Below are 144,179 nucleotides of genomic sequence, written 5' to 3'. Positions count from 1 at the left end.
CTAAGCACAGGGCCCTCCAAAGCGATTAAGCACATCAGCCAGGTGTCCTGGCACACACCTTTAATTCCAGCACCGGCAGGCAAAGGCAGGCGAGTCTGCAACAGGCCAGCCAAGACTACATGGTAAAACTGTGTCACAGTACAGAAGTGATTGAGCCCAAAATACAGAAATCCACTAAAGATAGATAGATAGATAGATAGATAGATAGATAGATGATAGATATGGTGTAAAATCTATATAAATACAACTGTATATGTTTATGTACATGCAAAATACATAGATATACTGGTATATAATTTGTACAAATAAATACATATATATAAGCATAGATGTATATATACACAAATACATCTAGATTCATTAAATTTTATGCATGTGCTTATACAAATAGATGTATCATTTGTAATGTCTATACATATATGTGCATGTTCATATGCATATACTTACATATACATGCATACTTACATGTACAAACATACATATGGGCATGTAAACATATGCTCCTATACTTCATATACATGCATGTATACATGTGAACACATATGCAGATACAAGTATTTACTTTTTATAAAAAAGGAGAAACATTAAGATTTGCTGGCATGGAACATCGACACACTACTTGGCACATCTGTTTAATGGCCCTTTGGCATGTACTGTACTCAGGTTTCTTGAGGGAAATAGAGAATGGCTCTTCTTCAGCAAAGAGTCACCAAGAGTTCAGTGAGAGATTTGCAGATTACCTTATCTGATTTTAACTAGTCTGCCCTCACAAACAAGAAAGCAACCTATAAAGATTCTTAGCAGGAGAAACACTCTAGATGTAATCCCACCAACATCAAGGAGCTGGGTGGTGATTAGCGGACGCCAAGCACTGTCCAAGTGTCTATCTTTGTCTGCCTCACCCTCGAAAACACCGCACTTTCATTCCCATTTAGCCTTGAGAGAAATGGACAGCTGTTTAAGCTAGCGCCAAAGCAGTGGTTGCACTGGGATGCTCTGTCCTCACCCGGCACCCACAGCCTGTCACCACAACATTCTACTGCCTGCTAACAAAAGGAAATAAGAAAAGTAAGCAAATGGTTCGTCGTCTGGCTCAGACGTCTTAGGAAGCAATGTTCTCGGCACTGCTAAGCGCAGAACTTGGGTTGTTACCAACCCTACTGGATATTAAATAGGGGCTCACTAGTGAGTTTTCAAACAAACGTATATGGTGCTCTCTAATACGCAGCAGGTCAAATAAATTTGGAACTTGTCACTGCCTGAGATGTGATCAGATGGTTAACTGACTTTCTGTGAGGATCAGCAATCTTATGCTCCAAAATTGGTTGTCATTTCTTCCAGGGAAATGAGAGTCTGTGTGTTTAACAGTGTTATGGTAAAATTGCCACCTCCTACTTGCAGATTTAATGTTAAAATTTCCTAAACCGCTATAGCACATTTATAAAAAACTAGTCTAATGAATAAAAGCACCTAGGACCTCACCATGGCAATAAAGACTTTGGGTAACATTTATGATCTTCTTAGGCTCTCCCAGCCAGGGATGCTTCCTAATTGTAGCTGTCAGCACTCGGTTTAATCTCAGCCATTGCTTCACACGTGACCCAGACTGAGTAGGTCACATGTCAACAGTTCCCTTTTCTCCCTAAAAGTTCTACCAATCACCTGGGGCCATGTTCTGACAGAGCTTTTCCTCCTATACTCAGGATTCCATGTTCACATCCACAAGGATACTTTTCCATCTTGGAAAGCTTTAGTTACAGCAGGGCTGCTATGTCGTGGCCATGTTACTTATGCTATGGATGTGGAGGTTTGGCTATGAGCAAGTGGCTGAAGCTCACATGGGACCAGGCTCCGCTCACCAAGCTGTATGCCCTGATGTGGATTTCTAGATTCACACACTGTCTAGTGTGAGCTAGCATAAGCTGCCTGGGAGTGGAGAACATTCTTAGTCACCCACTGACACAGTCCCTGGCGGCATGCCTCATCTCAACAAATATCTGTTGAATTCTCTCCTCTCTCTCTCTCTCTCTCTCTCTCTCTCTCTCTCTCTCTCTCTCTCTCTCTCACACACACACACACACACACACACACACACACACACACACACGATTCTGACACCCTTCATTATTTTTCACGGTCTTTATTCAGTGATGCAGAAAACCAGTCAGTTCTCTCCTTTACACTCTCTTAAGCCCGTATCACAATGATCAACACCTTACAGATGATACTTAGTGGAAAGTGACTATATGATAAATGAACTTTGTCCACCTCCCCAACTCCCCACCTCCCACCTCTCTTAGTGTCTCCTATAAGCCACACTGGCTTCAACTCACTATGTAGCTGTGGATGCCCTTGAACTTTTGATTCTCTTAGACCTCCTAAGTGGTGAGATCACAGTGTGCCTGCCATGCTCACATTAGAGCCATGATGGGGATTCATGCATGCTTGGTAGGCACTCTGCTAAGTGAACTCTCAGACACTTCACATTTTCTAATTTGCCTTTAAGATCAACCTTCTTTCAGTCTGGAATGATCAGCCCTAAATAGGACGTTGACCTCTCACCTCCTCCCAAGGCTCAGGGTTCATCTTGGTGTGGGGAAAGAAAGACTGCAAGAGCCGGAGGCAGTGAGTGATGACAAGGACATAGTGCTTCTGGACAGAGCAGGGAGCTGCACTGACTAAGAACTCCTGACAGCATGCACACCACCTGCTCTTTGGTTGTTCGCTTGTTTGTTTGTTTTTTATTTTATTTTACATGATGTTACAATTAAGAGATTGCCTTGGATCTCAGAAGAGACTTTGGACTTTTAAATTGTTTAGACTGTGAAAGACTATGGCAACTTTTAAGTTGGACTGGGTGCATTTTGCATTATGATAACAGCCATGAGCTCATGGAGGCCAGGGAATGGGATGTGACAATACCAATGAAAATGACCCCCAAGGGCTCATACATATGAATACTTGATCCCCAGTTGGTGGAACTGTTCAGGGAGAATTAGGAGGTGTGGCTTTGCTGGAGAATATGTGTCATAGGGCAAAGCTTTGAGGTTTCAAAGGCTCATGCAATTACCAGGGATCTCTTTCTGCCTTGTAGTTGCGAATCAAAATGTTTACTCTCAGCTGTTCCCTCACTGTGCACCCTCTGGAACCACAAACCATGTTAAACTCTTTCTTTTATCAGGTGACTTGGTTGTGCTGTTTTATCGCAGCAATAGAAAAGTAACTAAGGAAGCTACCATAGAGATACTTGTACTCCATGTTCATTATTGCTTCCTCACAACAGCAAAGAAGTGGAACCAACCTGCTGACCATCAGCAGAGGACTGTTGATAATAACACTCTGGTACGCATAGTACAATGGAATACTATTAGCTCTAAATAAAAATGAAGTCACAAAGCTTTCAGGAAAATGATTAGACAGAATGTATATTAAGTGAGGTCACGCAATCTCAGAAAGAAAAATACCAATGTCCTCCCTCACAGGATGCTTCTAACCTATTATATACTATATATTATATAATATATATGAATGTATATATGTTTGTGTATTCATATATATTTATGAATGTACATATAGGTATAGTATAACATGTAAAAAGGATAGCAAGTAAATAATCGGGATGAGAAAGGACAGACTATAAGTAAAGGACACATGAGTCATGAAAGAGAGTATAAGGCTAATTTTTTTCTAGTTTTGACTCTGTTGTGGAGTGTGTGTGTTAGATAGGTGCATACAAATATAATCTACAGTGCGAATGCAGAATACATTGTACAGCCCAGCTGTGGGTGGCTGGTCTAACATTTGTAAAGTCCTCTGACATGTGAAGACTTTGGTTTTGCCTAATTCTGTTATGTTATGTTCTTTATTTGCAAATTCTTTACAATAAAATTTTAATTACAAAAAATAAACAAAACACTACCCTCTAAGTTTTACTCACTGTATTTTTAATCTTCCCAAGAGCCTTCAAATGCATAATAATAAACTGTAAGGCTTTTATAATTGAATCAAACGAGACATCATAGGATTTATGACACCTCATAGACTGCAGTGCAATAGAAACAGGACTTCCATAAATGTTCTGTGCGCCAATGGTGATGAAGGCCGAGGTTCAGAGGCCACAGTCTGTCCACAGCCTAGGAAAAGGGAACAATGCTTCTGATATGACCTAATTTTCTGAAATATATAAAATCCCATCAATGGCTAGCACCTGATTATTAAATTTAACTTTATCAATAAGGAAATGAATATAAATTGATATTTATTTTCTCACCTATGTTGCTTGGTGAGATACAGTGATTTGGATTGTTCTGTGAAGGACCTTGAGTGACAACCTTAGGTGTTAGAGGATACTATGGAACCAACCACTCATTCCATAAAACAGAGAGAGAGGAAAAAAGCGAAACAGTAACTAACAGTTCTTTGTTTTGTTTTAAGGAAAAATTTTTACTTTTAGGGAAAGAAATTGGTTATCTTTTAGAAAGACCACAAGAATTAAGTAAATATATTTATAAAAAAACTGATGAGGAATAGACCATGTGAAACTCAAGTAAAAACCCTGTGAACTTTTAAAAGGCAGAAAACCAAGTATCAAAGCCTATTAGCTGAAACTAAAAAGAAGATCCAGAGACTAACAATCCCCTACTTGTTAAGTAGTAAAAGTGACAAAAGGCAGAGGTGGGGCAGGAGAGGAAAGGAAGGGAGGGGTTGTAGGTGAGAAGAGCCTGTTTTCTCACAGTGCTTTCAAAGTAATTATTACAACTTCACCCTTAATATCCTCAAGCAATATTGAGACATCTTCAAATGCCAAACTTTTATAATAACCACTATTCTATCACCAAGATCTCATGAAATCATTTCAGAAATATTAGCACTCTGCCACTGACTTTATTAGATGTCTCCTTACTCTTTCCCCTTGGAATCCTAGTGCTTGCAAAGCCCCAGATGAGGCTTTTCCCATATCACTTTCATGGAGATATATAAGTGAAACCAGCCAACAACATGACACAAAGAAAGTCTAGCTGTTGGGTAATTGGAAAGATGTGTGTTCTAGCAAAGTGACTATTTTATCAATCAATGCCACAGTATCTAAGACTACCTACTTTAATGCAGTTGCAAAGCTGTGCCTTCCCTAAGGGAGCTGTCCAATACGGAAACTGTGGCCAGCATATGCTGATTGCTTTTTGTGTACCAGGTAGCATATCAAACGCTGTCTACATTTTATATTAATCTTCTCAATTTTAGGGGTGGGACAAAAAAATACTCATAAATATGAATCTGTGACACTCCTAGAATGAGGCCTGGTAGATATTGTTCATATAATCTTAACTACCATAGCTTGGGATTGTTATTCTATTGTTTATTACAGCCTTGTAAAATAGGACTATTACCATTTCCACCTTACAGTTAGGATATTTAGCCTTAAAAGGTTATCAAATGAATAAATAAATAAGTAAATAAACCATCAAAGGAAAGTAGGACTGAAATTCACTAGTTTTTTTCATGAATGTCCCCTTTCTGTTGCAGGATACAAGCGACAATACTGTGGTACACCTAGTTGTTAAATGTCCTGTCTATTCTGGCGTGTGACCAATGTTTTTATTTTCACCCAAGGAACCAGAAAGAGGGGAGTTGGGGAGGGAGGGAGAAAGTGAGAGAGGGAGAAAGGGAGAGAGAGAGAGGGAAAAAAGGAGAGGGGGAGGGGATAGGAAACAGAGAGAGGAGGGAGAAAGGGGGTAAAGAAATAAGAGGGTCTCTCTATGCAGTCCTGGCTGGCCTTGAACTCAGACCCTCCATCCACTACCCCCAGAATGCTGGGATTAAAGGCATGTGACACCACCCCTTGCTGTTTTTTACACAAGGTTTCCTGCAGCTATGTCTGGCCTTGAACATACTTTAATGCAAAGTCTGATGAATCAATCCTTCAGCCCCTCCCTACCTACGTGCTGAGGTTTGTACAGGCATGAGCCACAACTGTCTCTAGTTTTTCATTTTTCTTCATGACCTTAACATTCTTCAGGAATAACAAGTAGAAATACTTAGGAAAATACCTCCTTAATCTGGGTTTATGTGAATTTTACATTTGTTTTGATTGGCATTATACTATGAACATTTTAAAATGAAGAAAAATGGAAATTATCACCAAAGAAATTCTAAAGCAGCCTCCTCCTTCAAGGTCATCTTCAGCCACATGATTAGTTCAGGGCGTTTTTATTCTTCTCTGTAATTGTTGACTTGGAGCCTTATTGCCTTTGTCTGCTAACCTAGGTCTAGCCATGGAAGCTTCCAGCCTCCATACAATCTGATCTAGGCCTAGGATGTTTTCAGCCTCTGAGACTTGATGCTGAATAAGCTCACCCTTCCTAGTTCTTTATGAGCCCCGGTTGGTTGGTTCAACTCAGCTGTTCTGATTCAAACTCCTCTCCAAACTGACTGATTCAAGCTGGCTTTTCCTGAATTGCTTTGCTTGGCCTCGAACTAATTCTAGCAATCTGTTCTAATCTTCTGTCTCCTTCTCATCCTCTGGCTTGTTCTGTCTTCACCTGTCTCTGTACCACTGTTCCATTAAAATCGCCTTCTCTTTCTCTTCTTATGATGTTCTACTCTCCCTGTCAATTCTGCTGTACTGCTCTCCATGGACTTACTGTATTCCTGTACTGTGCTCCCTTCTCCTGTACTGTCTGCCTTTCCCTTAAGTAGCCTCCCCTCCCTCTCCTCGGTGAGAGTTGTGCATATCCTATTCTATCAAGTCTTTCTCTGATTCATCACCTTGTCTGCCACTCAATTAGACTTCACTTTAAAACGTGGGTGCTTCCTTCTACAAACTAACTTTACCTTCATTGTTTGGGATTAAAGGTGTGTACTAAGCAGGTGTCTGTATTCCAGCCAGAGGGATAAATGGTATATACAAAGGCCGAGCCACACCTTAACTAGAAACAGGTTTAAATATTCTGTAACACTTTCCCCTTTTGTCTAAGCTAAAAGTTGTAGAGAGTTTAACTTTTACAATAGAAACAATTATCAGTCCCAACAGTCTGAATGTCCTTAATTGATGTGATGATCCCTTAATTGCAGCCCTGATCATCTGTCCTTCAGCAGATGTCCATTTCAGCATCAAGGCTTTCCAATCTTCCAGTCTGAAGAACGATCTGCTCTTCTTCAGTTGGTTGGTTGTCTCCATTCAGGGGACATCTGCTTTCTTCATCATCTACATTCCTGTCTTTCTGCATCCATTCCTTCTCTGAATCCTGTCTTTCATGTGGAAGCTTCTCTTATTTGGATTGGATCTTTATCAAACTTGGTGCAACCCATAGTCTTCCATCAGCTGTGGAAATACAGACAAAACCTCTTCCCCATGTAACACATTACCTGACTTCCATTCTGATGTTAAACATCTTTAAAGTATACAAGTTGATCTACTTCAGCAGGTTTTTTTTCTACAAATCAATGTCTTTCAGTTAATCTTATTCCCCCTTTCTGTTTATCAAAGTACAATTAGATCTTTATGAATCCACACATAAACTAGACATTTAGGCACCTGCATTTCATGCCAGCTCCATGCCAGAGAGCCAGCCTTCTTACTCATTGTCAATGGGCTGTCTATCTTGACCCTCACTGTTTTTAGGTACCACGGGTTCACAATTTCTCATTTCCTATTTTCTTGCTTCCTCCATCTTTTGTCTCTCAAGCCTTTGTACCACCAAAACTAGTTTTTCCTATAGTACAGCTATTTTTTAACCTTTTTTGAGAGAAAACAATATAAATATTGCAACTGAAAGTATGGGGGATTGATTAAAATTGCAACAAGTAGTACTGTGATAACTTTTCAAATGATATTTCTATCCCAAGTCCTTTTCTTGCTCTTAAGGGATCTTTTTAATGCAGGAAAAATCTGTGTATACAATTAAAATTGTCATTTGGCATGGCCGTGATTCAATGAAGATTTGCTGTCTCAGAAGCTCCCTTTTCTTGCTCTGGGCTTAAGGCTTCAGTCACTTCAGTCTCCTGAGTCTCTCTGAGCATTCAGATGAACTCAAAGAACTGATGTTTCCTCTGGAGCAAACCAAGGCCACTTTTTCCTCTGCAACATTTCTGTCAAATGTCCTCTCCTTTCTGCAATGTAGGTGGGCTTTCTTCTTCTCTAATCATATTGAATTTTCCTTTCAAACACTTTGATTGCCATATGTAAAAGTAACTTTTATTCTGTTGTAATTGTTGTCTGGGAGGCCTCTGCTAACCTAGGCTTAGTCCTAGAAACTTGGTCTCCAAACCATCTTCTAGCATGTTTCCAGCCTCTGAGACTTGTTGCTGAATATGCTCACCCTTTCTTGTTCTTTCTGAACTCTGGCTGGCTGGTCAGCTGTTCTGGTTCAAAACTCCTCTCCATGCTGATTGATTCAATCTGGCTTTTCTCTCAGCTTCTGAGATGCTCTGCTTAGCTTCAAACTGACTAGCATTCTCTTCTAATCTTCTGACCTTTTCACTCTCTTGCTCATTCTGTTTACCTGTGTCTAGCTTGTTCTCTCTTCAGTTCTCTCTCTGTAAAACTCTCCCCGTAAAACTGCCTCCTCCTCCTCCCTCTCTGTTCTGCTCTACTCTCCCTCTCTACTCTACTGCACTGCTCTCCACGAACTCTGCTATATTTGTGTACTGTACTCTGTTCTTCTTGAGACATCCATCTTAATAAAATAAATAAAACATGGAAAATTAAACCTTATCAATATTTAGTTCATAGGTCAACATTAGCATCTCACTATTCTTAGTGAAAAGCATGCATCTGCAGCGTGGGTAATGATTCAGGGGTTCTTCACTTCATTGCTTCTTGGTATATTAGGATTTATTTCATGTTATATGAGCTAAGTCAATTCACTCATTGTGTTTGCTAGATTTATACCAATTTGACATAAGCTAGAATCATCTGAAATGAGGGAACCTCAATTATGAAAATGCCTCTATAAGACTGGACTACATATAAGCTGTTTTCTTAATTGGTGATTGACGGGGAAGGCCCAGCCTACTGTGAGCTGTGTTGCTCCTGGACTGGCAGTCTTGGTTCTATAGGCGGGCTGGGTAAGCCATGAGTGTAAGCCGATAGGCAGCCCTGCTCCACGGGTTCTGTGTCAACTCTTACCTCAGGGTTCCTGCCCTGTTTGAGTTCTTGGCCAGACTTTTTTCACTGAAGGACTATGATGCGGATGTGTAAGCATAGCCAAATAAAAGCCTGTTCTGCCAAGTTGCTTTCGGGTCACGGTGCTTCACCACAGCAATAATAACCCTGACTAAGACACTTGCTATGTTATTATTTTGTTAAATCAACTTTTACCAAGATGAAAGAATCCAGAAAGGATTTCAAGAAAGAGGTCATGAGTTTGAGATAACTGTAGGTTGATGTCTATGTGCAGGTGAGGGCTGGCACAAGTTAGGTCAAGGCCATGATTGGACAGTTTTGAAAAAAGAAAAAGGCAGGGACAAAGTTTTTGAAAGGTAGGAGAGAAGGGGAAGGAAAAGAAGAATCAAGATGGAGACTGAGAAGGATGACCCAGATCCAGGTGGTCTTGAATGGCCCTAGGTACTTATGTATATTTTTTAAGGGATGGATTTCTATAAATAAATTTATCTTATCGAGGTGGGTGGTTTACATCCTTATCAATTGGTTGTGAGTTTACTGTGTAGCTGCATTGTGGATTGAGAATTTAACATATGAATCTGATTGTTGGGTTGCAGTTTGTGGAGTCTCGATTTTACTGGATAGCTGGAACCAGAGGGTTCGGGACTAGGGGAGAGCCACTGGGAGAGATACTAACCAGAGATAAAGTATGGTTAGTTTCATATGCCCCCCCCCACCGTCCCGGAATTAACTCTAGGAACCAGTGTGCCAAGGTGCCATGCTGGAACACCTCAAAGACGCCTGGGTCTGAGGGTACTTGGAGGCAGTAGATAAAAATATCCTGCAGTGCTGTGTGGCCCTATGGTTGCAGGTACTAGCACAGGTTAAAGAGGTTTTGCTGTATTTTTAATATTTACTCCAACAGATAACAGTATAAGCATGAAGGAGAGAGGGGTAACTAAAATGGCACCTAACTCCTAACAAGGCTTCTACAAAACCGGCTCACTAAAGTAATGGGAGTGGCATGCTTGAAACTGATTAGAAAAACTCTCACTCTGTGATTTGGTCCAAAATTATGTACGTGCTAGTCAGAGGGACGGACCACGGGGAAGAAAGCTGAGTACCGTAAGAACAAATTTATAGCAGCATCAACATTTTAATAGTCAAGAGACTCTTGATGCAGTATTTCTTAAAATTCTATGATGAATGAAATTTTGAACATTTAAAGATTAGGGCTGGAGAGATGGCTCTTGCAGAGGACCCAAGTGATTCACAACTGCCCATTGCACCAATTCCAGAGGCTCTGGTACCTCCTCCAGCATCTGTGAGCGCCATGACTGTGGTTCATGCACACTCTGATATATATAAAGTAAAAAAATATTTAAAAAAATCTAAACACTCTTCCCAAATTCATCATATGTGCCCTTAAACACGAAGGCACAATGTTTTGACCTTTTCAAAAATGTGAGTAGTGTATTTAAAGAATTTTTAGTCTACCCGGATTTTTGTTTTATTTTATTATTTGTTTAGGGAGAAAGTGGTAGGGATTGAATTCAGAGCCCCTCTACATACTTGGAAAGTCCTCCGCCACTGAACTGCAGGCCCCCCCTTTTAAAACAATAGTTGACGTTAGGAAAGATGGAAAATTAGTGGTTGAATTTCAACAAAACCCTTTGTATGGCTAAAGGCTGAAACAGATAAAAATGAGCACTGTACTAGTAAGAGTAGTTGAAAATGCACTTCTTGCATTAGGATCAAAATCCTTGTGGGTTACCTTTCTCAGCTTGTGACAGCTATTAAAGCCAAGTACAGAAATAACCTGAACACTGAATCAGATATTTTAATAAGTGTTTCACAAAGAACTAGCTTTTTAAAACTAATGAAACCTAGTCAATCATAGTGAGTTCACTAAATATTTTCAGTAGGGTTAATGGATTTTTTTTTTATACCATTACTACTTAAAAACTCATTTATTTTAACTGTCTTTGCTATAATTTTTAGATTTTTATAGATGTTTTACAGTGCCACAAACAGCAGAATTCTAATAAATCTTACATAACTGTATAGAGAGCTTTTCTTGGGTGTGGAGTGTACAATAGAAACAAGTTTGGAGAGCTGAGAGTACAGGTATAGGAGTTGGCACTGTGGATGTTGGGTTTGGTGCCATGGAATTAGCTCAGCAGGCTGTAAAAGGACGACTTTGCCAAAAAGTCTTCATGAAGGACGCCTCGCTGGGTCTTCATGATGGAAGGACTGCCATTAAGGAAAATGACTAATAGGAAATTTGTTTGGTATAACACATGGTGTTTACCATCAGGGGAAGATTGAAATTCTCCAAAAACATTCAAAAAGACAGCACAGGTTGAAGCGCATTTCAGCTCTGCTCTCAGAGGCTCCCTCAGACTTGATCCTGTAGGAGGATGATAACAGGTTACCCAGAAGGGTGCAGGGGAGTACCTCTCAGCGTAATGGCTCCTCTTTAAGGAGCTTCAGGGGCTGACTGATGGGCACCAAGGTTCCTAAGGAGAGTGGGGCTATAGGAGCTGAGTGACTGCCAGCCACGAAAACAGGACCGGAGCCTTGAGTGCGAAAGCCAGAAAGGTGATTTCTCTACAAGGTGCGCTGTTTACCAGTTAGAGGTCAAAGGTACCTGAAGAGGGGCAGCAGTGGCCGCGCTTAAGGAAGAGGGAAGGTTCGGACTGTAGGGTGGAAAGCGGGGCTTTGAACTGGAGCCCATCCGTGACACAGGGGCCTGGTCCCTCCCTCTGCCGACAGAGGGAGCCGGAGGATGAGAGGACAGGATTCCCGGTAGTGAAAGGTGCTTACACCGTTCCTCGACCAGCATAGCGTTGCGTATCCCGGGGCAGAGTAAGAGGTGAGAAGATCCCGAGCTCGCCACGGCAGCACACGTACCTCAGGCCAGGCGCCGGGCCGCGCGCCCACTGCGCTGAATTCTCGCGAGAGCGGCAGCCGCCATTTTTCCATTGATTGCCGCGGGCCGGGGGAGGGGCGGCGGCGGCGGCGGCAGCAGCAGCGGCGGCGCCCTGGGTCGGTGTCTGCGCGCTGGTGTCTAAGGCCTGAGCGGAGGCCTCCGCAGTTGCTGGAGCGCAGGCGGCTGGGAGGATGACTACCACTGCCATTCTTTCCTGAGACGCAGAGCCACCGCCACCTCCACCCGTCCTCCGCAGGCTGGGCGGAGACGAGCGGTCGGAGTCTGAGCGATGGTGCCCGGCGAGGAGAACCAACTGGTCCCGAAGGAGGTGAGGGGCCGGCGGGCCAGACTAGGCCCGAAGCCTGCGGTCCGCTTGGAGTCGTGCAGGCCCGAAGCGGGAGGCAGGCTAGGGCCGAGCGGGCGTGCGGCGGGGTAGACGGTGGGCGCGGCGGGCAGTTGGAGACCGCCGGCTCCCGGGGCCACGTAGCCGGGGTAGACCCCTGGCTGCGAGGGGCGGACGCATCAAAGACTGGACCGGAGGAGTCGGGTCCTGCTCCCGGGGGTGGGGGGAGTATTGCGGAGAGAAAGTGGCCTTTGAAGTCCAGACTTCACACAGGTCCAGCCGAGAGAGTTAGAGATCATTTCAAAGAAAACATTCTGGAACAGTTGCCCGTGGGTAGGACGGGGTGACAGTGCTGCTTCTGGGGTTTGACAGTGTATAGCTTACAGGGCTTGTGAAATCTACACCTAAGTTGAGAACTGTGGGAGGGCAAACTTAACTGTTAAAGAGTTGGAGTTGTCGGTCCCCCCCACCCCCAACTCCTGTTACTTCGTAGTACTATTGGCCAGCCTAAATGAGGCCTACCCAGGATCGTTGAAAAAGTAGTTAAGTGGGACTTGAACGGGAAGGTAGGAGATAGCCGAGTTGATTTTACCATATGGAGAGACGAAACGTTATTTTGTTTGGAATTTTGGTCTTTTGCTGGTGTTGCCAACTTGGGTGACTTAAATTCTTAAAAGGGAGTGACATAAGACTCCCGGACTTCTTGGCTTCCCTTGAACAGTCAGTAGTAGAAGATTAAAGGTAGAATCCTACACTGGCCAGTGGATTTCGACATATTAATAGTCTGTTGGCTTTATAAATATCTCCAGCATATTCAAACATGTATTTTTAACTGCTCATCGTCAGACTTAATGCTTTGGACTTTTATGTCTCATATACCTTAAATAGATGCCAGGTGTTAAGTTGATAAGTAAGATCTTGATATTCATGCATGATCATTTCAGATTCCTAAATGTTTAGGGCCATATATGTGTGTGTGTGTGTGTGTGTGTGTACACAATTCGTTGCTACACAGACAACCCCAGGCACAATGCAAAATGACTTTATTATTTTGTACCTGCATAGTTAAAATTTCTCATCTTTTGTTAAATGGACAGTAAGTTGATTTCTAGGGTTTTGTATTGCTGTTTTGAGGTAGGATCTTACTATGTGGGCTTTGAAGTCCAGGTGACTGGCTTGGAACTTGTAGATAAGCTGGTCTGGAAATCTTAAGAGATTTGCCTGTCTCTGTCTCTGGGATTAAAAGTGTGTGCTATCAAACTCAGTAGGTTGTCTTTTTGTTTTTTAAGGCTGAATTGTGTGTCAGTATTTATCTGTCAGGCATCACTAACTCTCAGTATGGCAGATAAGCATGAATTAAAGATCTTGCCTCTGGACGGGTTTCAACAACTAAGGGTTGGGAGGTGGGAGAACATGAGTCCTCCTATGGTACAGTCAGGGGTTTTGCACTTTGTATTAATAACAAGGAAGGAAGTAATAGGTTTTAAGAGAAAGCTAACCTTCATTTCCTTTGATGCTAAGAGACAAGATTAACCCTTAATTTCCAACAGTTAGAAAATAGAACAGTAAGTAGAACCCTGCATACGATTATATTAAGAGTTTGGTGTGTAGAAGTCCTGATAGAGAGAGACGTGCACATATCCTGCTTTGCAGGAGCTTACCTGCTGTCTTACAAACTGATATTGCAGTGCTCAGTTCACCTCCTGGACGAATGAACTCTCCCTTACTGAGAAGCGCTCCCTTATCAGATGAGCCTAACTCTTTTTTCCTTCTGGATTTTATGCTTTATTTCCTGTTCTTGGCTTTCAGTATTTTATCCACGGTTCCTGCTTCCTGGGACATGCACAAGTGCTGCTCTTGAAATGCAAACTTTTTCTTTAGCTAACCGGGTGGTGTTTTGTTCTGTTTTGTTTTGTTTTGTTTTTGACAGCCCTGCTCATTCTTCATTCTTGAGGTTGCTTCTACTTCCACACTTGCTTCTGAATTACCAGGACTGTGTCCCAAAAGGAAGCTAGTAATCTCTTAAACTGAATACATGGGCTTTCTAAACCCTTCACTTCCTTTAGCTTGTTTGTAGCATTAGATACTTCAAAACAAGGCCCGTCTGCCCATTCATATGCCCAAAGCCTTTCTCTTGTGTTTTTAGTAATGAGTTTTATTTTCTTTGTTATTAAATAGTATTTTAATCATACAGTGCTAAATCTGAGGGGAAGTCATGGTGATCAGCTAGTAATTTAAACCACTTTACTTCTCAAAGGGGTGAGAAGCACGGCTCTCAGGTTGAAAGTGACTTGTTTAAATAAGGACTCAGAGGTGGGGGACTAGTGCTTGAGCCCTCCCTCAGGTCTTTTTCATCCTCTTTAATTAAGTTCAGTTCATGTTACCTTGGAGCTCTAAGAATAGTTTCTATTTCTTCAGGTACTTGTGTTTAGTAAGTGAAAATAAAGTGCAGAATTTAAAGCTTCCCTGTGTCTATTCCAGTGGGCTAATTTAACAACTCTAGAGAACTTTGTTTTGCTTCAGAGAAGTTCAACCTTTATGGATGTGGCTTTTGATTCTATGTGTGAATTCATGCAGTAATTAAGGAAGTTAAGATTATTTTGACCCTAAAACTCCAGAACAAATGTCCCTTAGAGAACTGCTGGAGGCGGATCTTAGTGTACAGATTGACAAACTGTAGCCCAGCTCCCAGCCTGTTTTTGTTTGAGTTAGGAATGATTTTTAAATTGCTAGATTTTAAAAAATGAAAAGAAGAATAGCTTTCTGTGCCATGCACTTGAACATGGTTGACATGTGAGTTTTATTATTAGGACAGTTTTCAGTGGTGGCAGCAGGGCTGAGTGGCTGCTGTGCCGGCTGTGTGCACAGTACACTTGCTTCTGGCCACAAGCTTTCTCTTATCTTTTCCCATGGAGCAAGTTTTTAACGTCGACAAACAGGTTTCTCTCTAGCTTCCTTAATTTGCTATCTCTCTTTCCTACTTACTTCACCTGTTCAAATCTTTCATACAGCCCATAAACCTTCTTTATTCTAAAGAATCTTGAGCATTTTAACCTAAGGAATTTCTCCTTAGAAGGTTTTAGCATAAGAATAGAGGTCACTTAGCAGTTCATAAACAGCATTTTGGAACATCTATTGTGGTTCCCCACTACTGAACACATTTCATGATGTTCATTGGGAATTTCTTGACAGCAGAGGTGGCATTTCTCACTTTTGTTTTTCTGTCAGATATATATCTATATCTATCGCGCTCTCTCTATCTATATCTATCTATCTATATATCTATATCTATATCTATATATATATATATATATATATATATATATAACAAGTCTAGGGGAGTGTTTTTGCTGGAGCATAGATTAGTAAATATTCATTTGTATGGTTGTAAGGATGGAAGGAGGCTTTGAATTCTAACTAGTTATCCTCTGCTTGGAGATTTTCCACAGCATAATTGGCAAGTTGTTTCCACATCCATGACTTATCCTCTTAACAGCTTTTCTTCTTAGGAGAGCACTGTTATTTTAAGTTTTTGCATTGAGATAAATCTAGATCTCTAGTGTCATCTTTTGATAGTTGTCAATGGTCAGCATTTCTGTTGGAGAGCTTTTCTCATGGCTGAAGGTAGAGGGAGAACAGAGCTCATCCTTTCTGTTCTGGAGTCTGCATTTCTCAGCTCCTCAGCTGCTTCTTGCTTGTTCATTTGGACATGTTCCAGCATTCCAGTACTCCTAAATTGTACCCCCAAAAAGAGCAAAAGGAGAGGACGGTGCTCACTGAGGAGAGCATCACTGTTTTACTCTGCCATGTGACTTGTAATTGTGGCATATTCATTTGATGTTGAGATTGCTCGCTTTTAGTACCTCCAGTTTTAATTATTGCCTGGTAGTTCTTTCTTTCAGTTTTCTTATAAGGTTTTGGGTCATAGCACTTATAAGTACTCTGCTGTGTAGGAGAAAGTGAGAATAGACACCTCGAGTGTCATCAAGTATGAACAGTAAGGAACATAATAATGTTTTGGTAGGTTTTTCTTTTCAAGACATGGCCTTTCTACATTAGTCCTAGCTGACCTGGAGCTCCCTACATATATAGACCAGAATGCCCTTGAACTCACAGAGCTTCTCCTGCCTCTGTGTGCCATCACACCTGGCACTGATGTTTTTTAAATGACACTTTTAGCACATAGAGCATATAAATTTAGAAAAAGAAAAGAAAATTAAGTGGACATGTAAATTGCACACCTTGATTTTTTTCCCCCATGCTGTCTCTTCTCCTTGCATTTGGATATAGGTTTGGGCATCTAATAATGATAGTAATAACTGGTGTTTATAGAGATACCAGATACAGTCACATATGCTTTGTATGTATTAACTCATGTAAGGGTAACAGCCTCACAACCGTGTAGGAGAGATCCTCAATGATTATTGGTTTCTCTGTTGTCTTATTTCTTGTAGAAGAAATCTTTTCATCTCTATCTACTAAAGACTATATCAAATAAGTAGTCTTTTAATTTTATCTCTCTTTGGAATTGCTGCAGTGCCACATTGGTCATTTTTGTTTTGTTGATTGCAGAGCATTGATTCTTGCCTGTGTAAGGCTTCGCAACTAATATCCATCAGTATCTCAAACTGGAGTATTAAGAAAGGTCGGCCCGTTATGAAACTTATCACTTAATACAGTGAAAGGAAACTGAATGGGGACTGTATATGATTCCATTTCTGTGGAGAAAAGAGTGGACATGCAGGAGAGTTGACATTTCTGTGTGTCTGGATGATTGGGCTATTTGACTGGAGTTCTGCAAGTTTGTTGTTTTGGGTAGTTGTTGATGTCGTACTGTACTGTCACATTTTATGATCTTGGTTTTTATTTCTTCTGCATTCCTGCTCTGTTTCTTTTGAGTAAGCACAGTTGTGCAGCTTTAGCTCTTGGATGTGATTTACAAATTTGTAGGTGTCTCATTGACTCTCTACTTCTAATTCATCTATTATTTATTTGCTTAAGCCAGAACTTAGTTTTTATCTCTACTTGTCCTTTTTTTAAATAGTTCTTCATGTAGGAAGTGACTCTCATACGGTTACCATTCTGTAGCTCTGCCTCTGTAATTATTTTATCACTCAAATGTCCTCCTAAGTGCTTGCTCTGCTTCCAGTCTGGCTGACTCTAGCCATCCTCACTATAACTTACTAGAGTTACTTTCTAAGCAGATGAAAATATGACCTTAAGTGCTTAAAAGTTTCTGCATGCAATCTTTGATAGCAGATAATTATCTTCATATTTTAAAGTAGAATTTTAGTAGTACTCTGTAAATGTTTTAGTTGTAGAGACCCACCTTTGCCTCCCAAGTGATGACATTAAAAGTGTCCGTCACCACAACCAGGTTGAGTTCATATTTTTCAATTTTTTCCCCTAAATTACCAGTTTAGCAGATGGTCTTTAATGGGTGACAGGGGATGTGTTTGGCAGTTGGGGGGTGGGAGGGGTCGGGCTCAGAAAAGAGCTGCTGACATCTAGTGGGTAGAAACCAGGTATGCTGCCAAAAGTCTTTCTAGGGCCAGAACAGCCCCCTTAATAAAAAATTTTTTGTAAATCTGGTATGGAGCACATACTTTTAATCCCAGCACTCTGTGAGGAATAGTCAGATGGATTTCTGTAAGTTGGTCTATGTAGAGGGTTCTAGGACAGTCACATGGAGAGACCCTGTCTCTGAACAACAACAACAAAACAAACAAAAATGTCTACCAAATTCCTGTAACTTTGTCAGTAGGGCCAGTATTGAGAAGCCATAGTTGTTATAAAAAATCTATTGCATGTACACGTTTCCTTTTACAGTCACACCTGCCATTTTTGTCACTGTGAGAAGCTACCTGCTGCAGCTGAGATGTTCATGCTGTTCTAGCTTTTCTGTGACCTGGAGGCCAGCCTGATTACATAAATATCAAGTTCCAGGCTGGCTTTGGCCTGGGCGAGACCCTGTCTCAAACAAATTTTAGTAGAATTGAAAGAAAATCATGGAAAAGAAAAGAAAAATGAGAAACACCCCACCACCCCCATTACACATATATACACACTTAGTACAGGTTAGTAGAGCCAAGACCTGTATAGTTAAACCATGGAGAGAGAACAGAAGAAAGGAAGGAAGAAAGGAAAAAAGAAGTTAAGTTACTGAAGGAAAGTTTCCGGGAGCTTGAGATAAACTGCACAGTGAGCAGGACTGGCCAGAACCTAGTGCAGTGCGGGCAAAATAGACAATGTAGTGGAGACCAATGGGAATTCGAAGGAGCCTCCAGGTATGGGGGAGGGGGCCCTTCAAAATAGAAGCTGTTGTAATCAGCAGCATCACAAGAGGAATGAATGCCTTCAAAATTTTTCTGGGTGACAATTCTCTGTCCAGCTAAACAGTCTCTAAAATAAAAGGGAAAATCTTAATTTTGTTTTTCTTTTAGTTTTGCTCGAATATGTATTATTTCCAAGTTATCCCCCTCCAATGTTTAAAAATTATGCCGCGTGTGTGTTCTGTGTGAAATGTCTCTCTTTGGAAATGTTAGCTTTTTTTTCTTTTTCTCTACATACTTAGTTTCCTCTGAATTAATTTGATTGCTTGATTGGGTTTTGTCTTTGCTACAGTTGCCTTCCTTCAAAGGTCTTTGGGGGTCTGTGCAGAATGCAAACACTGTCAGTCCATGTTTATGTTTTCTCTGTATGGTGACATGTCTGGATAATTTCCTAACAAAGTCTCAATCTTAGTCTATCAGGCTGCTGCAGCAAATATAATAAGCTGGGTAGTTTGTAAAGGACAGAAATTTGCTTCTCAAAGTTTCAGAGGCAAAGAATTCCAAGATCAAGGTGTTTTCCTTGCTCAAAACTAGTGTCTCTTACTGTGTCTCATAGTGGATAAGAATAAGGAATGTCTCTAGGACTTCTTTTATAAAGATACTTTCTCTTTAATGAGATCTATGCCCCTGTGAGCTAATAAAACTTCCAAAGGCCTTATCTTCAAACACCATCATATTAGCAATTAGGGTTCAGGGTATAAATTGGTGTTATGTGAAAGTGTGGATTGGGAAGCCCTTAGACCTGTGGGTTGCAACCCCTATGGGGACTGCATGCCAGATATCCTGCATCTCAGATATTTATATTATGATTCATAACAATAGCAAACTCATAGTTATGAAGGAGCAACAAAAGAATTTTATGGTTGAGGTCCCCACAGCATGAGGCACTGTATTAAAGAGTTGTAGCATAGGAAGGTGAGAACCCCTGCTTTAGACCATAGCATCTAGGAACACATCAGTTCCTTTTGTAACTGGTGAATGCACAGAAAATACTTTTCCCCCAAAGCTTATAGATAGGAAATAGGGAGGTCCTATGAATCTTATCATGGAGTATGAAGATAAGATTTCATTCAGTTTTCAGAATGGTGCATATATATATATCCTTCATAAACCTGGTTATGCTTTTCAAAGATTGTTCTTTTATCATGAAGAGTTATGGAGAAGAGGAACCTGGGAATTCTAACTGCCTCTTAGATTGCTGTCAGTTCTCCTGGGATATCTGAAAAGGCCAGTTTCTGAGCCTCCTCTTTTTAAAAGTCTTTACGGAAGAATTGTGGAAAGAATACAAAGTTCATGTGTACCTTTTCTCTAGCTTGTGTTTCCATGACTGTAAAACAGTTCTCAAGTCCGAATCAACGTTAGTACAAATGAGTTGCTATGAAGTGGAGAAATAATTCAAACTTTTATCAGACTTCCTTCACTAATGTCTTTTTTTCTCTCTGAGATCAGCCTCAAATCCACAATGTGTTGTGTGTCTCTTTAGTCCTCTTTATTTGTGGCAACTTTTTAGGCTTTACTTACATTTTCACAACCTTAATCATCGAAGAATTCTGTCAGTTTATTTGTCGATTAGCCTTCATTTGGCTTTATGAACAGCCAATGTTCATAACCACTGAACCTGAACCATCTCTTTGGCCCCTTTGGTGAATTTTTACTCATTAATTAGCATCTGTTATGGATGTTCAGACAGCAGTCATCACTGCTGTTCTTTTAGTAACTCCCACTCTTCTTCTGTGAGGAGGACTTGCCCCTTTCCTGGCATAGTTCTCATCCATCAGTGTGGACCTGCAGCTATTTACTCTTTTACTCTTTTATTCTGACTCAGTACCATCACCTGTTTTGTTCCAGTTTGGGCTAAGGGGAGCTTTTTCTGTTTAGTGTTCTTACTCTACAAGCATTTCCTTTTCTTCCCTCATTGCTCTCAAACACACATGCACACACGCACCCTGGACTTTGCTTCTGTTTTTCCCCCTAAAACACACAGGCCTGCACACATGCACACCGACTCAGGCAAGCAGGAACTCACTGGATTTCACTTCTTGCTACAATGTAATAAGCATGTATTTGAGGTACCTGGCTCGCTGCTTAAGCTGGCCAGCAACAGCTTCTCGTTGCCTGCTGTAGTCAGTACCGCTTGCCTTACTTTCTAACTCCCTAAACTCCTGTTTCTGTTTCTTGTGGGTTTGTGCTCTTGAATTTTTTTCTATGGTTTTACATATAAAGTTGGAGAAGCATGAAGTAACTGCACACATCCAATCTATACTCTTTAATTAGAAATTCCTAACTTAGTGTTTGGTCCACTGTACTAGGCCGGTTTTGTTTGATCCTGTTCCACTTCCTCACTTGCTGTTCCCAGATGCTCCTTGCATTTGTGTCATTCTGTGCCCAGTCCTCAGTTAGGAAGGTTTTTGTTGTTGTTGTTACCCAGTTTTAAGGAACTTTAAATGGGCGAAATTGGATATTTCATGAAAGTCAGTATTTTAAGTGTTTTCTTAGAATTCCGATTGGTTTTGTTTTCATTTTAATCTACTAATTTAGATTAGTGATGTAACCTTTTCATGTTCTGTGTCTAGATTCTATAATTTGGGAGTAAAGACAGGATGGAAGAGAGGAGGTTCAAATATTTCCAAAGCTACATGGATGCTACATTAGAAAGATTTTATTGAAAATAGTTGCCAAATCAAACAAAAGACAGTTTTAATATGGTAAATTACTTAGAAGAAACTAAAGTTTCAAAAAACATCTTCCACTTAAAATTTTCCTTGTTGTTAAAGATTTTCAGTCAACAAGCTTAGCTATTATATACAGAGGCAGAATTCTTCTATGAGGTTCATTACACAGAGTGTTTCTGGGTATTAGTAGTGTAAAATCTAAAGCAATTCTCTATTGTAGAAAACTTTTCACCAAAGTGATTGCAGTTGGGCAGTGTTGGCAAATTATTGATAAAAATGATGTGGTCATTCTAATCAAGGTTCTTTAAAATACTCCCTACCCCACCTGGCTGCTTGGTTTTCTATTGGTATAGTGTAGAAGGGATAGAAATCCTTCTCAGCCAGCAAGATGGACCTTTCTTGATTCTTCTGCCTCAACCTGATTGTGTATTCTAGTTCTGAAGTCCCAGCATTTTACCTTTTAAAGTTTGAAAGTTTGTGCCTTTATTGTAAATTGTCAATTTGTGTCATCCTTTTGTCCTGAGATAGGGTAGAATCTCTAGTTCAAAAGTAAAATAACTTGAATAAGTTACCTAAACTTCTGTAAGGACAAGAGTAGCAACCTGCTAGTGTGGGAAAGAGTTACTCAGGGAATAGTGTACTGCAATTGCTACCTTGTGTTAACACCTCCCTCCTTACTCCTTGGAACAGCATCCTCTGATGTGCATTGTACAGTGTGTGTGTTGATTAGATTTAAAGGCAGAATTCTGATTACTACTCATTAATAAATATCTTTATATCCATGGTGCTAGTTTTTAGACTTGACAAGATTCTCTTGTATGATCAACTAAGACTTATTTTTACTACTTCTTTATGGAACTAGAATGTGTAATCAAGTACAGAAAGTGAAAATTTTAAAAAAAAAAGGTTTTTAAAACTATGAAGTCCTGAGAAAATGTGATCTGATATATTTAAGTAGTTGTTAAGATAATTTACTTGATTTGTAGGTGTCTTAGTTACTTTTCTATTGTCATGACAAAACACCATGATCAAAACAACTTTTTAAAGGTATTTAATTTTGAGGTTCAGGGTTCGAGAGAGTAAGAGTCCATATTCATCATGGTAGCTAGAGCAGGAGCTGAGAACTTATATCTGATCTACAAGTAAGAAGCAGAGAGAGCTAGCTGGGAGTGGTTGGGGTTTGAAACCTCAAAGCCCATTCCCAGTGACATACCTCCAACAAGACTACACCTCCTAATCTTTTCCAAACAATTCCACCAACTAGAGACCAGGTCTTCAAATACATAAGCCTATTGGAACCATTCTTATTTAAACAACCACATAGATTGCTCACTTGTAAGGATTTGGTTGTGGAATGTTGTTGCTAATAATAATCTATGCTGAGAACTTTCTATTGATGTTCTGATCTTCTCTAAGTCTTGACATGGACAGAAGACACTGTCTCTGTCAGTAGTGCTGTTGATTGTGTTTTAGCTGTAAGACTACAGCCTTCAGTTGGGGAACTGTGCCTTCACCATTGCATGCAGTGTTTATTATAGAGGAAAATTAAACAAAGGATGTTACGCCATGTAACTAAAAATGGCTATGGGATATAAATAAGAAAAGATTTTAAGAGCTTTTAGGAAAAATATTTTTAAAAACAATGAATCTGAAATCTTTGGTAAAATGATAGGCTTAACTTTAGGGAAACCATGAGTCTCCAACACCCATTGCTGAAACAATATACCTGGCATAAACAGAAGGAAGAAACATTTATTTTGGCTTCTGGTTTTAATCCATGGTTGTCAGTCCCTGTTGGCCTGTGGTGAGGAAGTGAGGAACAGAGCCATTAACCTCTTTACAGTGGAGAAGCAGAGATAGTGAGCAAGTGACTAAGGGACTAGATTAAGATGTATTCTAGAGCAGCAGTTCTCAACCTGTGGGTTGTGGCCCCTTTGGGGGTTGAACAATCCTTTCACATGAAATATTAGAGGGTCACAGTGTTAGGAAGGTTGAGAACCACTGTTCTACTGTATGTCTCCAAGATGACATGCTGGGACGAACCTATCATATCAAAACTTTGGAGATAGTAACGTCAGGGTTAGAGGCTCATGGTCATCTTTGCTTACATAGAGAGTTTCAGGACATCCTGGGCTATATTAGAGACCATGTCTCAAACAAAAATGTCTCCAGTCTTATTTGCTGTTTTCTTATACTTGGCAGTACTAAAAATCTATCCATGGATGAACCCATTGATGGGGTAGAGCCTCATGATCCAGTCATCTGACCAGTGCTGCCTTGGGGACCAAGCCTTTCACTTAGGAGCCTTGGCGGGGATAGTTCAGATCCAGAAAAGTAATAGTCTTGTTCATGACTTTAAAATTTTAAGCATAATCAAAACATTATAGTTTGACCTAGAAACTCCTTTGTTTCAAGTGATACATACATATATATATATTTTTTTTTTTCTTAATGAAGTTTTTTTTGTTGCTTTTAATTTTGAGGCATTCATTCAGTTCAGATATGGAGCTTAACACCTGTCCAGATCGCAGAATTGGAAAGATAAATGGCCTCATCCTAAATGCCAGTCTAGCCTAAAGGAGAGAATGATGTGATCAGACAAATGTGTACTCCAGGGATGCGGTGGGGCTATAAAAGGGGAGCAGCTGGCTTTTTCTGGGGGGTTTCTCCAAGAATATAACATTGGAGCTGGACCTCAAAGGATGGTGAGTGCACAAAAACAGAGCAGAGCTTTCAGTAATGGGAGCAACATTTAAAACAGAAAAGGCTGTAATACACTTTAGGAAGTGGCAGACAATTGCACTGTGTCTAGCCTTGAGCCAAATGAGTGTAGGTGCCTAGTTCTGGCATTGGGAGTCCAAAAGTTCCAGAAGCTTTGTTTATCTAGAAAGATTTTACATTTTATTGTACAGCCATCAAGGATCAAGGAATGTCAGTTTGTTTTCTAGAAGTTCACAGAATGCCTTAATTTTTATACAATTTTAGTTGCTGAAACTCACTTATAGAAACAGTTTTTACTCAAATATTTTATGTCCTTCAACTTGTTAAAAATTTGCATATAAGTGAAATGAGAGGAATACTTACTGTTTTACCTGTTTCTTTTTTCATTTGAAATAAGATAATTGATACTTTTTGGTTTCTTGATGAAATGTTTTTCACAATAGTGCATTTTAGTGCATTTTCTACATGTGAGTTATTTGGCAGAGTGTCCTTTCAACAGTAAGTGATTGACATAGATGGTACACTTACATGTTGAATAGGCTGTCAAATAGGTCTCTCTTGCCTTTAGAAAATGCCACCAGTTGCAGTCTGGTGGTGGGGATGTATCTAGATCTGTTGTGAAATCCTCTGTAGTTTCTCACCTATTGCAGTAAGGAAGTTTACAAGTGAGAAGTTAGTGTTCTAAAAATAGCTTGTGATTTTCACTGAGAGCCACACACAGACCAGGATGGTTGGCTTTTCCTTAACCCTCTGTGGCGCATGCTTATGAGTGCTGTGCAACTGTTGTCTCCTGAGTGCTCTCCTCCAATCTCTTTGTGAGCCTTGAGATTAAAAGGGGATCTATTACATAAGATAGGGAACTCAGGGCTGGAGAGGTGGGTCAGGAATTTGTTGAAGTTAGTCCTTAGTTATTAGTCCCAGCACCATGATCCCAGAAATAAGACTTAGGCTCAAGGTATATTTACAAATACCTTGACTGTATGTATGTATATATGTATATATATATATAGTATATATACACACACACATATATATATATGTATATGTATATAGGCTCATCTTTAACTAGTTATAACTTAAAATATCCCGTTTATTCTACCTTACATTCTACCTCATGGCTACATGGCTGGTTACCTTTGCTCAGGTACCATGTGTCTCACTAGTCACATCTTTTCAGGGAATCTCCCACCTGGCTCTATCCCAGGATTCGTTCTCCTTCTAGATGTCCCACCTCTATTTCCTGTCTAAGCCATAGGCTTTTTAATTGACAGGTGATGCATCCACACAACATATAAGATATTCTCTCTGTAGAAGTTAGGAGCAGGTACTACTCTTTTAGAGGACTGGAGTTCTGTTCTCAGCACCCAAGTAGACCTTCAATTTCCTGTACCTCCAACTTCAAGCGATATGATATGACACCCTAATATAGAGTACTCCTTACTAATGCTAATATTTACTTCTTCCTGGAGAGTGACTTTAGTGTGGCAACAGCAAAATGATTACTGGACATGCCCCCAGGAATGTTTTAATTGGGGATGAATGAACTATTCCTAAGGATATCTCAGTGCTCTGAGTGAAGTTAAGAATTTACTATTTAGGGAAACTTTGATTGCAGCTCCAGTTCCAGCTTGTATTAAGAAGTCAAGATTTTGTATGACTCTTCTAAAATACAATGCACTGCCTTAATGAATACTAATAAGCTGTCTACTAATAAGCCTGTTGTGTTTTATTGACATAACAATATTTAATGTTTTAATTTTTAGTTTATACCATATGGTGTAATTTCTCTGCATATTTTAGTAGTTTGTGGTAATGAAAAGGAATTGGTAAAAAAATTAGATACCTATAGCCACCTCTCTATTACAAAAGACACCTGAGAAATAATTAGTTTTGACATTTTAAATTCATATGTCTTGAAATATTTGCCAGTGTACTGTTTACCAATAATACGATACAGATATAATTTAAGAGTTCCAAAAAGAAAAAATAGACAGGACAGGGCGTGTTTCTGCAAGTATAGTCTGCTTTTAACAGTGTAAGGAGGGCAGTAGTTGGCTGTCACAGCCCTTTGTGTTCTAGGTGAAGAAAGGTATCACTTGAAGAAGTTGAGTAGGCATCAGGTGTCTGAGGTGTATTTTATGTAGAGTAAAATCTATTCTGTGAAGACAGCTTTATACAGTTGTACAACCACTACCAAGTCAAATATAGGATGGTCCTGCCTCCTTAGAAAAATTCTCTCCTATTTTAGCCTCCTTTCCCAGCCAGATCATAGCTAGCTGCCACCAGTCCAGTTGCTGTCCTTCTGTTTTGCTGTTTTGCTTATATATCATTTTAGTGGAACCACACAATGTCTGACGATTTGGAGGTTGATCTATGTTGTTGCTTTTATTAGCCATCTTTTTGTTGGTGCTGTTGCTGAATGCTATAATTTGTTTAGATATTTACTAGCTAATGGACATTTGGTTTTTCTCTGTGTAGTTGGGGCTACTTTTTTTGAGACAGGGTCTCGTGCCGTATCTTTCCCTGACCGGGAATTTACTATGTAGATCAGGCTGGCACAGAGATTAGTTTGCCTCTGCCTCCTAAATGCTGGGATTACAGGTGTGTACCACCATGCCAGGCTGTTGCTACAGTTTTGATGATTCTGAATAAAACAGCCACATTGTGATCTAGGGGGAGAGGAAATGAGATTGACTAGGACATACTTTTTGTATGGAAAGTATCTGTTTAACTTTGTAAGAAACTGCCAAACCCACCTGAAATGCAAGTGCCGTGTTGCTTTCTAGTCAGGGAAGTGTGAGAGCCGCAGGTGTTCAGCATGCTTGTTGCTACTTGGCAGTATCAGGGCCTTGTCTGCTGCCTGTTAGGTCCATATTTTAACTCAGTGTAACGTAATGCCTCTGATTTTGACTTTATCTCTCTGATGATTAATGGCACAGTGCAACTTTGTGTGAGGTTGATTTGGTTTCCTGGTAAACCTAATCCTGGATACTTGATGTAAGTAATGTGCTGGATAATGACAGGAGACAGGGCAATAAAAGACTGTCTGTAGTTAGTTGTGACTGATGGCACTGGTGTAATTTTACTAGATTTTTTGAGAAAAGAGTAAGCCAGTAATTTTTGTTTGTTTTGTTTTGTTTTTTTATCACCTGTCTGGGTCCTTTCTGTTTGTTTTGTCTTGAAACTTGCTACATTAACCTTGCTTTCCTGGAACTCACAGAGATCCTCCTGCCTCTGCCTCCCAAGTGCAGGGTTTAAACCTCTCCCTGGGTCTTTATTTTCAACTGTTCATGAGGGAATGTTATGGCATAAGCTAATAAAAGTTCTCTCTAATTCAGTTGTACATATCTATACAAAATGTGCTTGCCAGATTAGCTTTTAGCCATTGTGAGATAGTCATATGACTGAAAACAAGACCTTTTCAGATTTTTCCCAATATGATAAAATTCCTCTGTTCTCCTCAAAGATAATCTTTTGCTTTTTCGGGATAGTATAAGTTCTATTATAGTCCAGGATTAGGTGTTTATTAAGTCTGTCCTGAGGAGGATAGCTAATAGTTCCATAATGACGCCTGACTCTCATGGCATTATGATGCTGCTCTATTAGAATCTATATGGCTGTCAGATTTGCAGTACTGAGCCAGAGTGGAGTAGAGTTGTGTAGGGATTACCCAGTCAAAAGTGGTAATTATGCTAAGGACTCTAGCCAGGTGCTCTGACTTAAGCACAATGTTCTTAAAGCTCACAAAGACCAGTCTATAGGAATAGGTCTAATTGCCTACGAGTGAATTCTCACATTTACCAGCTTTTGTTGTGCAAACCTTATTCCTTATTAAAACTATTGGTTAAATAAAAATTGCTTTGACAATTACTGGGGAGTTACCCCTAATGTAATTTTCTAACTGCTAGCCCAGATACTTCCCCAGTAATATACCCAAAATAATTGGTCTTTCTCCTGGCTATGTGTTTATGGTCCATCTCCTCTCATGACAGCTTCCCCATCCATCCAGCCATCCAGCCATCCACCCATCCACCCATCCAGCCATCTATCCATCCAGCCTCTAGCCAGGTAACTCAAAACCTGCCTACCTCTAATCCCTTCAGTAAATAGCTGTAGCCATTTTTATTTAACCAGTAGTTTTGAATTAAGGAATAAGGTTTGCACAAAAAAGCTAGTAAGTTGCCAACTAGACCTTTGGGTGCAGAATTTAGCATTACAATATATAGCAGCAGAAAAACCTCCACAGTAGATCAAACTTTAGAATATTGAAATATTGCAAACCTTTGAACAGGTCAGTCGTACCACAAGCTGAGTCACTGCTTATCAACAATAGCAATCTAAGAGAAATCAGAAGCCCAAATAACAGAAATAGTAAGTAAAGACTTAATGTTTCACTTCCTGAAAATAATGTTAGTTGCAAAGTTTGATACTTGTTAGTGTATTTTTAGCTTATGTCCTTAACACTGGAATTGTCAGCAGGCAGCAATGGGAAGAGTACTGCAGAGCTGGGATTCTATAAGAAAGTGGTCTGGGCAAGCCCTTAGAGCAGGACAGTAAGCAGCACTCCTTCAAGGCATGTGTTTGAGTTCCTGTCCTGGCTTCCTTTGATGATGAGCAATGATGTGTATACATAAGTCAAATCAACTCTTGCCTCCCCAATTTGCTTTGGTCACAGTGTTTCATCACAGCAATAGAAACCCTAAGTCACTCACTAGTCTTTAAAGTTCTTACACTTCCTATGAATTGAATAATTTGTTGCAGCAACTGAAAATTAGCTACATAAGAGTGAAAACATTTCTGGTTAATATCAATTCTGGAAATTTATGTCAAAATATTTTCAAAGACAATGGAATGTAGTTGCTTGAGGGATGCATACTCTAATATAGGAGCAGGCATAAAGATATTTCAAGTCAGCCTGTATTTTATTACTTATGTGTTTTTTTATGTTATATAATTTGGAAGTAAATGGTAATATATTCATATAATTTATAGCATATTCACTAGTTTAAATTCAGAAAATTTATACCATAGTACACTAAACAATAAATTAATAAAAGTTCATTTATCTCACTCTACCCATAATGTCTTTTCACTTTGAATATGCTTTAGAATAGACACAAAGTAGATTTTATTTGTTTTTAAGAATATTCCATATATGAAGAAAGCAAATTAAAGCAGGGGAATAGTTATCAAAGTTGTAAAAACTTTTATTAAGCTACTTTTTTTTCTCAAAATTGGTTTTTAAAACTTTCAATAGATTTTTTTTTTCTTTCTTTCTTTTTTCTTTTGAGACAGGGTTTCTCTCTATAACCCTGGCTGTCCTGGAACTCTAGACCAGGCCTGCCTTGAACTCAAAGCCTCCTCCCGCCTCTGCCTCCTGAGTGCTGCAGTAAAGGCTTGAGTCACCACACCTGGCTGTTGAAGATAACTTTTTCTAACGTTCTCTCAAGGAATACTGACTAGGCCAGTGATTGTCATTCTGTAATTCTTACTGCTGAGCATCAGTACCTGAGTATAATTTTGGTGTGGCACTTGTTTGCTTAAAATTTCAGAATATGTTCCTACTTGTTTGCTTTCCATTCTGTATCATAAACAAATGTTAACTTACATTGAGTAAATCATCTGCTTAAGTTTGAATTATCTAGAACTGACCAGTGAGAACGACCTTTTATGGGACTCGTAATGTTCTCTTGATATATTTTGAGTACTTCTTTAAGTTTTTAGGGTTTTTTTGTACTTTGTCAGATATTTCTACCAAGACTTTAGGATCCTATTTTTGTTGTGGAAAATGGTACCTAGAAACTAAAACCATAAACACTGAACATAAGTCCTCGGTAGAATCAGTTAAATAAATATATGCAGGGAGCATTTCTAAGAGTGAAATCTGTATTTTATATCCCAAAGATAAACAGATTGTTACATTTTTCACATCTTTTAAAGGATTTCTTTATATGTATGTGTATGGGCATACAGATGCCATAGTATGCATGTGGAAGCCAGAGGACAACTTACGTTCTCCCTATACCAGGTGGATTTCAGGGATCAAGCTCAGTTATTAGTTAGGCTTGGCAGCAAGCGCCTTTCCCACTAAGCCATTTCAGTGGCGAGTACTTGGGCTTCTTCCACTTTGGAGTTACTGTTAATTTTCAGTTGTGAACATTAATGTACAAGTTGGTTAGTTCTTTTCTGTTGTTGTTGCTTATACCTAGAGTTAGAATTTCCAGTCCTGTAGATGGGTTTGTTGTTTTATGGTTACATAAACTAACCTGTTTATTATAGGGTAGATGCATCCTAGAGGTTAGTGCTTCTACCAGCCTCTCAGCTCCTTCAGTCAGCAGACTTGACTTGACAGTACGAGTGGAGTTTCAGGTTCAGGCCCTGCCAGGCACTGTTTTTGTGTGGGAACCATAGTGGCCCATCCCTTCATTTTGGTCCTATCACAGGAGCAATTGTTGATTCTAGTTTTCTTATCATTTTTCAAAGGGTGGCATCACAGTGGGTCTTGGATTTACTGATGATCTGACCTTGATGCATTCAAACACAGCACTATGACCTAGCTGAGCCTAGAGAATCTGTAGGCTGTTTTACCAACTATAGGATAATACATTTTTGGAAAACTTTGTTGTAACTTTCAGCTGTCTATCAAGTGCCTTGTTTCTACTGTTGGGTGGTGATTAAGTTCAGGTTCCTCTTCTCTTGCCAACTCCTGCCTAGACTGGAAAGACAAGTGTACTTGCTTCTTCTCACTTGGCTTCTGTTGATAGAGAAGTGAAGAGGGTACTTCATTCTGCCCACCGTGGCTTCCTGATTAGAGACTGGTCGACTCTTTGTTATAGCCAAATGAGTGTCTCTCTCAGCAGTTGGTGGGGGTGGAGTCAGTTTTGTTCTTTGGTGATTGGCTGTGGTAGTGTGGTCAGTAAGTTTCCTGTTTAGGGAGACTGCTCCTTTCCAGAGCTGTTCTGGAGTTTTTAGTCTGTACACTCACACAGGATGTCTGCCTTCTTCCCTTCTGCCCTTCTTCCCTTTGTCCTCCTGCCCCCTTTTTTTGGTTTATGTAAAATTTTACTGTAAAATTTTAAAAGTATCAAATATTTTAAAGATTGGAGTATGTGTGTAGCTTGAAAACTGTTACCATATTTAGCCACTATCTAAATAAATGTTGTAATGGATTAAAATATATCTATGAATCTTATAAACTGAGGTTTATTGGAAACCTGTTAGGGTGTCTTTGGTTCCTTCCTGTGTTTTCTAAATTGCTTATATTCTGTATGTTGGTGTTTTTTTAATATTACATGACATGTATTTCCTGTAGATATATTGTTCTTTCTGTTTGTTCACACAAAAAATACATATTCCTGCATAATTTCCTAGGTAGTTCTTATGGGTTCTGATTCCAAGGCAAATTGCATTTGTTCCCTTATCCTGGATAACTATTTTTATCTTATGACTGAGAGGAATAATGAGAGGATTCTCTTTCTCTCGCTCTCTATCTATCTATCTATCTATCTATCTATCTATCTATATATATATATATATAGTCAAATTTGCCAAGTTTTCTTCTTAAGATTTAAATTATAAAAATAAATACACACACAGTATGTAGGGATAATCTCTTATGTACTATATAAAAGTATCACCTTTCTATAAAGAGCTGAATGGCCTATAACAGAGAAATAGGCAGAAATTCCAGGAAGAGAGAGGAACTTGGGGAAAGAGTCAGGTGAGGGAAGATGTCGGACATACGAAACTGAGAGGTAACCAGCCACGTGGCAGACATAAAACAGTATAAACGGATTAATGTAAGTTAAGAGCTAGTTGAGGAGCAAGCCTAAACTAATGCCATTAAGCATTGTAAATAAAAATAAGCCTCTGTGTCCTTATTTGGGAGCTGGGGCAGGCTTAGAAAAACCCAAAGGGTTTTAGCTTGGCTCATATTTTAATAGTACCTACTCTTAGTTTATCCATTGAGTTGCATGTGGGATGTTTGTAGTTTGTGTGCTATTTTGAGCAATGGGAATTGCACATTTCTGTGTGTCTGCTCTAACTCAGAGCTTCTATAGGAGATGGTCAGAAGATCGCCTGGGGAATGGATGAATCAGACAACGGGGGCATGTGGAAATTTTTAATGGTGAAAGTGGTAAATTGTAGGATAAGCATTTTTTTGTTTTATAGGTAATGTATTGTCAAACTTTCCTGAAGGTGGTATCAGTTTACATTCACACTAAAAGTGAGAAATCATAGTATTTCAAGTTTCTTTTTGCTGATCAATAATTTTGCACATTTCAGCATTTCTTTGTGAGCCATCCTGTCCTCTTCTGGGTTCTTATTGGTTATGGCTCAGGTAGCAGGCTTTTTATTCCCAATTCTTTTTGCCCTTTCTGTTTTGTTAACTCTACATGTCTTCAGTTTTAATTACCATTAACTATCTTTTTCTCTTCATTTTTGTGCTTTTTTTCCCAAGCTTAAAAATTTAAAGATATTCTGTAAAATTTCTTAAAGGCTTTAGGACTTTGCCATTGCTATTTAGGTCTATATAATATACCTGAAATGGGTTTGTTTCATAGGACATAAAATATGCTTTAAATTTTTATGTATTTTCTCCCTCTATACATGGCTACTTATCCTTGAACCAGTTAATTAATTTTTTTAAGACAGTATCCTATTATGTAGCCCTGTTTGGCCTGAAATTCTATGTAAACCAGATTGGCTTAGAACTCATAAAGATCAACCTGCCTCAGCTTCCTGATTAAAGACACAACCACACTTGGCTAAAAAAATTTATCTCTTATCTAGCCAAATTCCTATCTAGTTCTCTAGAGTCTAAAGTGTTAGCTCTTATATTTAGGTCTTCCATCTATTGAGTTAATTTAAAATATAAAACATGTTTTGAGAAGAGTGGTCTTTTAAAGTCCAAGCTACCCTGGAATTCATTATGTAAATTAGACTGGCTTTGAACTTGGTGCCACGTGGTACTGTTGTTTATAGTTATTTTTATTTTGAATTTCATTCCTTTAAAGAACTTTCTGACCAAGACTAAGCAGTGAGTACCAATTTTAATGGAACATCCATTTTTTTTATTTAAGTTGTGAGGCGGGGAGTCCTGTGTATTTTGTCTTGCCTCAAAGTAGAAGATTTTGGAGATGAAGACAATAGAGGAAGTACTAACTGCTGATTAGGTAGTTACAGGAACTATGGAGACACTTAAGAGGAAGGAGATGAGGGGAAGCAGGAAGATTTATAATTTTTAAGAGGGGGAGAGATGAGCTGTTCTGATTATCTTCAGCTGTGTTCCCACTGGTTCCTATTGGTTCCCACTACTTCTTCCTCAGAATAACAACCCAGACAAGACAGGCAGCAGTAACTTATTTCTCTGTTGAGCGGCATCAATCAGGCAAGGGTAGGGCTGGAAGCATCTGAAGGAGTCCTCAGACTGTTATGTTAATGCTAGTTGTCAGCTGGGTTCTCACTAAGGATAGAGTAGCATGTCTACACATGGCCTTTTCATTTGGCTATTTAGTGTCCTTCCAACCTACAAACTGCACTATAAAGACTTGTATCTGAGTGAGCCAGGAATCTAATGTTCTTTCCAACCCAACTTTGCAAGTCATGTTGTATAGTATAGAAATCACTGAGGCCCACCCATATGCAAAGGGTGTGACATTAGATTCCTATATTAGCTAAGAGTTATGCCAAAGAATTGGTACACATGTTTTGAAACTGCCATAGTGAAACTTGAGCCAAAGAGTTGTAAGACCATCAAGGGAAAAGCAGTCTGGGTACCGTGGACAGAAATGCTAAGACTCTGAGACTGCACGGGTGTGTCAGTGGCCTGCTTTCCACTGTATGATGAATGACTGCTCCAAGGGCTAAGAGCTTTGTTCACTGTTACACTCTAGGCCACCAGTGCAACTTTAACATCTGGTTGCAGGTCAGCATTATTTTGTGAAAGACATAGTCAACATTCTGAACCAAACTGGAGTTTTCAAACTAACTCTTCTGACACAGGAAAGTGAATGTTGAAATATAAGAAGCCTGATTAAAAATGTGCCAAACAGAATGATCCTGTTGGTTAGAAGCTGAGTCACTGTAGAATGGAGAAGGGTTGGTAGAACATATATTGAATTTGCTAGTGATTTTTATTTTAGAATTGCCTTTAAAAAAAATGAAAACAAACACACAAACAAACAAACCCTCTTGTAGTCCAGGTTGCTCTTGAACTTCTTGTAGCTGAGGATCCTCCTGCTACATACCTATCTCTGAAGTCACTGTTTGAAAAGTGATTACTGCTACTAGAATTCTATTTCTATTGTAAAGGCAGAATGGTCTTTGATTCAGTATGTTCTCTGTATTAAGCAAAGGAGGGGGCAAGAGATAAATGTGTGTAGAAAAAGCATGGATATTGTAGACTCAGGGTTTCGAGAAATTGCTTCTTGATAATTTACAGTAACTTATTTCTTCTTGCATAAAAATATGTTTCTGTTTTCATAGTTAAAAATAGGACCTATAGTAAGCTTATCTTAAAGGTGACTTTTGTTAAAATGTGCCAGTTCATGTAATCACTGTACCATAGGTTTTCAGTATATATCTACAAGACTGATATACCCAGCATTAAAATTGCAGTAAAAATTATAAATGAAGTTCTAGATGGTCTATAATATTGTAATTATAAGTGTCTTATAACAGGATGTCTTTTGCTTTCATTTCACTTGTTTATTTTATGGAATTAATTCATTTTGTTTTTATATGCTATAGGATGTGTTTTGGAGATGCAGACAAAATATCTTTGATGAAATGAAGAAGAAATTTTTACAGGTAGCTTGCTGGGTCACTGCTGTAGTGCGACAGTCAGCAGAGCAAGTAACAGCATGCTGGTGTTTTGTTCAGCAGCAAAGCATGTCTTAAGTTTTCTGCTTGTCTGGCTATTTTACTCCTAAGCAGTTTTAGTGGCATAGTTAAAACTTCATCTTAAATGAGTCTTACATCTGTACAGTCCTTTGTACTTAACAAGTGAATAAAGAGGAAGAACTGAAAGAAAATGGTAAAGCCCTTAGTTTTGGATTTGGATGTAGTATTTGCCTATTGTTACAGATATATTTATTTTCCTCACTATTAATAGTACTAGGGATTAAGTTAATTACTTATAAAGTTACTGCTTAGAAACTTTTGATATGATTTATTTATTCATTTATTTATTTATGTATGGGGGCCAGGGAGTGGGGTGCCTGCTACTCCTGCATGTGAAGGTCAAAGGACAGCTTGTTAGGGAAGTCCATTCTCTGCTTCTAGCGTAGGCTTCAGGAATTAAGCTCAGGTCTTCAGCTTGACACCAAATGTCTTTACACACTGAGCCATCTCACAGGTCCTATATCTAGAAATCTTATTGAAGAATTAGATACAAGTGTTAGCTTCTTGATCCCCTGTGGTATAAGCCCAAACTTCCCTGTGCACTACACACTAACCAGTAGTTCATACCTCTCTCTCCTTCATTCCTCCACATCTGCTTTCCTTCTGTGTGGTTCCATGTGTCCCAAGTGTTATAAGTGACCACTTACAAAACAGGTAACTTGAGTAGATTAGAGGTTTGAATGGAGTATAAAGAGAATCTTAAAATAATTTTTAATGTAAATCAGGATCTTGATCAGCAGACCAAGAATTATTACTTAAATTGAATACTCTAAGGCCAAGAAATTATAAATTATATAAATTTCAGTTATCAAAACATATTTATACTCAATAATAATCTGTAGCAGTATAGTATTTATGAACAGTGACTAGCCACAGCAAAGACCCAAGACTGGCTATCTTACCTTTAGGCGGCTTTTGCCCAGAAGTAGAGAAATGGACTGTGCATGTACGTAAGTTTGTAACCATATTCGCTTAGTTCTAACGTCGTCGCTGAAGGAAGAAAGCCTGGAAAGTAGATGGATGGTTGAATGTGGAAGTAAAGAAGACCCTTCACGGTGTTTTAATTCTTTAACTTTTTTCTCTCAGAAAAATCAAATGTTGATAGCTTTGAGTTTTTGTATTTTTTACATCTAATGACATTGAACATAAACCATCAACTATATATCTTTGTACTTTTAAATACAAAACATCTAAGAAGTGTTTTGTTGTCTAGGTTTTATGTTGTTGCTTTGAGGTATTAGGGATTGAGTGTAGGGCTTCATGCTCCACACCTGCTAGGCAAGCACAGCACTTAGCCGTGCCCCTCGTCTCTTTTTAGTTTCTTTATTCTGAGTGTGCCTCACTAAATTGCCTGACAGGTCTTGAACTTAGAATCTTCCTGCCTTATCCTCTTGAGTTTCTAGAATTACAGAATTGCAAGCCCTAGCTAAGCTTAGTCATTGTCATTGTCACAGTCACAAAAATCACAATGTTGACAGCAGTGACCTCAAAGTTTGACTGTTAAGAGTGTTTTAAAAAAGACATGATTTGAAAGCAGCATACATTCAGGGTGTACTTAGGATTTCCCTTGTCAGCTGCTTCTGTATTCTTCTAATAGCAGAGCTGTATCTGGAAGAAAACACAATTTACTCTCTGATTATCCTAATGTAGTTACTTTTTCGCATCAAGGTTCTATTACTGAATTTTACTTTTTGAAGTTTTCTTTCCATTGTGCTGGGAAATCAGCTGCTTGTGCATTGAGTTTAGACACAGGCACAGGCAGCCGGCTTCCTCATGGAGTGCTTAGCATGTGCGTGTGTGCATTCATGTAAAATAAATTTGATCGTCCTCATTCTTGGCTAAGTTTTCTGTGTAGGGAACTTTGATCTTCCAATACCTTGTCCTAAGTGCATTTGTCTTCATAAATGGAACCTTTTGTGGGATTTTAAAACTTTGTAACTTTCTCTCATCTTGAGTTCTTAGAACTCTTCCGTCTAAACATTTGCTCTCTACCCTAAAGCATGTTCTGTGCTCAGGTGTGTCCCACTCCCACCCCACTACACCCTACCATCATCATGTCTTTCTATAATAGTTTGCATGTGCCTGACTGTATCTTAACATGTTTTTGTTACCTACTGTTGGTAGCAGCCTATCATAACATTTAGTGGCTTAAAAGAACAATTAATTTATTTACTCAGGATTGTGTGGGATGAAGTTTGAGCAAGGACTCAGCTGTTGAGCTCTGTTCTTTGAAGCGTCATGTCTTGGCTCCATTTAGCTGGTGCTTGGCTTTGAATGGAAAGTCCAAGAATGCTATTCTCGTGTGTCACACATCCACCTCAGTGCTTCCACTCAGCGACCTCTTTTGCCCATATAGACTGCTAGGGCTTCTGCATAGCGAGCTGATGCTGGTGTAATTGGATCTCTTACATGTGGGCTTGTTTATAAAGGGGGACTTTTCAAGATATGTAGTGGCGGCTGCTGGTTTCTTAAGGCCCAGCTCTAAATAACACAATGTCACACATTCTGGCGAACCTAAACATGAACCTCAAAATTCATGAAAAGGTGGAAAAAGGAAAATGTAGCAAAGAGTTTTAGCATTTTGGGTATTTTTTTAATTTTTAAAAAAATATTTCTAGTATTTTATGTATATGAGTACATTGTGGCTCTCTTCAGACACACCAGACGAGGACTCTGAATCACATTACTGATGGTTGTGAGCCACCATGTGGTTGCTGGGAATTGAACTCAGGACCTCTGGAAGAACAGTCAGTGCTCTTAACCACTGAGCCATCTCTCCAGCCTGAGTTTTAGCATTTTGTAATTCACCTGAAGATAGTATTACCTCTTTTTTGGGCATAAGTACCACCATTCTGCAGTAGAGCCTCAAAGAATAGGTATCTACTCCAGTTGTCTCAAGCCTAGTAAATGTATTTTTAAATTTAATGTTTTAGAAAATTATTAAATTGATACTGTAGAGGAGTTTCGCTCTTGAAAAACCGTTTATATGAAATTACAATGTCTTAATTCTGATACTGTCCAATGGGGAATTTTTTTTTTTATTTTAACCAGTGTCCATATTTGAGGTAAGGAAAAGAAAAAATTTTATAGGGATTTTAAAGTTAGGTGAAATGTATACTTGGTAGCCACATGTTAGATTTAATTATAAGTGAAGTAAAGGAAAACCAGATAATTGGATATAAAATAAAGTAATAGTTTATAAAGAGCTGGTCTAGACCTTTAAAGAACATTGTATTTGTTTAAATTATACTAGAATTAAATTCAAGAGTAAAATATGGTAGGCATGGAAATATTAGAAAACAGAATGGGTACAAAGCTTTATCACATGATTGTTTTTAAAAGCTTGTGGGCTGGGGTGTGGTTCAGTAGTCTAGCACTGCCTAGCATGCCCAATGCTCTGGCTCAGTCCTCAAACTGCCCCCACCCCCCACCCCCAAATTCCAATCTAGGAATCAGTAACATAGAATAATAAAATATTATTAATCTATGCACTAATTATTTTCCAGCTTAAAATGATAAATTAAAACCTGATAGAAAAAGAATTGGATGATGTATTTATAAATAAAGAATTGCAAAATACCATGTCTGCTCTGATTCAATGTCTGTATCTGAGAAGCCTGTGTATGTGCATAGGAAAAATACTGGAAAGTTGTTCAACAAAATGTTGCTAGGTTTTTGAGATATAGAATTATAAGTCATTTTTCTGTCTTTCTTTATATTCTTCCATTTATTTATGTATTTATTTAGTGACAAGGTCCAGCTCTGGCTGGCATGGAACATTCTTTGTAGACCAGGCTGGCCTTAAACTCAAATCTGCCCATCACTGCCTATTGATTGCTGGGATTAAAGGTAGGCACCACCATGCCCAGCCTTTACTCTTTTGTAAAGGGCAGCATAGTTATATAGAGAGAAAATAATTACTGCCATTAAAAGAAGCTCAAGGAACAAATAAAAATTAAAATTTGTGTTTACTATAGCATGGTTGCTCTTCACATGGGGTCTATTATAGTAACTTCTCTGTGTGTTCAGGTAGGAGAAGAATCTAGAGTTTATATACTTTCCTCTCACCTGTGTTAAGGAAGTTGGGAGCTAGGGGAGCTAGCCCTGTGATATCGGAATAATACCACTGTTAGTATACTGTGCTGCAGCATTTCCATGTCCATATTCTTCTACAGTGTATTGGGATTATTCAAGCAGGTACTTGCTGGGCGTGGTAGAACATGCCTTTAATGCCAGCACTTGGAGGGCTGAGGCAAGAAAGTTCAGGACCAACCTGGCCTAGGATGTTTCCAGATTCTATCTCAAAACAAACAAAAAGCCAAAAACCAACATCCCTCCCCCCACAAAAAAAAAAAAAAAGTTGCGTAGTTGAAATTATTTTGAGTTCACTCTTTTACTACAGACCAGATTTTCGTAAAGGTCTGGTTTATGTTATTAATTTTTATTTCAAATGTGTAATATACTCCATTCTGTGTGCTAATGTCCACCTTAAATACAGAATTGAAGGCTTTTCCTCCTTTTCATGGGTATATTAATAATACCCTCTTATTGCAGTCAATTTTTATAAAGAGGGTATTTTTCATTTTCATTTTTGTATTGTTAGTAATTAAAATTTTTATTTGTAATATTTATTTCTGTTTGAAATGAAGTAGCCAATCTGTTTTATAGAGATGTATTTTTATTCAAATCTAATAGGATTAACCTTAATTCACACAATCCCTTACAAGGCCAAAATTGACATTGCAGAAACAAATTATGGTGATTTTACTTTACTTCACCTGACATACACTTTGTGACTATCCTGTTTTCAGTATTAGTCCCTGATGATAATTCTAATTTTAAATTGGATAAGAACATAACAAAAGGTTGAAATTGATCCTGTTAAAAACAAGGAATTCTTGGAAGTGGGACTATACAGAGACTCTAAATTCAGTCCCAATACCATAGTGAAGAGAGATAAGAAAGAGAGAAGAGAGGATGCAACAAGAAGGGGAGAGGAGAAGACAAGATGCTGCTTGGCTAGAGCACAGGGTGTAAGTGTGTTTCTGAGTAGCCTTTCATGAGGATGCCAGAGATCCCCCAGGGAAAGCCCAAGATGCATCACCAGCACTAGTATTAGAAATACTCTTTTGATTGAAGGAATGTGAGATCGAAAGATTTAAACTTCTCAGGAAGGAAGATGTCGCCATCATTTTACTAGAGGATACTCTGACTATAGCAGAAGAGAGCAACAAGGGATACCCAAGTAGACTAGATACTGTTTGGTGCCATGTCAGGTAAAGAGAGGCGAAACTGGAAGGTGCTCAGCTTGGTTTCAGAAGCTGGGGAGGTATCGGTGGCTCATGCCAAGTTTGCCGTTAGATAAGGAAGAGGGGAATTTCTTCCACTCAAGCATCTGGAGTGTTCAAATACAGTTGATGTAACTGCTAATACCATGGGAAATATAAAAGAAAATCAGTATTTTCAAGAGCTGAAGGGAGGTATAGGGCGTAGTTCTTTGGGGTTTTTTTTTTTTTGTTTTGAGAAATATTTTTTAAAAAAATTTTTGTCTTGACAGTTACTGATAAAAAGAAGGAAGGAAAATTTATAATCCAGTTTCCAGGTTGATAGCTGAAAAGACTTGGTAATGATACATTTTTAAAGATCAAACTTGTCAATTGAAAATTTTTTATATGAGTGTTTTGCCAGCATGTGTATCTGTCCACCACAAAAATGCCTGGTGCCTGTGGAAGCCAGAAGAAAGCATTGGATCTCCCGGAACTGAATTAGAAGTGGTTGTGAACTGTTCAGCATGAATACCGAGAACTAAATTCAGGTCCTTTAGAAGAGCAACAGGCTCTAGCCCCAAATTTTGTAATTTTTAGCTTAAAGTATTCATGGCTTCTTGGCTCTCTTGCTTTATAACCTTAAAAGGTAAAAGCAGATGTCCACAGGAATGACCACTTTCCCCAAAGCAATCATGGTGCTTATGTTTGACAGGATCTATTGGGATGTGCTTCAAACAGTAAAACAGTACAGAGAAAATATTGTCTTATGGGTTCTTTACACTGATCATAAAATTTTATAGTTAATGATACTTGTGTTTCTTTAAAGAATAATTAAAAGTTAACACTTTTTTAAATTTCAGATAGAAAATGCTGCTGAAGAACCTAGAGTCTTATGTATAATACAGGACACTACTAACTCAAAGACAGTGAATGAACGGATCACAGTGAATTTACCAGCATCTACCCCAGTCAGAAAGCTCTTTGAAGATGTGGCCAACAAAGTAGGCTACATAAACGGAACCTTTGATTTGACATGGGGAAATGGAGTCAATACTGCTGATTCGGTAAACTCTCAGACTTAAAGCATTTACTTAATCTGCTAATAGTAATGTCATAGCTTTGATTACTGCTCTTACTATGGTGATAGAATGAAAGCTTGGACATTACAATTCCCTTTCTATGGTTATCAAAACTGTAGTGACTAAGTGCAGACACAGTGACTGGTCCCTCTTCCCTGCCTTTGTTCTGGAGTCACCAGTTGTCCTAAAATTTACATTTATCAGGTCATTAGTTTTGTATTCATAAGAAAGTGACTCCTACATAACTAAAACATTTTCATATTTACTGGAAGTTCGTTTTAATAAAAATTATGAATAAAATGGCTTGTTTCCTTTTATTGTGTAACTGTGTATTTGAACTCAAACTCAAAGGTCTTTCTGATGTATACACTCTCACATGTGTGAGGTTTGTTTTGTGTCTCAGTTTCTTTTGTAGTAACTGCTTATTTCCTTTGTGATGTTTCCACTTCATTTTTTGTGTTGTCTCATTTCTATATTGCAGTATCTCCTCAGAGGCCTAGTGATTCTTGTTTTACTCATAAGTCTTTGTAGTCAAGAATTTCAATGGAGGCTGTTTAAATTTGCAGTATTTAGCTTCCATTTTCATGTTGGAGGGATGGGGCATGCCGATGTCAGCCCATCTTGGGTTGAGAGATGAATAGCATCTGGTTACATGGCTCTGCTCCACCTTGCTGGCTATAGTATCCAGAGAGAGAATAAGTTCTATTGTCCACTCCTTAGTCTAAGGAGGAAAAGCAGGGGCCGGACTGACCAGAACGCCTTTTCTCATTTGTTCTCCTGAGTTCCCTGGCCTCAGCTCTTGACCTTTGCCTAGTGTTTCCTACTACCTTTATCTCCAGAAGTCTCCTGTAGGCACTTTGACCTGTAGGTACTTTGAGCTCTTGAGTTTTTCTAGATTTTTTTTTTTCATAAATCATCTCTGGTATGTTCTTGGTACTCTCTTTTTCCCGTGCTGTTGGCAAATTTTAAAAAACAAAAAAACAAAAAGCCTTTTGGCATTCTTGGAGATTGGAGACACATAATTAGAGATGGCAGGAATGAGCTCCAATGCCTGCTTTGGTTTGGATACTCAGTACATTGCTTATCTGGGGATTCTTAGACTCATGTGTCACAACATTTTATAGTCTTTAGTTATATAAACTTTTTTTAGTGTTTATGAAAACATTGCATTATATACATTTTAGTAAAAGAAATCTATGTATATATACAAGCTGTATTGATTTTTGGTAGGCATTATGCATCAATCCCTTAGTCTTTTCTTTGTTTAGGGTTTAATGCTGGGGACTGTGAGCCTCTGGGATGCTCTACTGTCAATTGAGTTTAGCAATTCAGCTCATGATAGGGGGTTCATTCAAAACCAGCTGAAAAGAAGTTTAGCCAAATCATTACTGAAATATTTGCATGTAAATATGTGTTTGGTGTTTTATTATCACTGTTCTTCATACTCTTAACATTATTTTGTACCCATAGGCACCACTGGATCACACCAGTGACAAGTCTCTTCTTGATGCTAATTTTGAGCCAGGAAAGAAGAACTTTCTGCATTTGACAGATAAAGATGGAGAACAGCCTCAGATGCTATTGGTAAGCTATTTAGAAAGACCTAGTTTTTTGTGCACTAGGAGTGCAGTTTCCCAAAGGAGGAAAAGACGTACAATTGCATGATAAATGATAGCTGTATGTGATGGCATGGGTGCCTCAGGTCTCCACAGCACCATTATCATGTTCAGTTTGTTGCCTCACTGGGACTGCTGCTGTACAAAGGATGGGGAGGCTCAGGTTAGAAATCATACAGACTTGTAGTTCCTTAGCCTTTCTCCTTGTTGAGTATAAACTCATTAGTTCTTTTGGGAGACCATTTCCATTCACACACACTCCACCCCCATCTTTCTGGTTGACTAATATGTCAATTAGATGCTTCCATTAATTTACTCACCACAATTCAAGACTTATTTGAATAGGCATTCCGGTCAAGCCCACTGATTCTCAATTGGAAGGGCATTTTTCCAGAGTTTTGACTTTTGAAGAGGTGTACAAATAGAAGTTATGAGCACTATACATTCAAGATACTACTTCTTTTTAAACTATGATGGGGGCTGGAGAGATGGATCAAAGATTAAGAGCACTGGCTGTTCCTGTAGAGGATCCAGCTTCCATTCCTACCTAGCACCCACATGGCAGCAGCACACAGCTGTGATTCCAGTCCCAGAATACTCAATACCCTCTTCTGGCCTTTTCAGGTACTGCAGGCGTATAGTACATAGACATATATGCAGGCAAACACTCATACACATAAAATTAGAAAAATAATCTCTTAGAGCAAAAGAGAAAACCCACTATGGTAATTAAATCTTGTTTGATGGTTATAAATTCCAGAGGATGTAGATGTGAAAAAAATTTTAAAAACATGGTCTGCTTTGCGTAGGTGTTACAGGCTGAAAAACTAAGGTCAGAGAATGTGGATTTTTTTCAGAGCCTTTCTCTTAACTACAATTTGCTTAGAACAAGTTGCTCTTTTTAATGGCCTTCAGTTAGAAATGTGTTGTGAATAGAGCTGCCCCTTTGAGCTGGAGATGGTGATAAGCAGTGTGTTCACGCTGAAACAGCCTTCTTGGGCACCCTGAAGCTCATCTTTTGTATTGTGGTGTCACAGGGTTTTGATGGGTTTGGGTGACTCTGAAGTCGGAATTAGCTATTGTAGCAGAGCTGCAGACTCTCAGTGTTAGAGTTGCAGTTTGAGTTTGCTTAGTCACTGTTGCTCGTCTCCACGGCTTATGCTGGTCTGTGCCCTTTAACCCTTTGCAGTGATTACACATTAACAGAAGTTTCTCATTAGAGACTGGGCAGCTCTCCATTTCATCCAGTAGCTCTTGAACATCCCTCAGCTTCTAGGCCTAAGCTATAAAAGTGATATAAAGTGACTATGCAGTGCTTACTCAGGACATTTGGAGGAGGACTTTGAAAGAAACTACAAACATATAGGAGTATTGCCCAGTCCTCTGAGTGAGATAGCTTTCAGAGCTGCCTGCAGGAAACCCAGGACACACTTTCCCTGCCTGCCTGGCAGAAGCATTCTTAGCATGCTTCCACTGTTTCTCAGTGTTGCTACTCAGTAAATACTGGTTCTGCTGCCTTTTAGGACGACTCCAGTCACGTGGACGACAGCATGCATGACAGGTTTATAGGTCCACTTCCAAGAGAAGGGTCTGTGACTTCTACCAGTGATTATGTCAGCCAGAGCTACTCCTATTCATCAATTTTGAACAAGTCAGAAACTGGTAAGACCTATTTTGTTGTGTTCCATACAGTCATAATCTCAGCAAGTTCAGGCTTAATTAAATTTCTTGATTCCATCAGTAGGAACTGAGATCCAGAGCACGATTACTGGGCAGCAACAGCAGAGTCTGCACGGCTAGACTGTGTGCCATTTCTTCCCTCATCTACTTGCCATCTTAACTACATTGTTACTACCTTTATTTATCTGCAAACTAAAAGTAATGGATAGTGTCTTCTGAAGAGAAGTTATTTTGGTAGCTTTCCCTCAAGCATTTATTCTAATGTTTCTGAAGTCAACTTCTCTGGAAATGAAGTCTTCTTTTCTCTCTTTTAGATTAATATGGGCTGTGAGGGAATATGCTTCCATGAAGCAGACAGAACACACTTATTTTATTGGGCCTGCTATATTTATAGTTTAATTGTTATGTTTGAAATAAATTAGGTTCTCACTACCCATGTGGGGGCTCATTCACAATCATCTGCCTCTCCATCCAGATCTGATGCCCTCATCTGACCTCCATGGGCACACATGTGGTTTGTGTACATACATACACATGGAGTCAAAACACATATACAAATAAAATAAAAAGAAACAAATCTTTTTTAAAAACTGTTATTTTTTAATATGATTAAGCCTAGTTTATTTTAAAGTTTTTATTTATTTAATGTGTATAGGTGTTTGATAATGTGTATCTGTATACCATGTGAATATGTTACCCACTGAGGGCAGAAGAGGATGACTGATCCCTTGCAACAGACAATTGTGAGCTTCCACATGGGTCCTCTGGAAGAACAGCCAGTGATTTTAACTGCTGAGCTCTTTCTCCAGCCCTAAATTATTAAAATTTTATTTCATCTTACTAGGCTAGCTTTATATGAAGGTTTCATTTATATATAAGATTGATTAATTACCTTATGAATATAATCTAGATACATGTCATGTCTTCATCGTACAACAAACCTTTTTCAAAAATTTGAGAAAGATTTTCAATATTTTCAATATTAAACACCTATCGCAAATAGCAGTAATAATAGATGTACATTCCAGACTTCGTTTTAATATGACCTATAGTATTATACTTACTATAGTATTATATTTATTATATTTTGTAACATAGCTAATCACTGTGGAGTTTATTTGCTCTGGAAATAGCAAAAGGAACAATGGTCTTTGGTTTATAACTTCTGTCAGTGGATTTTGGCTGCATACCATCCTGGATAAAAGAGAATGCAGAGTTATTTTAAAGTATTGAACATGGTAAAATTGCTTGTAAAGTCACAAGTCTTTATTTCTTCAAAAGTCATGTAGAAATGATTGCTTAAAATGTAGATTTTAAGGTTTACTTCCCAAAATGCTAGTGGAACTGCTCTGTGACAGGACAAAAAAAAATTTCATCTTGTTTTAAATAAATACTGTGAAGATTATTCTGAGATTATTGGTATACTTTGAAAAAGTTCCAGCTAAGTTTCAAAGTGGAAAAAAAAGAAAAGATTCTTGAAATAGTTTGATATTCATTCTGACAGCTAAGTCCTTTCTATGAGACATTTATAGAATGCTGGGTATTAGGTCCAACTCCCTATCTTGTGAATTATTTGAAATTAAGATAACGGATTTTAGAAGTATTGTTATTTCTTTGTGCAAATAAAACATACCATTTGTCACACTATAAAATTAAAGGGCACTGACAGTATATTTTTATTTTTCCTCATGAAATACACTTTTAAGAAAATGGATAATGCTTTTATAAAAATGCATGAGCATAGGGACCTGAGTTTGCTTTTGCTCTCTGTGTTAGTACTCCAAATCAAATATAATTTGATTCACAGGGCTGATGATGAGGGCGTGGGGGGCAGTTGGGCTAGTTGGTTCTTCCTGTGTTATATGTGATGTTTAAAGGGAAGATGTTTATACATTCCCATGTTAATTATTGCTATTTAGACGAAGGGAATAAGATGATTTATACTCTAATAAAACCTAGTGTAGTACATGTGTTATTCTTAATATCTTGTTACATACCATATAATATCTATTGGTAACAAAGTTTACCTAATGCATACTATAGAAGAGAATTTTCTCAAGTGGCTTTGAGGAAAAAAACAGAAATAATTTCCAACTAAGCAGTCTTGCCCTCTGGTTGGTTGGTTGGTTAGTTAGTTGGTTGGTTGGTTGGTTGATTGGTTGGTTTGTAGTGTTTAAGCCCAAGTGCTGATCTTTTTTTTATTTTCTCTTTAAAGGTTATGTGGGATTAGTAAACCAGGCGATGACATGCTATTTGAATAGCCTTTTGCAAACACTTTTTATGACTCCTGAATTTAGGAATGCATTATATAAGTGAGTATTTGAAAAATGTTCTATAAGAATAAAAAGTACAGTTTTTAAATAATAAATTTACCTTCATAGACTTACTTGTAATATTTGGGGTATTTATTACTTTACATGATGACTTATTGTATATTATAGATGAACAAGAATCTTCAGAAACACTGACATATAAAAGCAATGAGGAGGGAGAATCAGAAATGGCCAGATAGGAAAGGATCAAATTATTGAATGTCCCTATTCATAGTTTTACTGCTTTTATAGGGAAAGGGGTGTCTGATTTCAAAAGAATCCAGAACATATACATTGATTTTCTTCCCCCTCTCAATTTAAGAATTCAGTGTTATTTTTGAATAACACTGCTGTTAGTTATTAGTAAATAGTAGTTAGTGCTCCCTAAATAATGTATTAGGACTGTTGGGAGCACTTTTATATGCTCACCCACTTCTTATCACTATTTGGTAAAATCAGTTCCTAAATACACAGATACTGCTGAGGCCATACTGTAGGTGCCAGGATCCAGTCACTGTTAGCAGTGATTAGGTTGGGTTGCAGAGGCCCCTAGATGAATGCAAAGGCCAGCACATGGGGGGTGGGGGTGGGGGATGGGCTAGAAATCTTCCTGCTGGGAAGATTTAAGTACTCCAAGATGGTTGCCTGTGACCACAAACCTGCCTAGCATCCTAGGTGCTTGTTTAACTGTATGTTCTGAAACTCTGAAGATAGCTTGTAAGTTTGCAGCTCCGTAGAACGAACGGGCTATCAAGTAGCAAGCATTCCTTGGACACTGACTGCATTGCCATGAGTTTTATCAAACACAGAGTTCACAGTGTTAATAGACTTGAGTTTCCCCTTCAGAGCTTCCATGGAGAGCCTGTTTAAATAAGTTCGTTATACAAGCCCTGTATGCCAAGAGAGGTAATAAAGCAAGGTAGAGAGAATAACTTCTGGAGGAAATGTTGAGCACGCTCACAGCTGTAGACAGTGAGAAAGGGAAACAGCCATGAGAGAGCCTTCATGGAACCCAACAACTATAAGTACAGAAGTGTTTGGGACCAGTGAAATCAATCCACTGTAAGTAGGGATGAGGGTTAAAACACAGATTAAATGAGGAGGACTTAGGCATTGAGATTATAGATGGAAGTTGACAGCAGGTGACAGCAGAACCAAACCTGAGATCACTGATACTGATATAGAATAGACCTCAGCTCCGCACTGGGCTGCAGGCGAGCAGCACCACAGTGAAAGCTGAAGTTGCACATTCATCCTTTGTGTATGGCCCACATAGACCCTTCGTTGTTGACTCGGAGGCTTGTGATACATTCTATGAATTATTAGGAAAGCTTATGTAGTGCAGGTTCAAACAGTGATTTGAAAGAAATCCTTTGGAGGAGGGCCTGTGATTAAGCCAAACTGGGATGCATGAGGTCAGAATGGCAATTGTGGGTAGTACTGGTATTTCTGAGTGAAAACCTGAGAGGACACACTGGCAACCTTTTTAGTAGTAAAAGAATGGGAAGAATTGAATGTGCCAACAAAGTGTCTGACTATATAACCTGCAAAATCCCAGGTCCCAACAAAATGTATAACCTTTTAAGGTTGTGATGGGATTTTGAGATCCTAGAATGCCAATTCTAAAAGCCTTCCATGAAGCTAACAGGGGAGCTAGTGACTGCGTGTAGAAGACAGTTAAAGCACATGGGACAGAAGGAAAGTGAATTGGAGGCTGAAGGGTTTGCCCCTGGGTAAAGGGAGCAGAGCCACATAGGTGCAACCTCTTAGTTCTAACATTAAAAAATTTGAACTCTTAACAGAGGATGGAGTCAAACCAAAACCATTTGTAAACTGGAAAGTAGGAAAATTCATAGTCAAGCCTCTTTTGAAACTAAAAAGGAAATAGAGAGTATTAGAGTGATCTTAGCATCGCCAGGTTTAGGCAGGACCCATTAATAGGATCCTCAATATTTGAGGATTTACGTTTTGTTTTATTAAGTACAGAATCACCTTAAGAACTCCAGAGTATAGTAACCAACTGGGGCTGTCCAGTCTTCCCTCTGCTGGATGATCCTGTGTTTTTGTATCTGGGAGGTCCTGTAGCGAGGCCTAGATGATCTCTTACAAATTTGTGAGAATAAAATTCTACTGGGATTATTTTATTTATTTAATAGCTTTTTAAATTCTATGTGCATTGGTGTTTGGCCTGCATGTATGTCTATATGAGGAAGTCAGATTCACTGGAACAAAATGTGGATGCTGGGATTTCAATCCTGATTCTCTAGAATAACAGCCAGTGCTCATAACCACTGGTTCATCTCTACAACCCCATTAATAGCTTTTTAAAAATGTTCTATAGTTGAATATTTGAAACATTTAAAAATGAGGAAATAGTACCACAAGTCCATGTGCACTCATTACCCAGCTCTGAATAGCACCAATTGGTAATCTCATATCGATATCAGCCCTTCTTAACTTGTAGGTCACAACCCCTTGGGGATGGAAGGTTGAACAACCCTTTCACAGGGGTCACATAACAGATAATCCTACATATCGGTTAGTTACATTATAATTTATAATAGTAAAATTAAAATTATGAAGTAGCAATGAAAATAATTTTATGGCTTGTGGGTCACCACAACATGAGGAACTGTCTTAAAGGGATGCACCATTAGGAAGGTTGAGAACCAATGCTCTACATGTAATCTTCCATCCCACTGACGTGGCAGGCGCAGCTTCGTTTCATCTGTGATATAACAGCTCGGTGTTTAACTTCTTCTGTTCTCCTTTGTAATTCTCTAAAAATGTATACATTGAAAGCTGTATATATGTTTTTTCCAGTTTGGGTTTTAATGTTTTGTCAGTGGATATTCTACATTGTTTTGTGAATTACTTATTAGAACTAAGTTTTTATCAGATTCAGATCTGACCCTTACATTTAAGTGAGCTTTGTCTTTTATTCCCAAGACAGGAGCTGCTTTGTGCCTTTTGTTTAGTTTTGAATTTATAAATTAGAGAAAGACTGACTAGATATTCTTAGTTTTAGTTAACGTCCAAATTCTGTGTACTGCCTAGAATTGAGATCTTATGTGATGATTTTGATCGTATGTTTTAAAGAATGAAATCATTTGATGTAATTAATGTGATCTCATCCTCCGAGGTGGGAGTTTGAAGAGTCTGAAGAAGATCCTGTAACGAGCATCCCATACCAGCTTCAGAGGCTTTTTGTTCTGTTACAAACCAGCAAAAAGAGAGCAATTGAGACCACAGATGTCACAAGGAGCTTTGGATGGGATAGCAGTGAGGGTAATAATCTTTTAATGATAGCGACTTCTGATGTTAGAGACTTCTGTACTACAGTGTCACCCTGTGCAACACATCAATAACTTAACTATCTTTACCTGAAACATCTCCTTGCTTTGTGTTTGAATGTTAAAGTAATTTATTTTTAATTACTTAATATTTGAGATAAATTTTACTTAAGATTCTTATATAGTTAAATTTGGTATGTTCTATTTTTAATGAGTTTAAAATTTTTTATAGTTCTTTTTCCAAACATATTTTTTGAGATGATAAAGATACTGGGGACGGGGAGAAACTTCATTAAAAAAGAGCAATTTATTTTTAACTTTGTAACTTTAAAAAAAATTTTTTTGAGATTATAGTATAATTACATCATTTCTCTGTCTTCTTTCCTCCCTCCAAACCCTCTTATATTCCTCTCCTTGCTCTCTTTAAAATTCGTGGCCTTTTTTCTTAGCTGTGTAGTGGTGGCACACACCTTTAATCCCAGCACTAGGAAGGCAGAGTCAGGGGGAATCTCTGTGATTTGGAGACCAGCCTGATCTACGGAGTGAGTTGCAGGAGAGCCAGGGCCACATAGAACCTGTCGTGAAAAACAAAACAAAAAAATTAAGGCCTCTTTCTCATTAATTGTTATTGCAAACATGTTGTAGATATAGCCATTAGGACTGGAGTCCATAGCTCTACATTTTTATTGGCTGTGGTTTTCTGTCTCCTACAGAGAGAAATATCGTTAATGTGGGATGTCTAATACATTTCTTTATAATAAAAATTAACAAGTATTTCAATACCACAAAACTAGTGCTATTTATACAACACTGGTTTGATGATTTTCCTGTGACTCCTTTCATGGCTATAATATGTCTTCCTCTGTTCTTGAAACTTCTTAAAGTAGATTTATCCATATTTGTATTTATGTTGAAACAATAACACAATGTATACTGTCTGATACTATTTTTAATTAATTTTATGTTAAAATAGCTTGGCAACAGCATGATGTACAAGAACTGTGCCGTGTTATGTTTGATGCTTTGGAACAGAAATGGAAGCAAACAGAACAGGTAAATTCTCTCTTTCAAGGTGAAAGGACTATGTTATGAAGGCAGCTAGCATATTAAGATGACTTTTATTTTGTCGGAATGTTTTAAGACTTGGACATCAGTCTGTTATAGTTGGAAATTAAATTACTAGACTCTCATCTGCTGTTGATTGAGTCTGAAGCATCTTCATCAAACCACTCCAGACCTTGGTTTCCTCATTGTCCTAGTTATGGTTTCTGTTGGGGAGATGAAACACCATGGCCAAAAGTACCTTGGGGACGAAGGGATTTATTTGGCTTACACTTCCACATCATAGTCTATCATTGAAGGAAGTCAAGACAGGAACTTAGACAGGGCAAGAACCTGGAGGCAGGGGCTGATGCAGAGGCCAGGGAGGAGTGCAGCTCACTGGCTTGCTCCCCATAGCTTGCTCAGCCTGCTTTCTTACAGAACCCAGGACCACCAGCCCAGGGATAGCTCCACCTACAATGGGCTGGGCCCTCCCCCATCAATCAATCATTAAGAAAATACCCTACAAGCTTGCCTACAGCTAGATCTTATGGAGGCATTTTCTCAACTGAGATTCTTTTCTGTCTGATAACGCTAGCTTGTGTCAAGTTAATATAAAACTAATAGCACATTCATCATCCAAATAATGGAATTTAGTCTATATGAGCAAGAAGATCTTTTTTCCACTCAGAAGATAAATTGTTGCGAGGGTGGATTTTGAGTAGTTTTTCCTGTTTTTTTTTTTTAAATAAATGATAATCTGTACCACATTATAAAGTATATTCATCAAGCTTTATATTCATTTTGACGAGTCAGGTGTAGTCATATGCTTTGACATTTAAGGTCCTTATTTATCTGATTTAACTCACTTAGCGGCATAGAGCATCCCAGGGATGAAAGAGGAAGAGGTCCTAAGGTGGCAAGGACCTGACCTGTATGCTGTCTTGGAAGAGAATCTTTTAAACAATAGCTGGGACCCTTTTATACATTAAGAAATTAGGCCTATACCTGAACTTTTAAAAGATAAATAGAAAATATATAAGAGAGTTTAAATAGAAATAAATATTGTTTTATATCTGTTTATTTGCAAAAAAAAAATTTTTTTGTGAAGAAATACCAGATCTTTTTTTTTTTTAGGATACTGGTTTGAACCAAAATCCTAGATGCAGAAGGCCTGCCTGAGGCAGGAAAAGGAAGAGGCTATTACAAGTCAGTTGTATTAGAGTAGGCAGCTTTGGTGGATCCAGTCCGAAGGTGTGTGGATCCATCCTGGACATTTCCAAAGATGTAAATTTATGAGGGAGGAAACTGTTAGTATGTTTTCTCTCTGATGTTTTTCACTTGAGAAATGATAAAAACCATTTAAACAACTTAGTGATTTCTCTGTGTAATCCTATGGGATTGAGTAATTTTATATAAATTGTATTAGGGGCTGTTTCTTCTTCATAGGTCTGAAGTTACACAGACCTTATTCACATTCCTCTCTGTGAGTCAGTACTTCATTAAGATCAGCTGAGGCATCCCTACTGACTTCCTAAAATTTAATAACAAGAATCTTGAAGCAAGACATTCTTATGAAGGGTCATTACTTAGGGAATTACCTGCCTACTTGAGTCAGAAGAGCCCCGGTTGGCTGTGAGAAGTAGGTGAGAGATACATCCTTTTAGATGAGGATATTTTGAGGGAGATTAATTCTAAGGTATTGTTTGAATTTTTGTATCTTATGTTCTTTGAATTGTTTTATGTTTATTATTAAAATTTAAAATATTTGTTTGCCCAAGTTAGAGGAATTTTATAAATCAGAATATACTATGAGACTAATGGTGTTTGTGTAAGGCATTCAGAACACAGACAGCTCCTTAGCTCTGTAACAACTTGCCTGATCAGTGTGAATTAAGTTCCAGTCTAAGGAAAAAAACAGAGTGATTGATAATTGATGTCATCAGAATCTATTTTACTACTTGAGAGTTTTGTTGATTTGAGAGTATTGAAATAATTAATTGTATCATTTTGTCTTAAACTAGTGATAAACTAATTTTATTAATTTCTTTCTCAGGTGATTTTTGTTTTCAGTTGTCAATTTTGTTCCCTAAAATTATAGATATTTATTGGCTTTCTAAAACTTAAGTAGAAAAAAATCAGTATCGTTTTGTGACTCTTCTTATACCAAGGACTGTATATTGATACAACTTAAAATTGCTTGTAACAAGGGAACACTTTTAAAAATGTGAATATTGTTTTTAGGCTGATCTTATAAATGAGCTGTACCAAGGCAAACTGAAAGACTATGTGAGGTGTCTGGAATGCGGTTATGAAGGCTGGAGAATTGACACGTATCTTGATATTCCACTGGTCATCCGACCTTATGGGTCTAGCCAAGCATTTGCCAGTGTGGTATGTACCTTCCAGTTGACTGGATATTTACAGATAACACACACACACCAATCTACATTTATATTACGTATACACATGTACACACAACATTGATGATTATGTGTTCTGTTTGCTAAGCCACAGAATTAAGGATATGTTAGTCAGGTTAACCTGGAGTTTTTTTAGACAAGTATATGAAGTTCTATTCAAAATTTTAGTATTTTTTCGTTAATCTAAAATGTGTGGTATAGTAATTAGTTTAAATAAACAATAATATTTAAGGTTAAAACGAATAAAGTAAGCAGTTATCCAAATTTAACATCTATAATCATCTTTTTAATTTTAACACTTGTAATCACCTCTTAATCACATTTTTAGCATGATTGCAGACTTAAAGTCAATGCTAAGAGCTCTTACAATTAAAGAAAGGTCTTTTCTCATTCATTATGGAATTATCTTTTGATTGTCACAGCTGATACTACATGTCTCATCTTCATGTATTCATAGTAGCCAGTGTTCAAGCACTTTTTTGCACTTAGCTTGTAGGCACTATTTTCACAAGACTCAACTCACTAGATCATTTTGGAACACTAGGAATTGTACACCTGTATTTCTTTTTTCTTTTTCTTCTTTTTTTTTTTTTTTATAGAAAACATATTTTAAATGTTCCAGAAATTTCTGTGGCAGAGAAATTTGTTATAGGTATTTTATTTGTATTTCTTTCTCTGTAGTACACTTGCTAATATTTCAAGGTACATGGAGATTCTTAGGAACACAGTTTGGAATATCTGTAATAACTTAAGGTCTAGGACAAATGTAGTAGGTTTTCCTTCCTTGCCAAGTCTTCTAAATTATGTTTGAACCAAAATTATAATGCTGTCTAATGCAATTTTTTTAATACAGGTAGAAAGAATATTTAAGCCAGTTGATCTATAAATGGAATGGGGCATAAAAACATAGGGGAGGTTGGATACTGAGAAGTGATAGGAGGAGGGCGTTGGTATACCTGATAAACAAGGGCAGTGATCAAAAAAGGAAAAGGCCCCAGTCATATTCTGTGTACATCAGTAGAATTTCTTTTAAATGTTTAAGTAACCTTTGGAAGGCACAAAAAAGTAAAGAATGATAACTAAAAAATCATACAAAAATCTGAAAATAATATGGCCACCTTAGTTACATGTATATAAATATATTAACTAGAAACAGGTTTTTTAAAACACAATCCAATAATATGTTGTCCAGAAGGAATTACATGCATGAACATGTGAGATGGTGGAAAGTAGTGTGTCATGAAAATATTCAGAAGAAATCAGGAGTGGCTGTGTATTGGGCAGGTAAGGACTGTTTTAGAACATTTCCATACCATCAAGACAACAATGCTAGACATATATGCATCAGCTAACAGCTGCAAAGTGTGTGAAGAAATAGCTTCTTTAGAGAACACATACAAACTAATTTTTTTTCTAGTCATAGTTGGAGATTTCAGTACCCTATTCCTTTGCCAATTGATAGGTAAAACAACTATACAGAATGGCAAAGAACTTACAGAAGAATCCAACAGCACCATCATTTGATAGAAATCTAATTGACATTAGATGTTCCATCTAGCTGCAGAGTACACATTTAAATGCCCATAAAATATAGTCTAGATGGGCCAAAACTTGGGCTGTCAGAGTACTCTTAAATTTTTCAATCGCATTACATGATTTCCTACCACGATGAAGTAGATACCACTAGCAGAAAAGAATAGGAAAATAACCAAATACTTGAAATCCCATGTGAAAGAGATGAAGAGACTCAAGGGTAAAAGAACATTTACGTATCATGTACCAGACAAAGGAATATTTAAAACATACAAAACTTTTAAAACGTTGAGTTTTGTGTTTTTAATTACACAATCCAATTAGCAAAAGGCCAGGCAATGGTGGTGCACACCTTTAATTCCAGCACTTGGGGGACAGAGGCAGAGATGCTTCTGTGAGTTCAAGGACAGCCTGGTCCATAGAACCTGATCTATAGAATGAGTTCCGAGATAGCCAGGGATACACAGTGAAATCCTGCAAAAAGAAAATTAGCAAAAGAATTCACCAGCACCAGCATTTCATTAGAGGGAACATTCAGAAGTAAACAATAAGTATGGTTATTGGTCAAGTTGAAAATCTCAATAGGAATTTTAAACACTGTTGTACCTGAATGACAAATGAAATTATAACATCAAATTTTAAGGCACAGGTGACACAATTTTGAAAAGAAAACTTACAACACTAAATAGTTCATTTAAAAAATAAGTTTCAAGTCAGTAATCTTAAGGATTCACCTAACTTGGCAAAAGGAAAGCGGAAGACACCCAGGAAAAGCAATTATATAAGAGAGCAGAAAACAGTGAAAAAAATAAATAGGGGTGTAGAGGTAATCAGTAAAGCATTTTGTTCTTTAAAAACAGTAGGTTTTAAAATATTTATAGCAAGACAGAAAAAGAAATGACAAAAGTTCTGAACATTGGGGATGAAAAACATGTCACTCACCAGTTACATAGCACAAACTGCAGCTCAACAAGTGTAAATTAGGTTCTTAATGACCCTGTGCCTAGTGAGCTATTTAACTCCACAACTGAAACGTTTGGGAAAGGGAATTTTCAAGTCTAAATTGTTTCACAGGGTACTTGTACTAAACATTTTAAGAACAAAATATGAATTCAAAATATTCTTTTCTTAAAAAGAAAGAATTCTTCCCTGTTTGTTTTGTAGAGCCTTGCTGTCCAGATTATCTTAAACAATGATGTTTCCTCTCAGCAATTTGTTGTGTAAGTTCTGGCTAACTCAGTTAAGCAGGAGGAGCAAGCATGAAGCTGACGGTTTTTAATACACATGATCGTATAGAAAATCCTAAGGCAGATTTAAAACAAGCAGATAACAAGGTAATAAGATTTTAGGCCATAAGAAAAACATTCAAAAATCATTGTATTTCAGGATACTAGCAATGAATAGGTGAAAGTGAAGATTAAAATACAGGACTGCTTGAAAAAAGTGCAAGTGCAAATGAAGCAACAATAACAAAATCCCACACATATTGAACTTCTGTACTGAAAACCAGAAAACTAGGAGAGGTGTTTAAGTGGAGAAACGCATTGATTGGAAATTCAGCACAATAAAGATACCAGTTCTTCTGAAGTTACATGGTGTGATGCAGTTCTTATTGTAGGCCACCAAGATTTTCATAGCACGTATTTAAATGCACTGGAATAGCCAGAGTACTTTTTTTTTTTTAAAAAAAAGAAAAGTGGAAGGAACAGATCTAACTAAATTAGATTGAATGCTACTTAGCAATAAAAAGCCTTTCCATGCCTCTGTAGTCATTAGGATGCTTTGTATTAGCACAGGGATGATTGAACAGAACACCCAGAAATAGATTCAGACAAATATGCCCAACGTTTTTGATGGACAGAGAAATAACTCAGGAAAGCAGGATGGAATATTCAAGTAATGGTGCTGACTGCCATTAACATCTATCTCATGCCAGTGAACCTTAACTCTTATCTCACACCCTCCTCAAATAGTAATTCAGAACGGACATAGACTTAAATATCAAATATGTAAAGCTTTAGTAAAAACAAAACCACATAAATCCAGACATCAGATGAACTGTAAGATTTAATGTTAAAAACATAACTCACAAAATTAAAAGTATTTACTCCTGAAATAGAATATTTGCTCATTGTATATCTGACAAAGGAATATTTAAAATTTTCAAGCAATCAGTTTTGTTTTATTTTTTAATTTCACAGTCCATTTAGAAAATTGGCAAAAGATCTTACCAGTGTTTCATCAGAGTGGGCATTCATATGCCAGAATCAAAAAAGTCTCAGTCAACTAGCTATTAAGGAAGTGTAGATTTTACAGTGAAAATCTTACTTCCTGTCACTGGTACAGTTAACAGTACAAATCATTACAGTAGCTGAGCTAGTAAAGTGTTAGCTGTGCAAGTGTGAGACCCTGATTTTTGATCCCAGAGCTCACATAGAGGTTGAGCATAGAGACACATGCCAGTACTTAAAGTGCTAGGGAGATGGAGAAAGGAGGTTACCTTACGTTTACTAGCAAGATACCTAAGGTTTGCTAGCTGGCCAGTCTAGTCAAATTGGGTAAGCCCATGGTCAGTAAGAGACCCTGTTTCTAAAAATAAGGTGAGGAACAATTGAGGAAGACTTGTAACATTGACTTCTAACTTCTAAGGTGAGATTTTCCTTAACAAGTAAATGATTGAACAAATTCCGATATGCATAAGCTGTAGATACCAATGAACAGTAATTTGAATGAATGTGCAGGAAGTGAAGCTGCATGGAAGAAAGCCAGGCACAAAAGTTGGCATACAGTCTGGTTTCGTTTTCATAAACTTGATCATGTAAATGTTTTTTTATGACTACATTTTAGAACTGCATCACTGTTGATCATTATTAGAGTTACTACTGAATTTAGTCAATTCCTGTCTTTATATAGAAACTATTTACTGCCTCTGCTGTCCTGTGGGATAAAGGACCCAGCATAGATAATAAATACACAGACCTAACTTAATTCACAGACTGGGGCAAACAGTGATTTGAGAATGCTTGAATGAAGAAGGAGGATCGTGCAGTGTCCCCATCACCATTATGATGTTCTGTAGTTTATGAAATGTCATTCTTAGGAAACAGGACAATGTGTAGAGAGTATCTCTGGATAATATCAATTCTTGCAAGTATGTGCAAATTTCTAATTATCTTAGAAATGAAAATGAAAAAAAGATGAATGAATGACTTAGATAAAGTTCTTTCCCTAACTCAGAGCAGAGATTCTCATGGAGAAGCCTGGATAGAACCGTCTGTAAGGAGACACGTTGCTTTGCGGCTAAGTGTCACTAACAGGAATTGCTGTCAGCATCAGAGATGCAGGAGATTAGCGCTTAGTGCGTTGTTCCAGTTCTTATTATTTATAAGGCTTAGAAAGACTAGCTTCCCTATTCTAAACAAAGAAAATGTTAAATAGTAAAGAAAAATGGATCTGTGGAGAATAGGGATAGTCCAACAACGAGAGCATGAGAGGAGAATACCAATAGGCCAACAGTGAGAAGATGGGGGGGCCATACTATGTTTCTTCTGGTTGCACTTGTGCCTAGATTATGTGCTATAAAATTGTAATGATCCTGGCTTTGTTTTTGCTAACCTAAGAACCTAAGAATTATCCTTTTTCTACTTTGACTTCTGAAAAATACAGTCTACAACTATATGAGCAGTTAAATTGTTCATAGTGTGTGTGGGAAGGAATGGCCTATGTAAAGCAAAGCTTGTCACCCTAGAGTGATAAAGTCACAGTTTGGAACTAAATTAGAAGCATAATTTGTTAATAGCATAACATACAAAACTGTAGCTTACAAGAAGCAGTCCTTTTCTGTTCTGTGTGCTAGCAACAGCATGGTGTGGTAACATTTTGTTCCCTTCCATAGCTCAGGACCTACCTACCTCCTTTCTAAAGATCAGGACTTTTCCTATCTATATCATTCAGTCCAACACCACAGTGTAAGAGTCAGTAAGAAATTAAGTAGAAGTGGGGTGGTGGTGGCACATGCCTTTAATCCCAGCCAGCACGTGGGAGGTAGAAGCAGTCAGATCTCTATGAGTTCCAGGACAGCCTGGTCTACAGAGTGAGTTACAGGAAAGCCAAGGCTAAAATCCTGCCTTGAAAAACTTTAAAAAAAAAAAAAAAGTAGAAGAGGTTGGAATATAAAATACTGACCAAAGCAATTTTTATGAAGAATGAAATAACATAATTTTATTATAACTTTTAATAATTATTATAATAATATTTTGCCACTAATTTTGTTCTATTCATTCATGGCATTTTTGATGACTTCAGTTACAGTTTTAACATTAAACAGTATTTTAAGTAATTGTAAAACAATGACTTTTTTTCTAACTAGGAAGAAGCATTGCATGCATTTATTCAACCAGAGATCTTGGATGGCCCAAATCAATACTTCTGTGAACGTTGTAAGAAGAAATGCGATGCTCGTAAGGTAAGAGACTTGTAAATATTATTATGTCTGAGATGATATTCACTATTCTGTCCATTTGTCCCCTAACCACACTTGCTTCTTTTTAGGGCCTTCGGTTTTTGCATTTTCCCTATCTGCTGACTTTACAGTTGAAAAGGTTTGATTTTGATTATACAACCATGCATAGAATTAAACTGAATGATCGAATGTCATTTCCAGAGGAGCTGGATATGAGCACATTTATTGATATTGAAGATGAGGTAAATATTACCTTTTCCTGTTATGCTTTTCATTATACATTTTTATTTTAATTTTTTAAAATCACTTTATGTGTATGAGTGTTTCGCTTGAATGTATGTCTGTATTACATGTGTGCCTGATGCCCTCATAGGCCAGAAGAGGGTTTTGGATTCTTTGAAGTTAGAATTAGAGACAGTTGTGAGCCACTCTGTGGGGTCTAGGAGTCAAACCCCGGTCCTCTGGAAAGTTTTCTTACCACTGAGCCATCTTTCCAGCCCCTACTTATTTTGAGAAGAGTTGTGTGAGATGAGTTAGGACTGGTCTACTTGAAGTGTGCTCTTGACGAAAGCTTTCTCCTTCCTCATTTTCCACTGGTACATTGTATGAGAAGATTATCCATGTGGCTTTAAAAAAAAAAAAGCTTTGCCTGACACTGTACGTTTCAAGTTTGTTTGTTATTGTTGTTTTGTTTTTGTTTTTGTTTTTGTTTTTGTGTTTTGGCCATTTTGGCCGGAATAGCATAAGCTCTTTAAGAGTCAAAAGGGTTTCACCGCTGGGATTCTCTCTTGAATTTGGATAACAATCTTGTTTCATAGTTTTTTGTTGAAACTGTATTATAGCTGGATTTCTGATCTTTTCTACACACGATGCCAATATATGTGAGGGAGGGAATGAACAAAGTAGTATATGACCTTACTGTCTTCTCTCTGTGCTAATACTCTTAACTAAGGTACAAAAGCAGACATACAAGAGGTTTTATCTATTATTCTTTGATTTTATTTTTTGTTTTAACTTGGAACTTTAAATAGTTTAAACATGGGATTTTGATGAATATAAGAAAGGCTCATCAGTTTCTTTCTACTCATTGATAGAAAACCCTTGGAGAAGGGTTTTCTAGCTTTATTTAATATATATTATCCTGCTTCTTTTCTTTTGGATATTCTCCTGATTGTATTGTGTAAACGATTGTCAGTCAGAAAGGGTAGTTGTTACAGGGTGATAAATCCTTGCTGCTGTAAGAGTTTTGTTTGTGGCTTTCCTGATGGAAACTGAATACTAGTTGTAAAAATCTACCTTCTTCCAGGGGCTCAAATATAAGTGTAAATGGTCATCAAGTTTCCTTTAGTGTTTGTCTTAGTTAGGGTTACTGTTGCTGTGATGAAACACCAAAAACAAGTTTGGGAGGAAAAAGTTTATTTGGCTTAAGCTTTGACAAACTGTTCATCATTGAAGAAAATCAGGGCAGAAATCTGGAAGCAGAAGCTGATGCAGAGGCCAGAGAGGAGTGCTGCCTACTGGCTTGCTCATCATGGCTTGCTCAGCCTGCTTTCTTATAGAGGAACCCAGAATCACCAGCCCAGGGATGGCACCGTCCACAGTGGTCCAGGCTCTCCTACAGGTTTGCCTATAGCTTGATCTTATGGAGACATTTTCTCAATTGAGTCTCTCCCCCCCTGATGACTACAGTATGTGTCAAATTGACATAAAACTAACCAACATAGTATTTGTGTGAGTGTGATGAAAACAGTAAGTTTGATAAATAAGAAAACAGTGTTTTCTGTACCTCATCTGCGTTGTGCCAGTGTTGGTAGAGAGGGGATTCTAGTCTTTGTGCTGAGGGGTTTTAACAACCTCACTTACTCCACACCTATTTCCTACATGTCACTATTTAGTGCTAGAAAGCAGCAGAGATAATATGCCTTTATATTTGGTGCATCCTAGTAAATCTCTAAACTCTGGCCCTCGTTTTCCTGTTGTAAGGAGCTGCTGTAACTGCAGTGGGTGTGCACTGAATGGCAGCTACAGCCAATGAGCATTCGTAAAGAACTGATAAAGTAACAGACGAGACTGGATATGTACACCCGTAAGAGAGAGAAGAGGGAATAACAAGATTAGATGGTGTTTAGTTAAAGTTAGGAAATCTTCCCAAAGTCTGTTAAGCTTGAAAGGAGATATTCTTCATCAAATTCTCACTTAAACGTAGATGAAGATCTGACGGGTGTTTTCTATATTCCTGACATATTTGTTATAAACCTATCCTAGAGGAAAGAAATACAGATTTTGCTTGTTTGTTTGGAATTTGGGGACTTCGTTTTAAAAAAATCTTGTTTGGTTGGTTAGTTGGTTTGGGGTTTGTTTTTGGTTTTACTTTTTTTGAAAGAATCTTGTTATACATTTATGGCTGGCCTGAAATTAGCAGTCCTTATGCCTCTGCATCCCAAATGCCGGGATTACAAATGTGTGCTGCCATGCTCGTCTTGCAGTTCTGGAGGTGATTTTTTTACCTTCATTTTGTCTTGAATCTAATGTCCTCAAAGGAAGAAGACTGCCCTGGGAACTAGATGATATACTTAGAAAAATGTTATTACCAACAACAAAAGTTATTCTTGTTGTGTGGTGGCTTTAAGAACTTATCAAAGGCTTTCATCTTAAATCTAAATTTATGTTAATAAAAACATTGTAGGTACGTGTATAAATTATTAAAGAAAAGGAAAAGAAAGGCTTGTTTGGAGTTTCTAACAAGTGGAATTCTTCAGCTTGAGTCTCGGTGGCTGTGAATTGAAAGCAGTCAGGCATGGAAATGCTATATCCCTGCACTGAGCACAGCAGATCCTAAAGTTCTCAGGGACAGGTGGATGGCTTAGTTTAACTTTCCTACAGTAATCAAGAGAATGTTTTGTTGGGATTGGGAATAAATGATTCTGTTTGGAGCCAAGGGTAGTTGCTGTCTCAAATGTTTCTGAAGGAAATATTAACTTTCTCTTGTTCCTTTGTAGCAGTAATCATAAATGGGGTTTAATATAATTGAGAACCACTATTTGCAGTGTTAAAATTTTATGAACAATAGAAATACTTTTAGAGTGTATTTTTTAGTTAACTTAAAATCTGCGTTTAAAACAAGTTTACTTAAAATGAAATAGGTGTTTCTCTTAATCAGAACATATTAAACTATGGGAAGATGATAAAAAACATAATATCTTTTCCTTTATTTGGCTTAAGATAGTTAGATAACTGTGCCTTATTAGAAATCTCCTCAGACTGAAAGTTGCACTGATAGTGGAGCAGAAAATGAAGGCAGTTGCCACAGCGACCAGATGAGCAATGATTTCTCCACGGATGATGCTGTTGATGAAGGGATATGCCTGGAGAGCAGTACTGGGAGTGAGAAGATTTCAAAACCTGGCCTGGAAAAGGTACCTTTTATGATGTTCATTGGTATTAGGTACTGAGCATGCTAAACAAGTGGTTCACCAAAGAACTATACCCCTAGTTCCTGCATGCTTTATTTAACAAAGATGGAGAATATAGTCATTTTTGAACATCTGCATTACTTTGTACTTCGTTTTTAAGACTTAAAAAATATTTTGTGCTGGGTATAATCATAATTGTGTTTTAGAAAACACTACTTACTACTTCCTAGGAAACTGTACTATGTTGAAAATTGTACCATGTTAGAATGGCTGCTACCTCTGCCCTTAGGATTGAGCAAGTCTCCAAATCCTTTATCTTCACTGAGTTTGCCCATAGAGGAAAATAAGAAGATTGGGCTTGATATGTTTCATTTTAAGAATTCTAACAGTGGTACACTTCTGAAACACTTAATCACAGAGCTGACCTTGAATTAAGGAAAGCCAAATCTTTGGTTGGCTTTCCTCTCCTTTCTAAAACAGTCATTAGAAATTCTAGAAAATGATGCTCTTCTTTAAATTATGAATTGGAAACCAAAGGACTGGGTATCTAGGGTAGGATTTTCTTTCACCATGTCAGTGATCTTAAGGTTTTTTATCAACCATTTTATAGCCATGTAACCTGCTTTATTAAGAGGATGATTTCTTATAAAAAAAACAAACAAAAAAAAAAACAACCCTTGAGCATAGCATAAGTAATAAATCATTAACTTTTCTTAAGCCACAGAATCATTAAATCTAAAGATCTGGGGCAATAGTTAAGAATGAAGCATTACAGCGTGACTCTATTTTGAGATCAAGGCCACTCTTCTTGCCGCCATCTCTACTATCCTTGATTTTTTAAGGTTACCGCCCCCATTCGGGGAAAAGAGCTGAGTGGGGATTGCTGTGCAGTGTTTAATGTAGCAGATACATTACAACTCCATATGAGACCATCAAGTTACTGTGAACCCAGTGTAGCTCCACTTTGCCAACTGTTATGTGTAGATAATCATGTTAGCTGCTAATAAAGACAGCTCAGTTTCTTCATTCTGACTGTGGATGCCTTTTCTTCATCAGTGTCTTGGTAAGATGTCCAGTTCAGTACTGAGTAGGAATGATAAGGCAGTTTCCTTGCCTTGCCCTATTGTGGGAAAATGCTTCAGTAACTGTTAGTAAAATATCGTCCCTGAGAACCCTTGTTTCTCCCATATAGGCGGAGTTGCCTTTTACTTGTAATGTGATACCTATAATTCTAATTTTGAAAGTGATTCGGGTCTACAAATATACCACCACACTTATCTAGAACTTGCAACCTCAGAATTTTTCAGGAACATAATTGGAGGGCAGAGTTCCTAATTACAGTAAAACTTGAAAATGTGTTACCAGTAACCAGTTGGTAAATGCCAGGAATCCCAGCACTTGTGTGACAGAGGCAGTTCTTGTATCTCTTAGAATAACAAGTTCCAACCAGCAGTTGCTACTAAGTAAGCCCTGTTTCAAAAAATAATGAACGATGTTTGTAGCACAAATTCTAGATTGTAGGTAAATTTTAAAACCTGCCTGTCATTACTTTGATTAATCTTAGTTTTGGCAATAAAATTCAGAGTTTGTTTTAGAAGTTTCATTATGTAATAATTGTAGTCAGTTTAAAGTTAAGACAAGACAAACTGAGTGTGCTGCTATTTGATTTTAGAAGGTCCCAGTATTTCTAAGCAAAGAATAAAGGAATTAAGTATACTCATCTAGCATGCCTGATATGTTCCCTGGTGCTACAAAACAAAGAAAGAGCTTCTTCAAAAAAGTGAATGAGATCTAACATGCCTATACAGTAGTGTATGCATGAGCCCAGTTGCAGGATAAAAATCAGAGAATTGGCTGCAAGTTTGAGGCTAGTTTGGTCTAACATAGCTTGTTCCAGTTGAGAAAGGGTTGCAAAGCGAGACCCTCTCAAAAACTTAAAAAAACAAAAAACCTTGCAGAATCTACTATGACAAATGGTCTTTCTAACCTTCTGTGTCATGACCTCTCCTAGAGACTCTATTAAAATTCATTTTATTTGATGTATATTGGTGTTTTGCCTGCATGTCTGTACATCATGTATATACCTGGTACCCTAAGGACTGAAGAGGATATCTAGAGTTAAAGACAGTTGTGAGCTGCTATGTGAGTGCTGGGAACTGAATCTGGGTCCTCTGGAAAAGCAGCCAGTGCTCTTCCAATGAGCCATCTCCAGCCCTGGGAACTCTTATTTTTATTCACTCCAGGTAGAGATGGCGGAGACAGACCAGAGAAAGGATTCCATCCAATTCCAGCTTGGTGAACCAGTGAGTTTATTGCACTTCTTTAATGAAGCATGATGACTCTTAGGCTGCTCGATCACCAAAAAGCCCACTCCAGTGTGGGTAGCAAGTTACAGGAGTCTCCCTTTTCAGCACCTGGTTACTACTGTGATATAACCTGAGCCTCTGAGTTGATAACATTCATGTGTTTGGAGATGGTTGTGGAATTTTTAAGAAATATATGTATGTCTTAATTAGAGTTTCCATTGCTATGAAAAGATACCATGACCATGACAACTCTTTATTTCAGAGGCTTAGTCCATTGTCATCGGTCATGTCCATGTCATGGTGGCATGCAGGCAGACAGATGCTGGAGAAGGAACTGAGAGTTCTATATCTGCATCTACAGGAAGCAGGGAGAGACAATGAGACTAGGACTGGCTTGAGCATTTGCAACCCACCCCCCAGTGACACACTTTCTTCAACAAAGTCACACCTCCTCCAACAAGTCCACACCTCCTAATAGTGCCTCCCTGCCTGCCCCTCCCTCTCCCTCTCCTTCTCCCTCTCCCCCTCCCTCCATCCCCCCCTCTGGTGTGTGTGCGCGCATGTGCACCGTGTGCATGCCTGATACCTATGGACCCTAGAAGAGAGTGGTTGTGAGCTATAGTGTGGGTGCTGAGAACCAAACTTAGATCCTCTGCAAGAGCCTCAAGTGCTCTGTACTTCACCTCAGACCTGTCTCCCCAGCCTCTCTTGTGAGTTCGATATAAGCCTTCTGTGCTGTTATATTTTCTTCTCTGTTATCGTTTGTTTGTTTGTTTCTGGCTTTGAAACAGTGTCACTTTATAGTCCAGATTGGCCTTGAATTCTCAACTGTTGTCCTGCTATAACCTCTTAAGTGCTAAATTAAAGACCTGAGCTATGTGTCTGGTTGCTCCTTATTGATTTTAGAGATAAAATCCTTATTGCTCCTTATTGATTTTAGAGACAGACCCTGGTTGCCAGGGTCTCTAGTAATTGTTTTAGGGGGTGTGAAGTGCCAAAGCTTCTAAAAGAAAAAGTAATTCAAGCTAGTGTGGAGGCACATGTCTTATAATTCTAGCACTTGGAAGACAAGTCTAGAAGAGTCAAAAGTTTGAGGCCTGCCCTAGGCAACATAGTGGGTTCAAAAGCACCTGGGCAACTTAGACCCTATCTCAGAATGAAGAGTAGCACAGAGGAGTAGGCATATAGCCACACTGGGACACTTACCTAGTGTCTATGAGTTCAGTCTCTAATACCAACAGAAGAGAAAAGAGTGTATTGTAGACAGCATCAGGCATGTTTAGAGTGGAAGAGCCGTAAAATGACTTAGTACCGAAATAGCAGCAGTTCTGGATGTGGGGGAGAGGTGTGGGTGTGGGTGGGCATGCTGGGACAATGTCTCTTCCATGGAGCCTTGTCTATCCTAAAATTCACTGTGTGGACTAGGCTGCCCTTCAACTCACAGGTATGTCAGCCTCTGCTTCCCAGGTGCTATAATTTAAACAGTAAGTCACCATGCCTGGCTTGAATTGATTATTAATGTAAATTATAGATGGCAAATTAATGTTACTTATCAAAAATACTGCATGAATATATAAGATACTTCAATTAGTGTCAGAAATAGAATTTTATTTAAAGAAAAAAAGGAATGTGTTGGTGATCTCTTTTTTTCTTGTTTTTTTTGTTTGTTTGTTTGTTTTGTTTTGTTTTTTCTGAGACAGGGTTTTTCTGTATAACCGTGGCTGCCCTGGAACTCACTTTGTAGACCAGGCTGACCTCAAACTCAGAGATCCACCTGGCTCTGCCTCCCAAGTGCAGGGATGAAAGGCAGTGTGCACCACCATTGCCTGTCTGATAATTTCTTGATCTTGACTATGCAAATTAAAACAGCCTTCTATTTAGTATGTACTTCACAAAATTGCAGACTATTATTTTTCCTAAATAATCAAGCATATGTTTATAGACAGATACATTTCCAAAGATCACAAGACAGCATATACAAGTACGAAGGATGAAAGTGTCATGTACTAATAAGGTTTTGGTGACTTACCATTTTAATGTTACCTATGGGGTAAGTTAGTTTACAAAGGATAGCTGTCATGTTATGTATTCTGAATCCATAGGAAATAGAGCTTCAAATAAGGGTTTATTATAGCCTTCTCTTCGAAACTTTTTCTTCTCTCTTTTAGAACTCCCTGATGTATGAGCTCTTCTCGGTGATGGTACATTCAGGGAGTGCTGCTGGGGGACACTATTATGCTTGCATAAAGTCTTTCAGCGACGATCAGTGGTACAGTTTCAATGACCAACATGTGAGCAGGGTAAGGCTCCTGAAGTGGAGAAGTTAACTCAGTAGTAGGGTGGTTTATTCAGAGCCCAGTGGTGTGTCTCGAGTTCCCATTGAACTGGTCTTTCATTGTTAGTTGTGTCCTTGTTCTTCTTTGTTAGAGCTTGTTACATGTTTCCAAAATAGGGGTACCTCTTTCCTCTGGTCCCCACCCTTCCTTATGAATTCCTTGTGATTGATGTGGGGCTAGGAATTTTGAGCTTTACTCACCAGAGAAGCCACTGATAAACTCTGAACTATCTGTGTGGTCAGAGTCTGAAAGGTTGGATTAGGGTTGGGCTTAGTGGTTCACCCCATAGTTTCTAGTACTGGCAAGGTTGAGGTAGAGGATTGTTCAAGCACAGCCAGGCTACATATTAAGAACTGTCTTGGGGGGGACTATTAGGTCCATATTTACATGATGACATTAATGGTTCTTACCAAAAAAAAGTAACATTACAACTTTCTAGATAACACAAGAAGACATTAAGAAGACACATGGTGGGTCTTCAGGAAGCAGAGGCTACTACTCCAGTGCTTTTGCAAGGTAAGCAATAGCATGAACTTCAGTGTTGATTCACTGGAGTAAGTTTAACTTCTCTGTGGGTCTTACTAGGAAAGCCTTAGCCAAGGGTCAGCAGACTACAAGCCACAGGCATCTGTCCATAAGTTTTTGGCTGATGCCCACTGTAACATAGCTTGAGTTGCAACACAGACCATCTGACCTACAAAGAATGAGGGTTTGGTGTGGTGTGGTGTGTGGTGTGCTATGGTTTGGTTGGTTTTTTTGAGGCAGGATTTCTCTATGTATCCTTGGCTATCCTGGAACTCGTAGACCAGGCTGGCCTTGAACTCACATAGATCTGCCTGCCTCTGCTTCCTGAGTGCTGGAATTAAAGGGGTGTGCCACCACCAATCAGCGAGACTAAGGGGTTTTTTTTTCTTGGTTCTTTCCAGCAAAGCAGTTTGCCCAGCCCTGACTTAGCTGCAGTAGGCATTGTGACACACAGCCTTCTTTACAACTTCATCATGTTACCAAAAGGAGTGTGTTAACCTTTTCATACATGTGCCATTGATGACAAAAAAGGATTTTCCTTTCCTTCTGGAATGTTTTAATGTGAATGTGTCTGTGAATAGTGGTATGATTATATTTCAAATAAAGATTTAGTGCTTATAAATGGAAGCTACTGTCTATTTTAAAGGACCTGCTAATCTTTGTTGTATTTCTCCTAGCTCAACAAATGCATATATGCTGATATACAGACTGAAGGATCCAACAAGAAATGCAAGTATGTTACTAGCCCATGGTGAAATTTCCTTTGCAGGTCTTGAAAATGTAGATAACTGCTTTTAGGTGATAGCAAAGTTAACACCTAAGAGTTAGTTTATGCTGGGAGAGTGAATTAAGACCACTGTTAAGAAGTAATACTAGGTGATAAAAACATTTTACAGAAATCTATAGATCTGGGCCTAGTGATGTGTGCTTATAATTCTAGTTACTTAGAAGGCTAGGTGAGGCAGGAGGGTTACAATCCTGAAGCCTACTGACAATTTAACAGGACCTTATCGCAAAAATAGTAATTTTAAAGGAGCTGAGGCCATAGGCCAGTGAGAGTTCTTAGTTAGCATTCATAAGTCCCAGAGTTCTGATAACCAGTACTATACACAGGTCGACATGCAGTCACACACAAGCATGCCCACCCACGGACAAAGGTGGTTAGAAAACTTTCTCTTCGTTAAACAGATTAGGTAGAACTTTAACTAAGCTTATACCCTGTGCGGCATCACAGTTCCCCAGTTGTGTGTTCTAGAGCAAATCACTTGACTTTTTCTGAGTCTTTGCAGATTTTGTAGACTGGAAACAATGACACCTTAGAGGGTTGTAATTCATGAGTGAAAGCACACTGTAGGGGCTTGCAGCATAGCTAGTATGCTTGTTTTAGTTTCACGTTTTTGGGTTCGGTTAGTAGCTACATAGTTTGAGAGAGAACTTCAGATGGCCTGAAGTACTGCAGAAATTGTTTAATAGAGTTACATATCTCTATTTAAAACTCAAACAAATTTTTGTGAGTCTAGTAAAAAAAAATTACTTTATATTTTATTAAGAAACCCAGGGTGGGCCTGGGCTTAACTGGTATAAGATGCTGTTGCCAAGTCCCATGCCTGATTTCTATGCCTAGAACCTTCAGTGCTGCCCACTGACCTCCCAAAAATAATCCTTAGTGTAAAGTGTGTGTGTCCTTTTCTCTATATTTTTGATTGTTATTAAAGTTTTTAGTCCTTGGGGAGGGAGGTTTTCTTGCTAATCCTTCCTGATTCACAGTGTTGCAGACATGTTAGAATGTGTATGTATGTATCTAGACACATACACAGATGAGTTTTCCCATATTTTTATAATTCAAAAAAGTAATCATTAACTTTAACCTCAGCATTTTTAGTTTTAGTAGCAGATGTGTTCATATATCTGTTTCAACTATTAGTTTTTGTTCTCACCAGTGTATATTTCAGGACCTGTAGTAGTTTGGCTTAGAGGCAAAGCCAGGATTGTAATCCATGTATCCTGTGAACCTTGCCCTAGACAGTGCAGGGCTTCAGCCCCTCTTGGCTAACTAACCCACTCAAGTTCTGTGGTAAACACCAGGGGGCACTGTGTTACCAGATTGGGAATGCTTTTTTAGCTAGTTGATAACAGGAATGTGTTCATACAGCATGAGGAAAAAAGGGAAAGTTTTGTTTTGTTTTAAAGACTAGAGCTGATTTCTGGAAACATTGCATTTTTCCTCTTTATGGATCCTATTGGTTGATGATACTGATAGTCATTGTTCTCCATAAAAATCAAGCGATCATTGACTTTATTCAAGTGTTCTGATTTCATATTGTTTCAAATATACTTTTAAGTCACATGAAACTGTGGAGTTACCAGTTTTGTGCCTCTGCCTTGTAGGGCTTCAGTGAGGAGAAAGGGAAGGTATTAATGCTATTAGAGTGTAGTGACAATTTCATGAGCAGCATTTACTCATTCGTACTACATTCTCTAGGCAGTACCTTTTGGCCCAGGTGTCTTTAATAAGCTTAAGGAGCTGAGTCTGAAGTAAAGTTGCCCGAGGCCAGAGTTCCTTGGTGATGGATGGCACAATTTGAAGTAAAACATGACTTTAAGTTTCCAAGGTTTCTTTAAATGTTGGCGTCTTGTTGGGTTCTAGAATTTGAGCTGTTTACTCCATCTGAATATGGTCTCATTATCCATAGCTCTTCATATTGCCCCCAAGATTGTCTCTGCTCTACCTTGAGAGGATAGAACATGTTTCCATGGAAGCACAGTAGAACAAAACGTGTACAGGAGATTGCCCTGAGTGACGACACTCTCTTATGTTCCTAGAATTTCTAGAAGTGGATGAGTACCCAGAACACATTAAGAACCTGGTGCAGAAGGAGAGAGAATTGGAAGAACAGGAAAAGAGGCAACGAGAAATTGAACGAAACACATGCAAGGTTTGATTCCCATGTCTTGAGGAGAGAAGTACTGGGAAACAGAAATGGAGGCCACACTTCAGTTACTGTCCTTTTGCCCTCATTGTTCTCTTGTAAACCTTACACAGGACTGTGGACATGTTCAGCAGTTAAAAGCACTGTCTGCTCTTCTAGAGAACCTGGGTTCAATTCCCAGAACCTACATGACAGCTCACAACCACCTGTAACTCCAGGTTCAAGGAATTGGACGTCCTTTCTGGCCTTCAAGGGTACTAGGCACACACAGCAGACATTCGCGCAAGCAAAACACCCATACACATTGAAACTTTTTAAGTATACTCAAAAAATAATATTCTTGGAGATAATTTCCCTTAGAGAGATAACCTTGTGAAATTCTTGCAGATTACTATAGAAATGTTGACTAGAAGCATATTAATCAGTGTTTTCCAAATTAGGGAAAAAACCAACCAGATTGTAAGTCAAGAAAATGCTTACATACAATTGTACAGTTGTTGAAAGTGATGTTTTGAGATTTTTTTTTAAGACATAAGACTTAATCGATTGGTTACAAATATAGAAGTAAGAAAGAATAGTCCCAACTATGTTTTTTTTTTAATTACATTGTTTTGACAATGAAGAAAAGTGGATTCAGCTGGGACCCTTGACCTAGTGAATTGATGGTGATATTTTCTGTTTTGTAGATAAAATTATTCTGTTTACATCCTGTGAAACAAGTAATGATGGAAAACAAGTTGGAGGTTCATAAGGACAAGACATTAAAGGAAGCAGTAGAAATGGCTTATAAGGTATGTTTAGTGGGTGGTTAGACTTTAATGTAAAGAGCACCAAAGCTTTATCGTTGAAATAGATGACTTAAGTACCTCGAATGTTAACCGTTAATCTTCCTCCATCCTCCAGCTGTGCTTTGGACTATACTCAGTAGATCGTGAAAGCTAGTCAGCTTCTGAGTCTTGGAGTTAGATTAGAAACACATTTATTTGTGCTTTCTGTTTATTTAGGAGGTGTCTATTGAGTGCCCTCTGTATGAGCCATTAGAGATAACAGAGGGAAGACAGGGTCTTGGCCTCATGGAATTTATAATCCATTAGGAAATTTCTTATGATGATTATTTTATTGTTTAAATGTCATAATGTAAATCAACAGTAAATTGAGATGATTTATCCTACAACTATAAACATGATAAGGACACAGTTTCATCATTGTATAGTTTATGTTGTTTAGGAATAGTGAAAAGTGGTAATTAAATATGTTTAAGCCAGGCATGGTTGCTCAAATGCTGTAATCTAGCATTTAAGAGGTGGAGGCATGAAGATCAAGTCTTCAAGGTCATCTTCTTTTGCATAGTGAATTCAGGTCTAGCCTGGGTTACACTTGCTTCTTTCTCAAAAAAACAAAAACACATGTTTTTATTTTGTGGGGGATTGTGTTTTGTTAGATGATGGATTTAGAAGAGGTGATTCCCTTGGATTGCTGTCGCCTGGTAAAATATGATGAGTTTCATGATTACCTGGAACGATCCTATGAGGGAGAAGAAGATACGCCAATGGGGCTGCTTCTAGGAGGAGTCAAGTCAACGTACATGTTTGATCTGCTGTTGGAGACAAGAAAGCCTGATCAAATTTTTCAGTCTTATAAACCTGGAGGTAAGTAAGAAATTTTATGCTCAAGTTATAATGGATTTTAAATTATTGCGATCAAATAGAAGCAAATGATTTAAATTTTTTATATGTTCTTAAATATAATTTTGACAGGTTGAGAAGTAGTCAGCAATGAATTTGAAGTTAAGTTCCAGCTTTTTTTCCCATTCCCCAAGGTCCAGCTTTTGCTGGGCTTGTTGGCACATGCTGTGATTCCAGGAGTGGGGAGGCTGGGATGGGCACATCATAAGTTCAAAATTTTTAAGACCTCTATACACAAAATTTAAATAGTGAACAACAGCAGCAAGGAAAGACCTCTCAGGGTTTGAGTAGGGCTCCCTTCTTTAACGTGGAGCATCTGTCGGATGATGTGAAATGCCTTCGTTATGAGCTCAGCTCAGATCCCAGGGGTATCTGCCGTCATCCTTTCTTCTCCTCCCCTCCCCCTTCTCTCTCCTATTCCTTATAGAAGCCATGCACTTTCTTGCTTTATACAGCTCTGCTGTCCAAAGTATATGAAGTATACTCATCTCCCAAGAAACCTGCCTGTCGTTTCTGAAACCTTGGTGGTGCTTGCATTAGCCAGACTCTGCACTTTGTATAGAGTCCCTGTAACAGATTTTTTTCCGAATGGGATATAAAAGGGATGCAATAATTAAAGAATTACATGAATCAGTAATAAAAGCAATTTCTAAAACATGACGAGGCCATCAAGATGACTCATAGAGGGAGGGAGCCAACTCCCACAAGTATATATACATTCTCTCTCTCTCTCTCTCTCTCTCTCTCTCTCTCTCTCTCTCTCTCTCTCTCTCTCTCTCTCTCTCGTGTGTGTGTGTTATAACCCCTCAATGCAAAATAAATAAATATAAAAAAGGTTTTAGACAGACTTTAAATACTATGATGTATATTAAGGAGTCATTTCTATTATTCATTAATCATCAAGATCTTAGACTATTTTGTCATTTAAGTGAGCGGCATCAGGGGAAAATTGAGAATTGACAGTAACATAACCGCTAAATGGAATGCTAGGTGCTGTTTCTTTTTTAAGTGACTAAAATTTAGTTATAAATATGATGTAAAAATGAAAGACAAATAAACCACACTGGTTTGGGCATAGAATTTTCCATGGAATTTGAAGTATTTTTTTAAGAAGAGCAGTAAATTTTACATTTGATCCTAAGCAGAAAACCAAGAAATACCTGAATTGTATTTTTTATATGTGTAATATAAAAGAATGCAGAGGTCAAAAATAATGCTTTTTAATGAAATTAGATGGAAGTAATGTAAACCTAATATATTGGATAATGAGAACATACTGTCTTTGCCATCTATTAGAAACACATTTAGAATGCACTAACATAAAATACAGTTTTAAAAAATTAACCTCCAGTTATATTTTTATGTTTTTAATGCAATAGAAGTGATGGTGAAAGTTCATGTTGTCGATCTGAAGGCAGAGACTGTCGCTGCTCCTGTAACAGTGCGTGCTTATTTAAATCAGACAGTTTCGGAGTTCAAACAACTGATCTCAAAGGTAAGCAGTAAGATTAGACCATGAATCTATCTGAGTTCTTGCTGTGTGCATGGATCACTATGGTAGTTGCAAGTTGTAAGTTCCCCCTTAAAGGGGCAATATTTATAGGCAGAACACAACTGAACTCGAAAGGGACACTTGAGGTAGAAAAAAACAGACTGAGTAGCTTTGGGGTATGGGCAATAGCATTAACTCGGACTATAGTTCTTGTGAAGCACACACTAGGGGTATGAATTCAGTTTGTTTCACAGAAGGGCTTTGAACACTAATGGGGCTCTCACTGGTGCAGCAGTAAATAGATCCTATGTTTTTTATATAAATGTTGTAGCGGTATATCAGATGTGTGCCACAGAATTAGTAAGTCCAGTGACATGAGACTGGTGTTCAAGGTGCATGGGAGTCTAGTTTGGGGTGGTTCTGAGAAAGCTGCTTAAATTATTCAGGTAAAGGCATATGGCCAAGAAGCAGATACCACCAGGCTGTGGTTACTGCGTTTCAAAGGAAGACAGAAGTACAGTGAGTTGTTTGTGTTTATTTTATTTTGTAGGCAGGATCTTACTGTATACTGCTGGCTGGCCTCAAACTGATTATTTAGACCAGGCTCGTCTTGAACTCAGTAGATATTTATATCTGCCTACATCTACCTCCCGAGTGTTGGGATGAAAGGTGTGCACCACCACACCCCATCCTAAAAATTTTTTTATTGCATTTATTTATTTCGTGGTATGTGTGCTTACACACTGGCTTAGTGACATGTTAATTGCAACATGAGGTAGCAAAGCAGACTTAACAGGAAGAAGGTGATGGATTAAAAGTAGCTCAGAGAATAGGCCAGTTCTGAATGTTTGAGTTGGAATGAGATGATCAAAACATTGGGTCTCTTTGGACTAGTGGACTACACCATGGGATTTTAATTCCTGTGGAACAGGGGTGTCGTGACCATCAGTAAGTGTTCTGGTTGTGAGAGATCTTGTGAGGTCTGTCAGGTTTGATAGCCGTTACTGTGTTTAAGCAGCAAGCTAAAATACTTCTATCACTGTTGCCAGTTACAACATCATAGTGTGCTATAGTACCTGATGGCTAACTTGTGCACACATGCATAGTAGGTGATTATATGGCTCTATACATTTAAAATAAGTGCCACATGCAAACGTTCAGTCCAATGCAAAATATAAGCATTGAGATTGGATTAAAAAAATTAAAAAGAAGACAAGACAGCATAGTAGCCCACTGTGATGAAGCTAATAACCCTCATTGGGGAAATGTTTAAAGAACAAGTGCAGTCACAGAGTTTTGTCAAAAGCAAAAGCCTTGAAAGTTAGAAAGTGTTACTTTGTCCCAGTTTATAACATACGTAATATGAAGATGACTAAGAGTTTTTCCTTTGAGTAACCAAAAATTGTTAAATCTCTACTTAAAATTATTTTTCTCTGACAATTCTTCTGAGGGCTCAGGGTGGGTATTGGGATTGGCACATAGGGTCCTGCTGTCCTCAGCTTTAGGAACTTCACACGTCTTCTCTTCTGAAGTGTCTACGTCCAGGTGGAATTCTGTTGGGAAGCACACTGTATACTGACACTCTCGTTGCAGGCCACACACTTACCTGCAGAACCCATGAGGATCGTGCTGGAGCGCTGCTACAATGACCTGCGCCTTCTCAGCATGCCCAGCAAGACCCTGAAGGCTGAGGGCTTCTTTAGAAGTAACAAGGCATGTCTTTATCTTCTCATTGAGTCTTGTATGCAGGCAGGCGGGCGGGCACAAGTTGGGTAAAGCCGAATATTTACTGTAAGCTTAGTTGCAGCAATACTGTCCCTCTCTGCCTGGAGCCCAAATTTCCATCGTTTGCCATCCAGTCGGGCTTCTTTCTATGCCTGACTCTGCCTCAATGCTGCTCCTTTTACCTCTGCCCAGGAGCACTTTTTCCTGTTTCCCACACACTTTACTTGTCAAACTCTGGTTTGACCCACCTTTCTGAGCCTTCGTGATTGAGTCTCCTCAGTGACTGTCTCCCTCATTTCCATCTTTGAGTTCCCTGTTAGGACAGTCCTTCACACCAAGTCAAAGGTGTACTTATGAGACTCCCCACCCTTGGCCCCTTTGCCTGCTCTGTGTGCCATCACTACCGTGGCTTGCTTCATGGTGTGGTTCATCCAGACTTTTTCTCCTTGGCTATCTTCTATTATCACACTTTCCATTCATTCATTTTGGTGCATCTGTACTTAATACATGTAATTTAATATCATTTTATTAATTCTGTATTTTCTTGGTGTATGTGTGTGTGTGTGTGTGTGTGTGTGCGTGTGTGTGTGTGTGTGTGTTATTAAAATGCAATCTGTGTACTGGCAAGAGCACTCATCAGATAAGAAATGCTGTGACCAAGCCAGACAACCTAAATTTGATCCCATGGACATAGATAGCAGAGAGAGAATTGACTACCTCAAGTTTTTTCTGAACTCTGTATGTGTACTGCACACCCATACACATATACACACATTTGCACAGTAAAATGTTTAAACCATGATAATGATAATTTGGGTAAAGAGCGCCAGAACAATCCTTTCCCCAACTGTTTTCTATAAATGGTTAACTAATAACATGAATCTGTAATATTTATTAAATGGTAATAGGTTTTTATGCAAAACCCAACATACTGTGAATTGTTGTCCGATCTGTGGTTAAGCCTTGCTTTGCTTTGCTTTGCTTTGCTTTGCTTTGCTTTGCTTTGCTTTGCTTTGCTTTGCTTTGCTTTGCTTTGCTTTGCTTTGCTTTGCTTTGCTTTGTTTGTTTTTTGGAGACAGTGTCTTGTGTTTGCCCTTCCCTGGCCTTGAACTCATTACGTAGTACAGGCTAGCTTATGACAGTTATCCTGCCTCTATTTTCCAACTACTGAGATTGGGAGTGTATTACCATGTCTGGTCAAATGTATGGATAATGTCAGAGATCTTATGACATACAGTATGCTGTCTTTTATTGGTAAGATGTGCTTATGAAGAATAAGAATGCTACTAACATAGTATGGAGTGTAACCCTCTCATTTACTGTTTAGGTATTTGTTGAAAGCTCTGAGACAGTAGATCACCAGGCAGCCTTCACAGACTCCCACTTGTGGAAACTCCTGGATCGACATGCAAATACAATCCGGTTATTTGTTTTGCTGCCTGAACAATCTCCAGGATCTTATTCGAAAAGGACAGCATACCAGAAAGCTGGAGGGGATTCTGGTAATGTGGACGATGACTGTGAAAGAGCCAAGGGACCTGCAGGAAGTTTAAAGTCTGTGGACGCCATTCTAGAAGAGAGCACTGAAAAACTCAAAAGCCTGTCACTGCAGCAGCAGCAGGATGGGGACAACGGAGACAGCAGCAAAAGCACTGAGACAAGTGACTTTGAGAATATTGAATCCCCTCTCAATGAGAGGGGCTCTTCCACCTCTGTGGATAATCGAGAACTTGAACAACACATTCAGACTTCTGACCCAGAAAACTTTCAGTCTGAAGAACGCTCAGACTCAGATGTGAATAATGACCGGAGTACAAGTTCGGTAGACAGCGATATTCTTAGCTCTAGTCACAGCAGCGACACTTTGTGCAATGCAGACAGCGCTCAGATTCCTTTGGCCAATGGACTCGATTCTCACAGTATCACAAGTAGTAGAAGAACTAAGGCAAACGAAGGGAAAAAGGAGACATGGGACACAGCTGAAGAAGACTCTGGGACTGACAGTGAATATGACGAGAGTGGCAAGAGCAGGGGGGAGATGCAGTACATGTACTTCAGAGCTGACCCCTATACTGCGGACGAAGGCTCTGGGGAAGGACACAAATGTATGTACTCGTGAGAAAGGCTCTCTGAAACAGTGTTTCTCACTTCAGCATTGATTAGCAACCCAGTGCTTAGCTCTAAGCCCGCCTGACATGGACTGTAAGATGATTGAGTTTTCATTCATTTGCAGTTCAGTACTTTAGGCAGTCATTGCGTCAAGTTAAGTGGAAGAGAATCCAGTAGTAGGGAAGAATGCCAAGGAATACTTTTAACGTAACACGTACTCTCCATGCTAAAGAAGCCAAATACTTTAAAGATTTTATTTCTGTTTAAGAAGTTTATATATCCATATTATTGTGTATTGGTTAAATCCACCCCCTATTCCCTTCCTCCAATTCATTCCCTATCCCCCCACCATCACCACCAATTTTCCCTACCAACTTCATGTGCTATGTTAAACCCATTGAGTTCACATGGTGCTGTCTATATGTGCGTGGCTATAGGGCCATCTGCTGGAGCATGAGTAGCCTCGCCTCTCAGGGACTACATCTCTTAAGAAAACTTGATTCTTCATTCTCCAGCAGATATCAGTTGCCAGCAGCTCCTCAACTGGGGTTGGGACTGTGAACCCTGCCCATCTGTGCTGGGATTTTGGCTGTGTACAGGTCTTATACAGGTCTTGTGCATGCAGTCACAACCATGTGTGCAATGGCCTCGTCACATCTAGCAAATACTGTTTTTATGTATTACTACAAACATCTACTGCCTCTGGCTCTTAAAATTTTAGTATCTCCTCTTCTGCAGTGTTCCTGAGCCTTGGAGAGAGTACTCCATAGTCCTTCATTCTCACACAATGACCACTTGTGGTTCTTCATTAATCGCCATCTATTGCAAAAAAGAATCTGCTCTGATGAAGGTCGAGAGATGTTACTACTCCATGAGTATAAAGTTCTAAGTACATAGGGAAGTTTATATCCATTTAGTACAGTGATAGTCCCTTAGGGCCTGTGACCTAGTCAGCAACTGGGCTTTGCCCCACTTAATGGTCCCAAATGTGAGTTCTGTCACGTGGAGCAGTCCTTAGTCTAATCAGAAAGTAGTTATTCCCATTAATATGCGCTGCTGTAGTACCTGGGCAAAACTTGCTGGGCCTGTCCTTCTTGTAGCTCACCAGGTTTGCCAGGTGGGTAAGACAACTGATTATTTTTCTCCCCAGTAGCATGCATAAAACCTTCCAGCCTTTTGAAAGTTAGCCAACAGAGAAGAAACTTCCAGATAGGTACTAGCTTGATTTCTCCATGTCCTATAACTCAAATATGTGCTATATTTAGCAATAGGGTCTTAGTATCAAGTTATAAAAGGTAACCAAGAGCAGTGGCAGTAGGCTGTATTGTTTGAATATATCTCTTTTCTGTGTCCTAAAGCAAACTTTCCCACATCCTTTAAATATCCATATGCAAGGCAAAAGAAAGGTTTGAGGGTGAGGGTTCATTTGTTACCTTGGTCTTTTTTTTTTTTTCTGATGGGAGTGGAACTCAGTGCTTTACCATCAAGCCGTATTCCAACCCTTTTACTTTGCTAATTTAATTTTGCTAATTTGTTAGTAGGCAAGAGACAAACTACATTTCTGAATGTTACAGATCTCCAAAAAAAAAAAAAAAGGAAGGAAGGAAGAGATCTGTAACTGGGACATTGTTGCACAAGCCTTTAATCCCAGAACTCAGGAGACTGAGGAGGTAGGATCTCTTGTGAGCTGGAAGCCAGCCAGTCTGTTCTACAGCGCAAGTTCAGGACAGCCAGGGTGTTACACAGAGAAACCCTATCTCAAAAAACCGAAAAAGAGAGAGAGATTTGTCAGTATAAGCATTTGAGGTAGGCAGTAACAATAGAGATGCCCACAATGTAGAACTGTATGAGATGTAAAAAGAACTTTTGGGAAGGACTTTTGCACAACCACTGGCTAAAGCTACCTAGACAGTTAACAAGAAAGCTCGAGTCAAGACACACTTCTTTCCCTAGATATGAATAGGAAGTAGCTGAAAGTGAAATGCTTATCAGCATTACTCTTTAACAAATCGTGTATTAGTCTAGCTTGGTGGCAGAGGCAGGAAGATCTCTAGGAGTTATAGGCCATCCTAAGCTACATGGTGAGACTGTGGAAAAAAAAACACACACACAAACAAAGCATATATTAATACCCCCTTATGGTTTTAGTTTTCAAAATCTTATATCTCCAAGTGTCTCCAAATTACTAAAGCAAATCCTAGTGTCCTCCATTGGACAGAGTAGAAAGCTGAAGCTCACAGAGGATGGAGGTCTGGCAGAAGAGCATACATAGAAAACATCTGTACAGTGAGCAGCAGGATTGCCACAAAGAAAAAGGCTTCTCTTTTTTTTTAAGATTTTTTTTTTTTTTTGCTTTTGTTGGGGGAGGATAGATATATATAGATATTTGTATATGTGTGGGGTGTCTGAGGAGTCCAGAAGTGGAAATCAGATCCCCTGAAACTGGAATTACAGGTGGTTGCAAGCTGCCTTACATGGCAACTGGGCCTCTGCAGTAGCAGCAGGCCTCGTTAACTGCTGAGCCAGCTTCCCAGTCCCTATAAGGCTTCTTTTTGAATGTGCATGGTTCCTTTATCTTTGGAAAAGAACCCCTGGATGTCAGGCCCTGTACAGCTATTAGAATTAGAATGAGGAGAGACACCCTGTCAGTGAAGTGCTTGCCTTGCAGACGTGAAGACCTGAGTTCAGTACCGAAAGCCTATGTAAGGACAAACAAAGAGGTATCTACTTGCACTTATAGTCCCAGCTTTAGGAAGGCTGAGACAGGCAAATCCCTAGGACTCTTGGAACAGACAGACAGACTACTTCACTAGCTCCAGACCAATGAGAAGTTCTGACTCAAAAACAAAAGAGCAGGCTCCAAAGGCATAGTACTCTCTGGCCTTCACAAGCACTAGCACACACGATCGTGCAGACTTGCACACATGTGTGCGCACATACACAAAGAGGAGATTTGGCCCAGTGAGATAGCCCATCAGCCAAACATGATTCCTGCTGAGCCCTGATGACCTGAGTTTGATCCCCAGGGCCCACATGGCGAACGGAAAGAACCAACTCGTACAGGTTGCCCTCTGACCTCCACATACACTCTATGTCCCCTTATACATAGAGAGAGAAGTCAGTACATGGGAAAGTGATTTCTGAAAAGAAAGAAAAGACAGTCTCAAGATGAAAAGTCTTGTTTTTTAAATGAAAATAATGAGTAATAGAAGTGCATAGATTTTTAACTAATGAGCTATAACTAACACCAGAATCCTTTAACATCCATATTATTTGTCTTATAGAAACTCAAGTGTAAAAATGTAGACTACTAGACAGAATGGTGACAGAAGGGTGTTGTACTAGTGCTTAAGTATCCATCCAGGGGCCCCTCAAGAGGTGCATTAGCTTGCATGAGTGAATTCATACAGTCCTCTCAGCAGCTGTGTGAAACCTGTTTCCTCTGGTGAAATACCTAGTTCAAATAGGTTCGATTGTATGGTGTCATATTCCTACTAAGTTATACTCCTAGGATTCCACTCCGGTATTCTGATTGTAAGCCACCATCTACTTACCACTGTCAGTTTGGCCTACTCACAGTGATATATAGTGGTCAGGTCTAGCTCACCAAGAATTCCACATCCCAAGAATGTCCTGCGTAACATTGTCAGCTGATCTAGGGAATGACTGAACTACATTTAAGGTGCTGATCCTTAAGCCACCTTCAGGAATTACTTAAGGGAGTAATTATTTTAATTATCTCTCTGTTAAAAACAAAACAAAACCACCAAAACCGATGTCCTGGTGTAACTTTGCCCTGGTATGACATTGTTGCCGTCTGTAGAACTTAGATATGAACAAGGAAGTCAAATCAATTTAGTGCACATGCTTTGAAGTATTTTCCTATAATTTAGGTATCCTAAAAATACTTGAAGTTGTGTTGAGGAGACTGAATCTGTTTTTTTTCTTGTAAGCCTTCTTCGGTTTAATAAGCAGAAAGAAAGAGGTGTGTGTGACGCTCATCTCTGAAACAGTTTCATCACGACAGTGAGGGAGTCTTTGCTGAAACCGTAAGCGCAGAGACGTCAGGCTACAGAAAGGAGCCAGGTCACTGACACTAAGCTTGCAGACCACCTAGTGCTTAGCTCCAGACTAGATTGGATCAGTAACCAACAGCTGAGTCTCCTGGGAGCTAGAAAGGAACCAAATGGTATTCAAGTCTTTGTTGACTCCTAGGATCCTATGGGAGAACTGAGGCTCAGATTGGATCCTTTTATACAAGCCCTCAACCACTTTCCATTACACACCTCCTTCAGAATCTTCAGTGTCTTTGTGAACAGTGCAAATGTAAATTTGTTTCCCATGTGATTAACAATTGGGGACATCCCTTAACACCTAGAGTTCTAGGCAGTTGAAAAAATAAAACAAAACTGCGCTCAAATGTTGCATAGTAAAACCAAACTCATCACTGTCCACATTTTCTCCTAGTTTATACTCCTTACATTCGCTGATACCTGTTTTATGACCAGGAAAGTAGTCAATGAAGATTAATTTACCTGAAAAAAAATTCAGAATGTTTCATCCAGCCAGTTCCGCTGGCCTGATAATGTAAGCCAGTGTGTTTATGGCCCTTTGTAAAGTTGAAAGGAAGCCTACAAACCAGGGAGCCTTAGTGTTGTTGAAGGACAGCCTGTCAACAAGACTGCTTTTGGGTATGTTACCTTATTACAAGAGAAAAAGACAGAGAAGTTAGGCCTGCAACCACGTGTGCCAACCGTGAAGACCAGAATAGCTAGATGCATTCGTACAAGGCACAGAGGGCTGAAGGACACAGGTATCAGAAAGAAATATATGGTGGCACACACCTTTAATCTCAACATTGAACCAGAGCTATTGAATTCCAGGTCAGCCAGGGCTACATAACGTGTATCCAAAAGTTTACAAGAGATAATCCTATTAGAATGCCAAGAAAGTTTCAGTTTAAGCCTGGAAGAGGTGAGAACAATGCATTATTTACACACAGTCGTGCTGCAGCTCAACCACATTATAAATATGCACCTCAGTGTGCTAGTCCAAAGATTTTTTCCTAGTAGAAATCCCAGACTTATTCCAGACAATATTGCTAGCAGATTTTGACACAGCTGCTATAGATCTGACTATAGATCTGTGCTAAAAGCTTTCTAAATGTGTGAGCTCATTGAATTCACACAGCACTGTGCTACTGTGCTTTCATGCAAAATGGGGATAGAAGACAGTGGTTCCCTGCTGCCTGTGGCTAGTGAGCAGAGGGTCAGAACTGGTACTGTGTGAAAGTGGGGACGTTTGTGCTTTAAGAGTCACCCTAGAGCAGTAGTTCTCAACCTGTGGGGACAGTCAAATGAACCGTCACAAAAGTTGCCCAAGACCATCAGAAAATATAGATAATCTCCATTATGATCTGTAACAGCAGCAAAATGACAGTTATGAAGTAGCAATGTCATAATTTGATGGTTGAGGGTCACCACAACATGAGGAACTGTATCAAAGGGTCACAGCTTTGGGAATGTCGAGAACCACTACACTAGAAGTTTGCTAGATTATACCTGTCAAGTCCTCGGCTTGTACCTGGGTTGTTTATATTTTCTTTTGCTGTTTTATTCCGTGTTATTACCTAAAAATCTAGTCAAAAGAAGAGAGTCTTTTTCCTGTTGACAGTATAAGAAATGTGGTCTGTTTTACTTAACACTCAAGGGGCTGCTTTCACATTTTTGTTCCTGTTTTGTTTGGTTTTTATACTTAGGGTTGATGGTGCATGTTGATAAGAGAATCACCCTGGCAGCTTTCAAACAGCATTTAGAGCCCTTTGTTGGAGTCCTCTCCTCTCACTTCAAGGTTTTTCGAGTGTACACCAGCAATCAAGAGTTTGAGACCGTCCGGTTGAATGAGACCCTTTCATCATTTTCAGATGACAATAAGGTTGATTGCAATAACCCTTGTAGAATTGGTCCATCTAAGAATGGGTTTGAGAGCACCTTAGAGTCCTCTCAGTAACATGTAGGAAAGCCCCCAGGATGGGAGGCTGGCAGCTACTGGGTGTTTACATTGTCTTTTGCTTGTTCATCCAACAGGCATGGTTAAATGTGAACTGTGTGTCAGCTGTAGTTGTAGTGCTGTGGAGTCAGGGGTGAAGGCGCACCTGCTCTCCGGGAGCCCAGTAGATAGAGGATGGGGAAACAGCAGAGTGAGCCTAGGTTGCTCTGCTGAGGCAGTTCATCTCAAAGAATGTTATTGATTTATAGATCACAATCCGACTGGGGAGAGCACTGAAGAAGGGAGAGTACAGAGTTAAAGTGTGCCAGCTCTTAGTCAATGAGCAAGAGGTGAGTGACACAGAAGGGAACCAACACCACCTAAGGGTAGAGATGGCTTCTAGTCGTTTATCTCTTCTACGGTACTCACTTCTGCTAGGATAGTACAAAAGTAGCCTGTGTCTCAGTGTCTTAGGTAGGGCTTCTATTGTTGCAACAAACACCATGACCAAAAAGCAAGTTGGAGAGGAAAGGGTTTATTTGGCTTAATTACCCTTCCATATTGCTGTTCTTTATCAAAGGAAGTCAGGACAGGAACTCAAACGGTAGGAACCTGGAGGCAGGAGCTAATGCAGAAGCCATGGAGGAGTGCTACTTACTGGCTTGCAGCTAGATCTCATGGAGGCATTTCCTTGACTGAGGCTCCCTCTCTGATGACTCTAGCTTGTATAAAGTTGACACGAAACCAGCCAGTATACCCAATGAGGTCATATTTACAAAGCAGGCAACCGTGAATTAGCCCTGTGATGTGTTGTCACACTGCTGGAGTAAGGGTTTATCTGCATTGAAAAGGAAATGCATGGTTGCTTTCTGGGGAAGGATGGCACTGTACTAGAAGGCAGTAGTGGCTGGCCTATGTGAGTGCCTTCTGTGTCCAAGGTCATTATGGGTTTAGAGGCATCACTGGTGTGTTCTGTGACATCGCTTCCTGCAAAAACTCAGTTGAACCCCATCAGTTATCTCTCTGGTCTAAGTCCTGTTTAGTATTCCCAATCTGTAGATGAAGAGCCAGCACAGAGAAGTAAAGTAATCTGCTTAAGCTCACACAGTTCAAATGCTGGATAAAGGCTCTGAGCAGGCTTCTTTAGGAAGTAATCAGAATATTTCAGTTCATTTCATGCTTAAGAGTTGGACCCAAAGGATAAGAAATATTTCTGAGATACTCGTACATACTATATAGAGAGCTAGACAAATAGGAAAGCTCTGAACTTTTTATACACTGCCTTTATTAATTGAACAGTGTTTTATCAGTCACCTATTTTCACTCACATGCCTCCTCTGAGTCTTATTATACGTTGGGAGATTGAGTACATATTCTTTTATTGTAATCCATGGAACTGTGCCTTTTACTTTTAAAATAATCATAGTTGTATTATAAATACGAATGCATTATCCTAGTTAATCATCATGATAACTCTGAAAGGAGGCTATTGTCCCCAGTTTATAGATGAGGAAACTGAGGCTTAGGCCGTTAAGCAAGGCTGCTCACATCCACTGAGCTTATAAATTATGGGATTAATACTGGGAACAAGGAGACCGATTCTAAATCTCAGGCCCTTCCTTGTCATACTACCCAGCACAAATAATGCCTCTTCCTAACCCTTGCTTCACTGTGACACAAACTCTGATCATGTGTTTACATCCCTAGCCATGCAAGTTTCTGCTAGACGCCGTATTTGCTAAAGGCATGACTGTGCGGCAATCGAAAGAGGAGCTGATTCCTCAACTCAGGGAGCAGTGTGGCTTAGACCTCAGCATCGACAGGTAAGTGCGGCCCCAGTGCCAACCGCTCTCATGCTGCTATGCCTTTCTCCCACCGTGGAGCCAAGGGTTGGGGCATGAAGCAGCCATGCTAGACTTCTCCTTTCCCTAAGAATACAGAGTGTGATGTGCTAGAGGCTGGGTTTCTGCATCACTTCCCCTAAATCTTAATGAGTAATCATTATTTTTATACCTTGAACACAGTTGATTTTGGGTGTCAATTAATGTAACTTTTTTAGTTAAATACTTCAAATTATAGCAGTTTTCAGTGTATTGTTTTATCTTTAGGTTTCGTCTAAGGAAGAAAACATGGAAGAATCCTGGCACTGTTTTTTTGGATTATCATATTTATGAAGAAGATATTAATATTTCTAGCAACTGGGAAGTTTTCCTGGAAGTTCTTGATGGTATTGTCATTGTTTTATGGAAAAATATCAATTAGAAATACCATAGAAGCCTGATCCCAAGTTGAGTTGTGACAAGTGCCTTGTACAGTGCCACAGTGTGCTATCCTGGTCAGCCTCAGGCTGTGGCTCTGTGGACTGACATGATTCTTGCCCTGTCCCTCAGACTCTTCTTTCTTTCCTTGTCCCTAGCATAGCTGTTTGCATTATATTTAGAAGATACCTTCTGTCTTTTCCCTTCTGATATTTCTTCTTTTCTCTCATTTTCTCTTACACAAAAATTGTAATTTACAGGTTAGATTTTTTTTTTTTATTTTTCTGGAAATTCTTTTGGTGTTTTCTGAGACATTCTTGTTATTTTCTTTATAATCATCCCATATTTATGTTGAGAAGAATGTGCTGTTGAAAATGTGTCAAAGATGTTGAGAGGAGCTGAGTTAGTGACCATTGACACTTCACAGTGCTACCAGCAAGCAGGAGAGCTCAATGACAGAAGCTCAGTCTTCCCTGAGGTTAGAGGTCAAGGTGTTAGTGGATCTGTTTCCTTCCATCTTGGTCTTGTGGAGGAGGTGTATCTTCTGCTTGGCAATATCATACCCCAACTTCGTCTTCATCTCCACATTGTGGTCTCCATGTAGGCTTGTTTGTGCCCAAACTTGTCCACCTTTGTAAAGTACACTAGTCATCTTGAATTGAGGTCCACCCTAATGACCTTCTTTTAATTCAATTCCATAACTATAAGGTTCTAATCTGAGTTATTTGAAACTTGCACTCCATGTCTTTTAGAGCAAGCAGCTGGGCCCATGACAGTGACCTGGAGCAGCACTTGTGTCCAACACAATTCCCACTTTCACTTTTAGCACTAGGACCAACTAAATACTCTTAAAGAAGAGTGGATGGAGAGTTGGCTTCTGGGAGGTCACATTGAAGTGAGCGGTTAGCTCTGTCTGTGTCTACAATCTAGAAAATAAGATCACGATAATTCTTAGAGAATTCAGTATTCCTTCTTACTGGCTGTTTCCAATCTAAAATAGCTAAAATTTAACAAGGTAAACTTCCCGTTACTTTACAAGTTAACTGGGAAATCTAAGAACTACTAGGGCACTAGGCAAATGCTGCATGCATTTTTGTAATTTTTCAAAGAAACTGAAGAAATAGCTCAGTGGTTAAAAGTTCCACATGCTCTTTCAGAGGACGTGAGTTTGATTCCCAGCACCCACATCAGGAGGCAACTCAACAACCTTTTGCAACTTCAGCTTCAATTGAATCCAATACCTTCTGGCCTCCATGAGCCCTCGCTTGCACACACACAAACACAAAAATTTTAAATTTTTTTATCTAGTTAGGAACTACAGGAAAAGTAAGATTATAAGCCCTTAGAGAAAAAAGAGTGCTTGGTATAATCCTGGATGTTCTTAGGTGTGGAGAAGATGAAATCCATGTCACAGCTTGCCATTTTAACCAGACGGTGGAGGCCTTCGGAGATGAAGTTGGATCCCTTCCAGGAGCTTGTGTTGGAGAGCAATAGTGTTGATGAGCTTCGAGAGAAGGTAAGTTCATTTCTGAGGCAGTACATGTCTTTCTGTGTTACCTAGGAAGTAAGCACCAGCCACTAACAGCATGAGTCTTCCTTGGTCTCTGTCACACTTGGAGGGTCACTTGGAGCTCCTCCAAATATTTTGAAATTACTTTGTTTCATTTGTCTAGAGAAGAACCTTCACTTTTCATTATTTTGCCAACATTGTCCTGTTTAAAATTAGCTGTATGACTAAATAAACAAAGGAAAGAGCATTGAATAGAGGCCATACTACCCTGAACTTACCTGATGGCATCTGTTCACAGAAGCGAAACAGACTTGGGCATGGTTGGCTCTTACAGGGAGTTGAATAGAGAATGAAGATGTGCTTTGCATTTTACAGCAATTAAGGTGTCTAGGGGAGGGGACTTGCCTTCCCCATCAGTGGTACTACTTCAGTGGGCATTTTTTAAAAACCTTTAATTCCCATAGTACATGCCTGAAGTTCCCACACTTTAAGAAGTAACTCAGTTGTAGTTGCCTGGCATGTGGAAGGCCCTGGGTTTAATTCCTCAAATAATTCTAAATATATTTATATATGAAATAAAGGAAAATGATACATGTGGTTTTTAAATATTTGGAGAAAAATACTTCTGACCATAATGCTAAAAACCAGAAAAAGGATACACCACATAGAGGCTTACATGTTCCATGTGACCCCAAGTGACAATTGTGAGCTTACAAACATAGCTAAAAGACAAGAAAGTATTTGAAATTTGTGTGGAACATGATGCCCCTGTGGTAGGGGATTTGGTTTGGTTGAGATGGGGTCTTACTCTGTAGACTAGGCTGGCCTGGAACTCAGCTGGCCTGTGTCTCTCAGCATTGCGATCAAAGGCATTTGCCACACTTACTAATGCCCCTTGTTGAAAAGCAGCCACTGTCTTACCAAAGAGAACATAAGCAGCTTAATCTTAAGGTGGGCAAAGGACGTAAGCAGGCAATTGGTAGAAGAAAAACAAAAGCAAAGAATGGCCTCCTTTTGAGCTCTTCACTGGGTGAGGATTTAGAAAATCAAAAACTTAAGAAAATTGACTTGTCCAGCTTTGGGGACGATGGGCAAGACCGTATCGCTGTGGTAAGTTTTCAGAGTGACAGGTGTTGTCTAGCTGCTGTCAGCTTCTCAGGGGAGCAGAAGTGCGCACTCTGCAGTGGGATCCCCGAGGTTACTCTGGACTCTGTTTCCACATTGGCCATGTGCAGTGAGTGCTGAGATGGCTCAGAGTAGAATGTTGTGCTGTTAGAAATGTGTGGTGTGGTGAGTGTAGAGGTGAGTCTGGAAGGAGAGTGCTGCCATGTTCTAGGGGCATGTATTTAAAAGGTGGCAGAGAAGTGGATTGCACTGTCTGCTTCTAATTTTTAAATATGAAATACATTACTTTCAGATCCTAATTTTGTTTCAGAAGAAAAAGAAAATAACTTCTTTGAGAAAATTATTTTTAAATAACTTATATGTGACTTTTTTTCCTAGCTGAGTGAAATCAGTGGGATTCCTTTGGAAGACATTGAATTTGCCAAGGTAAAGCCTCAGAATGTTTGCACCCCGGGGCTGCTGTACTGCAGGTGTGGTTCAAGGTGTGATTCACTCTTTCTCTCCTCAGGGTAGGGGAACCTTCCCCTGTGATATTTCTGTCCTTGATATTCATCAAGATTTGGACTGGAACCCTAAAGTCTCTACCTTGAATGTGTGGCCTCTTTATATCTGTGATGATGGTGCCGTCATATTTTATAGGTAAGGTACAGTGCTTTTGTTGCTGCTAGTGCTGATGTATTTGTGGTGTTGTATCTTTACAGTGCCGTAGATACAATAGCACCGAGCAGTAGAAATACAGTGAGTGATAGATGTCAGCTTGAAGTACCTTAGTTAAATCAGGAAAAAACACCATGTGCTGCCACACGACAGAGAAGTAAGGCAAGACCAGGGCTCAGAGCCAGTGTAGCAAAGCCTAGGCTGCATGAGACCACCCCCTCCCCATCCAAAGAAGGAAGTCGTGAGGGGAAGACAGACAAGATGATCTAGCAGGTAAAGGCACTTGCCATCCTGGAACTCAGTGGTGAAAGGAGAGAACCAAGCCCCCAAATTGTCCTCTGACCTTCACATACATGCCATAACACATATGTACCCATTCACAATAACACATAATAAATAAATATGAAAAAGAAACCAATGAAATTTATTGTAATTGCAAGAAATTCTTTTAATCCAGTGCATACAAAATGTTAGTACAGCATGCCACTGACATCATTATGGGGTAGCTTTCATCCCTTCACTTATAGATATCTAAAAGATGCTGTGTATCATTCCCACCATGGCTCCATGTGGACAAGACATACTTCAGATGCTCTCTAGCTACTATGTTGGACAGCACACATACAAAGGAAAATAGTTTTTGAATGGTAACAGTGCTGTCTTTGCTAAGAATCCAGGCTATTTCCTGGAGCTATTGTCTATCGTAAGTAGATTGTATACGTCTGATAATAACATGGGTTGATTCTGTGCCATTTTAAGAAATGAATTCTGTGCACATGTGATTCCCATTAGCAACCTTGTGCATCCTGGTGTGTCAGAGCAAGAGGGAGAGCGCCAGAGTATTGAGATGTAAGTGAACAGGGCAAGGGCCAGCGGGACTGATGCATTTGTGTTTTACTTACAGGGATAGAACAGAAGAAGTAATGGAATTGACAGATGAGCAAAGGAATGAATTGATGAAAAAGGAAAGCAGCCGACTGCAGAAGACGGGACATCGTGTGACATACTCCCCTCGCAAAGAGAAAGCACTCAAGATCTACCTGGATGGGGCGCCAAATAAAGACGTAGCTCAAGACTGACCGCCAGTGCAGCCTTTCCCCTGAGGGCTCTTTAAGTAGATGGTTCACTACTGCTGGGTAGTGCCATTTTGGCCGGACATGGTTTGGGTAACCCCATGACACCAGCACTGATTGGACCGCCCTTCACCAATCAGAAGCTCAGTGCCCAGTGGGCCACTGTCTTGACTTGGAATCATGTTGTGCACTATGGTCAGATGTACTGTAAAGCCAAGGATGTGCAAGAGAAACAAGCAAAGCCTGCTACTATGAAGGGAGGGGGACAAGTAGATTCATTGATTGCGGACAAATGTGCACATAGCCGCTAGTAAAACTAGCCTCAAACAGGATGCTCATAGCTTAATAATAAAAGCTGTGCAAAGGCCATGAATGAATGAATCTTCTGTTTATTTCATTGATACACACATTACCTCATTGACAGTTCTGAAGCAAATGCAACTGTGTTGACTTTTGAAAAGCAGCAAAGAGGAGTGGAAGGAGTTCTTAGAACCAGCGTAGCCCACAGAGGAATTAGGAAGGTGTGTTATTTTGTTTGACTTTTTGCAAAGTATTAAGAACCTTAGGGAGATAGCCCAACATCTGTGTCCTTGGGCCATGCCCAGTAGGTGTGCTCAGCTGCTACAGGTTTGTGACTAGAACCAACTGTAAGCTGTGGATATAGAGAATGTCTCCTTCCTTCACTCGGCGTGTAAATACAGCGGCCCTGTTGAGTTCTCCCGGCTGCAGCTCTGCTGTCTGCCAAGGCTCTTTGCCTCTCATCCGTCATGCACATTGTGTACCCTGAAGCCTAGCAGTCTGTCTGTGTACTCCTCATTGAACGCCATAGGATGTATTTGCTTGTTAATGAGGGTTCTCTGTTCAGTAGCTTCAAGATCTTTTCTCTGTACATTTATTTTCAAAGAATTGCTTCAAGTTTGAGTCTTCTAGAATGCCTGTAAAGTCCCGTTTTAATTTTTAAGAGTCAGTTTGTAGTTCTGTAGTTTAACTTGGGGAACCATCTGCCCATCGTATGGAATAGTTTCTCGGGGGCCTTGGTGCAGACCTGGTGCCACATGATTCATCGCAGAGTGCGCTGGAGTCAGCAGGCTGCTTCTGCTCTGCCAAGTACAGTGTCAAAGAGTAGAATTCCAAATAAACTTTGAAATACTATCTAATTTATAAAAGTCAATAAAAGGTTTTGGTAAAACTTTTTCATGCAAGATGCTGTTTACAACACTGAACATGCCAATAAAACATTTGTTCATGTTGCTGTGTTATCTTAGTCATTAACCGGGGACCACAGTGGGTCTGGGCGCAGAGTCAGTGTCTTATTCTGTACTTATAGTGAGGGTCTCAGATGAACGATGTATTCAACTCCCTGACTATTCAGAATCAGATTTCTACCCTTTTCCCCCTTAAGAAATACTTAATGAGAATATTAGCAGATGTTGACTCTGGCTTGAGTATAACTAACAATTCTGCCTTTAAAGTCTCTTGGATCTGGTCCCCGCCTTCTTGGGACCTGGGCATCGATCTGCTCCCCAGGACTGGCTTCCTGGCAAGCAAAAGAAGCCAGCTTGCCAGCAGAGTGGACTTGGTGGCCTTGGCTCTGGTCTAGCATAGTGCCTCTCCGTGACTGGTACAATTCCCATTTGTGTGCCCTTTCTTGTGCCTTCTGTTCTGGGTCTGATGCTGCTGTGTGAGTCATTGTAGGCATATTGCACATGTAAGGAAGAGAGACTGCTTCGTAGAAAGAAGTTAAGTGCTCACTTCTCAGTGCATGGCAGTGAGTGAAAGCAAGGAACAAGGGCCTTTTCAAGTGAAGTCAGAAGTAGGAGGCTACTGCAGTTCAGCCCCTCTGAGCTTCAGAGAATTAACAGAGTCGGAAGCCTGTTGTAGCCTGTCTCCTGAGCCTGAGGCGGGGCCACATGTGTTGAGTTGTGACCCTTCTCTAGGGATCACAGAAGACTTGAAGGGCTTTTATGCAGGGCACATGAATTTGTGTCAGCCAGGTGCAGACTTTTAGAACCACATGGCTGTATTTCTGAGGCCCTGGCTAAGGTAAAGGGTGTTTGTTCTAGTCAAGGATCCACAGCTCTGATCTCACAGCTATGTGCTGAAGATCCGCTTATCAAACCAAGGGGGGGAAATATATATATATATATATATATATATATATATATATATATATATATATGGTAGTAATTGTGACAGTGTGAGGGAGCCTACACTAGAGTGTTAATGCCTTGTAATGAAAAGTGTGATACAATTAGGAAGATGGATAATCCCTGGCTAGAGCGTAAACAAGAGCTACTGGTTGGTTGCCAGTCTTGCTGTGGCGTATAGTGGCACACCCATGGTATCCTGATGATCTGAGCCACTTGGGAGTCCAGCATCACAGCAGTATAGTGGCTTATAAATCCATATTCCAGAAGGCAGTAAGATTCTCCCTGCTGGGTGGTTCTAGGATGTCCTTGGTAGTAGTTGGGTATTGTTGTTCCCTCTGGATCCCACCTCTGCTCAGCAACAAAGACCTCACAATTCCTGAACCTATGACTTGTAAATTATAGTCTGTCCAGTAACGTGGATCCTTATTCCATCCAAACAGTGGATGAAATGGTTTGGTTTTTTAAAACAAAACAGTACATTGGTCACTAATAGTCCTTTTTAAATGTCATGAATCCTGGAATCAAATGCAAAATGGTATGCCTGCCATTTTCTAGGAGGCTAGTAGGTGGCCTGTGTCCAGCATGTAGCTCAAAAGAGGCGCTCAGACACCTCTCCTGAGTGTTCATGGAATTTGAAGATGCCCTATCAGCACAGCCAATGTAGAGGGAGTCACCACTCCTAGATCTGTTTTTCACAAGTCGGCTTTTGGAAACTACCAAACCCACGGTTATTTAGAGAATGCAGGGATCGGCCTGGCCAAAGTGGGAAGGCAAAGGAGAGCTGAGAGGTGCATTGCCCCTGTCACCCACCACCACGTAACCATCCCAGAGAGACTGACCAGGACAGGCTGGAACTGGGAATTGACTGGTGCGCCTCGCCCCCAAATTACTGGAGGATAGCACCCCTTTCTGCTTTCGAGTGCTGCCACCTTCCCCCATCCTGTAAGCACACTTACAGTATTGAAAAATCTCACACAGCTCAGATAGCCTGCTTGCTCCAGTTTATGGAAATACAAGAAATGGTGGTTTTTCTAGAAACTAGACTACCCTATTGATTGACCCCACCGAAAAGCCTGTTTTCAGTGCAGGCTGTAACTTGTATTGCTTTGAAGTATTGCAACAGTCTGATCTTAAGTTTGTATCATTCTAGCTAGTGTGCTTCCTCTGGACACACTGTGGTCCTAAAGCTGCCCGATGCAGGCTGTAGGGAAGAGAGGTAGGGAAGAGAGATATGGTCACCTACCTCTGTCTGCTCTTCCTGTACCACTGCTGAAGCAGATGGGAAAGAAAAGACTATGTTCATCAACAGCTATCTGCAATGAGGTCACTGTCCCTCTTAGAGACTCAATGGTAGATGTCCATAGGTCCCATCAACAAAAGGCACAACTATTTGAAGCTGACCTCATCTTCGCCTCCACACTGCACTAGATGCACACATTCATATGAACACCTGCATGCACACCAGACAGTATATGCCCAGGGATGTCGGGGCCCAAAACAGGATCCTGGGAACCCTGTGCAGCACAGAGGCTGAAGACGCGATATCAGTCAAGGACCTCAGGGTAAAGATCATCCTGTTCATGTGGACTTACATAAGCCCTTGAGAGTGGAGAACTTTTAACTGCAGAAAGCCCGAGGAGTCATTGCCACTGGGTTTGAAAAAAAGGAGCTCTTGTAGTGTGGCTGTGAAATGCCACCTGTATGTGTTACTGTTCTATTACTCTAATAAAACACCAGAACCAAAGGCAACTTAAGAGTTTATTTTGACTTACAGTTTCAGAGCCCATGTTGGCAGAGTGACAGGACAGCAAAGCAGGAAGATGTGCAGCAGACAGAGTAACATCAGATAAAACAACCTCAACGCCTGCCCCCAGCGACATACTTCTTACAAGGCTGCATTGCCTAAACCTCCCCAAACATATTCAGGTGGGGATCATGTGTTCAAAGGTCTAAGACTGTAGAGGACGGTTCTCATTCAAACAACCACCACCCATTTGTTTTCGAACACTTGGTTCTCAGCGTGCAGCACTGCCTTGGGAAGTTGTGGAACATCAGGGAAGTAGAGCCTTGCTGGCACAGGTGGGTCACTGGAGGGGCCTTGCAATTTGCACCACTTCCCATTGACTCTGCTTCCCCATAGGAAAGTCCTGTGAGCAGTCACCTCCACTCCTGCAACAACGCCTGCAAACATCGTGGGCAATTCCTCCAAATTCGAAACCTTCCCTAAGTCGCTCTTGCCAGGTACTAACAGCCATAAAAATAAGAAAAGTCACGCGTGGACTGTGAGTCCAGGAATGCCTGCCAGCTTAAAGACTAACAGAAGCTAAGAAGCGAGTGTTTTCTGAAGGCCCCAGAGGATGGAGCCTGGCAGCTCCCAGCTCCCCCAGGGGCGGTGAAGCCAAATGCCACATCTTAAGTGCCTGTCCTGGAAGATGGAAAGGTGGGAACTCTTCCATTTTCCTTCTCAGGGAAAGGGGAAGATCCCTTCTTGGCAGCCTGGTCCTTTGCTGGGATCACTGAGGAGCCAAACCTTCAGCTGCTGCTACCACTTCCCTGGCAGGAACGGGATCCAAGGAAGGAGCAGGCATGGAGTTGAGAGCCACAGTCTCTCCAACTCTTCTCATGGTTCCTTAACAATGGCGAGGCATCTCAGCTGAGCATTCAGGCCTCTCCTGGGTCCTTAGGTTTTGGGAGTTAGTTCTAGGAAGGGGACTCTGGTTTTCCCTCATTCACAACTCACTCTGACTCTTGAGACAGGGTCTGCTACATGACAGTCACCCACCAGGTTTGTTCATTTTTTTTTTTTTTTTTTTTTTTTTTGGGGGGGGGCATTGCTTCAGTTTTGCTTTTGTTTTCAAAACTATTTCCAGCCTCATCTAAGCATTTCCTCAAGCTTCCAGTCACCCTATCCTTTGAGAATCCTATCTATTTCCCCTTTGAGTCCCCCTTCTGACTTCCTGGTAAGTATGTCATCTTTCAGGCCATTTCCTGGCCAGCCTTTCAAGCGAAGTACTCTCTGCTGGGGCTCCTCGACACTCTATGCTGGCTTGACTGTGTCAGTCACTGCTTGGTGTAGCTGTGTCCTGTGATGATTTCAAAACTGGGACTCTCATCTGGGAACCTTCAGGGCACATCACGACCCCTGGCTCTGAGGAAGCCCTCGGCACCTAGCTGTCAGGTGATTCAGGAGATGAGTGACCCTGGTAAGTTTTGACACTGAATACAGGACGCCCCCTAGATGTACCCTAGATGCCACGTCATCTGACTGTGACCTCAATCCACCTTTTTGAAGCCACATTTCCTCATCTGTTAGTATCTTGTAGGATTCAGAGACATAGTGAATCAAGGCCCTGCTGCCCAGCTGACCTAAATACACAGTGACCTCATTAATCTACTCTTTAAAGAGCTTAATGTGTCACAATTCTGTTGCAAGCTGGATAAAATATCCCCCTGCAAAACCTACTTGTCCCCATGCCAATATTGAGAGGCTACAACAATCTTTATCAACCTGTGAGTATTTTTTTAAAATATTATTCAGTTATTCTGAATCTTTTTTTTTTTTTTTCAGAGCTGGGGACTGAACCCAGGGCCTTGTGCTTGCTAGGTAAGTGCTCTACCACTGAGCTAAATCCCCAACCCCAGTTATTCATTTATCTGTTATTTACATTTACATTTATCTGTAAAACCCAAGGATTTCAGCATAGCAGACAGAATACAGCAAATCCTAGCCAGCACAGGTTTTAGTGACAAATGGACCCATACCACGGACACAGGTGACTTCATCAAGTACATTTATTGTCTTTCTAAATGTTTACATCTCTTTTCTGTGATAGCTTCGGATGAGAAGTAAAGGCTTTTAAGAGGGACTCGGTGCTATGTGGCAGAGTTAGTGCGTCACGCTTATATGTCTTGGAACCGGATGGACTTGAATCACTTAGGGGCACACCTCTGCACATATCTATTAGGCCAGAAGTTTCCAGAGGGTTCTGAGGAAAGAAAACTCACCCTTATTGTGGGCGGCACCTCCCCAAGGGTTGGGGTCCCAGAATAAATGAAAAGGGAAAGAGGGAGAAAGCTGAGTCCTACATTGCTTCCTTTGCTTCCCGATCCCCTATACTGCGGGATGGAGCCCCACACTCTAACGCCATACCCTCCCTGCCATCAAGGACTCCCTGCTTGAACCAGGAGCCCAAATAAACCCTCCTCCCTCAGGTTGCTTCTTGTTGGGTGTTTGATCGTAGCACCCAGAAGAGTAACTAAACCCAAGGCTGTAGAGTGGTCTTTACGGGGTGGGTCCTTGTGAGAGTGCCCAGACCCCGGGGGGAAGGTGTGCCCTGTACAAGACTGCACATTGCACTTTCTCTTAGCCAGAAAGGGAGCAGCTTGACTCTACCACATGCCCCTGCCGTGTTATGCTGCCTCTCAATAGTTTCAACGCAATAGGATCATGACAGAAACCTGAAATGCTGAACCCAATTAACCCTTTTTTAAAAATGTGTGTAAGTTAATCACTTCAGCTGTTTTGCTACAGTAACGATGCTAGCACAGCCCCAGGACTGCATTTGCTCAGAGAGCCTCCAAGAGAAGACTCATATATTCCATTTGTTCTTTTGGGAGACAGTAAAGTATTTTCTCTCTTAAAACTAATTCCCATCCAGACAAGGATAAGAGTTCCAACATATTCAGACTCTAAATGAGGTGAGCTGCAGATGCCTGGAAAATCTGCTTCTATGGAATTTTAATTTTTGGTCTCTTTATACTACAGATTATTTTATTTTATTTTGCATGAAGAGGGTTTATATTTATTGAAAATCAAAAAGTCCAAGAATTACCAAAGAGTAGCCAAAGTGATTTCTGCATGATCTTTGAGAGCAACACATTTGTGTACACATAATTTAAACCTCAGGGGGGAAAGCATGCTTATACAACTGTGTGCAACTTTAAATTTTAATAACTCTGGATAAATACAGAATGGAAATAGTTCCTGGCACCTGAAACCGTCATCTGAGGCCTGACAGCCAGCTCAGCCTTCTGTCTGGATGTCACAGCTGTATTTTACACAGCCTGGCTTGGTTTTGATTTCTCTGTGTGATTGAGAAAGACCTTCCATTATTGCTAAGCAACTTTGCAAGTTTCATTCACAATCCTGGCCCTACAATTACCCAAGCATATTTCTTGCAAATTAATGTACACTGACTTTCGGAGGTATTGACGCAGATGGTGGAGGACAATGCCCACCACACTGCTACTAACAGGGGGACATGCAAACTCCAAGCATGCCTTGGAGAAGTAAAATAGAAACAAAAGGGTTTTACTCCCCTCCTGTTGAAAGTACTGTTGGTGGTACCAAGGCTGGTGTGGGGTTGAGTGAGAGATCATGAAGCTTGGAGAGAAACCCACTCCTGTCCCCTCCTAGGCTGTGGTGATCAAGAGGGAACGTGGCTATGAAAGGCTGTGTTGACACTGAGGTAGGAGCTAAAACACAGGACTGAGAGATGAATGTGTGGGAGGCCACAAGAGCAGCATAGCTCCTGTGTAGTCACTTCCTCAGCCCATGGGAGGGGCACAAGACAAAAACAACGGCTACATTTTGCCAGGTCCACGTTTGCAAGGCAGGCACCGTCCTCCCTGTATCCCCCAAACCTATCATGGGCAGACTTATCCCCTTTCCCATCCTCTCCCTTCAAACAAATCTTCAATCCATGAAGAACAAACAATTGTTGCATGTCTAGCAACAATGTGGGGCAGCTCACCGCTCCCCTTACCTGCCACGCCTGTCTTTCTTTCCCAAGCCAGAGAAGTGGGGCAGCTGGAAGAAATGCACTGCACTGTACCTTGTCAAGCCAGAGGAAAAGCTACTGGGAAGGAGCTGTGGCCATTCCACACCTGGGGACACTCCTGGGAAAATAAATTAGCCATTTCTATTGCACATCTACCAGCGACTCAGCTGGGTCTGGGTCTAAATCTCCTCTCCACCTAGTGAATCCACAGGGGTGGCCTCCTCAAATGCCATCTCCTGGGCCAGGCTCCGCTCCAGGTCTTCCAGCTCCTGACGCACCTCCCCTATGAAGCCAACATCTTCGTAGTCATCCAGGGCCTCCCTGGGCAGCTGGCTCTCCTCATTGTGGTCATGGCTGCCAACGAAGGCTGGCTTGCACATGTATACCAGACTGTGGCTGGGGAAGAGATTGGAAGTTTAGTCAAGGTTCTCTCCATTACCCTGGAGAGCAGGCTTGGAGCATGTCAACTGCATGTGAGGCCTTGGCCATACTCTCTGTGGGCCTTCAGGCCTCACTAACTCACTACTTTTTGTTAGGGTGCTTCCTGTCAACTTCTTACTAAAGAGTCAGCTGGGAGAAGTCCTTAAGGGACAATCCTAGGCCTGCTTTTCTCTGTGACTATTGGTTTGACTGCCTGGGAGCAGACCCTGATGATGGGGATCTGGAAGTTCACTGTCACACAGAGTCCCCTAAGCCCTCTGCCCACTTGAATTCCAAGCGGAGGCACATTGTAACCCCACAGCTGCCGCACACATGGTGACCCTGGGCCTCTGTGGAAAAGAGAGGGAATTCTGCCTGTCTCCCCCATGAGCCTGGATTCTGGTAGACCAGAAGGCTGAGTAGAGGTTGTGGCAGGGCAGAAAGATGTAGAGAGCAGCTCCTCCAGCCCCATGGCTTCAGTTTTCTAAGCTTCTAAGACTATAGTGCCTTCCACATTGGTGGCCCTCCCCTCCTGCCTGTCAGTCTCCTTCCCAACTGTGATGGGATGGTCTGGGCTCATTCCTTCCACACCCTCCCGCTAGGGCACCCACTTGGGAAGCTTCAATCATCCTCTAACAGAGCCCCAACCTATGCTGACTGGATCCCTTTATCCTAATGGCCTAGGGACACCTCCAGTCTACACCTGCCCTACACTGAATCAATATCTCCTCCTAGCCAAACCTACTCCTGAGTCCCCCCTGGATGATATTGTGGCTGCTCTCAGCCCCCAGTAGGGAAGGGACCTCACCTGTGTGGCTGGCAGAGGAGGCCACTGGCACAGGGGCATCGGTCCAAAGCGCCTTCAGGCTCCAGTTCCCAGGTGATGAGGTCGAGCATCTGGCTGGTGGGGTCATGGCAGAGCTCCCCCTCCACGGGCAGGGGTGTGCACACAGGGAACAGCAGGCCTGGAGCCAGCCAAGAGCCATCATGAGGACAGGCAGGGAAATGGATGCAGCCTTGCTCTCCTCCCTCGGCCCCAGGAGAGGTTAGAATTGAAGATGTATAAAGGACAAGACCGGCAGTGTCCATTCAGGGAGGACCAACCCCTGGGGACTGGAGTGGTTATGGGGGTCTGCCTGAAGAGGTCAAAATCCCAGCAGAAATGAAACATAGAACCAAGGCCCTCTAAGCAGGGACAGAGTGCCAATAAAGGCCTGAGTCGGTTAGAGGGAAGAGCTGAGCCAAGGAGTAAAGATGAAGAGGCCAGTGGATCTGGATGGACAAAGCCTTGCAAATGGGAGATTACAGGAGTCAGGGGCTGGGGGTGGGGCCTAGAGTAGCAGCCTTTAGAATGTCGTCCTCCAAGCAAACCATTGAAGTAGTGGGTCCCTGAAGGAACCACTCCAGTGGGGCTGAGAAGCAGAGCTGGGAGGCAGCTGAGGGCTTTCAGACACTCCAGGCAAAAGAGAGGGCCTGCACTAGCCCAGGGGGAGAGGCACTGAGGGCAGAAGCTGGGAACTGAAAGGAGAATCCACAGAAAGAACCAAGCCAATGGTGCCTTTGAGGGATGGGGGAAGGGCTCATGGAATCTACCCATCTAGGACTGCCCCTCCTACCAGGACTCATGCATCCTAAAAAAAGAACCTAGCTGGACTAGCCAACAACTGGGAAAAACCAACCCAGTGCTTATCTTACCACCCTACCCCAGTAAGAGGCTCTGGGGCTGGTGAAGTAATTGAAGACCCTGCTGGGGTTAGGGAGAGGGGGTGGGGGTGCAGGATAGCACTCTGAGGCCCAGCAAACCCCTTGACCCTGAGATTGGGCCTCCCCAACAACCACTGGAGACTCCACATACCTCTTTGGAAGGCACAGCACAGGCCAGGCTGGCAATCCCTCTGGTTGTCACAGATGGTCCCATTGCTACCTTTGGTGGCCTTTTGGGTGCAGTGACCCCAGGCACAAAGCTGGTCTCCACAGCACTCACTGTCTCGGGTGCATAGCTGCAGAAAAGTGAGACAAACACAAGAGGAGCTTACTAGCTAGAAGCCTGGATGGCCCGGCAGGGTGCTCCAGCCTGCTCAGCCCAATCAACGGTAATTTACCCCATCTCAAGGAGAAGAGGCAGACTTAAGGCGGAAACATGAGGGGCCAGCACGGAAGTGTGGCTGTTGGTACAAGATGGGTCAAACCCTGGGAAGACGGCACCTGAGAAGGTGGATGTCTAATTCTCTTCCACCCAGGTCAAGACTATACAAACAGCACCGGTGGGGCCTCCATCCCACAACTGTATCCTTCACCCCTTTAACCAGCCCCAGTCAGAAGGGAAGGTGCTTCAGGCCACAGGTGAAGGCAGCAGGATTCCAACAGGCTGTTCAGCCAAGACAGAGCCAGGAAGGCTCAGTCTGGGGACAGCAGGCTGGGAACGGAACCCAGAGCCCCACCAGGAATGGCAATTAGAGAGCAACAAGGGATCTCCAGGACTGGGCCCTGTGATGTGGGAGTGGCCTGGGAGGACCAGCTGTCTCTCCACGATGGATCGAGCAAGATCACGGGACCCTTTATTTCCTGACCTTACTGAGCTATTTTACTGTTAAGAAAATGTCAAGAGTTCATGAGCTTTGTCCAAAAGGCCTGCTGAGTGGTGCATAGGGTTTCCAATGCTTATAGACACGTGGAGAAATGCCCCAGCCCCTTCCTGCCTCCTCCTTCTGCACACTTATTAATGAGACTGGTAGCTCAGGGACCTGGGGAGCAGCCCAGGAGGATAAAGGTGGCCCTTTCCCCTGCCTGGGGACTGCATGTATGCACTGCTGTGTGTGCTGCTGTCCCAGAGGAAGGGACCAGTGCAGGGCCTCCTGTTTTCTCCTCCCTCCCCTTCTTTGCTACCTATGAGTCACAATTGTGACCAGAGATCATGGGGTAAGATGGCTGCAGGTCTGCTGAAATGACATCCTGATTACTGCAGGATTCAGTCCTCTGGGACTTCTCCCCATCACTTGCGAGCAGCCTAGCTGAGAACCCCTGGGGCTTCTAATCTTCTTTCCCTGGCACAACAATGGAGTCTGCTGGTATCTTTACCATCTGCTGGTCCCGGCACGGCTGGCAGGTATACTTGAAGCTGGAGAACTGGCAGTACCTGGTGGGTCCGCAGTCCTCATCAATGATACATTCCTGGGAGGGCAGAGAGGAGGGCAACTTTGTCATTAAAGAGGAGGGGTAGATCTGTGTTGCCCTAGAAGGGCAGAATCCAGGTTAATCCCAGTCTTGAGTGAAGCACCAGCCCAGAAGTGTCCACCATCTCTAGCCAACCCAGAACCCAGCAGGCTGGTGCTTTTCGCCTATCCCTTCCCTGCAGTCCACGTGGGGGACTAGCTTCTCAACACTCCCAGGAGCTCTCAGCCTCCCACATCCATCACACAACTGCCATCTGTGTTCGGTGTCCCCCCCCACACCCAGGGCAGGGAGGATGGGTTCTCGAAGTTGTTCATACATAGAACAGATGGTTTTAATAAAAGGTGCTAATGCGTTCCAGGCCCCGTGTGACTGCACAGGAAGGGCTGGAGGCCAGGCCCGGCAGTCCCTGCTGCCTAGGAAGATACCAGAGACCATCTCCCTTGGTGCTGGCCCTAGAAGCCACAGGCCAGCCTTAAGAGGGCCCTCCACAGGTTCCTGGGTTCTAAGAAATTACCAAGAGGCAAGGTGAGCTTTAAAGTGAAAGTCGAATGGTTGGAATCCGACCCTCCCAGCCCCGGGACTCTCCATGGCCGCCAGCTCCACTCTGCTAAGAACATCTGTCCATCTGTGAGTCAGACTCATGGTCAAGCTCAGCCTCAGGAAAAGGGGGCAGGAGATGAAAAACACGCAAGGACACCATTCATCACCCCTTCTCTGGGACAGAACCTTCTCAGCAGGTGGCAGCTTTGGGGTCACTTCTATGTTGCCAACTGGGAAATGGTGGCACAGAAAAGTCATGGCGCCTCACAGGAGATATGAATAAAGCTGGGTAGAGGGGTTCTTTCCCACCACACTCTTGAGTGGAGGGGCTCAGGGCTCCCAAATACTATAAATCAGAGATGAGAAGGACTCTTGGAGGCCTGTGTCCTGGAACCCTGGCAAACATTCTAGAAGGGTCTCTGTGAAGAACAGGATCTGCCTCACCCCCATCTAAGGGCATGTCCCATCCTGAGCCTTAAAGCATGGCGTGTCAGGCATGGAGCTCTGTGCCTGGGGCTGGTCCTTAGCTCCACTCTGAGTTGAGGCAACTACACCAGTGTGTACAGAGGGTGTCTGGGGGATCCTCAGGCCCAGAGCATCCACAAGCTGGGCCCCAGAAAACAGGCCCTGGCTCTCTTACTGTTATCAAGTGCTACTAAGAAGTAGCTGGTGTCCTTGACCCAGGTCACACTGAGTGTCCCCTGGTCAGCCCTGTAGGTCTGAGGAAATGCGCGTTTGGTTCAGAGCAGCTGCAGGCCTAAACTGAGGGCCCACCAGGGGGAGCTTGGACTATGGTCTGCTCTCCAAGGAAGGCTCTCCAGCCAGGAAGAAAGATGGAGTCTCCTACAACACCTCAACCCCTGGCCGCAGCCCTTTCTGAAGGGTAACAGTGGAGAGGCCTGAGCCAGGATGCCTGTTTGTCACAGGCGTCCACTCTCACACCCCAAGCAACCTCTCGGATCACCAGCGGCTCAGAGCAGAAAATTGTCACCTGCAATGTCTGCAGACACCCCTAAAACAATCTAATGTCACTCTCCTGCACATGGCCCCGGAGTCCTGTCCATTTAGCTCAGAAGCTGCAGGTTCCTTCCCCTCACCCACCAGTGGGCTGGGCTCTGTAGGGAGCCCCGGATACAGCCCAGGTGTGGCTGGCAAGTGCCTTTGTTCCCCAAAGTTTCTGAGCTCAGTGGCCCAGAAATGCTACAATCTGCTTTCTACCAGGAAGAAAACAGAGGATCTCACACCAAGGGGCTGAGCCTGCATCTGCTGGACCCAGGATGCCATAGTGACAAAGAGAGGTCCTTGAGGATGTGAGGTGACCCTGTATCCCAGGGGGATTGCATCCAGCATGCCCCCCACACATTGGCACATGGATACAGACGCCACAAATGCCCAAGTCCCTTATATAAAAGGACATAAAACTTGCATCTACCTCACACATATCCTACTACATAATGATCTTTGGATTTAGTATCCCATGCAACAGGAATACTGTGGACATCATGGTTACGCTGTCTGTAATGACAAAGGGAGAAGTGTATGTTCGATCCAGATGCTATTTAAAACAGGTTGGCTGTGGGTCTGGATCCTGCAGTACTGAGGCTCTCCTTCCTGGTTCCCTATCACACCCGCCCATACACAGGCAGCTTGGGAGATGCAACAGGACACTCCTGAGACTTCTTCCAAAACCCATCAGCAAGGGAACAGAGTGGGAGAGGTGACATTTTGGAAGGAGAAAGAAGCAGCAGGCACAGGGACAGAGATGACTTGGTGGGGAGGGGAAATCTATATTCAACCATGGGAGGGGACAAAGACCAAGAAGACAGTCTAACCCAGAGACTCCATCTGCTGCAAGGGCAGGTCCCACATGAGGAGGGGGACAGGTGGGCTGACACGGCTGAGAAATTCAACTTTTTGTTCTCCTCTGATATCCTGCATCTCTTTCCTGTGCTCAGGGATTGTACCTACATATGAGCCCACCCTATAGCCCCCTAGGAACCCAACTGTACCCAAGCCACCATAGGGGCTGAGACCTGAGGTAAGAGGTCAGGATGCTGGGAGGCTCTGCTGCTTCCTGTCTACGGCCACGAAGCCTAGGTGCTTGGATCTCTCAGGGCAGAGGACCTCCCTGGCTTCCTATCTCTTAGATTCTAGAACTGAAGGCAGACTGCTGCTTGCTGCTCAAAACAGAGAGAGAACTGAAGGCCGAGGTCAGAGTCAGGAGCCCTGGGTGATTCAAGTTGCCCAACAAAGACATGCGATGCTAAGCTAAACACCTGCCCCACAGAGGTCTCCAGAGCCAGCTGTCTCATCACTGCAGAGAGCACTACCACAGCAAGGTGAGTGCTCACAGAATAGCACGGGCTCCTTCCAATCCCCTCAACATAGTTAAGATTCCTGTGAGCAGAAGTTCTCAGAAAACAAAACAAAACCCAAAAAACAAACAAATGAACAAAACAAAAGAAACAGCTACACTCCCGGGAAGATAGATTCTCTGAGCAGACTTTCAGTGACTGTGGGGAGTCAGAATGTTGCAGGTCTTAAGTGACTGTGGGGAGTCAGAATGTTGCAGGTGCAGAGCCAAATTGTCCTGGGCTATTTTTAGCCCCGTAGCTATCTGTTCCCATTTCTTTATTTGACCCATTTCTGTGACTGTTAGCTAAATCTTTTTGTAATGTACAAACTGACCCTTCGCCTCTATTAACCCACATTGTCATCAGGTATCAGCCAACACCTAGAGCAGATATTTCCCCATTTGCAGCAACTCACCTATCTGTCATACCTCCCAATGTATTCTTAAATACATTGCCAGTTCAGAGGTCAGTCCATTATCATCAAGGCAGGAGCATGGCAATATCCAGGCAGGCATAGTGCAGGAGGAGCTGAGAGTTCTACATCTTGTTCCAAAGGCAAACAGGAGAGGACTGACTTCCGTGTAGCTAGGAGGAGGGTCTCACTGCCCACCCCTACAGTGACACACTTCCTCCAACAAGGCCACACCTCCCAGTAGTGTCACTCTGTGGGCCAAGCATATTCAAACCACCACATAATAGTAACCTGAATCCATCCATGTTCCTGGGGCCATAGGGATTCATATTTGGCTCACCCAAGAAAAAGCTTTACTCCCTCTGAGGTAATAGGTGCTGTTGTTTGTTTGTTTGTTTGTTTTCCTTTTGGGGATCAACATCCCCACCTCAGTTTTAACTGCTTGAAGGATCTGCCCAGGGTCACCTGGCTGGCCACAGGCTTCTCATCTCTGTGCATCTCAGCCTAGCCCCGCCCTTCAGTACCCGCCCACCTCCTCAGCCCACTACATGATAACACCTGCTTTACTAGGGCTGAGGCACAAAACCAAAGCAAAGGCAGCATAGGGCTTCCAGGCTTCTGTGCAGCTGTAGCCACGTCCTGTCTGTCTGCCTGTCCTGTTCCTCCCTCAGCCTGATAGCCCAGAAGCTGGTCATGGGCCACCGCCATTCCACCGAGGCCTTCTTTGTTGTCTGGAGCTATATTTAGAAAACCAGGCGGGGAGCCTGACCATGGAACTGAAAACTACGGACTGAGCCAGGGCTGCCTGGAAACAGCCCAGTGCCTTGACGTGATCCTGAAAGAGTGGGGAAAGACACAGGCATTGCTTGGCATCTCTGTTTAAGCTCACAGGTTGTCAGCAAAGAGATTCTGAGAAACCGTGGTCAAAAGCCTGGGGATGGGAGGACAGCAATGGGGTCTCCTTGCAGCTTCCAAGGCTCCCCTTGTGGGGCCAGCCGCAGGCTCCCACAGTTAGGGCTTCATTTTACAGAGGAGAAAAGTGAGCCGCAGATCATGGTAGGAAGGAAAGCAAAGTTTGAACACAACTCCCTCAAACCCTTAGGGGACACTCTGTCTGCTGTTTTTACTAGTCTCAGGATGCCCCATTTGGGTTGGCAAGCTGGTTCAGCCTATAAACATGCTTGCCACACAAGACTGATGACCTCAAGTTCTACTCTTAGGATCTATGAGAAGGTGGAGAGGAGGCACAGGACCACTCTGCAAAGTAGTCCTCTGATAGCCACACTTAGGCCATGACCAGTGCACCCGACAACCATAACCAATAAATAAAATGTTAATGTGCCATCTCAGATCTGCTCTCCCTGCCCCGAATTCCTATGTTGACGTCCTAGCCACGGAATATTTCTGAGCTGTCCTACTCTGGCAATTACATCATGGCGGGCTCAATTAATTCCCACGAGACTGTGAACTGGGCTCCCTAGGAAAGACCTCACCTGTGTTAAGGATGCTGCAAGGATGACTGATTAGGACTTCCAGACGTGGGGTGCTGGAATGGGGTGTGCCTGCCGCTCCACTATCTCAGAATGTCCTTAGCCTCCGTTAGCATCCACTCAGGGCCCACCTCTGTCTAAGCGAACATCTTTGTGATTACTAGATAAATCCTTTTTGTGTACACTAACACACTACAGCCTCTCACCTCTACCCCTCATCTCCAGAGCCCACACCTCACGGCGGGAGCACCATTGAAGTCTCAGGAAGACTCTAGCAACTGATTCACTTCAGTTTGGGCTAATGGGGCTCATTCTAGTAAATGAGTATTTTTCCTCCTGAATGACTACCAACCTACGGCTTACACCAGGGTTCTGCCTCTCACCGAAACCCAGAGCCCTCTGTGAGCAGACAAGGAAAGGACACCAGAGAGGACAACAAAGACACAGAAATGCAGAAGGAACCCAAGACTGATCAGTTCACCAAAGACAACAAGCAGGCAACAGAGGGCAAAAAGTATAAACCAATCAACTGGTGCTGCAGGCTAGGCCCACCTCCCCCTCCCCCACTCCCACCCCCACCACTCTACACCACCTGTCAATCACCTCCCACTCACAACCCTTGTACCACCTTCTCTGCTACACTGGGCAGAGAAGCCCTGTTTACATATAAGGGGAAACTGAGACAGTGAGATCATCAGTCTCTTGCTAAGGTCACCAATGAGTGGCAAGGTTGTACTTGACCCTACGCTGGGGCTTTGAGACTAGGGCAGACATAGAGGCTAAGGACAGGCAGGAAGAAGGAGGTGACGTGTGAGGCAGTGAGTGTTCCAGAGCTCTTAAGGAAGGGGTACCCTCCCTGCTGGTCAGTTCTTTTAGGCTGACCTTGATTCAAGATACCCAGGAGAAGGTTAGGAGGTTCAGTTGATTTCTATGTCAATAAATTCTAAGGTGTGTGTGTACATGTGTGTGCATGTGCATGTGCATATGTGTCTGCACTATGTGGGTATGCAGAGGCCTCTACGTCAGTCTCCCCCAACTGCTGAGAGTCCTTTTTTGACCTCAGAATGAAGCCAGTTCCAGGAGCCTGTAATACAAACTGCTTATCTGTCTCCAACACAGAGGGGGCTGCAGTCTTTCCTAGAGATGGGGCTGCAAGTTATCCTACCAGCTCAGTGCTTTGGGGCAACCTCACCCAGGGCTCTAGCCTGGCCCCTGCTGTAGAGACAGCCCTGTGGAAAATGCAGGCAGGAGCCAGGGGCCGGTGCCAACCAGCCCTTATTATCCGTAAGTGCTAGCGTCAGCAAAAGTCTGGGTGGGTGGCCTGCTCCTGCCAGTTCCCACTCCTGTACACTCCACAATCCAGGGAAGAGGAGGGTGACAGTCTACCCCCACCCCAGTGAGATGCACCCACCACCCTGGACTTGGCTCAACACCCTGAGGTAAGGAGTACACCCTGCCACTAACCCACAGCCTGCAGCAGAACTCCTCTCGCAGCCACCTTTCCACAGCCCCAGGTCCTTAGGTGGAGAGACATACCTTACAGAACAGCTAGCAACCCGCATCAGGACCTGGTCCTGCTGCCTGGCCATGACGTCTCACTCCTGCTCCCCAGGCTTCCCCGTACATCCTTTGAGCCTGAGTCCCTGAGCATTTTCTCTGTTGAATTGGCTAAGATTTGTTTTAGTAAAGCTTCTTCCTGGTCCTCAATCTCTCTCTGTCTGTCTGTCCGTCCATCCATCCCTCCTCCATCCATCCATCCCTCACTCCCTCCCTTCCTCTTCTCTTCTCTTCCTGTCTTTCTCTGCCCATGGTTTGAGTAGCCCTGCGCTATCATGTATGTGTTCCTTGCCATGACGTTCTGCTTCTTCACAATTCCCAAAAACAGCTCACCCCAAATTGAAACCATGAGCCAATATATACTTCCGCCTTTAGCCTGATACCCCTAAAAGAAGCAAATGATGCCAAAGAGAACCCCTCCCAGGCTCTCATGTCTCCACCCTCCTGCCATGCTCCCTCATCCATCCTCCTTTAGGTCAGTGGAGCAGAGGTGAGCTGGGTCAGGCCTTCTCACCCTCTCTCATGCTGCTGTCTCTGCTAACCCATCCCACAAACCCCCATACCCCCAAATCTGAGATTCAGTGCTACAAATGCCAGACTGCAAGGCCCAGCAAAGCTCAGAGCCATGTGATCAGGTAGGTCCAGAAATGGCTGACAGCCAAGTTCTTGCCAGGTTCCAAGTAATTTAATCCAGACCTGGGTCCCTAGAGAAGGTGTTCAGTACTAGAGAGAGACAGAGAAGGCCAGGCTTCTGCTCACCCAACCCTCCCAAAGGGGCTCTTTGGGAGCCAGTTCCTCCAAGGGATGGGGTTTTGGGCAGGAGCTCTGATTGGGGTTCTCGGATTCAGACATAAAAGGGGGTTTCCACACATGTAGCAGACAGATTGTTCTGAGGCAGGGTCTCAGGTGTCCCAACCTGGCCTCAGACTCATTAATTAGTCAAGAATGAACTTAAACTTTTGATCCTCCTGCCTCTACCTCCTGAGTGCAGTGTTTCATCACTGGTCCAGGACCTGGGACCTTAGCATAACTGACACCATGAGTGAAGCACCATTCAGGCCTTGGAACCCAGCATGTAGACAGCAAAACTCACCCAAAACAAGAACAGAGACCTAATCTGTCAAAGCCCATAGTTCTGGCTAAGTTCCTAAATGTACTGACCTTGCTTTTTGGCTTCTGTAGCTCTGCTTTTGGCTAACTGTTCTTGTTAACAGAAGTTCTGTCGAGCCAGAACATGGATTTTGTGCTTAAAAGCTCACCCTGAGAAATGTTCAGATCTGTGCTTGGGTCCCGAACACCCAGTGTAGTAGTAGCTGAACAGCTGAACCTGTGTTTTGGTGGTCTTCTGGTGGATGTCTCATCACACACACACACACACGCACGCACGCACGCACGCACGCACGCACGATCACTAGGCCTAGTTTATATGGTGCTGGTGATGGAACCCAGGGCAAAGACTCTTCCAACTGTACTCCTCTTACCTACAGCTTCTGCTCATCCGAGGGATTCACTGTCCTCAGAGAGCGCTCCCACTCCCCTCACATCATATCTATCTAAATCAGCAAAGGTACTGACCCCCAGTCAGTAGCCAACCCCTTCCCCACAACTCCCTCCTGCAGCTCGAGTCATCCTTTAAAACACAAAGCTAATGTGCACATTCCCGATAGTAATCATTCTGCAAGGGGAGGACTGAGGGCCCTGGAGAAGGCTGAGCACTGAACTAATTCAATCAGCACATAATTGGAGGAGACAGCCGCCTTCCAGGCCTCAATAGCAGCCTGCATCTAAAATGCTCTGTAGGACATTGATGTGACAAGGAGGACTCAAGTGGAAAAAAACAGCACCTCCCCAGTGACCCTGAAGTGGGGGCTGCAGTTCTGCAGTTGAGGAGATGTCGACCCTGATAATTCCAAGCTCTGGGCCCCACAGAGTGTGACATCCTGTGGCTTTGATCCTCGCTCACCCAGCAACCTGCAGAGGGACAACCTTGTATCCTTATGACTAACACCAGGACAACTGGACGGGACCCTCACACCCCTGCCACTTGAAAGAGTCTCTCTTTGACACTGCGAATTAACGACCTAGCTTTCTGGTTACACATAAGGTCTGAGTTTAGTTAGCGAGAGAGCAGGGGATGTCTAAGCTCTGGGTTTGCCCAGTTCGAGGGACCAGATTAACAAAGTTCATGAGGGCAGAGCCTCTGCAAGCCTTCTATTCTAAGGACAGCACCTACCTTCTCTACCAAGCATAGCCTGGAATCCAAACTCTGTGTTCTTGACATAGCTTCTGGGAGCAGTTCCCAACCTGCTGCCATACCTGATTTCTTCACTTCAGCGGCACCCAGATTTTAGCCCACACATCTAGAATCCTTTGCCTGCCTGACCTGCAGTTACCTTTAAAGACTAGCACAAGGAACAGGGGGTGGTATGGCACATCTGTAATGCCAGGACTTGGAAAGCTGAGGCAGGAGGATCACTGAGAGTTCCAGCCAAAGTAGTCAAGGGAAACTCAAAACAAAACAAAAGGAAGCTCCATCAGTGGAGCTAGCCTGTGCTAGCAGCTGTTTGGGGTTGGCCAAGAGAGGAGGATGCCACAAGTTTAGGGCTAACCTGGGCTACATAGCAAGACCCTATGTCAAAAACAAAACAAACCATAAAAACAGAAGCTTTGACCTTTTTTGCAATGTGGACTTTTTGACGGTTAGCTGAAGTCTCTAGATTGCATCTAGATTGATATGGGGGCAAATGAGATTACAAGCAAGAATGACCCCACCTAACAAGAGTAACAGAGTTAATGTCTCATGGCTTATTTGCATCCTTGATGGTAAAGTCTAGTAGCAGCTTGTCCTTCTGGGGTTTTTTTTTTGCTTGTTTGTTTGTTTGTTTAGATTTATTTACTTATTTTATGCATATGAGTACACTGTAGCTATCTTCAGACACACCAGAAGACATCAGATCCCATCACAGATGGTTATGAGTCACCATGTGGTTGCTGGGAATTGAACTCAGGACCTTGGGAAGAGCAGTCAGTGCTCTTAACCACCGAGCCATCTCTCCAGCCCGCAGTTCTTCCTTTTAAAGTAGGGCTGAGCACAAGTGTTGTTTGAAAGTGGCAAAAGGGGCTGGAGAGCTGGCTTGGTGGTTAAGAGCATTGGCTGCTCTTCTAGAGGTCCTGAGTTCGATTCCCAGCACCTGTATGGTTCTAAGTCTAGATGATCAGACACCATCACACAGACATGCATGCAGGAAAAACACCAATGCACAGAAAATAAAAATAAATCCTAGCACTTGGGAAGTAGAGGTAGGCAAATCTTGGAATTTGAGGCCAGCCTGGTCTACCGACTGAGTTTCAAGACAGTCAGGGCTACACAGAGAAACCCTGTCTTGGGGAGTGGGGTGGGGGGAGACAACAAACACTGGAGACAGGCAGGGGATTGGGAGTTTGAGAGATTATCCTTGGATACATAACCAGTTCAAGGCCAGCCCGACAAAGGGAATTGTATCTCAAAAAACAAAACAAATACACAAGTATTTGCGATGACATTGGTACTTGATACTATGTAGCTGGCAGTCTCCATTCAAGAATCTCAAGATTGCCAGACATACTTTAAAAGCTAGAGTGGCTGGGGAGATGGCTCGGTGCACAGAACACTTTCCAGGTGAGAATATGAGAACCAAGGTTTGATCTCCAGCACTCACAGATGACTCTAAGTGTGCTGAGAAACACCTGGAACACCAGTGCTGGAGAGGCCGAGCAGACAGGAGCATCCCTGGAACCCAGAGGCCAGCCAGCCAGCCAGGGGTTGGTAAGCTTCGGATTCATTGAGAAACCCTGCCTCAAAAGCAAATGAACGAAAGATAAATTAAAAGTGGGTGGAGACAGAGACATGGTCTTTTCCTGAGTGGATTGGGAGGGTGAGGCTGGTAGGTACCCATGATTAAGAACCTCTACTTCTAAGTCACCCTTCTTAAAAATATACCACAGGGTAGGTTAAAATGGTATGGGGTTAAATTTGCCTGTCTCCCAAACCTGCTGGCCCTGGAGTTCAATCCCCAGCCTGAAAAAAAAAAAAAGAAAAAAAAGGCAAACTTCTGTAAATTGTTTTCTGATCAACCCAAGCACACACACACACACACAGGAGAGAGAGAGACAAGAGAGTTTTCTGAGAGAGAGAGAGGGGGGTTCCACATGCAAATAAAAAAGAAACAAATGTTTAAAAACATACATCATGAAGAATTTCCAGCTCCCCTGAAAAGTAGGAAAAAGTGAATGAAATCCAAAGCCAGAGTTGCTCGGCTGTGCACAGAAGAAAGCATTGCCCCGGGGCCTTTCCTGAGCTTCAAAGACCCTCCAGCTCTCCTCTCCATGAATATTTTTCCTCTCCCTGCTTCTGCCCACAGATTTCTTCCACAGCAAGGCACAAAGGGGGTTCCTGGAATTTCTAGACTTTTCAACTTAAGCCATGCATGTTAATGAGCCTGGAAAAGGTTTTAATTTGCTTCTGTGGTGGAAAAAGAAACGTGCTTGACTTCATTTTGCTCAGAAGTGGTTGAATCTCTGCCTCACCCTCAGTAGCTGGTAGAAAACACAGGCCCTTTGCCTCCAAGGGGAAAGCCTTGTGCAAGTGTCCCAGGGCACACCCAGGGGCCTGCCCAATCCCACATGTCTGACTTATTTTACCAGGTAGGCGGTTGGCAGGAGTGAGGGAAAACACCCTGGCACATAGTAGGTACCTGGGAAAATGAGTTCTCTTGATTTTCTCTCACCTTCTAAATCCCAACAAGTTGCAGGGGACAGAGAAACTACACAAGGTGACCTGACGGTGGCATTGGCCTTGGCTCTTCAGCTACAAGATGCATGTCTCAGAAGACAGGGACCCTGGAAACAAGGGAAGAAGCAAAAGCTACTGGAGAGAGACCTGAACCTACATCCTGATGCCAGGCTGGGGAAGCACAGGGTCACTATCTTAGCCACAAGCACCCCTGGTGTGGGAGATGAGTTTGCCTTTATCTCTGAACCTGGATGTCCCTCCATCCTAAGCAATCTTCTCTCTGCCTCCTGGACCTGACTGCTCTTCTCAGAGGTCCTAACTGATGAAACTGGGACATTCAGGCTGATCTCCTGGAGCAGTGCTTTCTACATCCCATCACTGCACTGTGGCCAGCGGCGCCATCTTCTGACTCTCAGAAAAGGCCCTGCCTGGGTGGCGGAGAATGTCAGCAAGAGGAAAAGAGAGACAAAAGATGGCTCAGTCAGTGAGCCGCTCACTTCACAAGCACTTGGACCTGAACATGAGTTTGGTGCTGTTAGGGGAGAGACAGAAGATTCCTGGGGCTCACTGGCCAATCTGTGAGCTTCCAGTTCAGTGAAAAACCTGTCTCAAAAACAATTAATAAATAGGGAGTGGCTGAGGAAAGCACCCAGCATTGACATCTGGCCTCTACACAAGCCCATGCATGGACACACACACAGGCACACAGGCATGCACACACAGGCACATACACCACTTCATATACATTGTTCTGCCTCTTGTTTTTAATAATTCTTCTGTTTATTCTGTTTACATTTTCTGATTCATCTCCTAACTGTGTCCATTCAACTCCTGGGGCCCACTCCATTCCAAGCCCAGACCCAGGGGTGACACATAACAAATGGAACCCCCTGACTTCCTGGAACTCAAAACTCTTCAGAAAAGTCTTTCCTCTGTACTTTATGAACTTTTGTTCTCCCGGCCCCCAGTCTTCAGCACCTCCCTCATTATCGGGCACCCCTCCCTCCTTGCCACTAATTCTCAGTGTCGTGATGCCCTAGACCTGCCCTCTGTAACAGGAACTCCAGTCTTATCAAAGCCTGAACTAATCCGAAATGAGGTTCCAAGCCTGATCACTTTGTATCCTGAAGAAAGCTCTGCAGCTCATCAATAAATGGGGCGTTTGCACCCCAAGTGGGACGAGGAGTGAGTCACAAATAGGATGTCTTCACTCCCCTGTCAGCTTGTAGTGTCATCCTAGCTCAAGCACTGAGACAGCTGTGCTCATAGGGAAGTTTCCTACATTAGTGGAGTCGGCCGCAGGGTGCGGCATGACAGAGCTCTGCACGAGTCCCTTCCCTTCCATCTTCTTTTAGGGCAGGGTCACAAATAGTACAGGCTGGCTTCAGATTCACTATGTAGCCAAGGATGGCCTTGAATTCCCTATCCTTCTCCCCCATCTCCTGAGTGCCAGTGTGCACCACCTCACCTGGTCCTTACGGTGCTGGGGATCGAACCCAGGGCTTTGGGCATGCTTGGTAAGCAGTTTGGCAACTAAACCACACTCCCACCCCTCGTTCCTTAAAGAACTTGAAGTGAACCCAACAGGTCCTGTGAGTTCTCCAACCTAAACCTGCCAGAGCCTGTGAAATGCTCCGTTTTCTTTGGCACAGGACCTGTCTGCACACATACAGTTTTTCATCTGTTTGGTCTGGCACCTTGGTCACTGTGACCTCTTAGAAGCTCATAGTCACTGCCTTAGAAGCAACCTTACAGCAAAATAAACACCATTCCTGATTTACCACATGCATCCTCTGTGATCTACTGCTTTCCCGAGAAGCCAAAAAAATTAAGTCAGAAGAAAATATTTACAGTTATTCCACATCTTATTTGTGTATGTGTGTGTGTGTCTGTGTGTGTGTCTGTGTGTGTATGTGTGTGTGTCTGTGTGTGCTATGTAGCCCAGCCTGTCCTCTAACTCCTGATCCTGCTGCCTCAAGCTCCCCAACTCCTGATCCTCAAGCTCTGGGACTGCAGGTGCGTGGCTGTACTCATCACTTCCTGCTTCAATCCCTTCTCCACTGTCGGAGCGCGTTCTTCCCCACAGAGCAGGGACAACAGCCACACGGCAGATCTTGTGACCCACAGTAGTTCCTGTCCCAAATTCTACTGTACTGTGCTATTCTGAAATGTGCCCATGTCTAATTCCTTCCCGGTGGTGGGGAAGTGACAGCAGGTCTAGAGAGAGCATGGAGGTCTGTGACGTTATCTCCATCCATCGTGTCCCGGCCCTCGCTGGGGAGGTGACCAAAGAAGCAGCTTTCTGCCTCACGTGGGACACCAGCTCAGCTTGCCAGACTGTGGCACCACTGTCATTCTTCAAGGGCATTAGTACGGCCTCTGTCCTGTCCACCCCATCCCAGTCATTCCCTTCCACTGACCCTGCATTCCACTTTGAAGGAAGAACATGACTGAGGCCTCCCTTGGTTCGGTTTAGACCCATCTTCCAAGAAGCCTCTGCTGATGCAACTCAAAACTTCACTGGTACCACGAAATCTCCCTGGGGAACCAAAGCCTCTGGGGTCTGATGTCCCTAGCAGAGAAACGGGTGGGGATGGGGAAGTCTTTCAAGAGGCTGCAGAGTGGGTGTGGGGTTCATCATGTCATCTCAGAGCTCCAGCTTATGTGTCTGTGTATGCCCATGGGTAGTTTTGAAGACACCACTAGAGACCTCAATCTGGGCTGAGAATGTGGGGCCAATGATAGGGTCTGGCTGGAAGACGTATATAAGGCAGGCCCTGGCTTGGGATTGCCACACTGCAGAGGCAACCTCTGGAGTCAGAGTTGGGAAGGCGCTGCCTCATCCAAGGATAAGAGAGACCAGGAGTTATTTGAGGTTTGGCTTTTTATGCTGTTTCTTTTTGAGACAGGGTTTGCTATACACCCAAAATTGACATTAAACTTGAAATCCTCCTGCCTTGGCCTCCTGAATATCAAGGCAACACCAGGAACATTCACATAATTTTTCATATCAGGTCCTTATATGTATCTCCCGGTGCCTACAACCATGAGGTTTGAGAGGGGGAATATATGCTTGTGGTAGACACAGGATCTAAGAGCAAAGTCACTGGAGCTGGGGTGGGGTGGGGGTGCTATATGACAGCTGTCCAACAGATCCTCCAACCCCAAAAGGCCCTGTGAGGGATGAAGAGATGTCTCAGTGGTTAGAGCACTGGCTGCTCCTCCAGAGGACCTAGGTGAGATTCCTAGCATTCACATGACAGCTTACAACCCTCTCTAACTCCAGTTCCTGGGGATCCAATGCCTTCATCTGGCCACCTCAGGCACCAGGCAGGAGAGTAGTACATAGACATACACGAGGGCAAAACACCCATACACATATTTAAGAAAACAAAAGTCGCCGTGTGCTGGGAGTCCAGCTGCTGAGTACCCACAAGAACAGAAAGCTGACTCTTGAGGTGGGGGTGAGGAGTGTACCATTGACACCCAGTCTCGTTCTTCATTATTCTCCACGTTATTGTCTGAGACAGTGTCTCTCTGAGCCTGCAACTCAACATTTTAGCTGGACTGGCTGGCCAGTGAGACTCTAAGACCCACGTGTGCCCACCACTACACCTGGAGGACCAAAGACTAAAGGTCATCCTCAGCTACATAGCAAGGTTTGAGGCTTGCTTGGGTTGCATGAGATCATGGCATTAAAAAAAAAAAAAAATAGAAGGAAGCAAGCAAGTAAACAAAAAACTCCACTGAAGAAACGTGGTTTAGGACTCAGTAAAGACTTCAGTGCTCTATCCCTCCCGTTAGTATTGGTCTTGCCACCTACTACTAGCTTGGATTGTTTCTCTGTGTCTCCGTTATTCCATCTGTAGAATGGGGTCAGTGGGTATCCTCCTCGGAGGGCTACCATGCAGATGGTTGGAGGGGTGCCAGAGGTACCTGGCACACAGCAGTCCGTGTTTGCTCTCACTGTGTGGACTCCTCCCTGCCACCATAATCACCAGTTATTATGGAGCTCCTAGTCACAGCTCCAGTATTTACCCTGGCTCACGAATGGCTGGGTTGGGGGAGGGGCTCCTTAGTGTGATTACATCTGAGTCACACTGACTGAATGAGGGGCCATGGGGAGCACAGCAGACGCTGTTATTATTACACTTGTGATATTATTTTTAAAACAAAACAAGATGGGTGGACAGCTTTGTGAGGTTTTCAGAACCGTGCCAAGGGCAAAGAAGGGCAAGACTCCAAGGATCAGACAAGCAGGATGCAAAGGCCGCTGGGTCAGTGCTTGGAAGAATCCCCAAGTTCCCAGGGCAGAAGACAGTCACACCCTGCACCAGACACTTTGGCCCTTACACGTCCAGAGAAAACAGAACGCACCGTGATGTTTGCAGCTAAAGGCATTGGGCTAACCAGGTACAATCAGTGTGACTTATCTGGCCCATGCTCCACTCCCAAGTTAAATGTTCCAGACTTCTAGGCCCAAAGCCAGGCTCTTGTGGGGCACAGACTTTGCAGCCCGATGACTTGGGTTTTGAGCTTCAGCAAAGCTGCCTCCTCAGAGATGGCCTCTGCCACCCAAGTCATGTCCTCCTGGCTCCCTGCTTGGGGAGTGTGATAGCCCACGTACAGAATACAGAGAGTGTTAAAGCCTTGTGGACACAGACATGCCTAACTCAGCATCATTCCTAACTCAGCATGTCTCCTGACTCCTTGGCTGGGTTCTCCAAGTCTCCTGACCCAATCCCCACCCCTTCTTAGCCTCAGCTGCTGTTCCTACCACGCTCTGGCATTCGAAATAAGTGTTCTGCAGCTCTTATAGCCTCGTGTCTTCTTGGCTTTGAACAAACAATGCTTCAGCGGGGAATGCCCTTCCCCTCTGTAACTAATTCCCGGACACCCTTGCGAATACAGCCCAATCACGCTTCCAGGAAGGTCATCAAGAATGCAAAGGGCCCAAGTCTCCCCTGCTCTCAAGGTGAGGAGAAGCCCTCCTGTTTCACACAAGGCTCTGGGGTGGGAGACAAAGGCTTCGGTAGCAACTGCACAGAAGCAGTGTGGACTCAGTGCCTTGCTCCCTAAGCTGCGTGCACACATTAGGGAAATGCTACCTGTTGCACCTTACGCCCGAACTGGAAACTTAATAAAACCTTCTGTGCACATCACCTTCGGCCATGATAGAGAGAGCAGTCGTTGCCTCCCAAGTCTGTACAATACCCTAGAGACTAGAACAATGGGGCAGTTAGTATCTTGGCTTACAGAGCAAGCAGGAAAAAGGACAGATTATGCAGAATCCCTACTCACCCACCCAACAAAGTCCTCTCTGTCTACCCTTCCTGCTTCAACCTCTGCTTTAGAAATTACATAGCTGTGGTATACATCTGTGCACTTGAGAGGCTCAGGCAGGAGTTGAGGACCAGACTTGGCTATGACAGGAATCGCAAGTTCCTGTCTCACAAAGAAATAAATTGGGCTGGAGAGATGGCTCAGTGGTTAAGACCAAATACTGCTCTTCCAGATCTGAGTTCCATCCCCCTGCACCGATGCCAGGTAGTTCATAACTGCCTATAACAGCTCCAGGCCATCTGACGCCCTCTTCAGGCTGCCTGAAGTACTTCACACACGTGCATATAAACATACATGCACACACATTTAAGATAAATCTCAAAAAAGAAATAAATTATGCACTCATATGTAATTGCTTATTTAGTTGGTTGGTGGGTTGGTTGGGCCTGGATTCCCTTTGATGTTGGAGACTCGTTTACACTTTCCTGCCTGTAACACAGTAGGCAGTCACAAGTATTTACCCGGATCACAAATGGCTGGGTTGGGGGAGGGGCTCCCTAATCTGACCACCTCTGAGTCAAAGGGACTAAATGAGAGGCCATTGGGAGCTAGTGAATGAGTAATGAGTGAGGTAAATGACTAGCACACGGATTGGAGATAGTCAAAAGATAATATAAGGTCTCGTGCAGCTCAGGCTAGTCTTAAACTTGCTGTGTAGGCAAGGATAACCCTAAACTCATGATCCTTCTGCCTCTACCTGCTGAATGACGAAAGAGCCTCTCCTAGCTGGAAGGAAATGAGAGGGACTCATTTTTATCTAGGGGGAAATTAAGGCATGAGCGAAGCGGTTAAAACACTAGTCAAACTCACACAGCCAGCTCTTAATCAACTTGCTAAAGAACTTCTGCTTGGAGCATCTAAACACTCAGGGGGAAGGGAGGAACAGGGGCAGAGGATAGAGGGAAGGAGGGCTTGCAGTTTTCAGAGGTGGAGGCTGCAGCCTCTAAGTTGCCTTCACCTCCTCCCCCATGTGACTCAGCCCATGAGCTCACACAGACTGAGCACACAACTGGGCCTTGCTGGGCCTTCCCAGCTCCTTACTGCCCCTCACCGCCCCTTCCCCCCCCCCAAGCCCCACCCTTACCCCCATGGGACAGCCTGCAATGCAAATCTGACCTTTCCCTGACATGAGAGAGATGGGGGAGTGAGCTCAACTTCAGAAGACTCTGTTTGCTTCAACTTCCTCTCAATGGCCATCCCTTTGACCTTGAGCACACACCACAGACAAGCGCTTCCTTCTATTTGAGCCTCCCGGAGGACCACACACTGAGGCACTCTGTGGAGCCACAGCTGCCTAGAAACAAGCCTGAGAAATGGCTGAAATTTTGAGTACAATACTCAGGTGGGAAATTCTGCAGGACCTCTCCTAACTTGGTGTGTTCAACCTTTGCCTAAGAGGGCTGACCTCCAGGCTCACACAACAAAAATACATGTCTATACTGAAATTATGAATAATCTATAAGGTCTTTAAGACTTATTTTAAAGAATAGTTTTTATTTTATGTGTATACCACACGTGTGGAGGTGCCCGGAGAAAGCCAGAAGGAGGAACTGGATCCGTGGAGCTGGAGTTACAGACATATAACATACAGGCTGTGAACCCTCTGATATGAGACCTAGGAACTGAACTGGGGTCCTCTGCAAGAGTGGCAAGCAGTCTTACACAAGCCATCTCTCCATCCCATTAAAAGTATTTTCAAAACAGCAATCTATAAAGTCAATACAAACTGAAATTCCTCCAGAGGTTTCTACTGTTAGCAATATTTTATCAAGGTTTTTTATACATGCTTTTTTCTTAAAATGAGATATTTTTATCTTATGCGTGTTTATCTTATGTAATTTATAGAAGTACCTCTCTGAAATTGACTTTATCAAATTGTTGAAAATATTCTTTTATCTTTTTATTCCAATTTACGTTAAACCTAAATAAAACTTATTTACTTACTTGTTTTTTAAAGACAGAGTCATGAGAGTGGGAGAGCTGGCCCTGTGCCGGCCCCTTGTTAGCTGCAAAATTGGGTGCAGAGCTTGCCCTGGTGGTGTGAGTGCAAGAGATGGGGCAGGCTGACCAACTCAGCTAACACCCAGGCCCAGATCCAGGGCTTTGAGTTGGCCCACCCTGACATCTACCCCCTTTATGAACTACTAGAGCATGTGAAGACGCTGGTCCTGCAAAGCCAAAGCGGCAGGATCTCCATGGCACAGGGGAACAACAGGATCTCTGAGAGGAGTCCCAGTGAGAGTCTAGTATTGGCAGTGTAGCAGAAGCCAGAGGCCTCGAACCAGACCAATGACTCAGTGCAGTGAACATTTGCAAGTAAAGATGTATGGACAAAAGGGTACACTGTGGGACACACTGTGACACACTACAGCTTCCAAGGTGAGATTTTGCTTGTTCATTTGTTTGTTTAATTTTCTTTTGTGGGGAAGATTGCAAGCGCAGAGGACAGAGGACAGAGGACAGAGGACAGAGGGCAGAGGGCAGAGGGCAGAGGGCAGAGGGCAGAGGGCAGAGGGGAGATAGGAAGGGATGGAGAGATAAGTGGGATTAGGACACATGATGTGAGATTCACAAAGAATCAATAAGATATTAGAAAGAAAAAAAGCAAAAAGCAAGAAGAAAAGGAGGAAGAGGAAGAGGAGGAGAGGAGGAGGAGGAGGAGGAGGAGGAGGAGAGGAAGTCTGTCATGTAGCTCAAACCGGCCTTGAACTCACTATGTAGTCAAGGATGACTTTGATTGTCTGATCCTCCTGCCTCCATCCTCTGAGTGCTGGTTCTAGGCATACAACACCATGCCCCGTTTACCCTGAGGTGGAGATGGAACCTAGGCCTTCATCCGTACTTGGCTAGTATTCTACCAACTGAGCTGCATTCCTGGCCTGAAACTCATTTATTAAGACCACAGTGCTTCAATTCAAGACATGGAATCATTTACAGATGGCAGACTCCTTTCCGAAGGACACTCTGGTTGAGGCCATACCAACCCCGTGAATATGTCTCTCTTCGAGGTTTAGGGGCTAACCATGGAGGGACACAGCAGCCCAAGACACTTCCCATAGAGCACCAGGTCTGTTTTCTTCTGCAGACGCAGACATACACTTGCTACCAAGACTTACACTCTGACGTCATCACCTGTCCATAGTCCTCTTCTCATCTGCTGCCACACATGCACAGAGCCCAAACAGAAAGATCAGCTTGTGGCAAGGTCCTTCAGCAAAGCACCCAGGCTGAAGTAACTGTCCCACAGCCCCCTTCCCAGACAGAGGCAGTGGGGCTCTCCCGGACAGCCTTTGCTTGCTGTTTAGTCCTGTTCTTTGTTCCCAGCAGGTTGCTGGGAACCAGGGCAGTTGCCAATTACAGCCCAGCTTTAATTGTTTTTCCTTAATAATGACTGTGCACAGATCTTTTGTCAGTCTTCTGCATGGATTCTCAGAAGGCAGAGGCTGTAGGGATTATGGGACGCCTGCCTCCTGCCAATCTTGTGTATACTTTCCATCCTGTACCATGGCCAACCAAGGGAAAGGGCTACGCTTCAGTCCTCCAAGCTGGCCTGACCCAGCAGGACTTCCCAAGGGGTGGAGTCTCTAGAAACTGCCTCAGACTTCTCAGGAGGCTTGTACCCTCCCCAGGGACACATGCTCAACATGCTCAGTCACTCAGGAATCTGTCATTTTTTTTTTGGTTCTTTTTTTCGGAGCTGGGGACCGAACACAGAGCCTTGCGCTTCCTAGGCAAGCGCTCTGCCACTGAGCTAAATCCCCAACCCCTCATTTTTTTTTTAAAAAGGCCAGGCATAGTAGTATCACCTACATAGTAGTAGCACCTTGTAATCCCAACACTGGGAGAGTAGAAAGAGGTGGGTTCCTGGGTACACTGGCCAGCCAGCCTAGCCTACATGGTTAGTTCCAGGACAGTTAGAGACTTCTGGGCTCCACACATACTTGTACATACAGAAGGAATAAGCACGCCCACGCATGCACATACATACACACACATACACACATACACACACCCTAATCCCTAGCATCTTGACATACCTAGCACATCCATTAACCTTAGCAGGTAGGTCCCAGCAGAAATCAGGGTATGGAGGGAGGGAACAAAGGCACGCCCACACAAGCCTGTCCTCTGTGATGTGTGTCCAGACTGGGGCTAGGAGAGGTCAGAGCTGGATTTGGGTCACTGGGCACACTTTCTCCTCCCATTCATCTCTCTGTCTCCCGGGGAAGTTATGTTTGTGTTCTCATGGGAACAACGAAACATTTGCCAAAGCTCTCTCAGGGTGTAACATTCCACCTTCCCCAGGATCCAACAGGAGCAACAGGCAAGGTGACTTTGTACCAGGGAAGCCACTGGGTCTCTAGTCACAGCAAGGGCAGGCACACTGCCCTTCCTCCGTCACCTCCAGTCAGAGGGATGACGTCAATACCAGATACTCTCTTGAACAAAGAAATTACTGAGGCATTCATGTTTCTACTGCCTGTATGGCTGTGGTGAGGAAATCCATTCACCTGTGGCCTTGGGGTATTGGCTAGTTTCTTGGAGTTTACTAGATATGAATGAACTCATAGCTTCAAGCTAGGTGTGTTTGTGTGGAAAAACAAAGAGGCTCACTCATATCATCTAGGAAGGACAGCCAATGCAGGCATGCTAGATCGTGTAGCTGCAGGACGTGTTTTGATCAGAGGACACAGCCCTTTAAAATGGTGTCTTGGCTAAGTAGGCCAGACTCCTCTATGAAGAAAAGCTTCCCGACAGTGCATAATGGCTTGTCCACCAGCTTCCAAATGCCACTTCCCTCTAATCTCCTGTCCAACAGAAGCACAATGGTAGGCCTGCCCACTGGCTGGAGAAGGGGCCTGGCTAACGACTCAACACAAAAGCCCCTTGAAAAGACGTCGTCAGGCCCTATCTGCATCAGCTGAGGCGCTCAGGTGAAATTACACGCCTTGGGATGTTCACCCTCCTATGGCTGAGTGTAAAAACAGACCAGTGCCTTACATAGACTGTGAAATTTCTAGACAGGCATATAGTGTTACTGTCTGGAACTTTCCATGAACCTCCTCAGGTTACCATACATATTTATATGAACACCATATTTAAAGAAAGGAAAGCATGTTGTGCCTGGTGGTCGTTTTTAATTGAATTCATCTGGGAATTTTAAATCCAAAAAAGTTTAGTGCTGTTTATGGCATATGAAGGTTTGAATGGGCTGTGACTTTTGCTCTTTGGGATGGGACAGTGTGAAGTGTTGTTAGAGCCACCTGTGAAAACCATTAAGATGCAGAACTAAGAAATGGGACAATATGACACCACACCACTGCCGTGATCCTTCAGAGCTGACCTGGCCTTCACAGCGTCCTGCTCAGAAAAAAGAAGCTTACATTCCTTTAAAGATAGCCCTCCGGGCTGGAGAGGTAGCTCAGGGGTTAAGAACACGTGTTCCTGTTGCAGAGGACCTGGTTTGTCTCCCATCATCTACATGGGGCCTCATAGCTGTCTGTAACTTCAGTGCCAAGGGATTAGACATTATCTGCCAGTGGGCAACACACACGTGTATAAGTGTTTACATACATGCAGGCAAAACACTCATACACATACACAACTAAATTAAATTGAAAGATACTGCTTGAGAGTCAGGTATAATCCAAGTAGAGGAAGCAGAGGAAGAAGGATTGTTTCAAGTTCAAAACCACCCAGGGCTACAGAATGAAACCTCGCCTTAAACAAATAAACAAAGGATCCACAGGAGAGCTCAGCAGGTAAAGATGCTTGCCACCCAAGCCTAAGGACCTGAGTTCAATCCCCAACTAATTTGCACAAGTTGTTCTCAGACCTCAATACACACACACACACACACACACACACACACACACACACACACACACACACACACACAAAACCAAGATAGATAGATAGACAGACAGATGTAATCATGCCACAGCACCTGGTTTAATGTTCACCATGGTGAGCCAAGGATGGGCAGGTAGTTGAATGAAGAGAACTGTGGGTGTCGGAAACTGGATGTCATTTTCTTGACACTTGACATGACACTGTGACACTAGCTGGGCCCTTACTGAGGTAGACACAGAGCCTCTGTCATATGCCACACCTTTAAAGGAGCTTGTGAAGCCTCCACTCTGTGTTCAAAAGGCCCGTTAGTCTAATAGGGGGCAGGCAGAAGAGCCAGGCTCTGGGAGTGAAGCATCCAACCTTAGTTCTCCCTTCTGGCCCATCAAAGTGACATTTGTTCTCATGGAGAAGCTCAGCTCCCTCACCTCCCAGGGTCTAAGCAAAAACCAAGGAAAAAGTATGATGAGTCCCCTGGCTTGACTATGTGGCTCCCCTCTAATGTCCTGCCTCTTGGAAACTACCATACAAAGGGGTTCAGATTATGCACCACACAAAGTGCCATGTTTATGTCCTCTGTTACCCAATAAATAAGGGCCACATAGGCCTTTCAATTGATGACCCAAGCCGGGCCACACACAGACCCACGAGGCCAGGCACACTCAAGAAATATGGCAGAAGTCGCAGCTGTAATTCATGTGTGTCTTCTGGCCTAGGGATGCTCTTAGCATCTTTGAGGTCTTGTGTTTACCCACTCATAGTTCTTTTTCTTTTTCTTTTTTCTTTTTCTTTCTTTTTTTTTTTTTCAGAGCTGGGGACCGAACCCAGGGCCTTGTGCTACCACTGAGCTAAATCCCCAACCCCCACTCATAGTTCTTAGAATCACAATTCCCCTCAACGGTACTCAAACCTGCTATAGGGCTAGAGAGGGTGAGGAGTATGCAAATCTATATTTTGATTAGGCCTTGTGTAATGTGATTGTGTCCCATGTAACATGCACATGGGCCTCTATAATCTGAGCATCATCTCCAGAGTGCCCTGGAGTCAAGAGCAACTCTCAGTGAGGACTAAGGCATTCTTTCTGATTGACGGCCCTGTGAATTCTGTTGCCCTGCCCTTTCTACTTCAAACCTAGGCTCTGTCTCCTACCAGCCTGCAGCACAGTCTTCACTCAGGAGTTCTCCAGTGTTTTACCAATAGGAAGACTGACCATAGCTGCCCTGTAAGAATGAGGCCCTGTGTTCCACATGCTTGTTGTGATGCTCCATGCATATGATCCCAGCACCAGGAAGCCACATGGAAATGGGAGGCTTGCCGGGCAGCCAGTCTAGCTCAATTGGTGAGCTCTAGGCCAATGAGAGTCCCTGCCTTACAGGAGGTGGAAAGTGTTCCTGAGGATGACACCCAAAGTTGTCCTCTGGCTTCCACGCGCCCACACATACACGTGTGTTAAAAAGAAAGGGAAGCTGCCCCCCTCCCTTCCGCCCTTTGTTAGCCCTGTCTTAGGTCTTCTTTCCTTTTAGAACTAGGAAGAGGTACAATGTGTGAGCTGATAACTAGGACGCTGAGATGCAACTCATTCATAGGGCGGCAATAAACGCAGGCCCCGGCTCTGTGGGCAGGCCCCGGCTCTGTGGGCAGGCCCCTTCCAGTCCACAACATCCATTCCACAGCAGAACTCATTCCATCTCCCTCCATCCTCCCTTGAAAGGTGGTAGCCACTGTCTCGCAGCCCAACCAACTCCTCAGCCTGTGGTAAATGTCTACCAACTCCTCCCACATTTGAGTGCCAGGCCAAAACAAGCAGCAAAAGAAACAAAAAGAAAGTTCTGGCTGCCAACCAAAACACCACCACCTTCCTAGTAATCCGCCAGTTCAGCAGTGAGGTCAAGAGTGGGCACGGATCCCAGGTACCTTTGCCAGGGGTGTGGGAGACATCTGGTCAGAGAGGCTGTCCCCCACAAGGAAGCATATTGTCTCGGGTGACCACATCCACTTGCAGGGAATTCTCCTCTGCTCTGGAGATTTGGTCTGTGACTCCCATTGGGCTTTCCCTGGCTTTAGTGCACATCGGATCCCTGCCAACTTTAGGACTTTATAATCCTACAAAATCCAGCACACCCCTTGGCTGAGCCACAGGCAAACTGCAATGGCAGTTATGGGGACTAGAGCCTGATGCCAGAGGTGACAGGCAGCCTTCTTCACCTTTAGGTTCTGGCTTACAACCTAGTCAGAACTGGGGTTCTATAAAGAAAGGGTCACCCCACTGTCTCTGGACATTTCATCAGCCGGAACACACAGTCTGTCACCAAAGGATACCTGACACTTGTTCCCGTTTTGAATTTGAGGCATAAATCACAGCTAGATTCAACCGCCCTTGTTTCTGACCAGGTATCTGAAGGCATAGCCTTCTCTCAGGCAGGAGATGACGGGAGGAGCACATTGGCAGTGACAAGGCTGGCGAGGGGTGGGGAGCCTGCTCCCATTCCCCATGGCCTTCAGGCGAGGTCTGCAGACTGCGCTGGACAGAGGTGCCTTACTCTGGGGCATGAAAGGAGAGAGATGGTAACTTACATGGCTCTTCTTGCCTTCTTCATCCCCTACAGATGTAATGACTGTCTCAGAAAAGACCATCTGTCCACTCTGGTTGTTGGTTATCTACAGATAAACACAGGTGTAGTGAAAATGAAACAAGGAATTCTGGGAAAAATCTCAAGACTTGGGTTTTTCACTTTCTGAGGTGGGAGTTCACAGGATGCCCGCTCTCCCTTCTGAGTTGTAATTACAGCACTGCCATCAGACAGAGTTCCTGGAGATAGTCCGAATCCACATCATCAGGTGACCGTGCAGGGGGAACAAGGTGATAGTGGACAGTGCAAGTCTGGCACCTGCCACCTAGTAAGTACTTGACACCAGATATTTTTATCACTCTTGGGGCTTGGCTCTCGGTGTCGAGATTCTTTTTGACAAGATTCCAGTCTGACCAGTGTGACAGCAGAGGCTTGTAATCACAGCACTTGGGCTGTGGAGGCAGAAGCATCAGGAGTTCAAGGTCATCCTTAGCTATAGAGTAAATTGGGATCCAGGCTGGGCTGGATTTCTAATAAGTAGAAATCCAGTCTATGTATCTTGCCAAACAAATGTCTCCATAAGAGGCAAGAAGGTGAAGGTTCTGGCCACTCTGCCCAGCTCCTGATTCTATAGAATTAATCACCTCACTGACAGAGCTCTGAAGCACACAGGGTCCCTGTGCCAGCCTGCGGGCTGCCCGATTCTGTCCTGGGTCAGCAACTCCTCCAAGGTCAGGACTAAAGATGAGTCTGAGTATACTAAAGCGTTCTCTGAGCCCCAGCTCAGCTGCCAGCGACTATCTAGTCACTTCTCGTCCCTGTTTAGGTCCTCATTTTGACATCATCTTTAAAGTTCTACTCCCTCAAGAGTCCACAGCCAGAACCAAGATCAGCTTCTGCTTCCCAGGCAGCAAGGGCCAATCTCCACCACCCTGTTCCCCTTTGCTCTCTCTTTTTCCTCCTCCTAGGTCTCAAGTCATCCAGGATGGCCTCAAAGACACTAGATAGATAGCCAAGGCTGGCCTTGAACTCCTGATCTTCCTGCCTTCACTTCCTAAATGCTGGGATTACAGGCATGAGTTAGCATGCCTGGCTTGTGCTAAATATTTCATCCCTGTGAAAAGGAATGGTGTCTTTTTTATTTTATTATTTATTACATAATCCTGTCCCAGGTCCTTTTGGCACTTTTATTATCCCACAATGCATTTCTTCCTCTCTAGGAAAAGAACGTATGCAATATTTTCTGAATCTATTTCATTGCCACTATGCACCTGCCTTCCTCGGCTCTGCACATGGAACCCCTTGAGAACCAGTGCTGGGAACAACTCTCCCTGTGTCGTTACCCTTGGGTCATGATGGCACACGCCTTTAATCCCAGCACCCAGAGACGGTGAGGCAAATAAATCTCTGTGAGTTCAAGGCCAGCCTGGTCTACACTGTGAGAACCTATCTTTAAAAGCTGTTTCCCTTTTGTTTTGTTTCCTTTTGTTTTCTGAGACAGGGCCTCTCTGTGTTGCACTGGCTGTCCTGCAGCTGCCTCTACTTCCCAAGTTGCTGGGATTAAAGGTGTACTGCACCACACTCAGCGAAAGGTTTCCCTTCTCACGTTGAGTGGTGAGCGGTGTCACTCATGAACTGCTCCTGAGGGCAGAGTGAAGCCCCACCCACCATAAGGTCTCTTCAACCCTGACACAGGCACCCGTGAAAACCTAAGAGGCCGGTGCCTCCGTCCCACCTGAGAAGAAGCCTCAGCCGCAGTACATTGGCAGTAAGTGCCTGAGGCATTGGGTGCCTGAGGCACACCTGTCTCCTTTGAACAGCACCCTCCCTTCCTTTGGGTTTATTCTGCTTTCTACAGCTCTCAGGTAGACATCTGTGGCTTGGTGTTACACCTGTCAACCCTTTTCCCCAGTGGAACTGCCTGTAGGAAGGAGGCACGGCTGTGTCACAGCCCTTACCTTGTGAACCTCCTGGTGCACATGGGCTGTGTTATTTCCCATCCTGGTGTCCGTGTTGGTCTCGTTGTGGTAGTTGGCAGGTAAACTTGACAGGGTCACCTCAGAGGACGTTCTAGCAGCCGCTTCTTCCGCCTCCATCTATCAAATTGAAGAAGCAAAATTGTTTCTTTCAATTATAACTGACGTGAAGAAAAGGGGCCATCTCCTCTTCCCTTCTGTAGGTGCAAAGACTGGGGGCAGTGGCAGTGGCCGTCAGACATGAGTTCCAAAGTTTTACACACCTCAGAAGGTGTATCTTATCCAGCAAGCCTACAGGCCTTATCCCTGGAACCCGTGTAAAAGGGTAGGATGTGATGCCCCCAAACTGTAATCCCAGTACAAGGGATGGGAGGCAGAGAGGCAGTAATCATTGGGGAGTCCAGAGAGCAGCAGCAGAGAGACCCTACCTCAATAAGGTGAAGGGAAAACTGACATCTGAACATTTGTCAGTTCCACCATACGTTCAACATAACACACACATGCACACATACACATCTCTTCCCCTAAACACTTCTGTTTTTTTAAAGATTTATTTAATTTATGTATGTATGTATGTATGTATGTATGTATGTATGTATTTAATGTATGTGAGTACACTGTAGCTGTCTTCAGACACACCAGAAGAGGGCATCAGATCTCATTACAGATGGTTGTGAGCCACCATGTGGTTACTGGGAATTGAACTCAGAACCTCTGGAAGAGCAGTCAGTGCTCTTAACCACTGAGCCATCTCTCCAGTAATCTGCTTCCTGTTGACCTCTTTGACTTTTGTGGTTTTGCATCGCCCTTGTCAGTCTTTCTTTTCCTTTTAATATCACAGCCTCCTAGGAAATGAATGTTAATATCCCCACTTTACAGATAGGGAAACTGAGGCTCACAGAGTCTAGAGGAATTCCCAAGATGCCCAGTGTAGTCTGGCGTTGAAATTTGATCATTGGTCGTTGCCCAGGCCCTGGTGGCCTAACCCAAAGGTCACCTGCATTAAATTCCCACACAGTCAGCCAGTACCTCATTCTGTCTCTGGCCACAGAAATGTGTCAGTCTTTGGAAGCCTCAAGTACTAATGTCTCCAATGAGGAACAGGATGGGGAAGAAGCACCCCAACTTTCCCACTTGTAAAACAAGTCTCTTTGTGGGTCCCAGTGGGGTTAAACCCCAAAGGGCCTAGCCTTTGCTGGTTTTCTCCTTCCCACTTCTTTTTGAATTCCTGCAGGAATTTTTTGGGATTTGTCCCCCAACTAAACAGTTTGCAGCTAAGTTCTTGTTGCAGGATCTGGTGAATGTGGGAAGACTGAAATTCAGACAGAATATCCTTCAGGAGTTCCCTTCCCCACCCCATCTCTCAGTGACTCTGGGTGGATCTTCTATGGGATCAATAGATGGGTTCCTGGACCCACACCGCTTCCAGTCATTTGGAAACACTTATCAACCGGCCTTTGGTGTCGGGCCTCTGAGGTCACACCCTCAGATCTTCTGGTCCTGGGAGCCTCACTGACACCTGTGTCACAAACAGCAGTGACACGAGTTTACACTCAGCTTTTCCTTCCGGGTCTATCACATCTCCAGCCCTGCTGAGTGGACAGGGGACAGAAAGATCATTCCACAGCTCTGCGCAGATCCAAAGGCAGCCCAGGTCATGGATGAGAGGGAATAGTGAAGCTTCCAGGACCATGAGGTCTCTTCAACCCTGACAGAGACAACCATGGAAGCCTAAGGGGCGCCTCCTCCGACCTGTGAAGAAGCCTCAGCTGTGGTGCGTTGTGCAGTAGGTGCTTCGAGCGCTCTAATATGCTGTTGTTTTGACTCTGAAAAGCAAACCTCAAAAGGCATTTTTCTCCTGAAAACAATCACTCTCTCTATCTCTGCTCCTCCCTTCCTTTCGTTCATTCTTTCTTTCTCCTCTCTTGACTTGTCTCATGTCTTTCTCCTCTCTTGACTTGTCTAATGTGACTGGCCTCTGACTCACTACGTACCAGAGGCTGGCTTTTAACTCCCTTAAGTAAACTTAAGTCCCAGATTTACCCCTAAATAACCACATAGCCTTGGGCAATACTCCAGGCCCCTCTAAACCACAGACTGGATCCATGGATAGTGAGGATGCTCCCCTCTTTGTTCAGCAGCTATGAGATTTAAGGGACTTCCGGTCTGAGCATGAATATGACACCTGCTGTAGGGTTAACAGGGGACAGGAGCTGCTCTCTCCTTATAGCCTCCTGTAAGGAAGCAGATGGTGAAGAAGCCAGCTTGGGAGAAACGGGAGGGGCAGGCAGCCAACAGCAAGCATCTGAAAAGCTCCCATTGTGACAAAGTGGAGAAGAAAGAGAAGAAACCAGGACTAGACAGGATGGGTGGGAAGGAAATGACATTTTTAAAGAAAGGGAGCTGGCATGTTTAGCAAAAAAGTAAGGTTTAGCTGGAAATAAGGAAAGCAAGGTATTGTAGAGGGCGTGTCCAGAAAAAGACTGTCTTAATGTGTTCTAAATTCCATTGGAACTGGAATTGTAGCGTTTGGCTTTCAGAGAGCTGGCAAGTCCCCAAATCTCCAGGATACTGAAGGCTGTCCCTCTCGAACCCCAGCCCCTCTCTGCCAGTGGCTGTAACAACACAAATGAGCTGAGGGCTGTTTCATGAAACCATAAACTAAAAGTACAGTTTACCATGGAATCTTCGACCACAGTGATTCCTGCCTCCAGCAAGAGAAACTTAAGCCTGAAGCAGTAGTTGCTTCACAGCAGAAGAATGTGAAGCTGTTAAAAATGGCATCCACAGCCCATCAAATTCATGGGTATTAAAGGAGCACAGTCGGAAAATTGCACAGATGAATCCAGGGTTGGTATTGGGGTGCCTCCCAGGACCCAGTCAGACAGTAAGAGTCCTCTATAATAAGCCAGTTACAGGCTGGGAGATGGAGCATGGGCAAAGGCATTGCCACCAAATCCAGATGATCAGAGTTCAGTCCCCGGGACCCGCATGGTAGGAAGAGAAAGCCAATTCCTTAAAGTGTTCTCTGAACTCCACATGAATACAGTGGGGCACCCGCGCATGTGTACGGACACACACACACCAAATTATCATATATACTAAAACACTTCAAATATACCAATTATAGATGTGGCGATGAGGGCAGAGGGGATAATGTGGCTCTGTCCTTAACATACACTTCTTAAGGACACGGGATAACGAAACAAGAAAACCAGGAACTTCTCAGATGGAAGACTTTGGAGGATTTGCTTTCTCTAAAGATAATCCTAGAAAATCAGCTACTTTGTCCCCTAAGAGACAACAACAGCCTGAGGCAGCTGGAAAAAATAAAATGCCAGGAAGTTACTTGAAAGCAGATTCATGGCTCAACTATGTAAACATTAATGGCCTCTGGCTCGGGTCCTTTCTCATTCTCTTGAATAACAGCTCAACAGTAACTGTCCTGTGTTTGTGACATTTAAGGGGCTTTCTGGAAGTTTCTTTAAAAGCTGGGCTGGTGATGGCTCCGAGAGCAAAGATGCTCACCGTGTCCCAGCCTCCCAGCCTAAAGCCAACCCCTGGAACCCATGCAAAGGTGAAAGGGAAGAACCAACTCCACGGTTGTCCTCTCTGACTTCCACACGTTCGCTGTGGCACACAGGTATGTGTACATGCATGCCTACACAGCCACATACACACACACACACACACACACACACACACACACACACACACACACACATATATATATATAATACTGATAAATAAAAATAAAAGTTATCTTTAAAAAGCCAATATCTACAACCTATTAAAAATCATACACCATTTTAAGTCTGGCTTTTAAAACTGCATTTTTCTTTTCTTTTTCTTCCCACCCCACTTCAGTGCTGGGAATCAAACTCAAATTCAGGGCCCCAAGCATGCTAGGCTCTACCGCTGAGCTACAGTCAGAGCCCAAGACATTTTAAAGATGGGTTTCACTGAGGATCGACCACATGTTGGTAAGTAGTGTGTTATTTGTGCTACTACTGTTTGTTTCTCTTTGGGTTGTTGTTGTTGGGTTTTTTCGTTTGGTTGTTTGGTTGGTTGGTTTGGTTTGTAATAGAGGGTCTGACTATGTAGCCCAGGCTGGCCTCAAATCTTTCTGCCTCAGCCTCCCAAGGGCTGGGACTACAAGTAAGTACCACTAAGCCTGGCCACACTACTGGTATTACTATAACAATAAAGATAGCCATTATTTCCTGAGACCCAATAGTCCTTCTTATTTATAATGACCTCATGAGGAAGACACTTGGGCTATATCTACCTGCTTTTCTTATACCAATTTTTGACCAGGTAATTTGCTCTTCTATTTTCAAATCTTCTCTTTGATCCAGAGGTGGGTCAAAGATTTTTCTCCAGTTCAGACCCTGAATCCCATCACTAATAAATGGTAGTGCTGGGATGGAATGAGAGACAGTTGGTCCTCACTGTCTACATCCCCCTTCCCTTTCCCATCTCTACAATCCATGAGGCCAATCTAGGGTAATGTCATTGACTTTGTTAGATGTGATGATCAATGTCTTTTGTTGTCAGCCAATCTGCACAACTTAAGCAGAGATGTGTCCAGATGGGCAGCAGTGGAGCAGTGGAAATGATGAAAATTTCCACGGGAAAAGCATGGCACTAAGGTCTGATGGGGTCCTAAACTGCACTGTGGCCGTAGAGGCTAAGCAGTCCTCACTGGAAGCTGATATCAGAGAGCCCTGCTACAAACCTTCTGGACTGTGGCGGGCACTTCCTAGAGAGCTAAAACATGGAAGTGCTGTTGTCAGCGTTCCTGGGAATCCATGTGTGTGTGGGAAAGTCCTACAACCCAGGTAAGAATAGCAGGAGGCCTAACTTGAGCGAGAATGGTCAGGAGCTCCATGCAATCTAGAGCCACAGAGTTGGGGGCTGCTGGGGTCAGGCTGACCCCTCCCCCCTTCAATCACTTTACATGCAAACTGCTCATGAGCTCAGAAAACCCACAGGTCCTGGGCCCCAGGCCTGTCTGGTAGATACTCAGATATGGCTGCTCGTGTCCCTGCATCTCAATCCAGTGTTCCCTCCATCAGCCTGGCTTGGAGAATGGAGGGCAAAATACACCCACACTACACATGCTGAGGTGAAACCAACCTATCCCAGCAGCAGCGGCCAACATTTAAAACTACCCAAGTGGTTAGTTACCACATAGAGACGCCAAGACCCCAACTCACTTGTCTGGTTCACGGCAATGGCTGGTTTCATTCCAACCCAAACGCCCATCTCACTAAGTGCCAAGGACGGCTAGCCACACCAGCTGATCAAGGAGATTCAGGCAGCTTTCAACATGGTTGGGTCCCATCTTAGGAAACAGAGAGGGGTGCTACCTAAGTGTTGGCTCCTGGAAGATGAGGAACCAAAGTTTGCCTCTCATCTTCGGTATCACATTTTTGGCAATTTTCGGGTAATTCTCATAGGAAACTGAGGTGGGGCTGCTAAACGATTGACCACGGTCAATCCACCTACTGTTGAGTGGCAGAATCTGAACCTTGGTCTCCCAAAACACACTGGTGTAGGTGAGCAGCACCTCTCATCCCCTCCCTTCTGACCATGACTCTGCTTCAGCCCTCCTTCGCTGCCCCACAACACATTTAAGGGAGCCAGACAGACTGTTAGCAGAGCTCAAGACTCTTTTCCGCACGACTGGCATCCTGTTTCTTGGGGAAGATGGTACAGGCTTAATGCCCAAGGGACATGTTGGAACTTGAAGCTGTCTGCAGCTAGCTGCTCCAGTCTCTGCAAATCCACTGCGCTGGGACAACAGAGTGGCCCCAACCTCAGCTCAGCTCCAACAGGGGACAGCCGGCTGAGTACCCGAAGACATCAGCGATTCGGCGGCTCCAGCTCCCCGGGTCTCCCCAAGCCTCCCTTGGTGGACAGGGATGCATCCAGACCTTTCAGCAGGCACACAGAACCGGCCGAGAGTAAGGATCACCCAGCGCTACACTCAAGGCACTCCACGTCTGCCGTCAGGCCTTTTCCAGCTCTGCACAAAGCCAGGTCTTTGGCCAGCGCTGCAACCAGCGCTGAGAAACATTGCCTCCCCCACATCCTCCCAGGCCCACTCCCTTTCTCATCCTCGCACTTTCCGAGCCCGGCGCCCTCGGGGTGCACCCACCTCCTCCACCGCGCTGCGCAGTTTGTGCTGAGTGTCTTCCATCAGCTCCTCTACCTCTCGGAACATCTCATTGAGCGTAGCTTCCTCCTGAGGGTAGTTAAGAGCCGGGCCCGGCTCTGCCGGAGTCCAAGTGGCCGTCGGGGCAGGAGTGGGGACAGTGGGGACCACCGCCGCTAGCAGCATACACAGCAAAATATCCCGAAGCCACTGCATGTTTGCTCCGCGCTGGCCGCCGCCTGTGTGTCCCGGAACGCTATCAAAGACTGCAGGACCACCCCTCTTCCCCGTCCCGCCCCGCCCCGCCGCTCTGCCCGCCCCCAGATGGAGTGAGACCCAGCCCCCTCCCAGACTCAATATCTGCTGGAAACAGGGTGACCACTACTCCGCTCCAGCCTGGATACCCCAATCCCCCAAACCCGGTTCTAGTACCTAGGGGGAGCTACGCTTGACACTCTAATGGAAACCCAGCTTCAGAACCTAAGTCTTCTTCTCTTTATTGCAGACCACTTGCCCGGACCAGTGGACAGCTAGGCTACAGGTTCAAGTCCCGTCCCTTCCTTTACTAGTTTACCAAGCAATTCTATTGATCTTGGCCCCTGACTCAGACTCTAGCCTCTTCTAGCCAGGAGCAGGGCTCGATAGAGAGCCCAGATCCTCCTCCTCCCATAGTGATACAAATGCATGAATCCCCCACCTCTACCTAAGGGAGACCCAGCTGAGCCATGCCCACGATGATGACCATACCGCTCACCCACTTCGAATGAACAAAGCTGAGCTGCAAGATGGATCTGGTCACGACCAGTCGCAGGGCTTCCACAGAGCAGCCGGAGCAGAATATGCACTGTACGCGGCGTGGATGCAGAAGCGCTGGTACCAGAAAGCCTGCAGCCTGCGCCCCCCAGTCCACCACGCCTCCGCCGCGCGGGAGGGGCGGTCGCACAGCCAATCGCTCTCCAGGCCGCCTGCGACCTCACAGCTCACGCCTGCCTCTAAATCCTGGGAGGCCCAGTCTGCAGGGATCTATCCTCTTCCTGGCAGCCCCCCTCCCCACCTCCGCGATAGCCCAGGTTTCTACTATATTTTACAGCCTTCTTGAGTCTCACCTTGCTAGCTCTAAGCCCGCCTCTGCCTTGGACGCAGTCCTAAGGGATGGAAACCCAGCCCCTCAGCCATCAGAGGGTAGTCTAGACAGTCCTCAGCCAGGAAAATCCACTTTTGGCCACGAGAATGGGTCAACAGAATGTCAGCAAGCCCCTAGACAGGCGACATACTAGAGTAGCTAGAACTGACACCAACAGCCCCAGTCCTGCCAAACTAGAATGATCTGTGACATAGCTTGATGTATGCTGCAGGCTATAGTTGTACGTGTAATTCCTACTTAATACGCACGATGCATGCAGAGGGGTCGGGGCTTGGAAACAGGCCGTGTAACTTGAGATAGCAACCTTGCCTATTGGCAGTTATCTCTTCAGTGCCTAGAAAGGGAGAACTTTAAAATACGGGTTTTCGAAAACCTTTCTCCCACTATTTTGATTATCTATCCTGACACCTGGGCGGCCGCCGAGCATCTCCTGACCTTTCCCGTTTCTTCCCTGTGCTCGCTAATTTTTTGTCAACTTGACACAAACGAGAGCCACCTGGGAAAAGAACACCTCAGTTGAGAAACCGCCTCCATTGGTTTGGCCTGTGGGTATATCTATGCAGTATTTTCTTAATTGCTAATTGATGTAGGAGACCCCAGCCACTGTGGGTGATGCCACTGATAGGCCGTTGGGCTTAGGCTGTGTAGGAAAAGTGGCTGAGCAAGCCAGAGGAGAAAAATACAGCACAGTGCCTTCCTCCATCGCCTCTATTTCAGTTCCTACTTCTGGCTTTGAGCTCCAGGCCTGGCTTCCTTTGATGATGGAGTATAAATCTGTAAGAGGTAATAAACCCTTTTCTCCCCCAATTGACTTTTAATCATGATTTTTATCACAGTAATAGAATGCCAACTGGAACATGCCTCATCTGTCCCCTGGGGTAGCTATGGAAATTTTCTCCCAGGTCACTGACTTGCTGGAGTCTCTTCACCAGCCCCTCCCCCATCCACCCACGGGGAACCAGGAGCTCCATTGTCTCCGCAGGGCCTCAGGCCTGCACACCCGATCCTGAGACACGAATCAGGGCCGTGTGCTTATTGTAATAGGTGCTGGTGTATTGGTACAGTGACGGGGTTAGTGGGCAAGCATTTTATTTATTTGTTTACTTTTTAATTTTATTTATTCAGTTTTACTCATGAAGATGTTACTTTTGGTCTCAAACAAGGACCCTTTCCTAAGGTTCCCAGACTAACCAGGAGTTAGATGGGGATTTGAAACCAGTAAACCAGCTCCAGAGTTTCTACCTTTGAACACTTTATACTCCTTTGCTACCCTTCGGCTGGGAAGTATCTGAGGTGACTTGGGAGCAGAAGATGAGCGATTTCCCTGGGGAAACACAGGAAGTGAGTGTTTGAGATGGTGACCACTGTGCCATGTCTGTACACCTGAGTCTATAGCAGTGGCCGTGGCCACCGTGAGGAGGTTTCTCTGAGGTCTTTTTCCTACTAGGCAACTGCTTGTCACTGATGTGTGTGTGTGTGGGTGGGGGGGGGTATCTGTCACTGTCGCATAGGCAGAGAATGGAAGGGAGACTCAGAGAAGCTAGGTCACACTCAGTCAATGACTACAGACCTGCCTCTGGCCAAGCCTGGACATCAAGCCATTCTTCTAGGCCTCTATGTAGAGATTCATGGCATCCAAGGAAAGCTTCCTCCCCAGCATGCTTTGCTCTTCCCTCCTGGTGTCTGGCAGGCCTTGCTCAGCCACTCCTTAGCTTTCTGGAGATGGCTGACCCGGTGTGAAAAGCCTGCTGAGCTTTAGACGCCCTGCCTGTCAGTCACTGTAGCTCAGTGTTCACTCACCAACAGAGATGAAAGCTGACCTGGAGAGTGTGTGTGTGTGTGTGTGTGTGTGTGTGTGTGTGTGTGTGTGTGTGTGTGTATCCAGCGTCAGGTGAGGAACTGCGAGAGCCAAATCTGCTCTCCACTCTCTATGTGGCTATAAAATGCTGGGGATCTCCCCAGATAAGCCCTGTCTTTCCCCTCAGGTCTACTGCTAACCAAATTACAAAGGCTTTTCCTAATGGCAACCGAAGGGCTGTGCTTTCTAATAGTGGGGGAATATCAATTTTGTGACCACATTCTTTGCAGAACTGTTTTACAAATAGTTTTGTTATTAAAACTATCGCAAAAAGAAAAGGAAAATGAAAAAGAAAATAAGAGAAAAAGAAACCATACACTACTCAATTATAACTGCTCTACCTGCCTGGCTTTGCGCCAGTCTAGCAAGCAGCCCCAGGTGGCAGAGGCACTGAGCAAGCTGTAGCGATGGACACCACCCCAGACCAGACATGGTCTTGGCCCTGAAGAGCTTGGATGTGGGCAAAGAAAGCCCAGTTACCCTGGAGACTGGTAGAAGAGTCCCTTTGTAGGTGGCGTCTGTGAGATGAAGGGCTGAGGGGCAGGCTGGAGGGGAGAGGGGACAGATTTGCACAGACCTGTCATGTTTGGAAAAATGAACCTCCTGAAGCGCCGCACTGGCAGTTATATCTTTGTCCAAGATCTAAATGCATGAGGGACATCAGGGGCGGTGGAGGTGGTAGTTACTTCTCTGCCACTGAGATAAACACCTCGGCCAAAGGCAGCTTAAGGAGGAGAGAGTTTACAGTCCCAGGGGGATAAGGGTTCATGCAGAGGGGGCGTGGCAACTGTGAGACCAAAGCAGGAACAAGAACAATACACCTCGTTAACACCGGTTAAGGGGTTATATTTGCAGATAAGAGAGTTAGGAATAAGTTCCTGTCTGTCCTGTGTTTGTTTGTCCCATCTGCACCAGATGTGCTTGATCACACGTGGGCAGGAAGTGCATGTGCAGAAAATACATCAGGATGTACACTCGCCCCTGATTGGATGTAGGCAGCAGGTACAGGGGCGGGAATACGTTAGGAAGTATGGTTGTCCCTGATTGGGCCCGATGGGAAATGTGGTGAATTGTTGGTTTTGCCATTTTAAACCCCTGAAAAATGTGATTCATGGCTATTTCCTGGGAACCCAGAGATAGCTTTGACCAGAGGTCATCAACCTGGCCAGTACTTAATTAAAGCTTGCTTCAAATTTGGTTTAAAATTGGGTAGTGTTGGGGGCTGGAGAGATGGCTCAGTGGTTAAGAGACTGACTGCTCTTCCAGAGGTCCTGAGTTCAAATCCCAGCAATCACATGGTGGCTCACAACCATCTGTACAGAGATCTGATGCCCTCTTCTGGTGTGTCTGAAGACAGCTACAGTGTACTTATATATAATAAATGAATAAATCTTTAAAAAAGAAGAATTTAAGATGTGTGCTTTTTTAAAAAAAAATTGGGTAGTGTTCTTATCCTCGAGTGATGGGGGGAAAGCAGCAGGAAACAAGAAGCTGAGAATTCATATCTTTAATTACAAACATGAGGCAGGCAGAGAGGAAAAAATAGAATTAGGTGATTACATATAATCTCAAAGCCCACCCCGCAGTGACCTACTTCCTTTACCAACTGGGACCAAGTGTTCAAATACCCAAGCCTATCAGGGACATCTCTCATTCAAACCACCACAGGGGGTGTGGTTTTGTTTATTTGTCTGTCTTCTTTCAGAGCATTGGGGGCACTTTTTAGAATAATTATGCGACATTCTAAATCTCACGTTCTCTCTCGGAGAACCAACTGTGACATAAACATCTCATTTCGTGGATGAGGACGTGGTCCCCGCACGCTTGTCACTCACTAGAAATTTCCTAGAGAGTTAGATGCTGCTCGGCAGTTTTGAATCTTGCTCTCTGCCCCCCAAAACACACGGCCCAAGGAGGCCTGTACAGCGCTGCTCCTCAAAGCTCTGCGTGTGCTGTGAGCATCCAAGGCCACTTGTTGGCACTTTTGATGAGGAGAGAGGATAAACTGGGTCTCTCTCTCTCTCTCTCTCTCTCTCTCTCTCTCTCTCTCACACACACACACACACACACACACACACACAGAGCTCAATGCTGAGTGGCAATAAAAAGAATGAGTGACATTTATAGGCAACAATTTTGCTAAGTCTCAGAAACATTATGTGAAGTTGGAAGAGGCAGTTTTCGAAACAAAATTCACAGACTACGGTATGTGCATATTTTTAAAACACAATAACAGATATTGCTCATGAGTTCTTGCAAATAGTAACAAATACAGGTATAATACCAGGCTTAAATGTGTAGCCTGCTTCTGAGTGGGAGGCAGCAGAAAACACACAAAACCGTTTTTCCCCGTTTTCTAATATAGCTATATATGTAAGGCCAGGCTCTATGCAAATGAGGTGTTTACTTTAATTCCTAATTCTCCTGCCTCTACCTTCCAAATAAAAGGCTCGTAGGCCTACAGCACCACTTGGCCCTCTCCATCTCAAATAGATTATGGTGAATATAAGTTGAAATAACTTATAAGGTTAATGTGCTTTGCCACGATTGTTTCATTTTGTAAAGTTATTTGAAGCGTGTTATGGAGAATGCACTTGTACATAGTTAAGTATGCTCATTACATACTTTTGTGAATCTCCAGACAGCAGAGCCAATGGTGCTGTGGTGTGTGTGTGTGTGTGTGTGTGTGTGTGTGTGTGTGTGTGTGTGTGTGTGCTGCTTGTTGTGTGTGTGTGCTGCTTAGTTTTGTGGACTTGACACTAACTAGAGTCATCTGGAAAGAGGGAACTTCAACTGAGGAGGAATCGTTCCCATCAAATTGACCCCTTGGCAAATTTATTTTCTTGATTGACAGTTGATGTGGGAGGGCCCATCCCACTGTGGGCAGTGCTAATCCTGGGTTTGGTCCTGACTTCTTTTAGTGATCCACTGTGATTCAGAGATGTAACCCAATAAATTCTCCTCCCCGCAAATAAGTTGGACTAAAATGGGTGGAGTTACAGGCAGAGAAAATGTCTCTGGCGGCTGTTTTCATGGCTTAAATGAAAAAGGTATGATTACACGCATAGACTCATGTCCCTGCAGCCGCCTTCAATCCATTCCAGAGCAGCCACAGGGACAGCGCTAAGTAAATTCAAGCCTGTGAGGCCACAGTGCATGAAGAACAGGTACATGGACAGGTGGGGCAGGGAGGGCAGGTGAAACAAAGGTCAAAGCTGACTCCTATAAGGTACGTGAAGGACCACCATCCTTGTTCCATCTCAGAGCAACAGGGTGGAGGGCAGGTTGGCGTGGGTGGTCACCTCATTCCACTCAACTGAGGATGGGCAGCTCAGCGAAGCTGACCCACCTTCTTCTCTCTTCGATCTGAGGCTGAAGAAACCATCAAAATGAGGAAGAGAGAAACCCAACTCATTCATGAGTCTGAGAGAGAAGAGAGGTTGAGACACGGCCTGAACCCTTGGCGCTTTTTTATTTTTTAAATGGATCCTTCTGAGATCCATATATATCTTTAGAGACATATATATCTTTAGATTCTTCAAGTCCTTGGAGGATTGTTCCAGGATCCTCGCAGATACTCGACCCATAAAAAGAAATGCTGTGTTTGCACGTGGCCTGCCCAGTTGGACGTGTGCTTCATTCTCCTCTGCTCTTCCCATCTGTTTACTGATTTGAGGCTGCCTCACGTAACCAAGGCTAGCTTCCATCACTAGTGGCAAAGGTGTCTGACTCCTGACTCATTCCACTTCCACCTGCCAAGTGCCCGGATCAGAACCACTGGGCCTGGCTTGCTTGCTTTCATTTTAAGGAGGCAATGCTCTTCTAGATAGTCTACTTATTCACAGGAGTTCACTGTCTTCCCTTGAGGTTCCTAAGTAGCAGGATCATCTGTTCCTGCTGAACAGAGACAAGTTACCGAGAGCAGCTCCCCTCCGTTAGCCAGCCCCTGCTAGTCGATGCCGTATGCACAGTTTCCTGGAGACTTCCCTGATCCTGCCTGTAACATAAAATAGTTCAGAAAAAAAAAATGGTGCCAAGATTTTTCTGAATGGAAACTCCATCTGCCCTTGGAAAGACTGTCTACGTGGATTCATGGTTTCCATGAGTAACAGCCACTGGATATCCAAAATAGTGTTTCTTTTGCCAAGTTTCCATGGGTGGTGCCAAAAAGACCCATAGGACCTTATCCTGGCCGTCACCCTTGTAGCACAGCACAGGAGGGAGAGCCTTGAGGCGGGTTGCCTTGTTTCTTTGGCTAGCAGGTGTGTCCGTGGGCTCCCTGTGCTATCACATGTGTCTGAGGTGGGGGATGACTAACAAGCAGGAGGAGTATTTTGGTGAAACTGGCTCACAAAAAGAAAATGTGGCCGAGCCTGCTGGTGATGGTTGTTATTATAGAACCTGGGCCTCCCAGCGAAGCAGCCTGCTTTGGGAAGACCATAGGGAGCAGGCCCGTTGAGTCCCCTCAGAGGTAGGAGGTTAGGAGAGACAATGGATGCTCCTCTGTGATTCCAGCCACTGTCCCCTGCTCTTCCCAGCCAGCTGTATGCAACTCTACCCCAATCTCTCAGGCTCTCAGAGGTGCTGTCCCACAGACCATGGAGGGTTATGGGGAAGCCGTCATCCACATTGGATAAAGACTTCCTCCTGTGGCCACTTAGAGAGCTCCACACTGTTGCAAGTAGCCTCTCACCCATGCTCTGTAAGGAAGCCCAGAGGATCTCACTGGTTGCCCCCAGGGTAAACTTGGATGAAGTCCCACTTTAGTTTGTCATCAGGGCCTTACAGGGAGGGAACAAGATGTTGTTCATATCTCCCAGGGAAGGACTATTTGAAACACTTACTGTCTCAGCTCATAGGAGGTGGAGGCAAGACAGTGGGGAGTTCAAGATTATCCTCAAGCTATCAGGTATCTATAGAAGAAGAAAACCAAAAATGTGTTTACCCAGCCCCCTCCACTCTACCTCTTGTGGTCTGAATGTGTGTTTATTTCTTCCCTAGGACAGTTTGTCTGATTTGTTTGCCTGTTGGTTTTAAAATGCTGGTTGAATGGAGCCAATGCCCTTATCTAGATGCTTGCTGAGAAGTCCAGGTGCCCGCCTGCTGTGTTTAGAGGTGCTGACTTGGCAGGTGTGACACGGGGTTCCTTTCATGCTGTGGTCCAGTGTCTGGCTCCAGAGACCACAAGGAAGCATCCTTGCGAAGCCTCTCGTTATCATTAGGCTCACCACAAAGCTCTTCTTCTGTCCTCTCCTCAGCTTCTCCTCTAGCTTCTGGGTTAGCGTGTTCACACACCCAGCAGCGCTACCCATCCTCCTGATGTTCCTGGAAACTGCTGGAGAAGCGGGAAGAGGGATGGATGGGGAGCTTGACAGCACTGGGTTCGGATTCTTCTAGGACTGGACCTTCTCCTGCAAGATGCTCAGGTTAGCACCCAATACCTGGGCTCCTAGCCCAGTGTTGACACAGTATATGACACTGATGCCATCAGTCACGTCACTGGGGAGGCCTCTAGGAGATTCTTGTGCAGCTAAGAATCAATCTTGACTTCTAGTCACAGTACCACCACCACCACCAGGAGGGCGGAGCCTTCCTGAAGATACTGAGGCAGGACCTATCACACACTGCTCACCTGGTAGGTGTTTCCGGAAAAATAGAGGTGGCTCCTGTGGGTTTTGTGACCTTAAGAGCCATGTCAGGCATCAGTTGAAAGGAATAAACTCTTACATTGTACATACAATATGGACACATCTCAGACATGTTACACGAAGAGAAGAAAGCTAG

General features: G+C 42.7%; 2 protein-coding genes across 6 annotated transcripts; one reads left to right on the top strand and one right to left on the bottom strand.

The window, feature by feature from the left end:
• Window positions 1-34,879: 34,879 nt before the first annotated feature.
• Window positions 34,880-92,096, top strand: Usp47 (ubiquitin specific peptidase 47). 3 transcript variants are annotated; one of them, XM_032892897.1, is made up of 29 exons: window positions 34,880-34,915; window positions 41,136-41,339; window positions 42,825-42,938; window positions 44,494-44,632; window positions 46,866-46,962; window positions 50,105-50,250; window positions 51,229-51,308; window positions 53,541-53,690; window positions 59,622-59,717; window positions 59,804-59,956; window positions 62,963-63,130; window positions 65,371-65,430; window positions 67,602-67,733; window positions 68,209-68,285; window positions 68,972-69,027; window positions 71,118-71,230; window positions 71,911-72,015; window positions 72,666-72,873; window positions 74,289-74,404; window positions 75,995-76,114; window positions 77,454-78,231; window positions 83,994-84,169; window positions 84,493-84,573; window positions 85,931-86,046; window positions 86,332-86,450; window positions 87,867-87,997; window positions 89,495-89,542; window positions 89,625-89,755; window positions 90,678-92,096. In XM_032892897.1, exons 1-29 carry the CDS (start codon window positions 34,895-34,897, stop codon window positions 90,850-90,852), a joined length of 4,110 nt encoding a protein of 1,369 aa, XP_032748788.1. In that variant the 5' UTR covers window positions 34,880-34,894; the 3' UTR covers window positions 90,853-92,096. The 3 variants fall into 3 exon arrangements, with proteins under 3 accessions (XP_032748788.1, XP_032748787.1, XP_032748785.1); XM_032892896.1 differs by lacking the exon at window positions 65,371-65,430; XM_032892894.1 differs by lacking the exons at window positions 34,880-34,915; window positions 41,136-41,339; window positions 42,825-42,938; window positions 65,371-65,430 and having other exon boundaries at window positions 44,471-44,632.
• A 4,674-nt stretch (window positions 92,097-96,770) lies between these two features.
• Window positions 96,771-136,265, bottom strand: Dkk3 (dickkopf WNT signaling pathway inhibitor 3). Of its 3 annotated transcripts, none has more exons than XM_032892891.1 (8): window positions 136,148-136,265; window positions 135,397-135,632; window positions 129,216-129,353; window positions 127,262-127,345; window positions 102,275-102,367; window positions 101,052-101,196; window positions 100,005-100,161; window positions 96,771-99,172 (listed from the first exon to the last, which is right to left on the bottom strand). In XM_032892891.1, the coding sequence occupies exons 2-8, from the start codon at window positions 135,607-135,609 to the stop codon at window positions 98,956-98,958; spliced, it is 1,047 nt and encodes a 348-aa protein (XP_032748782.1). In that variant the 5' UTR covers window positions 135,610-135,632; window positions 136,148-136,265; the 3' UTR covers window positions 96,771-98,955. The 3 variants fall into 3 exon arrangements, with proteins under 3 accessions (XP_032748782.1, XP_032748784.1, XP_032748783.1); XM_032892893.1 differs by having other exon boundaries at window positions 136,141-136,263; XM_032892892.1 differs by having other exon boundaries at window positions 136,152-136,261.
• Between the last annotated feature and the right edge of the window lie 7,914 nt (window positions 136,266-144,179).

The sequence above is a fragment of the Rattus rattus genome, chromosome 2 (genome assembly GCF_011064425.1).
Source record: "Rattus rattus isolate New Zealand chromosome 2, Rrattus_CSIRO_v1, whole genome shotgun sequence".
In the NCBI taxonomy this organism is placed as follows: Eukaryota; Metazoa; Chordata; class Mammalia; order Rodentia; family Muridae; genus Rattus; species Rattus rattus.
The sequence above is the reverse complement of the archived record's forward strand: the minus strand, read 5'-3'. Positions and strand labels throughout refer to the sequence as shown.

Coding starts and splice junctions, on each gene's coding strand:
- Usp47 (XM_032892897.1), top strand. CDS start 34,895: ATGAAGAAGAAATTTTTACAG. Junction 34,916..41,135: donor TGAAGAAGAAATTTTTACAG/GTAGCTTGCTGG, acceptor TTTAAATTTCAG/ATAGAAAATGCTGCTGAAGA. Junction 59,718..59,803: donor AGAAATGCGATGCTCGTAAG/GTAAGAGACTTG, acceptor GCTTCTTTTTAG/GGCCTTCGGTTTTTGCATTT.
- Dkk3 (XM_032892891.1), bottom strand. CDS start 135,609: ATGCAGTGGCTTCGGGATATTTTGCTGTGTATGCTGCTAGCGGCGGTG. Junction 101,197..102,274: donor CGTGCCGGGACCAGCAGATG/GTAAAGATACCA, acceptor ACTTTTCTGCAG/CTATGCACCCGAGACAGTGA. Junction 99,173..100,004: donor CTCCTCTGCCAGCCACACAG/GTGAGGTCCCTT, acceptor TCTCTTCCCCAG/CCACAGTCTGGTATACATGT.